Here is a 119,737-nt window from a genome sequence, read left to right as displayed (position 1 = left end):
ACATGCATATAAGTTAAATCGAAAGATTTCTTTTATGACGCACAATACTAAAAAGGTATTTGAATCTGTCATTATCTTACGTGTTAAAAGTTAATTAAAATTTTACCCATTCTTAGGAACAATGCAATTTTTCTTCAATAGTTATCTACAATTTGTGAGTTATTTTTCTTTACCATATATATATTTGACAGATTTACAAAAAATTAACAATGTAAAACTTAAAAGGTTTTTGAAGTAATTGTTACAATTGTCTGGTCTAAAAATGCTTATTTATACACTATTTCGAATTTGATCTATGTATCATTCATTTTGGTTTTAGTTTTGTTAATTGTAATTAAATTGTATAAACATAGTACGATAAAGGCTTCCGAATTAATTGAATCGATGCTATATGCATACTTTACGTCTTTCATACCGATATTATGAGGTTAACAGCTTTTATAAACTTTTCTGATGAACGCTATTTGTGTTCCTCTTTTAAATCCCCTGGACTCAAAAGGGGGAGTACATGACCAGTACCCAGACTTAAGTTTAACTCTTACTCTTGTAAATTAGTTTGTTCTAAGTCACAAACTTGTAAGTGAATTCCAGTTATAGTTTCCTATTTTCCCCGTTAGAAATTCTATTTATTTATCAAATTGTAAGGTAGCGTGTAATATGGTATCGATATTTTAACATTGTTTAATACAACATATTTTGTCGTTCAGATGTATGTGTGATTACTATGTTTTGTTAACTGCTGTCTCATTGACTAGTTATCGTATAAATGTCTGTGTTTTAACTTTGTGTTGTTGACTGCTGTCTCGCTGATAAGTTGTCGTAAAATTGGATGTGTTAATATAACTTTGTGTTGTTGACTTCTGTTTCATTGAACTGTTTTCGTACAGATGTCTGTGTAACAGCTTTGTGTTGTTGACGGCCGTCTCATTGACTAGTTGTCGTATAGATGTCAATCTAATAACTTTTTGTTGTTAACTGATGTCTCATTGACAGTTTCGTATAGATGTCTGTGATATAACTAGTTTTTTGTCGTATATATATATGTCTATGTAACAACTTTGTGTTCTTGACAGCTTTCTTATTGACTAGTTGTATCAAAACTGTATCTTTACCAAAAATATCTAACACAAACAATCCACCATTATCTACTGTGTTTTTTTAGAGTTGAAATTATGCCATGCATCTAATCAAACTACAGACTTCTTAAGGAAAGTAGTTCCGATGCTGTTTTACTCCAGTTTCACATTCTTTTTAAATTTAATCATGCAGTTTATCATTTATGATTCTTTTCCACTGGCTGGTGCACAAGGTTCGTAAGTCTAAAATTCTACAGCACATTGCAAAGTAATCGTTTAAGTTAATAAAATAAACACGCACACGTTTACAGTTGTGTAATAAACAGGAGCGTAAAATAAGTTTGCCATATTTGTACTCAAGCAATTTCCTTTGCCTCCTTATATTGAGGCTTTGTGCTGGTTGTTATCCATTTACATTTTCCAACATCTTTCTCCTAAATTTGAGGTTCTTAATTTTGCTAACTTTAAAAATTTACAAACAAATTTGTTTCTGTAGTGCTTAACGAGGTATTTCTCGCAACAACACAATAAAATATTATGGTTCAATTCGAATTATAATAATAATATGAACAGGAAAGCGCATGTTAAGGGAATAGTGAAAAGAACTACATCTTATTTGAAGATGTATTTACTTGATTGCTGTAGGTGACATTTTCCAAATAACGGAACTTATTATACTATCCACCCACCTCGCACTAACTTTGTCCGCGTGCATGCGCCTTATCTTCTTCGATTTTTTTTTTATATTTAAAAAAAAATATTTTAAAATTTTAACTCTTTTTATAATTACGTTGTTCCTTATAAAATACTTTATATAATAATTAATGAAATGTTTTATAACACAGAAATACTAGTACCTCATGATCATTTGCATAACATATACTAATTGTCTTAAAAAATATGAAACCAAACATATTAACAATTACAAAGTTACAAAATTTATTAACAGATTTTTTATTTAGAAAAATAACAAATATCTGTGCTGTTATGGTACTTTTTCGGTAGTGAAATAATCAAGTATAAATGTTTTGAAAACATAAATGTAGATTATACAGTAGATAACTTTTATTTAAGTGTTTGCATAAATGTGTGTGCAATTTTGATATTTATGCACACACCGACATTTATCATTTTGAAATACAATATAAAATTCCGTGAAATTAGTATGACCATCACCGTTGAACCATCTGCTTTGTTTGTTGTATTGGAGGCAAAATTAATAACCCCTTCGTTTTCTCACGTGACACACTGTTTTCTGGTACATCAGTTTTGTTGTTTGTTTGTTCAGAAGGATGATTTGTATTTATTGCACCTTGATGTTTCGAGTCACTTTGCATTTGGTGTTCTTTTGATTTGATACGGTCGTCCTCTATCAATTGTGTCGATGATTCGTTGGTTCTATCATTGTCATTTTCGTCGGGATAATCTTTCCATATTCTTTTACTGTATGGATTTATTATTCCTCTAATAGGAGGCAACATATTTCGTGTATTTTTGAATATGTCTTTGCTTTCTTGTACTACTGCAGGCTTTGGTTTCTGCACCTTCTCTTCGATGTCGTTTTTCCAGTTTTTCTTAAAATACTGTTCTATCTTAAGAGGAACTTTCTTTGGATCTAATATTTTACCCTTTTCAATACTTTCTGTTAGTGCTTTTTCAGCTTGCTTCAATCGTCTTAAACGCGGGTGCATGTCTGCGATAAACTTATCAATGTCACGGGAAAACGTATATAAAGGTTTCCCGCCATAAACACCTAAGTTTCTGTTTTTGATTATTTTAGGATCCCGTTTCATTTTTAAACATTGTTGAAGTACTCGCTGTTTTACAACCGCTCGTCTTATTGGTACAAACGATTTGTCGTATTTAACTCCAATTTCAAATTTTTCTCTTGAAATGCATTCATCCACAACATTGCACTGTGATCTCATTACTTCATTCAACATGAAAACGAATTTTCTGCGACTGTTTTCCTGTCGTCGAACGATTCCTAAGCGTCCTTCATCCATCTCTCTCTATCATCTATGATTCAGTTTTCCTTTACAGTATGATAACTAAATAAAACAAAGAAGATAAATGGATATAACAGTAGGCCTATATGGAATAGCAACATTATATTTTCGAAAAGAAAGACTAAATGCAAGGATTGGTATTTTAGACACTAGTGCAAATAATCTTCAGATTATCTACGTCATCGGTGAAACAAAATGTGTTATTGCAATACACCTTTAGTATACTATTGTAATGAAACTGTCAAGTTTATTCAGTCTTTTTTTTATCATAATAAATAACCATTGTATATCAGATAAAATATATGCTTAAGAAATAATGATTTACATGTAGGTTTCGAATCGGTTACAAATATTATTTATTAATTATAATTAATTTGTATGATTTTGCCAACGCGAGGCTAGTACGTCTTCAATATTGAAAAATATCAATGGTTTTATTGATTTGGATAACACAAGCATAATCAATTGAAGTAGTATTATATATGTATTTCTTTAAAAATTTCTTGACCAGTAAAACATAATAGCGAGAATGTATAAATGATTCTCTTTGTATGTAAGTGGGGTTTAACAATATTTCAAAGCTACCACTTTCTTTACATTCAAAAAATAAAAATTCAATTTATTCAATGTATTATTTTACATATTATCTACTTTTTAGACGAGTTGTGGTAAGAATGATTTATATACAAAGACGTTTTAAAGAGCTCACTGATCTGATATAAAATATATCCCCTACTCATTTCAGGCTGATAAAATATTCAACATGTATATATACACTTTTTATGACGTAAAAAGGTCCGTTTAGACAATATTTGCAACCCTTAAATGTAAATGGTTGGTTCTTTAATTACCTAGTATGGACAGTATAAAATGACAAGGTCTTTGCTTCGATTATATGGATTGTTATAATGGTTAGTAAGGGGATGATTATATTGTTCAACTTCAAATATTTATACTTTGATTGTCTCGTGTTCTTTAAATATTAATATTTTATTTCTTTTCAGCCTTTGTTTTCTTGACAACTCTTAAATTCTATGATATATATAGGTTTAAATTTATCGGCTTTGATTCATTTATATCCTTTAGATATTATCTGGATAGTCCTTTTGTTCTATTCCGTCAAATTTAAGTAGGCGACCGATCACTTTTATCATAGTATATTAACTCAAAGGTATAAGTCGTATCTATATGAACAAATTAAGAAATAATTGATGCAAGCTATACTTTATTGTAGTTTTGACATGGTTAGGCATTATATTCGTGATTATTTTTGCCCGAGCGACAGTGAGGGCTAAATTAACACAAATATAATGCCTAACCATGTTAAAACTACAAAAAATTATAGCTTGCATCAATTATTTCGATTCTGATTAGGACAATTAAGGTAATTTCTATGTCAGATGAACCTCCCTTTTTGTTTGCATGCCCATTTGATAAAATTCATAATTCTGCAGTAGTCAATATACGCATGTGCAAACAAATTTTATTGGATTTAGAGCATGGGTTTATTCACAAAGCGAAAGAAGCACGTCATATTAAAATTTACAACAAAATGACCACAGCGCCATACACTTCATCATATGGTTTTCGTCATTATGCAAGATATAGTATTACGATTAATGCTTTCTTGTAGTTAATTTTTTACATTACTGCGCTTAATTTTACACAAAGGAATATTTGAAACATGATATAAGCACATGTAGTACCCTGGCATTTCTTATTCGATTGAGAACATCTGTCGAAAAGTGACCACATACTTAGACATCTACATGCAATAATATTGTAATTATTATCATCCTTTACAACAACAAAAAAAAAATACAGCTGATTTGTAAAGGATCCCACCTAAATCCCACAATGCATCAAGTATTGTGTTACATCCCTTGATAAAGACGACGCAGTAAACCATAACTTGACTATAACGAAAGCTAAATTATATTTAGTCTAGTTGGCCAAGTGTTCTATGGCAATGAATACAGACATCGTTGCCATGGTGACACTGAACTAGGAATTACATTCCCGCTGATGGAAGAACAAATGTCAGACGAAATAAATTTTGGTACTACCCTTGTATAACCTAGTGTATATGATAGAGAAAGTCTGCGTATAATTGACACATATTTAAACGTGTGTAATATATGAATACAATAAACTAAAGCGTAAAGTTAACAAAAACTAAAATAAACCAACATCATGGAACAACGTAACATCTTTATCAATATTGTCAATACCAGAATGATCTAAGAGTACAATGACAGAAAAAATTACTTTGTTTGTGATTTGTTACTGTCATATCCTTAATTTACAAACATATTGAAATCGACAAACAAATTGAAGTTCCCTTTTACCATCATGGCGGTGCAATAAAGATTTGAAAAAGCTTAACAACTATATCAAATATGCAAAATGTGCAAATTTAGTGGGAAATTCCTTAATAATAGATATTTTTAGAAGAGGGTTTACAAGTATTTGTGACCACAAAATACATGTGCGTTGGATCAAAAGGATTGGTCACTTGTTTAACAATAAAATGACAAAATCAAACTAGCTTTTTAGAAAGCTGATGCTTATTTATCAAGCCCTAATTGACAGATATTATGAGATTCATTTTTGGAGAAGGCAATTACCTGTTTTTGTCACACGGACCATTTCACTAATTTGTTTTAAAGTATGTTAATCCAAATGCATGTATGAATATTCATGATAATCAGTCACTATACAGTTAATGACATTTGCTATTAAACCTATTATACGAGGTATTTTTAATAGTTTTGCACTTCCTTTTCCATTTTATCGAAGGCAAACATTTTTAATGATGCTTTATGACAAAACACGTTAAAACGCATTAATTTACTTTTTTTTTAAACTTTTTTTAAGTATGAAATACCACATACACAAACAACGTTAAAATGATAAAAACTAAAAAAAATAATTATAAAAAGCAATAGAAAAAAAAATCACGTTAATCTAAATAAAATGAAATCTCTAAATTTTATCTCTTCAAACTTTTGGTTACCCGCTAAACTGGTGAATATTTTATTAGAAACACGTACAGTTTGGACGGATATCATCACAGTTTTGTACTAGCTTTCTTCACTAGCAGTTATAATCTTTTTAAATAAAACTTATTACACTTTTTGATAAACAAACGTTTGTTGTCTTTACCCATCCATTGCAATGAATAACTATTAACCTTAAAATGTTTTCTATTCTTAGCTCCGATTCCTTGACAGGGTTTTTTTTAACTTTTGGTCCATTTTAGTTTTATCATCTCTTCAACATTTGTATCCTAATTCTTTGTCTAAGAGCACCATTGAAGATACACTAATTTTCGAAATGTCATACTGAAGCAGCAAAATTGGTATCGTAGATGTTTTCAAAGATACAAAATAGAATTAGATTGTGTCTAATGCATCATGCTGTTATGTCGGAGAATGCAGAGGATATAAACACAATGCTACTAATTCAAATGCGAAAAACAACTCAACACGAGCTGATTGGTTAACCTCATTACGTACGCTGAAGACAAAGAGGTAGAACCAATTGCCTCCCGCTTGTTTCACTCACTGGATGGAGAGTCAGACATAAAAAGTAAAATCACAACGATTCTGAACTCCGAGGAAAATTCAAAGCGGAAAGTCCAAAGAGTTAACACATTTAACTGAAATTTGAATATTGAAGGGGTTGTAACCATCTGACAACTGAATTTTCTTCAACAATTTTTGCATTTTTACATAAAATGTTATGTATTGCTACATATCAATATTGAAAACATTTTATTCAAAATTTTAAATTTTGCTTGGTTTTGTACAATTAAGCATTATAAATATTTTTGCTAGATGTACTCCATATAAGTGAAAATCTGCGGTTATGTGACCCAAAAATTTTAGTGATTTTTTAAGAATCTAAGCAAAACATGTGGTTTAACCTGAAATTTTATAAATGGAGCTGTTATACTATGGATTTAAGTAATAATTAAAAACTTTTTAGAGAGACCCTCGGTGTTGAGGCGTTATCTAAATTCATAAACTTAAATAAAGGCAACAGTAGTATACCGCTGTTCGAAATTCATAAAGCGATTGAGAAAAAAACAAATCCATGTTACAAACTAAAACTGAGGAAACACAACAAATATAAGAGCAGTAGAACGACACAACAGAAACACTAAAATGCAACACACAAACTAGAAGATAACAATAGCCATTTTTCTGACTTGGTACAGGACATTTTCAGAAAAATGGTGGGTTGAACCTGGTTTTGTTGAAAGACAACCTCCCTGTTTAATAGCTATCTTAAATATAACACTAAAATGACAACATAACATGACAAGACTACAATACAAATTCACAATCACAATTTTTTTTATAAAAGTACCAAAATCGGCAGCTACTATAAACCAAAGTCTGTTAATTCATACGGAATTTCGTCACTGGTAATAAAAAATAAAGAAGGACATATGGGGAAAAAAAGATTTTGTCACACCAAATGTTTGTCAAACCAAAAACGAATGATTTTTTTGAAACTCCCAAATATTTAATTGAAGAACTGATGCGAACACCAGAAGCACATTGTATCTCTCAGTCGAGAGGCAATTACGCTTCAACATAGCTGAGTTAATCTTAATATCTATTCTCACTTTTCAACATTTTCTAAAATCACTTGGACATACTTTGAATATTAACATGGACAATCAACAGAATCATAACGGTACGAAAACAAATGTTTACACTTATAATGAAGCAAACAGAACACGAATGTGTACCTTTTTTTTTTGAATAAAGGATAACTGAATTGTGTTAATATGCTGTTTTAATATTAACCAACATTTAAAAAAAAGAATAAAAATGATTAAAGTATGTTAAATATGCCCTACCTTCTTGAAACATCATTCAAATCTTGTTCAACAAAATAAAGATATAAAAGTGTGACGGATAAACTACTAAGATCAATAAATTAACTCTTGACTGAAAGATAGATATCCATAAAATGTGTTAAATGACGATTTAATAGTGAAAAATAAGCTATGTTAAAGACTGTTTACCTGTATCGAATCAGCACGGATTTCATGCTGTGTCGTGATACGACTTTTAATTTAGTTTAAAAAACATCAATAACGATTTTCAGATTTCATTTATATAACTTCACTTAGACAATGTTTTCTTATTGATTTGGAATAAAAATAGAAGTTTAAATTATAAAGTCTGTCTTCACAACATACTACTAATGAGGTATTATATGTATGTGTCCCATATATATATTTAAAGGTTAACAATTATATGAAATTTGGACAAAGACAAGACAAGAAAATATTTTATTTGAGTCTCACCTCTTATAAAACATTAACATAATATTACAATTTCACATAAAAAAAAAACAAGGGCCACTCTAAAAGAGTTATGAAATTTGGATCATTACTTTTCATAGCTTGTTTTTTTTAATCACGTAAAGACCGTCATTTCAAGAATAAGAATAAAATTTGTTTAGTATAGTGTCACATATTGATTGAAACAAGACATTCACACAATATTCATATACATACAAACAACAATCAATATCCAGCCAAAAAATGACTTATGAGACACTGATCGGTGGTTCGAATGTCTGTGGTATTCTCCTTGCAGTCTGGTTTTCTCCTGAAACAAAAACTGAACGCCACGGAATAGCACTATAGTGCTGAAAGAAGCGTTAAACATCTACAAATCAACAAATCTAATAATCGTCTGAAGTCCATTTGATGAAAATGTGTCCAGTAAGATGAATTCCCAAACAGAGGATGAAACAACATGTAGAGTGACACATCAGTAGAACATCTTTTATATTTTTCATCAGTTAAATAGAGCAAAAAAAATGGAAGAGATCGTACACTCATAACGTAATCTGTCTCCCCCTACTCATATACATGTAGTATATTTGGAGATAGGGGAACAAAATTAGTGATTCCGTGTATAACTCGCGTTAAATTCTGTTATGTATTACTCTATTCCCTGTTGAAAGTGTTTAATTCTGTTATGTATTATTCTATTCCCTGTTGAAAGTGTTTAATTCTGTTATGTATTACTCTATTCCCTGTTGAAAGTGTTTAATTCTGTTATGAATAACTCTATTCCCTGTTGAAAGTGTTAAATTCTGTTATGTATTACTCTATTCCCTGTTGAAAGTGTTTAATTCTGTTATGTATTACTCTATTCCCTGTTGAAAGTGTTTAATTCTGTTATGTAGTACTCTATTCCCTGTTGAAAGTGTTTAATTCTGTTATGTATTACTCTATTCCCTGTTGAAAGTGCTTAATTCTGTTATGTATTACTCTATCCCCTGTTGAAAGTGCTTAATCCGGTTATGTATTACTCTATTCCCTGTTGAAAGTGTTTAATTCTGTTATGTATTACTCTATTCCCTGTTGAAAGTGTTTAATTATGTTATGTATTCCTCTATTCCCTGTTGAAAGTGTTTAATTCTGTTACGTATTACTCTATTCCCTGTTGAAAGTGCTTAATTCTGTTACGTATTACTCCATTCCCTGTTGAAAGTGTTTAATTCTGTTACGTATTACTCTATTCCCTGTTGAAAGTGTTTAATTCTGTTACGTATTACTCTATTCCCTGTTGGAAGTGTTTAATTCTGTTATGTATTACTCTATTACCTGTTGAAAGTGTTTAATTCTGTTATGTAGTACTCTATTCCCTGTTGAAAGTGTTTAACTCTGTTATGTATTACTCTATTCCCTGTTGAAAGTGTTTAACTCTGTTATGTATTACTTTATTCCCTGTTGAAAGTGCTTGCTTGATTGATTGATGTTTATAGCAACTTTAACAATAATGATTTATTTCGTGGCGTTCAGCTTTTTATTGGCGGAGAAAGTCAGAGTGCCCAGAGATAACCACCGACTTTCTGTAGAAAGTGTTCGAGAAGAAACTCCTCTTTTTATTGTATTTCCTGTCTTTTTGGTTTACAGTGCTGTTTCGTCAAGATGTTGTAAACATTCAACTGTTTGCACGACAGTAGCGTCCTATTGTACATTTGACGAACAAAGTTATAAAAAACAAATAAAGAGGTCAGACATGACTATAATCAAACGAATTATTTATTTGGGGTATAATCTTATACATGTTCTTGTTTTATAAAACACGAACATTTGCAAATATTACATAAACAAGTGCGTCAAACAAAATTCATTCATTCATTAAAAGACATGCACGTGCCTCTTTTTGTTGACGAAATGTGCAAAATAAGCAAACGTTTAAAAAATCCCTTCAAGAAATAGTAATATAGTCTACACTTTTAGTTTAGGTTTCAAAGGAAGTTCGTTTCAAATTGAATTAAAAAAGGCTAACCTTCAGCTTTATAACTCAAATGACATAAATATTGTATACATGCTCTCAGGAGCATTTAACCTAATATGGAAGACATTATACTTAAATGGCTTACTTATTTGATAATTATAGTTAATTTAACATAACGTATTAAATAAAATGAGTTATTTAATGAAAAGAGTGATTAATGATTAGATTTCTGAAGGCCTATTCTAATTGGCAGATGACTTTTTTTAATTTTATTATTAATAGGCGTTTTAAGACCGAATATTTGGTCCGATTCCAATAATGCTAACCGAATATCGATAAATTATATTTTTTGCTCTATATTTTATTTAAATTAAAATAAAATAAAATTACTAAACCTGACAATGTATATGCATTCTAAAATATAAGAACATACCCGAAAAAGAATTCATGTGAAGTTAGCTTCCAGTTAGAAATGATTTTTCTAATATTTTTAACGTGCTTTTTTCTGTTTCTTTTTGCGTACAAAATTAATCAAGGCAATTTGTTTTCTTCTAATTTTGCTTTGGCAATTCTGGTCTGAATATCTTATCAATGACAACGGGTTATAAGTGATTGTAATAGCTTACACTTGCTATTTTGGTCATAAGTGCTGAAAATATATTTTTACAAAGAATTTTCTCTATCGCGTTGGTATACACTCAAGGTTGAAAGACAGTTTATAATATACTAAACTGTTTCGATTTTACTGTTTTATTCTTTATTTATAGCCGTGTATTTTGTAGTATCTCATCTTATCTTATAGGCGATAAAACCTTAAAAGACCAGGAAAAGTACATATATACAGATATTTAGAATGAGAAAATCAAGATTTGAATTTGTTCCATGTTATTTGGCTCCTTGGCATGTTACGTGGTATGGCACCTTGCATAAAGGATGTTAATAATAAAATAAAATCAATATTAAAAAATCAATAGCCTTGGCCTTGTCTTTGTAGGAATACCTGTTCAAGGTATGAAAATAAATGATGTGACGTATTTTCATGTACTATAATTAACATCTATCGGGCTATTTAAAGCATGATTTACCTATCTAATCGAATGAAACAAATCGCCGGCAAATTGGCTCTACCTCTTTTTGTTTGAGTTTCTAGCATGCGTGAGTAAGGGTATATTTTAACCATATTTTAAAGGTGGAAAAATATTGAAACGAAAATAACTATAATTGGGTGGTCTGCCCTCGCTACATTTGAAAATAAGGAGATGTAGCATGATTGCCAATACGGTTCCTAGTATTCAAATATTCAAACAAATACAGTATAAACTATTCACCGTTACATTCTAGTTTTTTTTATCTTAAGTTTTAAAATCAAAGCGATCAATTGTAGACTTGGGTAGATAGGTGTGCCCAAGTGAAATGTTCTAGCTAATTCTTATATATTAAGTCGAAAAGAGAAGATACCAAAGTAAAAATTCAAATCTCTTGAGGCAAAGAGAGACCAACACATGATACAAAACACATAAATAAAAACACGCAATTACAATAACAATCTACAAAACACTACAAATAAAACTAGAAAATAAACAACACGAATCCCATAAAAAAATAATGGTGATCTCAGGTGCCACACAAGAGTTATTTCCTGCCCCACATTAAAAACCCGTCGTGTTTCACATGGTTAGTACAAACTCGGAGATAAGTCTCATTTAATAATGTCTCAAGCTGTGAAAAAATGGCGGGATAGTGTGCTTTATAAATTGTAATTTAAACGTTATCATCTGTCACATATTGACAATATATTCCATATCAGCGCGCCAAAAAGAAGCTTTAGACATTCCATGCGTCAGACGCTTGATATTTTGGATTTGCGAATTTCCCGCTATCAGGTACGCTGAAACCTAATCATTTGAAGCCAGCGATGTATAAATACGCAGAAATGTTAGAAGCTACAATTTTAACCGTAGGGACCCATGGATCGTTAGTTTTCTTGTAAGCAGCAATTGCAACCCTCTTTTGAGAGAATCATTATTAAAACATGTCATGCACTTTATTGTCATATCAGCTGAGAGATCTACTCTATATATGCAGTTTGCTGCTGCAATGTTGCTAAAAATGGAAAGTCCACAATTGGAAAGCTGAAATAATTCTTTTCGTCGTAAGTTTTGTTCTCAACGAAGTATAATAATATAAAGTCAACATCTACGGCATATTTAACTGTATCTTTGATATAATTTATTACAAGATCGATGGAAAAGATGCACTTAAAAAATTCACCAAACTTTGAATTATTCAATAAGGGGATACCATCTATGTAACGGAACATGTCTGCATATTTAACGGAATCTCCATAAAAGTACATTCGTGAATCAATGTAGTGTTCTTTTAGAAATCACGAAAAAGTTTATAAAGTTTTCTTTGGGGAATGACTTATACTGTGTAAACAAGGCTTCTGGATTTACAACTAATTCATTTATTGTGTCGCTATTGTGATGTTAAACATACAAATTGTTCATATAATGTTAGAATGTATAAATATTTGCATCTTCTGTGTAGGTAATATTATATTCAATCATAACCTTTAAAGAAGTAAACAAACAAAGAATATTTAAATAATATGGTAACACATCAGAACAATACAAAAGGGATTTTGTGGATAAATAATTTATACACCATAAATATATGTATTCTTTGAGTGGACAAAGACGTATTTGTGTTCTCTTCTAACGTTAAACTAAAAGCTAAACAATTTCACAAATTATCTAGTAAAGGCTTCGTATGTTTGATTATGTATTAACTGAAGATTCCACACCCTGTTGGTAACTTAATAAACCAGATAGGATTGTTACTATTTGTTGCATCTGCACTCCATTACACAAACGTAAAGAATAATAGTTGTCTGGATTTCTTTCAATTAATTATTAATTTGTGTCGATGGTTTGCTGTTTCATTGACGGTATTCCTCGCATCTCTTATTCGTTTATTTATTTCTCTTTTTAAATTCATTGTAGCAGAGGTCAATGCATATCAGATGACAAGTCAAACATGATATTTTACACTATTTCTCACAGAACGTAACAATAAAAGTGACTATTAACGAATACTTTCACTTGTCAAATATTGCACTCGCACTCGTTCTATATAAAGATCTACTCGGGATTTGAGTAGTCACCGATACTCATGTAATATTGTAATGTGAGCTCAAGCAGTCTTAGGCTTAGGCTTTACTCCAATTCCTTTTGGAGTTGTTTCATTAAGTATATTTCTAAATGGTTATTTTTTTGTACTTTCTATTTTAAATGTAGACATTTTGATATGTTTCATTGAATTTTCAAATTTTCCATGAGAACATATCTGACAAGTTTTTGCAAGACCGTGTCGTATAAATAAGAGATAATTAAGAAAGAAGACAAAGCAAGATGGCTTACCTTTCAACCGTACTGATATCAGTTGAATCAAAATAGGCATAAACAGTTGCTAAAATATAACGTCATCCCCACAATAAATATCATTTTTATTAGCGGTTAAATTTAAATGATCAATTCTACTGGAAAGTTCATAGGGTCAAAACTTTTGAGACGAATTTTTATGCTCAGCAGAACAATTATACTTTATTTTTGAATGAACAAAAATTAGAAGTCTAAATTTTATTACGATTTACTTACACGTTAATAGATTTCAAGATGAAATATTTGCATGGTAGAATATTTCTATAGACTTAAGTATTTCATAGTTAAATGTACTTGATTAATAAACACTCGTGTAGACCTGAAGTGGACAATTTAAAATATAATACATATTTTAAATCAAATTGAAATAAAAGTACAAATTGATAATGGGTGTAATTTTCAAAGGGTCAACATCATGTCCTGCATAACGGCTTATGACACGTGGTATTTTTCAATGATATTCAGTGTTCAAGAACAGACTTGATATCGTCTTGGATATAACGCTCAGTGGTACCCATACCGTGCACAGCGTAGCTGATGATAGTAATAAGCTTCGTACATGTAAACTTTTCTACATAATTGTTGTCAACATAATTTAAATTGATTTAATGTATCTTGTCTTACATGCAACCCTTTCTCTGTCTTACAATCCGTTTTGTATCTAATATGGTTATTTGGTACACTTTTTTTTATATATAAAAACATTGGTGTTACTAGTCTAGACTTTCGGAACTCGTCCAAATCAAAGAAGCGCACAATGAGCAAGTAGTAAAAAGCAAAAGAAAATAAACTCTTTCGTAATAAAGAAAATCTAATAAAAATAGGATTGCTAGTAACTCTAATATAAAAGGCGTCGTCGTAGAAGAAAGTCTTTATTAACGAAACGGTTTTCTAAAACTGTTGAAGATAGCTTAATTTATTAACAACTGGAAAGTCTTTATGGGACAAACCTTTGATTTAAAGTAAAAATAACATTTTGTAACGTTACTGTAATAGATTTTCACATAACATATTCTCTTGATAGCATATGTCATTTATAACCTAAGTGTAATTGTTTGATAAACACTCGTGTTTAGACATGAAGTGGACAAACTAAAACACATTTCATTAAGTTAAATCTAAATAAAATAAAGTAAACACTGACAATGGATGTCTTTCATTAATTTCATAATAAAAAAGAACATACCCAGGGGGACATGGCGGTGCTTTACCTGGCTTATAATGGACAAATAATTTTGTTGACAGAAAAAAATGTCTGCGATTATCTGTGCACATCGATTAATTCTGTGAAGCGCATATTCAGGGGAACATGGCGGTGCTTCATTTGCTTAATATCAGACAAATGATATATTTTTTTACACCAAAAAATGTCTTCAATTATCTACATGGGTTAACTCTGAAAAGCTATAATATTAGAGTCAAGCCCTATAACCTCAAATTCTGCAGTCCACCTTTTGAAAGTGACTCTGATTGTGACGGTATCATGACATCTCATGAAGTAAATATATTACCATACATAATATAATTGTCTGATGTTAGTATTACAATAATATATCTATCTAACTGACGTAGTACTATTATGAGATAGCAATCTGACGTAGAAGAAAACTGAGACAAGTATCTTACGTTGTAGTATAATGAGCTGTTAATCTGACGCAGGATAACAATAAGATATTGTGAAGTTAAATTCAGAAAATCATGTCGGACGCATAAATATCTACAAAGAGTTATTTTCATTTTGTTGATAATGTCAAAATTTAGATCGCAGAATTTTAAGGCTCATGTACATCGATACCGACACACTGGTCACTGATCTGATAGTTCAGCCGTGAACATGTACATCGATACCGACACACTGATAACTGATCTGATAGTTCACCCGTGAACATGTACATCGATACCGACACACTGATTACTGATCTGATAGTTCACCCGTGAACATGTACATCGATACCGACACACTGATAACTGATCTGATAGTTCACCCGTGAACATGTACATCGATACCGACACACTGATTACTGATCTGATAGTTCACCCGTGAACATGTACATCGATACCGACACACTGATTACTGATCTGATAACTCACCCGTGAACATGTACATCGATACCGACACACTGATTACTGATCTGATAGTTCACCCGTGAACCAACAGTCTACCATCAGCATTATTGACCAGGTGCTAGAAAATAACGTTGTACCACAAATTTGGCCCTTTTCTTGATTTACATTCATAAGGAACGCCTCTACCCATAATTTTGAAAGCCAAGGATGTATAAATACCATAACGTGTTAGAAGCTATATAACCAGAAGAGATCTAAGTAGAAAAGCCAAATTCGTCTAAAATCACGCTTTATCATGTAAATGGTGATGACAGGCATATTGTTAGAATCATATATCCACTGATATATATATAGCACACGACATTTATTTGAACTTCGCTTAAAAAGTCATTTAACATTTAATGTTTTTCATATCCGTCCTAGATACATTGAAATTCGTTCATACTTTGTAAATGATAATGAAGTTAGTAAACTTTACAAATAAGAAAATAATATCAACTATTCAATCTAACTATGCAGGGTCTTTAGAGATAGTATATCATAGTACATAACTTAGGTAAAAGGAAAATGTTACCGGAATGCAATATTTCTCCTATTTTATTTAGTTATTTTAATGCCTTACGAGTTTTTTAAAGGCTGGTTTTAAATTTCATTTCTGTATATATCTTTTTTATAGAGTGGTATAAATTCTAAAATTAGAAATCCGAAGGTCTATATTCAAAAATCATAAGCCTTTAGATGCTTATAGGTATGTCTATTTTTCAGATTTTTAATTTTATCACACGATATGTGTCACTAACCCTTTCGACACTATATATATATGTCTCGCTCCGTTTGTCGACCCCTTTCAGTTCTTTATCCGTCTTGGTTTTTATAGTCAAAATGATTAAACGAGTTTGAAATATCAAAAACTATTTCTATGTTTAATATACATCAAAATAAAATTTTAAAAATATTGTTATTAAATACCTAAGACACCATCATCATTTTATAATAATTAAAAGTTTATGAGCTGACAGAACATGCTTAGTCTTGTGTTATAAAATTTAAATTCACAACTGATTTGACACCCGCAGAGTAAGTAACACAATATTTATGACGGATCTTATCTGAAAATTGGTAGGTTTTTCTTATGAATACGTCATACATGTTATCAAATTACATCATCTGTAGGTATTGATCCAAGATAGTATATAGTGTTTTCAAAAAAACAAACTGTATCACAATGTATAACAAAAGATTATAATAAGACAAAAAGTGGGTGCATTGAAAACATAGTTTATTTTTGGAAAGAGAGATAGACAGAGATGAACAATTAAATGTCTTTACTACACTATATCCATTTGGAATTAAGTTGGATGTGCACTGATTCCCGTGTATCGGTCTGAAGGTGAAGCGCTTTTACATTGGTTGTCATCGTTTTTTCTTTTGTTGTGTTGTTACAATGTCTCTGTTTAGGGTTTAGGATAGGAATGAGCGCACATGCACGCACTTTTCACCGCAACATACTGTATGCGCCTGTCCCTAGTCATGAGTCATGTAGTTTAATGGCTGTAGTATATATCATCTTTATATTTCGTTGATTGTTTTGTTTATATATATACATCATGCCGTTAGTTTTCTCGTTTCATTTGTTTAACATTTGACATTCCGGGTCCTTTTATACATTGTAGCTTGCTATGTGGTATATGTTTTTGATCAATGTTGTAGTCCGTATGGTGACCTATACTTCTTTACATTCTACGCCAATGGTCTCTTAATGAGAGTTGCCTCATTGGCATTAATACCATATCTTCTTATGTCATTAATTGAAATTAAATTAAATGTTGAGCGATAGATCCACAATGACACAAGCAGGTTAAATCTATGAAAGCACTGATATGTCAGTAAATAAATCTAAACCGGAGTATATATTCGAGAACTAATACTTCAAATGGAGTTGTTCAGTGGATGGATGTTTCTAGAGGAACATGAATGGCTTTAATTTTAGTTTTCATACCTTGTAACGCTCTGTTCAAATGAATATATCTTGTAAATTTGCCAATGAGACACCTGTGTACCAGGGTTCAAATAAAGTGGAAGTTACCTATTTAAGATCCCCATGTTTTATGGTTGGTCATAGTAGTGTCTTTCATAGACTTAAAGTTTTAAAGCAACTTATTTTTAATATTCTCAAATGAAGGATTAGAACTCATCAATGCATTAATTTCAAAATTATAGTCTTCATTGTTTTCATATGAAAAAAGAATATGACGTATAATTGCCAATGAGACAATCCTGCACCGTATTACTAAATGACGTAGACGTAAAACACTATAGCTCACTGTAAGGCCTTCAACAATAAGTAAACCATACCGCATAGTAATCCACAGAAAGGCCCCGTAAGAACAAATATACAACAATTCAAATTAGAAAATTAACGGCCTGAGTTATGTACAAAACAACAACAACAAACTACGATGTACAGGAGACAAACATCAACCATTGAACTACAGACTTCTGACATGGGACATTCAAATACATAATGTGGTGGGGTTAAACGTGTTGGACGTCGCCAGACCACCACCTAACCTGGGACAGTGGTGAAACAGTACAACATTAGAAAAAAACTATAAAAATCAAATATAAAAGCCTTAACACATTAGATTAATACAGAGCACTCAAAAAATAAAAGATAAAACAAAAATAAAACAAACTCCACAAAGTACCTTTGCAGTTACTGAAAGTAAGTTCTAAGTCTATAGCGACCGATTGATAAAATAGTCATTTATCTAGACAAAAATATCAACCAGTACACATTCCACATCCAATGAATTTAGTGCATCTTTTTAAAACGTCAATAACAGTGAGATGAAAACATCACCTAGTGCAAAATGAATTCAACCTTTTATAAATTCAACCCTGTTATCTAATTCTGTTAAAATATCTCTTATGTAATATTTAACAAAAACATAATTAATATATAATAAATTCTACTCTTTCTACACATTTCATAAAACAAATGTCAAATATCTCATTTGACAAACAAATTGACAGATGGTGATAAAATATGTACATACCTATAATAAGATGCACAACTACATTCGTTAAAACACAGATTGATTAGAGATAAACCTGTACCGTTAACTAGGTTATTATATCCTGATAGAAAATTACCCCTTTCAACGTCTCCGAAACAGGATATTTAAACATATACATGTTAAATGCCAAACATAATGAAATTTTTAAATTACAAAAAAAAAACTATCAACGAAAATGTCCTTTTAAACGTACATCGTGTCGTAATAAAAATACCGTTATAAGATCTTTAGATTCTTAAAATCTTATAGATCTTTTAACTGCAAAATAAATCTGTAGAAATGTATTGTACCTTCATTTCATTTGAGGCCTGCAGACCTCTGGAAAATTATTTCTAGATTCAATTTATTTGTGATATAAAAAAACCTGCCGAACGTCCTAATTGTATAATATTTAAAAGATAAATTTCAACGTTCAGTTAACGAATTTTACAAGTACACATTGATATTCCTGTATCGTCGCCCTCGTTTTTCCCCCTATGAGATTATAACTTTTTATACAATACAGATTTGTATTGTCCCTTTTTGTATCTTCTGCCTGTTGTATACTCAACTAATGCCTATCGATTGATATATACGTTCATTTTTACACTGTTTCTTTTTTTTTCTTTAGTGTTCCTGTTATACCTTTGTTTTCCTGGTATAGTTGATGTGTTTCCCGTGATTTCTTTTCTCTCAATCGATTATGTCTTTTGAACACCGATATACTACTGTTGCCTTTATTTAAATAGATGTGTTCTGATAGTTAAACAAATGCAAGATATACCATTCAAACTCATAAGTCGAAGATAAACAGACAACACAAAAAAACGAAAAAGACCAAGAGACAAACAAAATGTGCACAAAACACAAAATAGAAAATTAAAGACTAAGAGACAAACAATAGTGCACAAAACACAAAATTAAAAATTAAAGACTAAGAGACAAACAATAGTGCACAAAACACAACATAGAAAATTAAAGACCAAGAGACAAACAATAGTGCACAAAACACAAAATAGAAAATTAAAGACTAAGAGACAAACAATAGTGCACAAAACACAAAATAGAAAATTAAAGACCATGAGACAAACAATAGTGCAAAAAACAAAAAATATAAAATTCAAGACCAAGAGACAAACAATACTGCACAAAACACAACATAGAAAATTAAAGACTAAGAGACAAACAACAGTGCACAAAACACAAAATAGAAAATTAAAGACTAAGAGACAAACAATAGTGCACAAAACACAAAATAGAAAATTAAAGACTAAGAGACAAACAATAGTGCACAAAACACAACATAGAAAATTAAAGACCAAGAGACAAACAATAGTGCACAAAACACAACATAGAAAATTAAAGACTAAGAGACAAACAATAGTGCACAAAACACAAAATTAAAAATTAAAGACCTTGAGACAAACAATAGTGCACAAAACACAACATAGAAAATTAAAGACCAAGAAACAATCAAAAGTGCACAAAACACAAAATAGAAAATTAAAGACCAAGAGACAAAAAAAAGTGCACAAAATACAAAATAGAAAATTAAAGACCAAGAGACAAACAATAGTGCACAAAACACAAAATAGAAAATTAAAGACTAAGAGACAAATAATAGTGCACAAAACACAACATAGAAAATTAAAGACCAAGAGACAAACAATAGTGCACAAAATACAACATATAAAATTAAAGACTAAGAGACAAACAATAGTGCACAAAACAAAAAATAGAAAATTAAAGACTAAGAGACAAACAATAGTGCACAAAACACAAAATAGAAAATTAAAGACTAAGAGACAAACAATAGTGCACAAAATACAACATAGAAAATTAAAGACTAAGAGACAAACAATAGTGCACAAAACACAACATAGAAAATTAAAGACCAAGAGACAAACAATAGTGCACAAAACACAAAATAGAAAATTAAAGACCAAGAGACAAACAATAGTGCACAAAACACAAAATAGAAAATTAAAGACCAAGAGACAAACAATAGTGCACAAAATACAACATATAAAATTAAAGACTAAGAGACAAACAATAGTGCACAAAACACAACATAGAAAATTAAAGACTAAGAGACAAAAAATAGTGCACAAAACACAAAATAGAAAATTAAAGACGAAGAGACAAACAATAGTGCACAAAACAAAAAATAGAAAATTAAAGACCAAGAGACAAACAATAGTGCACAAAACACAACATAGAAAATTAAAGACCAAGAGACAAACAATAGTGCACAAAACACAAAATAAAAAATTAAAGACCAAGAGACAAACAATAGTGCACAAAACAAAAAATAGAAAATTAAAGACCAAGAGACAAACAATAGTGCACAAAACACAAAATAGAAAATTAAAGACCAAGAGACAAACAATAGTGCACAAAACACATAATAGAAAATTAAAGACCAAGAGACAAACAATAGTGCACAAAACACAAAATAGAAAATTAAAGACCAAGAGACAAACAATAGTGCACAAAACACAAAATAGAAAATTTAAGACCAAGAGACAAACAATAGTGCACAAAATTCAACATAGAAAATTAAAGACTAAGCATCACAAACCTGGAAATATTCCTTGAGAATGTGAAAAGTGTTTAACAAGTTACAGAACATCTTAACTATAGTCATATAATTGTCTTTCAAAAATTTGCACCGTCTAAATAAACGATTAAATAAAGTCATAACTTTATTATTGATTCAAAAAGGGAAAGTTGATAAACAAAATACTTTAGATATATACAGTAAATGATTATGTGTTTGTCAGTTGGAAACGAAAATTGGTATCCAACGACAATCGGAAAACTGACCTCTGTTTGACCGCATTTCTTACAGCATCAATGGAAGTCCTGTAACGGTCAATAATGGTGCACGATTAATAGCCATTAAAATACCGAATGTCTCCTAATATATCAGTCCTCAAAACTGAACAAATATGTTGTCGTTCACATATGGTATTATCTTCTGTGTATTTTGTTTTGGGAATCAGTTTGGTTATTCACAAAGTAAGGTTTTAAATACATAAAACAAGAAACTTATATTTACATTTTCATTTTTTCTAAAGTTCGGTTTAATGTGACGATGTAGTCGATTATTCGATTGAGTAGAAGTAGTACAAAGCGTAGAAAAAATTAAAGTTTTGATAATACTGCAAATTTAAACAAATTTTGATTGAAGATTTAAGATCTTTTCAAATCAAAATAATCCTCATCTGATTGACACTGGCGGCTTATTATACCTCATCACAATATTTCTGAAGATCATTTTTACTGTAAGAATAATACTGAGAACTGAGAAAGATTAGTAGTGCAATATCTTGACGACCCGGGTATATATCGATAATAAAAGGTCTTCAATAAAAGGCAAGAGTTGATATGAGATGTCATGCACAAATTGAGTTTACATATTTGATCTAGTTCACGTAATCATCGAAAATCCTTAGACTGATCTGGCTATTCAAATTCTACAGAGTAAAGCTGATTACAGAACGTTATAAAACACGATAATATTGTGTAGCAAAATTCATTTCATTAACAGTAATGTATTTTATAATAGTACAACGTTTTGCAAGTATATGTTTTTCAATGTTCGTCCTTGGTCTATCCATCCTTTTTAACATATATTATAACTACAAAACAACATGCACAAATTATAAAGATTTTATGTAAAATGTCTCACTATAAAAAAAAGTATGAACCAGTATATAAATCAACTTTCATCGTACACAAGTATTTTGATTATATTTAGCATTAAGTTTGTGTATTTTAGCTCTATTCACACTTTTTCGTACTTCACTGTTTCGTTAAGTCTGATATAAAATATCTTGAAATCTTCACTGATACAAACAAGTCAATTGTGTTTTGTAGGATCTGACAAAGTTCAGATTAAAGTTTTACACTTGCCATTTCCATAAAACTTCAGATTTCGGCAGGTTAGTTTTTGCTTTTGACCGACTTCCTAAAACTACTGTTTGGTTAGAAGCCCGAAATTGTTGTCTTGGAGATGAAGATGGCGTCGACGGCAAGTTTGATAACTCAATTGCTTGCGTTCCCTTTTCCTTAATAATCAGTTCATGGGGAGATTGAATAGCATCTATCTTTTGCTGGGGAGTAGGAGTTGTTGTAATTAGTGCAAGCGGAACACGAGGCTGTTTCCGGAATGGATTTCGCAATAGTATGTTATTATTTTGTCTAACCACTTGATCTCGAACACTAGGTACGTCTACAGATGGAACTTGTGGTCCTCTTGCTACTCCTAATCTTCGAGAGGAAAGCAGAGAGTTTACATCCGATCTACCATTTAGATGAGGTGATGGATTAATTTGAATAACTAAGTTTCCTGGTAAACCACTTCTCATTAATTCTTGTCGCAATTGTTCCAAATTTACTGTATTCCCGACATTTATTGGACGTTTTTGTGAAAGCATTTCCAGTCCTTGTATCGGATTAAAATTTTCATTGTTCTTTTGTCGTTTTGGCTCCTTTACTTGAGTTACCAACTTGTTTTCGTTTCCACGAGATTGGAATTTTTCCGTGATTTTGTGTGGAACAGATGAACTCGGTTTTGCAATTACTGATGTTTTTTGAGACGGCATATCGCGCACTTTTTCTGAAAAATTTGATTTTACAACAGACTTTACTTGTCTTTTAATTTCATTTGTTAAGGCTGTTATCTGATTTGCATTTAATTGCGGAAATCGATCTTTCAATATATTTGCAATGTTACCTGTTTGTTTACTTGATTGATTTTGTATCACTGGTTTGATGCCAGATGTTTTCTTTTTGACAGTGATGTTTGTTTGCTTTGTGGGAGTTTCTTTTTGTTGTTCCAACGAAAGAGGCAAAGTAGAACTAATCTGTGATTTAAAATTCTCCAGTTGATTTAAAACAGAGTTCATACTTAGATCGTTAGTATCTGTACCAAGCTTCAAATCTTCAAAACGCAAACTGTTCAAAGAATTACTTGTTGGTGTCATCTCTTGAGTAGTTGGAAGTTTATTTCGTGGTCTCTGGGCTAATTTATTTGGAATTGCCAACATTTCATTACCAATATTCTGTTCCATTCTAGTATTAGAAAGAATGCTATTGGCCGAACTAACGCTGTCAAACTTTCTACGCTGTGCACTGCTAGATAAAGGCACTATCTGGTTAAACGTAGGTAGACTATTATCGTTTATTCTTTCCATAGACAACCGACGCTGAGCATTGTTTCTATTCAACTGGTTATTTATCATCCCTTGTAACTGTGACATTTCATTAAGCTCTTTTCTCGTCAATCCGTTGGAACTGCCTAGAACCTGACGGCTTAAAAGTCTCTCTAACAGTGCAATCTGATTGTCTCCGCCTGTTATCCTGTTTTGCTGTTCTAACATTCTTTGACGACTTATCAAATCATTTTGCATAATTCTTTTAGCATCAATATTTGGTTGAACACCTAAATTCCTAACTGGCTGCTGTCCCCTATTACTTTGCTTATCGTTCGATATTAATGTAATGTTATTCGATGAGACCCGACCACCCTCTGTTGACTGTTTCGTGCCCATCGTGGGGTTTATTGGTTGTAAACCTAGCGCAGATGCTGTTGGGATTCCTTGGACTATACCAAGTTCAGTGACATCCAATTCAGCTCCTAGTTGTGGCAACTGATTTCTAAAAATTTGATTATTATGAAGTAGTGAAAATGTGTTCAAGTTATTTGACTCTGGTAAAGATTGTCTTAGATTATGCAGTCTGTTTGACAGCGGACGTCTTAAATTTCTTCTTGCTGAAAGATTGTTTTGGTTAGCACTTCGCTGTTGAGTTCGAAGTAAAGCTGTTTGAAGACTTGTTGCATCCAATGTATTTATTGGAGGATTTTCAAGTAGATCAGGAATCTGATTTAAAAAGGAATCACGCAGCTGATTTGTATTGGGATTATTTTGTACAGATTTCTGTGAACGAGTGAAGCCTCCTCGCTGACGAGTCGCGTCTTCATTTCGCTGTATTACTGATGGCGATCTGGTTTCTAAAATATTATCTCGAGAAACCATTAAACGATTCGCGTTCCCAGAATTAGATGGAATTATGTTATTAGTCCGAACTACATTATCATTTCTGAGCCTGCTTCCTCGTCTTGCTTGCAACAAACGTATTTCGTTATTTTGAACAGCATTTCCATTTCTTTGCCGCATTACACTATTCATTTGTGTAGGTCGGGTTGGATTGACATCTGCATTGGTTCTTCTACTATTAGTAGATTCGACCGACGGAAATAGGGCGGTGCTCTCCGGTGTACCATTGCGTATTTGGGTTCTTGTTCGTGTCGATTGCCTATTTTGCAACTGCCCTCTGTTTCGTGAATTAGCTGCTGTATTAGAGCTGACTTGGGTGCCTTGCCTAACATTATTTGTTCTTTGATTTTGTAACTGTCGTCTATTTGTTATACGAATTGCATTAGCATTGTTTTGCTGATCTTGTCTAGTGTTTGTCGTTTGTCTTTGATTTTGCATTGGTCCCGTGTTAAAAGTTGGGTCGACAGCATTTGACCCAGTCTGTTGATTTTGTCTAACATTTGTCCCAGTCTGTTGATTTTGTCTAGCATTTGTCCCAGTCTGTTGATTTTGTCTAGCATTTGACCCAGTCTGTTGATTTTGTCTAGCATTTGTCCCAGTCTGTTGATTTGGTCTAGCATTTGACCCAGTCTGTTGATTTTGTCTAGCATTTGTCCCAGTCTGTTGATTTTGTCTAGCATTTGTCCTTTGTTGTAATCGTAATGCTTGTTGCAATCGAGAAGGTGGTCCTTGTGTGACAGTCTGTCGTCGCCTAGCCTCTAGACGTCTTTGAGAATTAGGAACACCTGTTGGCCTAGGAGTTACAGATAATCGTCTCCTAGCTCCAAAACGTCTTTGCAAATCTGAATTAGCAGATGGACTGGGTGTAACACTCATTCGTCGTGGTTCAATACGTCTTCCGCCGGTGTTAGATCCTTGTGGTTGCTGGACCGAACGTTCTCTTCCCCCTACTGCAAAATTTGACACTATATTTAATAGAGAACTCAACACTGAACCAAATCCTGCTGGATTAGCCCCATTTCCAACTTCTGTGGTTTGAAGAAGGGACCTTTTCCGAAAATGTGTATTGTAATCAAAATTGTTGTTAGATCGTCGCATTCGTATGGTTTCTTTACTCTCATTTTTTTCTAATTTCAGTTCTTGTTTCACTCCTGTCCTGTTCGTCTCACCGGATATTGAGTCTGACTGTGACAACACTTTTCCAGACGATTTTTGATTTGTAGATTCTTGTATTGATGATTGACCATTTTGTAGTGATGAGTTTTGTCTTGAATTTTGTCTTGAATTTCGTCTTGATTTTTTTCGAGACTTTTTACTTGACTTTTTTCTTGATTGAGTGCTATCTGATATTTTCCTTGTTTTTGCAGATACCTTTTCTGTGGTACTTGTCTCGGTCTTTGACGACTCGAAACTTTTAGTAGCAGCATCTAAACCATTTTCACTTACAGACGAATTTGATTTGGATTTAGAACTGTTATTTGGTACTTCCGTTTCCTTTAGTTCTGGTGTAACCGTTTCATTTATTCTTTTACTACTTTCATCATCACCACCATTTGCGACCTTCAAAGAGGAAGACTCTGTCATTGTTCTACCTTTATTGGTTCCTTTCTTTAATGCACCCATTGTTTTTGCTGTCTCTTGCACTCTATTTATTTTATTTTCCGTTGTGTTGGGTGTTCTATCGATTGTATCCATAACAGATCCACTCACAGTGGGGGAAAGATTTTGTTGTTTACTATTTGCTTTCTTCAATAATTCTTCTGTATTAATCTGTTTTGAAATATTTTGACTTGTGTTTGTAATTTCCTTATTTTTTATATTTGTTGTTACGGAAGCTGATATATTAGTGTTACGTACGGCATTCTGAATACTACTATTGTTTTGAGTTTTTAACAGTTTAGCAGTCTCCTTGTCGGTACTCTCTGTTTTCATTTCTTTTTCTTTTGCCTGCAAGTCATCTGGGTTCAAACTGGTTGAATTGATAGAAGATTTCTTGTTGAATATCTTAGATGTATCTTTAGTATTGTTATTCCTTTGTATCTCTTCTGCAGTTCTAGATTTTGCTTCATTAGACAGTTTGCCCGGAATTGGTTTCGTACCTTTCGCGTCAGTATTTTCCTTAGTTGTTGCACGTTCATCTGAATGTGTTTGGGGGACACTTTGAACTAAAGAAACAGTTTTGTTTTCCTCTGTTAGCTTTTGGTTACCAATGGTAGTTGTAAGGGCTGACGTAGACGATTTTTTCTTATCTTCTAAAGTCATGCCTTTAGTTGATGTCGTTAATCGTTTTTCTGCTCCTACTATTACTTTGTCTACAGATGAGTTTGCGTTTTTATTTGCTTTGAGTTGCCCATTAGAATTTGATGGGTTTGTTTGCTTCTCGTCAACCTTTGAATTTTTTGTCGGTGGGAGTGCACTTAATACGAATGGTTTGGCGGCTGGTGGTGAAGCTGGTGACGTAACAGTGACGTCAGATGAAGCAGATGAAGCAGATGAAATAGGTGTGACTGTTTTATCAAGATTTGTATCCGATGTTAATGGTATTTTAGATGTTTGTTGTTTGGTATTGACTCCTATTTTATCTTTTTGTGTTAGAATACGTTTGACCGTTGATATCATTGGATATTTAGAACCAGTCTTACATGCCAAACCAGTAAAATCGTCTAATGCTAATGACCAAAACATTACACCACCAAATTTGTTCTGTTTTACCCAATTTGCCTGAAAAAATAATTTGGTGGTTTTTAATATATTGTTGTTACACAGCATTTCTTTATCTTTATAAATTTTCAAATATGTTAAATTCGAGTCAAACGTATAAATTGTTGCAATTTGGTAAAACTATTTTAAGATAATCAGGCTTATAATTAAGGAAACCAGTTCCGCTTTTCGTCTGCATAGGGATCACAAGTAAGGCTAGAATCAAAACAGCTTACAGCTTAATTTTTGGATTTTACATATTTTGGCCACGATCGAGCACCACTCAAGAGACATGTATTGTCGAAATGCGCATCTGGTGCAGAAAAATTGGTACCGTTAATGTTATTACTACCACTGGGTCGATGCCTCTGCTGGTGGACTGTTAGTCCCCGAGGGTATCTATCACCAGCCCAGTACTGGCATGAAAATACGGAATTTTTGTATTATTAAATTTGCTGTTCAAAAATATTTAAAATTATTATAAATTAAGGAATGTATCTCCCTCATGCAAAGCTCTGATTCCTTTCACGCATTTGGCTATACTTTTTGGAACTTTTGGCTTATAATAGCTCTTCATCTTTTATATAAGGTTTGGATTTTACATATTTTGGCCACGAGCATCACTCAAGAGACATGTATTGTCGAAATGCGCATCTGGTGCCGAAAAAAATGGTACCGTTAATGTTATTAAACAGAGAGTAGAATGATTTGTTTTAGACAAATGTTAACAAAATAACCTCGCCTCTTTATATCACGTTACATTTCGTGACTTAACAATGCAAAAAGTAAAAAGGAAACATATTGTAAGATTTCATCCCTTGTTTTTAGTAGGGTACATGAGGGTTATTTTTTATTTATTTACAATGTATTTGTAGTGTTGCCTGCATTTTTTAATTTGACTTTTTATTGCACTGTCAATATCATCTCCTTTCCTTTATCTTTTTTCTCTTTAATCTTAAAGCTTTAGAATTAATATTTCATATAAAAATCCGTAATCAAATAAGGTTATCAACAGGATGTGATATTATTTTTTTTATTTTCTGAAATCATAAAAACTTAATTAAAGACATATCTAAGCTATTTGGTTTTACCTGCAAAGGATTTGTGAATAACTAATTGGTTTCATCTACAGTTTTTGATAGATAGACGACCGGCGTTTGCCTGATTTCAGTGTATATAATTTACTTCCGAGTATACAAGATACTTTAAAGATAGAATATAGTAAAATTCTTTTACAAAATGTAATCAGTAAAAAATTACTTGACATCATAATCTATAATTGTCTTTCATGAAATCAACAAATAAACTAAGTATGTACTGTGATTAGTACTAGACTAATTTTGGGGCCCTTTATAGCCTTTAGTTCGGTGTGAGCCAAGGCTCCGTGTTGAAGGCCGTACATTGATCTATCATCGTTTACTTTTTTTTAAATTGTTATTTGGATGGAAAGTTGTCTCATTGGCACTCATACCACATCTTCCTATATCTAGGTTTACTAAATCGATTGAAGCATTATATTCCACATAAAGGTTTATGTTTATTTTATAATGGATAATTTTTTATGTACTTCCTCTTTTTGATTATTGTTGTACAATATGGACTGAAACATGTAATCTTACTGTTGAAAAAATGTTAAAATTGCAAAAAAGAGCAGCCAAAATCATTCTTAACAATGCATATGACACATCAAAAACTTTATTTAAACAATTAGGATGGTTATCTTTTCAAACAAGAATCACATATCACAAAAGAGTAGTGTAAATAGTCTTGCACCTGATTATCTTTGTCAATTATTTAACAATAACCAAAATGTTAATGTAAGATATTCTTTGGGTTCATCAGACAATAATTGTCTTTTCATACCACATCCGAGAACAAATTTTATGAAAAAAACATTTCAATATTCCAGTACAATTCTTTGGAACAGTATTCCTGTTCAAATAAAAAAAGATAGAAACGATAGAACAGTTCAAAAAAAGTTTTTATAATTTCTTGTTTCTAAACTAAAAATGTAATTATAAAATAAAATTTACCTATTATATAAAAGTCCATAAACTTATCTTGTACGTCTGACATTAACAAAATATGTTCATGAACCTATTCTGTATGTTTTCCGCCTTTTGTTTTGGCATAACAAGTATGTTTGTAAATGTATATATTATATTATTGTACATTTTGAATTATTCAGAGGGCATCAGGGGAGATTAGTATTGTACTAACTGATTTTACCCTCTTTAAATAAAGTATTTATTATTTAAATAAAGTATTTATTATTTAAATAAAGTATTTATTATATGTATGCCGAATGATGTTACTATTAATGTGTGTAATACCTTTTCAGTAAAGCTTTCTTTATCATCGTAACCTATCCACTGGTCGCCCTGCACAAGATATGGAACCTTCTGTTCTGTGTCTCTGTATACTTTAGCACCATCAGCTATCATCTTGCAAACCTAAATAAATAAAATATTTTAAATATCTTTTTTTTAATTGTTTGTATCTAAGTTTATAAAGAAAATCATACAGTTATCAAGGAACGTCTCTATCAGATTTGTAGATAAGCTGTCCCTACCTCAAATCTCCTAATTAAGCTACTGTTTTTCTTCTTCACTGGAGATCATTGCTTATTTTTCGAGAGCAGATATTTCATACAAGTTCGATATAGAGTATGGGTAACTAATTCATGTTCATTCTCACATGACCTTCGTTATTGTTGGAAATCAGTGTGTTCCTAATGAGCTTGCTGAGATTAATAATTGTCTGGTATTTGGTCTTTTTACCGACCTAAACTTAATCATTAATAGGTAAAAAGATTGGTTTTTGTTATTCTATTTTTCAATTGGTTATCTTATCATTTTTTTTTATTTATTTTTTTCTATTTTAATTCACATTTTTTTTTTCATAACCCCTAGAAATGTTTCCATTTCATTTTAGTAAACTCTAAAGTATAAGTTTAAACAGACGACGCATCATCTTAGTTCAGACATTACATTCGCATGCAGTGTTAAGTCGTTTACAGTAATGAACTTATGCATTAAGATTATTTTTTCAATCTTAATTTGAAAATTGCTTACATAGCTGCTTATAAATCATCGGTTACTTTAAATGCTTTATTTTTTGTCTGGTCATGTAGGTCATTAACATCCTCAGTTTTTATGAAAGGATTACTTTTAAAAACGTTCCCTTACCTCGAAATTAGCAATGTATCCAACTTCACTAGTGTGAGGCCCTGCAATCGATCCACCGGTTGCCCTAGATCCAATATCATGGCTGTTCTGGTTTGTTAATGTAAAACCTCTGCCAAACAGAGGAAAGCCAATGATAATTTTCGATCTTGGTGTACCTTTCTTAAACCAATAATTTGAAACCCAGTTCTGAAATAAAAACATCACTTAGTTAGATTCGTAGTTTCGTAATTTTGCAAAATGTGACTGTTGTTTGCTCTTTGGTCGGGTTGTTGTCTCTTTGACACATTCCCCATTTCCATTCTCAATTTTTCGTCCTTGTTTAATTTGCAATTCGTCCGAGGTGGTCATGATACCGGTATCCGAGTTTATTTCGTAAGCATTAATTATCTGAGTTGTATTTTGTACACTGAACAAACTTTGGAAGGTTAATGCATAAAGGCACAGCCTTAAGGGGACAATAAAGGGGGGGGGGGGACTCCGAGGAAACCCCTAAACAATAAGTCTAAGAAAAAGTGTGAAATGAAACAAACAACTGCTCGCAACTCTTAAATATTTTCAAGGATTAAGCAACACAAATCAAAGTTCACCAAAATTATTTTGGGAGGGGCGCTACTAGAAGTCTGGGAAACGGTCAGTAGATCTTCAGTTGCTCTGCTAGTGCGATCCCTAGTGTTACTCAAGGCAAACAAAAATTCGATGACATTTCACGTTCGATCCCGATAAATGTTAAATACAATTATTTATGAAACCCAGTCATCTAACATGTTGAAACAATATTATAATTTCATTAAACGCAAATGAATAATTCTCTCAATGATCAAATAACCTATAATAAAACCTTCTTTTAATTCCGCTTACAATGTTTTTCTGTGCTGCGTACCCCATATCTTTGCTTCTAGGAAACAACGGACTGTTGTGGCCTGTTATTGGATCCCATGCTCCGTGAAAATCATAGGTCATTATATTGATAAAATCTGAAGATCTGGAGAAAAAACATACATGGTAATAAAACACATGTATATACATTCTAGCTTAAATTTCTATTTAAACAAGTTATCTGTTTCTCATTCTCCACTTAAAAGTAAAATGAAGATTGCTTCTGAAAAAATTGCATACATTGGTAATTGAAAAGAACATTTGAAGAAAGATATTTTCTAAAGACACATGCATATATAAAATATAATAAAATAAAACAACGAATAAAGGAAAATAACACAGAAACTGATGTGAATTTGCTGATTTTGAAGAATATCTTCAAAATTAAATTCATAACCCGTGTGATATTTCCGATTCGAATAGAGAATGGCAACGGGGAATGTGTCAAATTAACTAAATAAAAAAGTAACAATGCTAGTAGCTAATAAATATATAAACAAAGACATATTTTGTTACGGTTTTACTATTCTAAAACTCTTTATACAACTGCTTACAAGATAAGAATAACACTTTATGGTTACATTTCGTGTGTCCGAAGCGCTTTTCTAACTTTATATTCATCAGGAACCATGAAACTTAAACATTTCAAACCAAGGGATATATGAATAAGGAAAAAATGTTAGTAGCTATATGAAAATAACTGACCTTCAAATAATTTAGCTATGGTCAACTTCGCAAGAGGATTTCGGAACATAATTTCTTAATTATTTGATTTATCAAAAAAAATATTCAAAGGTATAAATGAAGGAATATGATGCGTATAGTCTTAAGTCATTTCAAATTGTACATGACTAAACATACTTTGAAATAGCTTCTATGTCGTATCCATTTTTTATTTTCTCTTCATCAGCTGGTACAGCTATTGTTAGTAACAAACGGGATTTTCCTGTTGATTTTGATTCCTTTTCAAACGCTTTTCTCATCTCCTAATTGAGAAAAAAATAATATTCGTGAAATACTAGACGTATAAATTGGTGAAAATATAGTATATCTATACAAAGATCTTTAAAATGTTAATGAAAGTTAGAACACGAAATGGGGCTCAAGTAAAATACAACCTTCTCTTCTGGTCATAAGGTCAGATCAATTATCTCCGGTCACAATCTCTTATCTATCTATACTATTAAACGAGAAGACCTCATTTTGTGTGTCGCTTCTCTTTTCTTTCCACTTCCACAATAAATTGATCATTATGCCTCTGTGTCCTATAGGTACCCTGCATAGTCCCATTTGTCATCCATTCTTTTGATTATTCCGTATGGGTTATTTTGGGAGGAAAACGAAAAAAAAAACAATTGTCCTGTCCCAAATTACCTATGACTTTTGATAAATCTTCTGAAATTCTCCAGTCATAAAATCTTATACAAAAATTAATCGGGTCACTAAGTATATTAAATAGAGAGGGTCTAAATAATATATCAATGACCTCCGTGGATTGATAAGTAAACTGTGAATTGATAGTAAAAAGCAAACACACTTTATTTATAGTAATGAATGTTCATAATATATAAAATGTTTGTTCATGTTGAAAACAAAAAATTGGGAATCAAGTTTGGAAAAAAAGGAGGAGGGGTAGAAAAACAATTGCCCTGTCCCCAAGTACCAATGACTTTTGATAATTCTCCAGTCATTAAATCTTTTACAAATACATCCTACAACACTTAACATACTTTCAACCACACTCTGAATGTCCGCGATTTCGCGGGTGTGTTCTAGTCAAATATTAAAGTCTTGAATTGCACTGTCTCTTCACACTATGTAGCATAACCACCGGATATGGGTACCCAAAAAAAAGCAAATAGTACCTATTCTAAATTAAATACCCGTACAGTAAACAACAATTCGCCGCGATTCGCCGTACAGTTTATCCGCTTTATTTACGTGACTTTCTTTTATGTAAACGATAGATTGTTTCGAAATACAGTATTGTTCAAGCTTAAATGTGACATATTGTTGTTCTACGAACACGTTAAATGAATAGTTGAAGGATACATGTGTTCTAACAAGTTTAAACGTCACATGTTTCTTTTAACAGGTATCCCCATTTAAGATTCTGGCGATTCGAAGAGAGAAAGACGGCCAGTTAAGGATCCTGATCAGCCCTAAATAGGGGCTGCACTATTATAATTACTATTACATCACTTTACTTGTCCGCAAGACATCTAATTTCACATTTGTATTTCCATGGTTTTGGAGTTACCTATATTCGATGGTGATGCTACACAGTGTTTATATATTTGTCTTCTGAGACTTTGATGTTAATGTAAAGTGGTATCTGGTGCATTCCCCGTACCTAGATGGTATCTTGTGTATTCTCCGTACCTAGATGGTATCTGGTGTATTCCCCTTACCTAGATGGTATCTGGTGCATTCCCCGTACCTAGATGGTATCTGGTGTATTCCCCTTACCTAGATGGTATCTGGTGTATTCCCCGTACCTAGATGGTATCTGGTGTATTCCCCTTACCTAGATGGTATCTGGTGCATTCCCCGTACCTAGATGGTATCTGGTGTATTCCCCTTACCTAGATGGTATCTGGTGTATTCCCCGTACCTAGATGGTATCTGGTGTATTCCCCGTACCTAGATGGTATCTGGTGTATTCCCCGTACCTAGATGGTATCTGGTGTATTCCCCTTACCTAGATGGTATCTGGTGCATTCCCCGTACCTAGATGGTATCTGGTGTATTCCCCTTACCTAGATGGTATCTGGTGTATTCCCCTTACCTAGATGGTATCTGGTGCATTCCCCGTACCTAGATGGTATCTGGTGTATTCCCCTTACCTAGATGGTATCTGGTGTATTCCCCGTACCTAGATGGTATCTGGTGTATTCCCCGTACCTAGATGGTATCTGGTGTATTCCCCGTACCTAGATGGTATCTGGTGTATTCCCCTTACCTAGATGGTATCTGGTGTATTCCCCTTACCTAGATGGTATCTGGTGTATTCCCCTTACCTAGATGGTATCTGCTGTATTCCCCGTACCTAGATGGTATCTGGTACATTCCCCGTACCGAGTTGGTATCTGCTGTATTCCCTATTTGGTGTAATTCCCAGACCCATACCCGAAAGTGAAGAAGAACAAGTATGGAGAATTTCATAAATCGTTTCAATGTTTTATCAAGACATTGTTATCATGTCACAGAGTTCGTTGTGGGCTATTTGAGAATATTACCCAGAATGCTTCAGATTCCAAATTATGGAATTAAGTCACAACTCGTTTAAACTTTGGGTCGATTTTGAGTTGGATAAATATTGAACCGTCTGTTGTGTGTGTCAGACCGAACAAAAAGACCTCTTCAGAAATTGTATCTTTATTATATATTAATTTTGACAGAGAGCATGACATATCTATATTCTGGGCTTGAAATAAAAAATCATTCAGACAAACATCTCGTTTTATTTGTGAATTGTTTGTGTGTTGTGAAGCAATATGACAGCAAATATCATGAACCATCAATTTATGTAATTATATAAATATGAATATAGAACTTATGTAACGAAGTAGACCTTGCAGAAGAGAATATTAATTATTGATATGAGTTTGTATATCATTAATCATTAGATCTAATTTATAACATACATATTTTGTGATTGATGAACCAAGTCATGATTATGTCCGAAAACTTTCTTAAAAAATATTACATGTATACTAAAACATCGCCGAAGTAATTTTTATAAATTTTGTATGTAACTTTTTCAGACATTTAAGATAAATCAAGAAAACAAAAGAGATGAAGTCGTCATGAAAAATTAAATGTCCAGAAGATGAATCACAATCTCGTAAATACAGAAACATTTTTAACCTATGTTAGACGTGGAATATTGTTAATAAGACTGAACATAAAAGTGAAAGACCAACAATAATGACATTGAATCCAAGGGGAGGGGCAATCAAGAATCATTCAAATAGAAAGAGAGAGAGAGAGAGAGAGAGAGGGAAAGAGAGAAAAAACAACAAGGCAATGATACCTCCCATATATATGTAGACTTACCTTCATTAATGAGGCTAAATTCATCTTGTCTTGCGGAGGCCCGCCCCGAGTTGCAGGGTACTCCCAGTCAATGTCTAGTCCGTCGAAATTTCTCTTCCGTAAAAACTCAATTGTTGAGTTTATAAATATTGATCTTCTACTTGGCTGAGAAGCCATATCACTAAAAGGTTTACTGCCAAAATTCCAGCCACCAACGGCCAGCAATGTTTTTAATGATGGATTTGACAGTTTCAAATTGTTGAATCGTTCATACCTAAAATGTAAATAAAATTGTGAAAGAAGAAATAAAAAAAGAACGGATAGTTGCATTACATATAGAGCTCAGAGGAATTTTGTAACCAAATTAAACAAGAACTATCTTTAAAAAAGATATCCGACGTATTTAAATTTGAGTATTATGTTTAAAACTATCATTTCGATAACCTTCAGAAGCACAAAGATACCATTTAAATAACGTTTTCTCTGTTTGTGTTCAGTATTCTCGGTCCTCGTATCTTTCTGTTTACATTCACCAAAACCCCGCGGAAATCTCACATGCGTAGGTGCGTTCTAAAAGTCATGTACATTCGTACAACAAAGTTTACATTAAAAATTATATAATTGTCCCGAACAAACAGCTGTCACGGATGCAAAGAGCTATTGGAGAAACAATATTCTAATAAAAATATAAATCTTTGTAAGATCTAGTTCAAATATTTATAGCTTTTCAGTTGCTTTCCATCACAATATAATTAACGAGACGTTTTTTCAAACACAACCAAATCACCCACCATGACAGCATTTTGTCCGATCACAGAAAGGATTTTCGAGCATGCGTATTCTGTTGCCATAGTTAAGCGTCCCTAAGTTCAAAGGGCACAAACCCGAACTATACCGACTACGTCGGAAAAAAAATCTGTTAACACCTACTTTATTGAAAGATGTTTAGGCGGCACTAAGGCAAAGATTTTTGGCCTACGGTTAAACCCTTTCTTACGAATAAAGGGTGCGCCAACACCAAAGACATCATTTTACAAGAAAACATGGCTATAGAAACAAACCAGGAAAAAAATTGTGAGATATTTAACAATTTCTTTCTTAATGTAGCGAAGAACATTGGTGATAATAACATCATTATCGATGAAAAACATCCAAGTATCGATGCAATTATAAAAAAAATATACCAACTTGTCATCATCAGCACTAAATTTTCACCCAGTAAATGAACATTTTTTTTTGAAGCGAATAAATAAAATAAACGTAAAAAAAGCAACAGGTATCACTAAAACTACTACACTATGCTAAACCTGTAGTTACAAAACCAATAACTGATCTTGTAAATTTGTCTTTGTCTACCTCAGTCTTTTCAGACTCACTCAAAATTGCCCAGGTGGTCCCGATTCATAAAAAACCCAGTGTACTTGAAAAAGGTAATTACAGACCAGTGAGTGTACTTCCTTCAATTTCCAAATTTTTTGAGACAGCCATTGAGACGCAACTTTCGGAACATTTCAAAAATATTTTTAGCTCATTTCTTGCAGCATTTAGAGCAGGTTTCGGCTGTCAATCCACTTTACTAAGAATAATTGAGGACTGGAAGAAAGCCTTAGACAATAACAAATATCTTGCAGCAATTTTAATGGACCTTAGTACAGCGTTCGATTGCTTACCTCAGGATTTATTACTCATGAAGTTAAAACACTATGGTCTGAGTGAATCTTCTCTCCAATTACTAGATAGTTATTTGACTGGTAGAAAACAATGTGTTAAAATTGGTCAAAGTATGAGTCAAATGCTTAACATTTATAAAGGTGTACCACAAGGGTCTAAACTAGGCCCAGTTTTATTTAGTATTTTTATAAACGATATTTTTCTCTTTGTAAAAAACTGTGGGTTATATGATTATGCAGATGATAATACCCTTTCAAAATCTGGATCTTCTTTGGCATCAGTTATTAAATTCTTGGAGGAAGATAGTGGTTCACTAATCTCATGGTTCTCACAAAATAAAATTCAGGCTAATCCAGAAAAATTTCAAGCCATAGCGATTGGTAATAAAACACACAAAAACAACATAGTCTTTAACTTAAATGGAAACAACATCAAATGCGATGATGTAGTCAAACTACTTGGAGTAACGATTGATTTTAAGCTTGACCTTAACCAACACATATCTAATATATGCAAAAAATGCAGCCAGACAGTTAAATGTTTTGAAAAGAATTGGATCACACTTGAACAAACAGGCAAACATGAAAATTTACCATTCTTTCATCATGTCAAACTTAAGTTATTGTCCACTCATATGGCATTTTTGTAGCGAGCGCAACACCAAAAAAATTGAAAAACTGCAAGAACGAGCGCTCAGATTCATCTACAATGACTACAATAAATCATATGAACAACTACTTGATCAATCAAAATTACCCACTCTTAAAATCAGACGCATGAGAACCATGGCATCAGAAACTTACAAAAATTTGACAAAATCCAGTCCTGAGTTTTTTACACAATATATTAAATTTTAAAGATAACTCATTTAATTTTAGATATAAACTCACAGTTGATTTACCACAACCAAGAACTACAAGGTATGGCAAAAGGAGTTTTAACTTTGAGGCAGCAAAGTTGTGGAACTCCCTGCCTAAACATGCACGGAGCCTCTCAACTTTGGAACAGTTCAAACATTTTATTTCTTCATGGTGTTCTTCAGAAACCTGCTTCTGTAGCTCATGTAGACATTAACTTTGCTGTTCTCAGAGCTGGAATCTTCTGGCCCTGTGTTCTGTTTATTGTTTGCGTTCATTTTTAATTATTTGCTTAGCTTATGTCATTGGGCCATTTAAAGCACAATTTGCTTTTCCTTTATTTCAGCTTGCTTGCTTTGATTTATGCATGTTTGCTTAGCTATTATATTATGCATGTGTTTTATTTGCATGCGTAGTCTGTCAAATGTGCTGATAATTTGTAATTTGTTATTTGTTTTAAATATCAAGTCGGTTAAGAGCTCTACAGAGCTCATGTTTACCTTGTTGAATTGTACATATCATGCCCGACTATAAATAAAATTTACTTACTTACTTACTTACTTATGTCGATATGGATTATTTGATCATATTCATGTAATGTTTCAATTGTTAATTGTTTAGGCAGAGGCTGAGCTAACATTTTAATGTACAAAAACTCATAATTTAGATACGAGGAGTAAAATTTTATATTAACCCAGACGCACGTTCCGTCTACAAGAGACTCATCAGTGACGCTCGAATCAAAAAAGTTAAAAAGGCCAAAGTTGAAGAGCATTGGGGATTAAAAATTCGTAAAAAGTTTTGCCAAATACAGCTAAGGTAATCTATTCCTGAGGAAGATGTAGGCCATTTATGTGCATAAGTAAAATCTATGAACATATATATACTTGCAATTATATGAGAAAAGACCATATGGAAAATACATAAACGATATATTACGTAATAAATGTGTATTACATATGATTGATAATCATAATATGAATTGATATCACGACATAAGACACGTGTAAATAATCACTAAGATACATTGTTAATTATGGCTGACAAGATAATTACATGGACATGAACAGACATGACCTTTCACTTCATACTATGCTACAGACGTGTACCAGGTCAAATCTAGGCCATTGGTTTACAATACATAGGACTGCAACGGCTAAATTCGATTGATTGTCGGTGGTTCTTGTCTGTCATATTTGGTTTTGTAAATTGTTTTCTCTTTTGAATTGTATCATATTTTTCATGGCAGGGCTTATTTTTGTTTGTGACTATATACCGTATGGGTTTTTTTTTGTCTGAAATTAATGAAAGCCGCACAATGGACTGTAGTTGCTTCTATTCCCATTCAATAACCTGTCATATGCTTACAAGGGGAATTCCATAGACTGTTACATCATATAAAGATGTGGGTAGGGTTTATAGAACAGAGACTAATAGGCTAATTTAAGTGCATAACAAAGGACAAAAAGTAAAAAGAATAGAGGAAAAGAGGCGAATAATTTTTTTTTTAAGAAAGTAGGGTGATAAAATATAAAGAATTGAGAGTATAATGCGCAAAATTTATAAAGAATAGAGAAAAACGACTTAAGAAAATAAAAAATACAGACTTGAAGAACCCATTTTCAGACCATCGGATATTAAAAGTGATTCAGAAATGAAAAAAATGAAAATAGCTCTTGAAATAATAACTATATGCATCTGGCAATTAAATGCTGGTACAACTCTTTAGTTTTTGATTTAGCAAACGCGTGATTTACAGTCCTTTAAGGGGCTTCCATGTCAATTGTCGTATAAAAATTTCAACAATAAATTCAAAATTGGACGAAAAACAACACTTATATATATCATAAGTATAAGTATATAACAAGCTATGTGTCCTTTTTTCATTACTTTGACATGAACCTGTTACAGAATTAAAGTTAGTGTATCTCGATTATTTAAACAAGACCAGAAAATTCAAGGCATAAAAGTTATTTATTTTTGTACATCGGGATGCTTACTGTATGTTATTTCATACATGTACATTTTTTTTCAATTTCACAGTCCAGAATTAAAATGGGGGAGAGATGATTTCTAAAAAAAAACTAGTTTAATCCCAGTACGTGTTCAGATGCTTGTACAAACAGTTCATAGAGAAAACAGATTTTTGCTTGCATATGTTTCCATAAATTCCTTAATTTCTGTTTGTAGATTGAATAGATATAAGAAGATGTGGTATGAGTTCCATTGAGTCTCCATGCAAGTCACAATTTGTAAAAGCAAACCAGTATATGTCAAAATACGGCCTTCAACATGGAACCTTGGCTCACATCGAACAGCAAGCTATAAAGGCCCCAAAAATGACTAGTGTAAAACCATTTAAACAGGAAAACCAACAGTCTAATGAATAAAAAACTGAAAGTTTGCTTAAACGCGCAGCCCTTATAAGATTTGTAAGGATATAGATTATAATTGATTAAAGCATATATATCAACGATTTTGTAGAAAGTTAAAGAACGTAAATAACTATAGAAATAGCATTTAGTGGTTACCGTAATAAAGTTTTTTTTTAATCTGGAAAAACAAACAGTGGTTGTTGTTATAGTTGCTTACTGTCATATTTGTTTTTAATTTATTAGTTGACTTAAAGCTATGAGTTCTGCTCATTGTTGAAGGCTTTATGGCTTTGGCGACCAATAGTTGTTCAAATCCAGACCATTTGGACTCTGTGGGATAGTTGTCTCATTACCAATCATACCTTATTTCCTTGTTTTATAATTATAGATTATTCACTGAGGTCTATACATAACAAATAAATCCATCGACAAAAACATGTTTTATAATTGTCATATGATTCAGTAAATGTCCAAATTGACATGTTTATAGAATGTTTCTATTGGTCAATGTAAGACAAGAGTGTATTGGCCGTATTAACCTTTAAGGATATTTTTATTACTTCCGTTATGTAAACAAATAATTTTTCATTTTTTTTTTATTGAAAAAGCGAATTCGATTGGTTGTTTTCAAGTGAGTGACGCTGACTTAAAAGGCAAAGCTATGTGAAAACGTAAATCAACTCCTTATATTTTTTTTTATCGCTCAACGGACATGATTTACCAAAATATTAAAATGTGATAGGATGAATACAAATGAGACGACTATCCACTTGATTCCGAACGGGCTGAATGTAAGCAGCCGACCTTTTACAACGAGTAAAATGAATATAACGGCGTGAATGTAAGCAGCTATAAGTCACAGTTCGACCTTTAACAATGAGTAAAACTAATATCGTTAAAAGTCAGCTTTTATAACCCACGACATGACATAATATGAAACAGTTTAAACAAAATACCAACGGCCCATATCATGACAAACCAATTAATTAAAAACATATGAATGAGTTGATTATGTTCTGAAAAACTTCAAATGAAAAATTGCTTTTCCAGTCGTTTATTTAATTAACTACTGGTATATATAATATCTATCAGTACTGTATCTGGAGGCTACAAAGACCATGTGTCGCTCACCTAGGTCACCAATGGACACTCTCCAACATTGCAGACTAAAATGTTATTCATTACTAAAATCATATTTTGACGAACTTGTATTGATAATCAACGACCAATACTCACATGATAATTGTGACCAATATTGGTTAATTTTTTTCCAATAGTTCAGAGGGGATATTATTTGTGCAAGTTAAAGAACACCAAGCGATGGAAAAACGGTAGATACACATGATCAGTTGCAGATCTAGAAATTTTCATTAGTGGAGGGCTCAATGACTGCCCAAGAGGGAGCCCGCTCCGGTCATGCATCAAGGATTTCCTATATAATCAACCAAATGTTTTGCCCCTGCCCCCCCCCCCCCCTAAATTCGCCTCTGATGGTTTTTGTTTTGTAAACTTACATTCCTTTGCTCCATGGCGTCGTATCATCATTCCACTCTACTGCTGCTAACTTATAGCCATCAAGTTTGGCGAACGCATAAATTAGATGTGTACACAGTTTAACGTCAATGTCTTCTGGCACAAAACGAGCAATTCCTTTTCGGTACTGTGACCAGTTTGTATAATAACACACTCGTAAATATCCATGGCAACTCAGTATATTAATCAACAAATACACAATACCTGCAAAGAGTCATATGAAACCATAATTTTTTAAATACTTTTAACATGAACAGCACGACAAGAAATAACTGGGTACAAATCAGATCGCCTCAGACACAAACTTCGATATAGCGTATATGCCCACTTGTTTTTTCCACTAAAGTCATAAATAAATAACCCTCATTCTTAAAATACGACGTATTTCAATTTACTCTAGAACAAGCAATTTAGTTCAAGAAAATGAAAAAAGAAGTTCGCACCTGTTCATTATACTCTATATTGTCTGAAATAACAAAACTACATTTTATATTGCGTTTGTGTATATGTGGTTTTCATACATTTCACTAGCTAGCAAACAATTCAAAACTTATAATTTGTAGAAAATAGACGTTTACGAAAATACACCGGATTTTTTAAAGTTATGTTATATGTTTTTTTGATTTTTGGTTTGGTCGCTTCTCAGTAAGACCCTGTACCCTGGGTGTAGTTTGTTGTCCTCACTTCTTTTGATTTAGTTTGAATTATTCTAGGAGTATGGGATGGTTTAAACAAAATAGTGATGTTTAACGGGGTAGAAACAACCGTTCATTCATTTTTGTCAGCGTCAATTATTACTCGATTTACTCCATCAATGGACCTTCCAGCCTAAGTTACAAAGAAGAGAAGAAATGAATAAAGTGTCGTGTGTTTCTGAAGTAAGGTACATGTATAAATGGTCTACTGTGTCTGTGTAGAACAAAATGCATGTTCGAAATAATTTCTGCAAAAATCGAGTAATTATTTGCAAACTCGGTCCATTCAGCAAGGGTGAAACTTATATCTATTGTTTTACAGATTATGACAAGTGTTATACATATTTTCATGTTCGTAACCACATTATATTACATACGCCCCTTAGGTCCATAAAAAAGAAGTCATCGAACATTTATTTGGCGTGTGTTGCTTTGAAAGAAAATCCCGACAAACATTAAAATCCTACATATATACACCTACTACAATATACGGAATTCGTTAATCTATACATCTACATGTCCTTAAGTATTACAAGGGGGTTAATACACGATAGTAAATAACTAACATTTGCAAAGACGATTCGTACCAAATGAAATATAGAGCCTAAAACATTTAACTTCAATTTAAAAACTTGAAGTTAAGACAATAATTTTGTGATTGTTTATTGTCCACATCAATTATACAACACATTTAAATCAAGAGTTAAATTTTTATGAACATTTTAAAACAAAACAGGAATGCTATAGGCGATTCTATGTCAAAAAAGATAAACGAAAGATATGAAAGAGGCGATCGAACTCGTCAGTTGAAAACAAACTATAAACGCCATTGCAAAACAGGAAAAACGATCAAAAGAAAAGCATAGGTATACAAAACACACTATAAAAAACAAAGACAACGCAAAACGTATCCCTCAAAAAACCGAGGTGGTCCAAGGTGCTCTAGATAGATAAACAGATCTGGTTCCAAATGTGGCATCCGTCGTATTGCTATTTTTTTTTAGTGTAAACCCGTGGTAAGTCTTATTCGCAAGGTTATATTCGAGGAAAAGAGGACCAGATTTGTTTCAAACGATTGAAACACATCTTTTGTCATCTGTGAAACAGATCTTCCATAACAGTCAATTAACTCGTTGTGGCGTCTTTAAAATTTATGAGGGATGATTTCAATTTGACTACTTTGAACCCATGGAATAGATTCCTTGTGAATAGCATATGTTCATCAAGGATATCATGAAATGAAATGCAAGCTGTAAAATATCATATCAATTGGGAGATATTACTCCATATGCAGGCAATGTTAGAATGTTGCTACAAAGAAATGGAAAGTTCACAATTTTGAAGTTTTAATCATATATGTTGAAAAGTTTTGTTTTCAACTAACTGTCACTGTCAATTTGTAGATGTAATTCATTGTATCTGGTGTATCCTTTGTTACAATTTTGATGGTAAAGATCCATTTAAAATAGTCACCAAACTTTGAACTATTTAGTGAGATGACATCATCTAAACCAAAAAATGGAAAGTTAAACGATAATGATAGCTTCATTTTATTTTATCATAAGAAGCTCCAGTATGAAATAATTATCAGATGAATAAGCGAAGCATACTTCGTTTATTTATGGTAAAGCCGATTGCTTGCTGATATACTTTAACAGACCATTATAATTTATCGGTATCAAAAACTGATCACATCGCCCTAGATGTAGGTAGTTTCACAATCACTTTGAAGCCCGGCTTTGTTTGCTGAAAAACTTAATGTTAATAATTAAGGATGTACTTAGGTGAGGTTAGCTGGAAAATTAATAAATCAAGAATTTAAAATTGATACGTTAAGCGGGTAGAGCATTCTCTATGGATAAAAATAAGCTAAACATATTGATGGTCATGGACCTCTTTTTCGAGATATTTGAGATTTAAAATATGGAGGGAAAAGGCTGATTCGGACTTTTAACTTATGTTTGCTGGTATTAATTGTTTCCAAAAACAAAAGAAAGAAAATTAACAATCTTCTAAAATTTTGGTAAATGACCTTTCATGAGCTATTTAGTCTATATGAAAAAATAAATGGGTGTTATGGGGCAAAATATTTTACCTTGTTTTGTATGGAAAAACACCAAGGAGTCCAAAAATTTGACACGCTTTCCAAATCCTCACCTAAGGACAACCTCAAGGGAGAGGTTTCGTGAAAGATCAAGCAGTACAACGTCGCTTGTAAGATTACCCTATGTGTCTTTATATTCATATGCGTTTTTGCTTTATTGATACAAAAAGGCGCCAGTTCTAAATTGTCATATCTCATATTGTGTTGTTATATCATTTTTGTCCATAGTATTTTTTTATTCTTCCAAGGAAAATAATTAATTGTAGTCGGATCAAAACATATTCTAGCCTTTTTTTCATATATATCTAATTATTACAAAATACTCACAAACATAAATTAACTTATAATCCATTTTTCTTAATAAGCAACTACACTATCTTCATTTTAAATTAAGAAATATGAAAAACATATCCATTGTTACTATCATGATAAACAAGTAAATGTTGTACTACTGGTATGGGACAATAAAACAATGTTATAGTACTCTGTGTGTCAGGTTTATTTCTGACATTAAGTATGATGTATACCTTCACTAAACTGGACCGTCTTATTAAGAGTGTAAAAAAACAAGCATTTGTGGTTATTGGTTAAAACGGTAACTTATTCGGCAAGAAAATGTTATGTTTTAACTTTATTGTTTTGTACAAAAATGTTTACTTCAAAACAAAATCAACATTTTTCTCACAGTATTACGTTATGTACATTTTGACTTGGTAGGTACAATTATCATAGGAAAGTGTTGATAAAAACTCTTTAATATTCGAAAAATGGTGTTTCAACTTTAGAATAATGTTTGGTCATACATTTACCAATCTATGAAAAAATACAAGCAGAATTTGAGACCAAACTCGGAAGTTCTCTAACCTGAAATTATAAATTAAAATTTCTTCCAATTTCCCTGATCATACTATGTATTACATGCCTGAACAAACCGTCAAATATCGTAATTATGCTAAATGGACAACCTGGAAATGTGGTGAGATGATTTAAACTGATTATGTGCTTCCAGACAACATTTATGTCATTTTTTGCAATAATGTTTCAAGACTAGTTGTGTGTATTTATATGGTTATCAATTGTAAACTATATAATTTAATGGGAAACAAATCAATTATCAGTGTTTCTGTAAAGGGACAGGTACCATCAAGACATCTGCAATGGGACAGACATCACCCAAGACATCTGCAATGGGACAGGTACCATCAAGACATCTGCAATGGGACAGACATCACCCAAGACATCTGCAATGGGACAGACATCACCCAAGACATCTGCAATGGGACAGGCATCATCAATACATCTGCAATGGGGACAGGATAGGGGATAGGGACAATGCAGTTGATTGAAAACTTATCCTGGATATATTAACGAATAAAAGAAAAATGTGATATATGAATTCCCTAAGGCCTTCACATTATCTATTGTTTGTATTTTTTTGAAAATCATCATCATCATCATCATCATCATCATCATCATCATCATCATCATCATCATCATCATCATCATCATCATCATCATCATCATCATCATCATCATCATCATCATCATCATCATCATCATCATCATCATCATCATCATCATCATCATCATCATCTTCTTCTTCTTCTTCTTCCTATGAAAACTACTTATAATTACTTCATTCATGCATCAATTAAAAGTATTTGATAATGTTGTGTTTTCTACATTGTGTAGCTGATCGATCTAAAAACCATCATCATTTTGATGAAATTTCTTGTAGGATGTAATTTTTTGAAACTGTTTTTTCGTAGTTATTTTTTGAATTTCGAAGAACTTCGTGATAGTTTTATTTTGTTTGTACTTCTGTATAAATAACTTTTCAGGATTTTATATATATATATATATAAATATGTATGTTTCAGCCGTGTATCACATTCAATAAATTGATCTGTCGTAGAGTTGTCACTTGTTTATGCGTACTCATTATATTGATTGGATTGTGTTTGCTTTACGTCACATGAGCGCAAAAAGGCTATATCGCAGCGAGTGTACGGAATTCAATGTCTTGTATAACTCCTGACTTCACAAGAAATCTGATGTCCGATGATGTACCTACAGTGCACATGAATTCTGTATAACATATTTGGATCAGTTGTACTATTTTTGCAGGTATTCTATAGCTTCTCAAAAGATCTTCCATAAACTTCCTCTGTGTATACTGTCTAAGGCTTTTTCAAAGTCTATAAAGTTTACTAACAGTTGCCTCTGCCATGTTTTACCCTGCTCGATAATGGTTCGTAGCACAACTATGTGGTCGCAACAACTCTTTCCTTTTCTAAAACCTGCCTGTTCTTTTCTGAGTTTGTTTTCAATTGCTGTTTTTATTTTACCTTTTAGTATTTTGGTGAAAATTTTACTGGTAATTGGCAATAAGGCGATGCCTTTCCAGTTATTGTAGTTTCTGAGCTAATCTTATGTTTCCCTTTAACCAGTTTTTAGGTATCTTGATGTGTTGCCAAACTTTTTAAATGGTGGATGTAGAATGTTCCCTGTTAAGACTGTGTCTGATGTAGATAGTTCTGCTGATAGCTTATCGTTTCCAGGGGCTTTGTTGTTTTTGAGGCTCTTACTGCTTGAATGATCTCTGATTTTGATGGAATTTCTATGTTAACTCCGAGATCGTGATCTGCTGTTGGTATTTTTGCTGTTGTTTCTGGTTCTGGCATATTTATACTTCTTTGAAATGTTCATTCCATCTACTTCCTTGTTCTCTTTCAGAAGTTATTAGCTCACCCTGTTTGTCTTTTACTGGTATGCTGGTGCTTCTCGGCTCCTATTGCCATCCCTTCAATGACATATCCTTTATCTTTTTTAGTGGCTTTCTTAACTTCCTTATTACAGTGATTAGTATTGACCCATTAATATATCTTTCAGTCTATCAGAGTGTGTATGGCAGATCTTTTTCTTTATTTCTTTCCTGTTGTCAATCAGATTCCCGGTCTCTGATTTGATCCATTCTTTATGTTTTTTTTGTCGTTTGAAACCTAAGATTTTTTCACTGGTCTTTTTAAACAGTTCTTCCACCTCTTGACATTGTTCATCAACTGTTTCACTTTCTTCCAAGTTGTTACATTTATGAATTCCTAGAATATGACAGCGATTCTTTAGTTCTAATTTGAAGTCATTGTGCGTTTTTTAATCTCTGAGTTTCTCTGTATCAAATCTCTGTACCCTGCAAGGTTCTGATGCTCTCAAAGTTTGAGTTTGATGTTTGCTGTGACAAAATAATGGCCACTTTCTACATCAACGCCTCGCCTTACTCTCATGCCTTGTAAGGATCTCCTCCATTTGCCATTAATTGCTATGTGAACAATCTGATTGTTATCTTTGCTTCTGGTGATACTCAAGTCAGCTAATGGACTTCCTTGTGTGGGAACACTGTTCAACCTATTAAAAGATTGGTCAGCTCACGTAAGTCTACTAGAAGTTCCCCCTTTTCGTTCATTATTCATTCCACATCTATGTTCCCTTTTCTCGATCTTGATATCTATATCACTAATGGAAAGCTGAATACTAAAATTTATGATAAAAGGGATGATTTTTCATTTCCTATCGTTAATTATCCGTTTTTAGATGGTGACGTTCCCTTGTCACCATCTTATGGTGTTTATATATCTCAACTTGTACGATTCGCTCGAGTATGTAACAATGTTTTAGATTTTAACGAGAGAAATTTATGTATTACTGAAAAATTATTACACCAGGGTTTTCGATATCACAAACTAGTCAAAACATTTACTAAATTTTATCATCGGTATAAAGACATCATTCGTAAATATAACTCAACATGCAGACTTCTAATACGTTCAGGTATTTCACATCCAATTTTTTATGGTAATATTCTTTATAAAGCACAAAGGTGTCAGTATTCACCTCAGAAACTTACAAAACCTTTGAATAGACTTATTAAGAAGGGATATAATTACGATACTGTTGTCAAGTCATTAAAGATTGCATATTTTGGCGTTAATATTGAGTCACTGGTAAGGTCTTTGCATCGGAACTAAACACATTTATTCTAAAAACAGTTGTTGGCATGACACGGGTTATGTTCTTCTCATATATGTTATGATAGTATGATACTAAACCCCTAACGGGACGGATTGTGCCTGATGTTCATATGATGAAATCATAATCTTTCAGTCAGTTAAATTGAAGTCTGGAGCTGGCATGTCAGTTAACTGCTAGTAGTCTGTTGTTATTTATGTATTATTGTCATTTTGTTTATTTTCTTTGGTTACATCTTCTGACATCAGACTCGGATTTCTCTTGAACTGAATTTTAATGTGCGTATTGTTATGCGTTTACTTTACTACATTGGTTAGAGGTATAGGGGGAGGGTTGAGATCTCACAAACATGTTTAACTCCGCCGCATTTTTGCGCCTGTCCCAAGTCAGGAGCCTCTGGCCTTTGTTAGTCTTGTATTATTTTAATTTTAGTTTCTTGTGTACAATTTGGAAATTAGTATATCCCAAGTATGTTCAGCTTGCTTTGCCTCATTTCTCTGAATACTTGGGCTTGTTTTCTTGTCTCGAACATAATACGGACATTCCAAAAGCCAATTTTAAGTTTTTGTTTACTAACATTTAAACAAAATATTAAATTTATTTCTGATTGGATGACCAACCTCCCATCCTCTTTTACTTAAGTGTTTCTGATAACTAGTATTTTTTTTCTCAAGTGAGCAATTCACTTCACTTGTGAAACCGCGAACAATATAGATTGAAACAATGTGTCTTACTTGATGAATTGACAATTTATTAAATCAAATGACAAATTTGAAGTCAATACTTGCTATCTTTAACAGTTATTTGCAAGATGTTATATAGTCAATACATGCTGTAATGTGCAAATAAAAATTAAAAAAAATGCTCTTGTTTAATCACTGAAACTGCAGAAAACATGTGTTACAAGCCCAGACTCACTTTGATATCTACCAGCTTGTTATTTACGAAATCTTCTTTCAAGTGTTCGGTTGTGATCAGATTTCTCAAGTTTTGAACATTTGGCAACTTTAATTTATGTAAGTAAAGAATTGTATTTAATATATCATATTATAACTTTATGCTATTTTTAGGAATTCTGGACTTTTTGCCTCAAATCATATTAGCTAATTCGATAATTAACAAATAACATAAATTCGATGTATTGTTACGTAAATCTTACTAGCGTTTTGACGCGTATGAGTGTGGTTTACGGATTACAAAATGTTGTTGGTCCAGCAAAATTACATATTTTCAATTTTGCTGGATTGAAACCAATTTCATTTCTAACTTACACATTATTTTGGAAATTTTTTAAACTTTCTTCTTTGAAATCTGCCTTGGAAAAAAACCAAAGAGATGAAAGCGGTCACAGGCTACGAGTGCAATATTTAGCACTCATTTATGTCAAAGAACCGGAAGAAATATGTCAGACGAAAGATCAAAAACAGAAACAAAGGGATTGAAGCCCACATTCTGATGTATTTAGTGAAGATAAGTCAAAAAGGACTTATTATGACAATGAAATCGATAAACAAGACCACCGAGGAGTTCGCACTCACAGTATTGCTAAGGCAAAGAATGACAATATGTCTGTTATTGAAGATATGAAGGGTTTAATGTTTACTGAAAAGAAAGCTGGTCCCAAAATTAAAAAAAATATATACAATTCACTATGACCTTCCACCCGTAAAGGGGTAGATGCTGCCGTTTTGTAATGTGAAAAACTTGAGTACAACGTCTTGTTTACATAAGAAGAAGCTATGCAGATTTTAATGGTGGCAAAACAAATTTTGAATATATATTTACAACACACATTGTTTTTTACGGAAGCCCATTTAGGACCTCCTAAAAGTAATTTGAATTTGAATTCAAAATCACAAATTTAAATCGTTATCACGAATTGTATAATTCATTTTCTCTAATTGTGCTATTTTCACATTTCCTGACCGGTGTGAGAAAAATATGTCTCATCACTAGTGAAAAATCTGTTCTCGGCAAATGATTGGTTCAAATTTAATTGTGACGTTAAATTTTCTTGTTTTCTTCTGAATTCTTTATCGTGACGTCATGAAAAAAAGGCGACCATGCATGATTACGTCACATCAAAAGTACACAACTTTCCTCAAAATTTTTAAAAGGAAGGATAAAATTCATTAGTGAAACAGATTCCACGACTGTAAATCGTGTATTGCGATATTTTTCCACTCTCAACAGTTTAATTTAAATTTTTTAAAAGCTCGACAAACCTCGCGCTTTAAATATTAAAATATTAAAATTAAATGTCTCGAGTGGAGAAATATCGTAATACACTTCACTTGTTGCAATTGTGGAATCTATATATAACAGATGAAATTCGTGATAACGAATTGGTGAAAATCGTGATAACAGATTTTGTAATTCGAAATAATGAATTAAATGCGTTATCGCACTTTTTGGTAATTTGTATTTATGTATTAAAATTGTTATAACGAACTGTATAATTGGTTATTACAAATTATTTTCGTGATAACGATTTTTTTGTATTAGTTATCAGTTTTTTTGTAATTTGGGATTCTAGATAAAAATTCATTATCACAGATTTTTTTCGCTCACCTGAACCACAGCGTTAAGTGAGCTTTTTCCTCACTTTTCGCCTGTCGCTATTTATAAACTTTTTTTTTAATATTCTTCACTGAAACCTGTTGGCCAAATTGAAGAAACATGGTCATGTGTGAACAATTAAGTTTTAACTCATTTTATTTGTAAAATTATCAAAAGGGATTTAACAGAAACTGAAATTTTTTTGGTAAATTATTATGAACAATATCGTATGCTTTTTCTCTCAACATAAATTAATTGATAGACTCTACTGTAGGTGTAAGGTTATTATCATTTTAAAATAACAGATATTGTTTCAGGTTTTGTCAAATTCCTTTTGCTAATTTTACAAATAAAATGCGTTAAAACTTAATTGTTCACACACGACCATTTTATGACATATTGGTCAGCTCACAAAAGTCTACTAGAGATCCCCCCTTTTCGTTCATTATTTATTCCACATCCATGTTTTCCCATTGTTCTTTCAAAACCACTGTAATCATGTCCTACTTTAGTATTGAAATCTCCCATGATGATTGTAAGTTCTTTTTGGGTGATTTTCTCTATCTCAGTTTGGAGAATTTCACAAAATTCACTCTGCATTGCTTTATCAGTTTCATTTGTTGGAGAATAAACTTGGATGATTGATATCTTTATAGGTTTTGTATTCAGTCTTGCTGTTATTATTCTTTCATTGACTGGATTGCACTCAATGAGTGATTTTGTAGCCGATTTGCTGAGGATTATGACAACTTCTGGTGTTTGTTGTCTTTTCTGCCGGAGTATATGGCAAAACCTGTCCATTACTTATGCTTAGTATGTGCAGCTTGTTTTCCTTAATTTCTCTGAATACTTGGGCTTGTTTTCTTGTCTCGAACATAATACGGACATTCCAAAAGCCAATTTTAAGTTTTTGTTTACTAACATTTAAACAAAATATTAAATTTATTTCTGATTGGATGACCAACCTCCCATCCTCTTTTACTTAAGTGTTTCTGATAACTAGTAAATTTTTTTCCCTCGAGTAATTCACTTCACTAGTGTAACCGAGAACAATATAGATTGAAACAATGAATCTAACATGATGAATTTACGATTTATTAAATTAAATGACAAATTTAAAGTCAATACTTGCTATCTTTAACAGTTATTTGCAAGATGTTATATAGCCAATTATTATACACGCTGTCGTTAAATATTTTTACTTTAATACACTTTAGTACGCTCGAAATCTTACTTAGTACAAGTGTAAATAAAAATTTAAAAAAATGCTCTTGTTTAATCACTGAAACTGCAGAAAACATGTGTTACAAGGCCAGCCTCACTTTGATATCTACCAGCGTTTTATTTACGAAATCTTCTTTCAAGTGTTCGGTTGTGATCAGATTTCTCAAGTTTTGAACATTTGGCAACTTTAATTTATGTAAGTAAAGAATTGTATTTAATATATCATATTATAATTTTATGCTATCCTTAGGAATCCTGGACTTTTGCCTCAAATCATATTAGCTAATTAGATAATTAACCAATAACATAAATTCGATGTATTGTTACGTAAATCTTACTAGCGTTTTGACTTATTATGACAATGATATAGATGAACAAGACCACCGAGGAGTTCGCACTCACAGTATTGCTAAGGCTACGAATGACATTGTGTCTGTTATTGATGATATGAAGGATTTAAAGTTTACTGAATAGAAAGCTGGTACCAAGACAATGAATGAAACATTTCACTATGACCTTCCATCCGTAAAGAGGCAGATACTGCCGTTTTGTAATATGAATAGAAAAAGTCTTGTTTATACACGGAGAATTGTACACGTATAACTGGTGCCGAAACTAATTTCAAACATATCTTAACCACACACATTGTTTTAAGGTACTGGATGTACAAAAACTATCATCTCAATGTCGAAGCAACATTATTGAAATACGAAAATATATGTCAAAAGAATGTCGAGGGTTTATCCAGTAACAGTCAAAAAGATTTTATATCTATAAAAACAATCAAAATGTGAAAGCCTCTTCTGAAAATGTATGATATTTGATACCATGAAAGAAAGGGAAATATATCTGGCCGGAATGCGTTAAAAAAAGGCTTGTGGCCATTGTTCTTATCTCGCTTGCAAATTCATAGATGACTGTCTTCTTTTGGAATTGATTTTTTTTTATTACAGATAACATTAGGAAAACAAGGGAGGAGAGAATACAATACAGGAAAATGTTGACCACAGTTACAATTATTTTGTTTATTAGCTTATTAAAAGGGCATTTAGTTATTGGATGTGTATTACCTTGTACATGTGCTGATACAAAAGTGGATTGTTCTTCAAAGAATTTAACAGAAATACCACCAAGTATTCCCTCAAATACAACAGAATTGTAAGTACTCTAAATTACATTTGCTGTTACCTAAAGTACTTGTGCATTCGTGATAAAAGCAAATCTATAAAAGTTCATCGGTCGCAAAAGTTCTGTTATTTACCATTTTACATTAATCGATAAATTAAATAATTAAATATTAAAAATGCAAAAATCGTTTGATTACTAAGATAGCTAGATCTGGTGCGTTGACAAGTAAAAACAAAGGTTTATATTGCTTTTTATTACTTATTTTATTCAAGTTTATTCATTAACTTGCATATCTCCAATTGTGTGCTTTTCATTACTTCATTCACGACTGAATAACACTTATTTACAAATATAAGTTATGTATTATATTTTACTTTTCAGAAGAGTCCTGTTTGTCTAATTCTAAATTCTTTCCTTCATTTTGTCAATTTAATTATAGTCTGTGCTACTATTTTTTCTTAAAATGTCCTGTCCAAGTCAGGAAAATGGCAGTTGTTATCTTATAGTTCATTTCTGCGTGTGTTGCATTGTCCTTTGTTTTTGTTGCACTTGAGTGTTTCTGTTTTTTCGTTGTTTTCCACTTATAGTTGATATGTTTACCTCAGATTTAGTTTGTAACCCGGACTTGTTTTCTCTAAATGGATTTATGACTTTTGAACAGCGGTATACTACTGTTGCCTTTATTTATACTATTGTCGATACTATCAAAAGATAAACTGTTGATTTTCATTTCATACGTTCAAATATTGTCCATCAATTTGTCAGTTTATCCTGATACCGGTAACATTATATTATTTATATATATTCACTAAAAGATGATATTTTTTTCAATTCATATTTGGAATAAGATCTAAATTTAATATTCATTAATCGTCTGATGTATCGTATCTTTTTTCTTTCTATTCGACGTTTTTAATTTTCATACTTTCAGAAATCTTAGTGGAAATAACTTGACCTCATTATTACCGAATGACTTATCTGATTTAACATCCCTTGTGATACTGTAAGTATAATCAATGCATTATAATTTATACGAGCGTTGGACGTTAAGCAATCAACAAACAATCAATTATACGACTAAAACATGTTTGCGTACGTATAACGTTCTAATGTTGTCAGCGTCATCGCCTTCGTCGTCGTCGTCCAAAGATATTAATTTGGTTTCAAGAAAATATCATGGATCTTCATGAAATTGTACCACAAGGTTTCATACCACAAACGAAAGCTTGGGATTGATTTTAGGGTAATTACTATAATTGTTTAGGAATAAGAGTCAGAAAGTATGTGTGTCTCTATGAAATTGTACCACCAGGTTCCAGTTCTGTCGATACCTGTTACTTGGCATTGCACAAGGTCATGTTTTTCTCTGTCTGTTTATGATGTCTTTACACTAAATCCATTGGATGTTGGATGTGTACGGATTGATAGTTTAGTCTAAGAAGCATGATTATTTTATTAGTTGTTAGTGGCTTTGAACTAGCTGTCAGATAACTGCGAGTACTCTCAAATATGTTCCTACTGTCTTTTTGTTGTCGGAATGTATAAGTACCCGGTCACGTCTACTTGTATGTTTGTTCATCTGATGAGTTAAGCCTTTTGTATCTGATTTTTATAGTTCGTTCTTATTTTGTACTGTTATACCACTGTCCTAGGTGAGGGGGAGTTTTGGGATCCCGCTAACATGTTTAACCCCGCCATATTATTTATGTATGTGCCTGTCCCAAGTCAGGAGCTGGTAATTCAGTGGTTGTCGTTTGTTTATGTGTTACATATTTGATTTTCGTTTTTTTTTTATATAAATAAGGCCGTTATTTTTCTCGTTTGAATTGTTTTACATTGTCATATCGGGGCCTTTTATAGCTGACTATGCAGTATGGGCTTTGCTAATTGTTGAAGACCGTACGGTGACCTATAGTTGTTAATGTATGTGTCATTTTGGTTTCTTGTGGACAGTTGTCTCATTGGCAATCATACCACATCTTCTTTTGTATATTTGATATGCTGAATCTTATCATTTGTGTAGATTTTTATACGCCCGGACGTATATGGAATACCGTTGTCCGTCTCTCCGTTCGTCGTACCGTCCGTCCGTCCGTCGTCAACATGTCGGACAAATACTCAAAAACGCTTTAATCAATTTGCATAAAACTTTGATGAACTGTTTATATCTATTGACGTGAGCTCCTTTTCGTTTTTTTTTTTTATAAATTTTAGATTTTACGTTTCCGAGTTATGGGTTTTTATTCATTTAAACAAGGATGATTTTCCAGTTTTCGGACAATAGATAAAGAATGCATTCACCAACTTGCAAGAAATTGTGGTGAATTGTTTATATCCATTGACATGAGCTCCCTTTCGATTTTATAAATTTTTGATTTTACGTTTCCGTGTTACAGGGTGTTATTCATAAAAAGGGAGAATTTCCAGTTTTCGGACAAAAATTCAAAAATGCTTTCGACAGTTTCTTTAAAAGAGGGATGAAAGATACCAAAGGAGCAGTCAAACTCATAAATCGAAAATAAACTGACAACGCCATGGCTAAAAATGAAAAGGACAAACAGACAAACAATCGTACACATGACACAACATAGAAAACTAAAGAATAAACAACACGAACCCAAACTTTGGTGAATTGTTTATATTGATGTAAACATCTATTGATGTAAGATCCCTTAAGAATTTTATAAATTTTACATTTCACATTTTTGCATTATGGGGTTTTATTTTTTTTAAAGGGGGGATTTTCCAGTTTTCGGACAATAACTCAAAGATGCTGTCAGCAATTCTCAGGTAACTTTGGCGATTTGTTTTCATCTATTGATGTAAGCTCACTTTTGATTTTCATAGATTACTAACATAACATTAAGAATTGATTGAACTTTTTATAGTCTGACAACATATTTAGTAAGTATTGCACAAAAGCAAGAAATCTTTACTTGAATACAAATTCAATTCATATCACCAATTTCAAGTTCTTTGACTACATCTATGCAGAAACCTTTAATATGTCAAATATTTAAATACAATCCAAATTCAGACCTGTTTCAAGCTTAAATATTATGTCCTTTTTGCCCCAAATGTTCAGAGTTGGACTTCTGCGGGCGTATCTAGCTGCGCTCGGCAAAGCAGTTTATTGGTTTTGGGTCGTCATCTTATCAAGTTGGTCCAAATCGGGTTCAAAAGTAAACTTTGGATTTCAACAAAAATTGAATATATGGGTCTTGTTTTATTTGCTGATTCGAATCGTATATTTAAATTTTGCTTTTGTGGTCTCATTAGCAAAATGGTCCATATTGAGAATCCGAAACTAAACGTATGTTTAATTTAATAAAAAAAAATCAATTATCGAATTTTCTGTGATATGCTATTCTGACCATGTATTTTTTCGAATTTCGGGATGTGGGGATTTAAATTTCTTTAAATTCGGGACCTCGGAATTTCATGTTTTTAGGCCCGGGATTTCGGTATCTTACTCCCCCCTTATATATACATACCTCCTTTAATTGTTACATACTTATGTAATTTTGCTATCTTATTGAATGCGTTAATTTATGTTCGTCAAAATATTTGAGTACCGTGAAATCAGAAACTGTCCATTACTCTATTTTCTACCCACACCTCCTTTATACATAATTTTTCTATCTTATTAAATGTTTTTAGGCTGCCAGTTTACAAATATAGATCAACCTTTGATTGGTACTTTTGGGAATTATTATCTTTCTTCAGTATATTCTCAAGTAATCATATTAATTATAGATATTTATTTTAGAAAGTTAAATGATAACAACTTAGAACGTTTACCCGATGATCTTCTGTCAACTAACACAAATCTTCAAAATGTGTAAGTGTTATTAATGGCTCTCTCATTCTCTATCTTATTGTATATTTGTTTACGTACCTTTATAATATAATTTAAGTTCGTCAAAATACTTGTGTACTGAGGAATCTTTACCATCAATCTATTTTCTACGCACACCTTTATCTATACCTGCACATGCATTTTTTCTGTCGTATAAACTGTTTTATGAACTTTTTGGAACTTTGGATCTTCAATGCTCTTCAACTTTGTACTTGTTTGGCTTTATAGCTATTTTGATATGAGCGTCACTGATGAGTTTTATGTAGACGAAACGCGCGTCTGGCGTACTAAATTATAATCATGGTACCTTTGATAACTATTATGAGTGAGTATAAATGTATATAAACGTTGCATCAAGAATATAAAGAAAAATATTTTTTTTTACAAGTTAGATACCTTGTCATGTTTTACGAATATGTTAAGCCTGAGGTACATAGAGTGTTTAACCGCTGAAAATTTTGGTACGTTTAAGTATCAGTATCTTTTTCATGTATATTCTAACATTATCATGTTTATTGGTTTTTGTTCTAGGGATTTAAGTGGTAACAACATAATAAGTGTACCAGAAGGTCTGTTATCAACGAATACGGATCTTCGAGTTTTGTAAGTGTGATTAATGTCTTATCTTGGACTTAGTCTTATTATAGATTGCACTGTTCATTTAATCGAATATGCATCTTGACATATTGTTAGTGTATAAGTAGCACAGGGTGTAATTGTTATAATACGTGAATTTATCGGGTCAATAAAATTCACATTGAACGAGGCAACGCTTAACCCATTATGAATATTATTGACCTGATAGTTTCCGTATTAGGACAAGTAATTCCCACATCGGACTGTAATTTATCCGGATTTTGTTATGTCATCACTTATTATATTCAAATTCAATTGTTAGGACAATATTGACCAACTATATTAGATACTTGATCTGTATCTGTGAAAAATAAAAGGATTATAAGGCAATTCAAAAATATCTTTTTTTTATTAGGTCAATGGTGTAAGGGAGATAATTCCAATTGACTGAATCAAAAATTGGACAGAAATTTATTAGGACAATAGGCCAATCAAATGCGAGAATTGCTCTTAATTAGGATAATAATGAATAATGTCTAACTCAGAATTTATCATATTTTAGATTCTATTGTATATTTTATTACGCAAAAATATAAATATGTTATTATACTTATATACCGAGAATTCAAAAGGATTAACCTTATTCTATTTTCTACGCACACTTTATTTCTACATGCTTATTAAAAAATAGTATAAACTTTAATCTCGTTCAAACCTAAATGGTTTCAGTTGAAAGCTATAAACAAAGCGTTTAGAATATCGGCTCAAAAACTTATAAAGCTAAGATAAAGAAGTTTGCGTTCAATTGACTAATTAGATAGATAGATCTTAATCTGATAAACATAGTATGTCCATGTCAGATTTGCTCTAAATGCATTAGATTTAGTGGTATAAGCCAAAATAATTTATAGCTATGCCTATTCTGTTTTTTTTTTATACTCTTATTTGTTTATTTAAGGAATTACTATAATTTTTTTTCAGTCTATGAAGAAATAACATAAAAATATGTGGTGCACACTGAATAACGCGCGTAGCGGGTTATTTCAACAGTGTGCACAACATTTTTTTATGTTATTTCGAATAGACTGACAAAATATTACAGTTATTTCTTATAATTCAATTCTAAATTCTATTTAAAACCGGCGTAAATCATGAAAAAACGTTGATGACGTCATGGTGACAAAATTGTGTCTATGATATGATAATCAAAACGACGTCAGCTAATCAGAAGAAGAGTTACATTCTAAATTAAATTATTAAGTAATTATCATAAATTAAGCTGCTCCGGTGTTCAAAGCTTTATTTGATTGTTTTAACATTCCGTTGTATAAAATAATTTCAGGCATATTGTAAAATTCCTAGAAAAAATAGTCATTATGTATAATGACTGTATCTTGCATGCCTAAAGTTTTTAGGCATTTTAGAAAATGTCTAAAGTTTTCAGGCATTTTAGAAAATGTCTAAAGTTTTCAGGCATTTTAGAAAATGTCTAAAGTTTTCAGGCATTTTAGAAAATGCCTAAATTTAGAACATGCCTGTAAAATATAGCTTGTTGTTCGGTGTGAGCCAAGGTTCCGTATTGAAAGACGTACCTTGACCTATAATGGTTTACTTTTATAAACTGTTATTTGGATGGAGAGTTGTCTCATTGGCACTCATGCCACATCTTCCTATATATATATACACGTTGTATCAAGAATATCATAAAATACATATTTAATCTTGTTCGTACATAAAGAGATGATCTTTTGGAACGTTAAATTGGTACATGTACTTTTGTTAAGTTTAGTTATGTATATTCTTACATGATCATGTTCATTGATTTTCTTTCAGAGAGTTAAGTGATAACAACATAATAAGTTTACCAGACGGTCTGTTGTCGACTACTACGAACCTTAACTCTTTGTAAGTGTGATTGATGTCTTTATCAGTATTATATAATATATTGTATTGTATATTTAGACGGACATAATTAGAAAAATATGGTAAATGTGATTGGTAATTAGTTAAGATTTCATCTTATTATAAATTGCCCTGTTTAGTTGATTACGTAATATATATATATTACATTACATGGTATTTCTTAATCATAAGAAATCCGATGGACAAGGTATAATTTGCAGTTGTCACTACACACAGGCAGACATATACATATATATATTACATATATATATATATATGAAGTTTAAAAATAAAAAAATCAATAAAAAAAATTAATAGTAACGCCGTGTGAAGTAGGAGATTCGGTAAAAGCGTTTACTGCAAAAATGCTCTATTGATAATGCCATTTTTTTGTGTTATTTATTTTTAAACTATAGTTTCTATAATAACGTCTTTTCATTTATCATCTGTATATTAGTAAACGATCTTTCCTACAAGGCCCCTGAATCGTTAGGAGGAACCATACATGTACACAATAAATAAATTATAGAAACACCTAAAAAGTGTATAAAACAGTGTAGGAAACAGTAACTGTAATTATCTATAAATATGTCGGATAATAATAAACTCACCATAGATACGATCATGATGTGAAAAAAATAATATCAATCTATTCTGATTTATAACAATATAACAAAGAAGATGTGGTATGATTGCCAATGAGACAACTGTCCACAAGAGACCAAAATGACACCGAAATTAATTGATTTTCTTTCAGAGCGTTAAGTGATAACAACTTAGAAAGTTTACCAGAAGGTCTGCTATCGACGACAACGAGTCTTGAACAAATGTAAGTGTGATTGATATTGTATCTCATAATCGTATTATATATAGATTGTATTGTATATTTAATCGAACATGATTCGAAAAGTATGGTAGGTATGATCTGTATTTACTCATTTCATCTCAATATAGATTGTTTTGTATAGTTGATTACGTATATATGTAATTGATATTTGTATTGTTTATTTGTGCATTTGTCTATCCTGAATGTTTTCATTTATTTGTATTGTAGTTTTATCATGAGATGTTCTCATTTTAGTGTTTAACATTGCCATGAAAACGGGAGATTTTGCTAGCCACAAAACCAGGTTCAACCCACCTTTTTTTTCTTAGAATGTCCTGTACAAAGTCAGGAAAATGGCATATTGTATCTTATAGTTCGCCAGAGTGTGTGTGTTGTATTGTCGTTTGGTTTTTTGTTGCACGTTAGTATTTCTATTGTTTCGTTGTTTACCTCTTATATTAGATGTGTTCTATCAGTTTTAGTTTTTTTGTTTTCTCTCAATCGATTCATGACCTTCGAGCAGCAGTATACTACTGTTGCCTTTATTCTTCAATATAATTGTGAACCGATACCTCAATAGTTTAATCATCATTCTACATACTTAAACATGTTCAACTTTTAATCTCGTTTGATGTTTAATGGTTGCAGTTCAAAGCTATACACAAAGCGTTAAGAATATCAGCTCAAAAACTATATACCAAGTCAGGAATAGGACAGTTGTTGTCCATTCGTTTGATGTGTTTTATCATTTGGTTTCGCAATTTGATAAGGGACTTTTCGTTTTGAATTTTCCTCCGGATTTAGTATTTTTGTGATTTTACTTTTGAATGCATGCAGACATTTGAAATATTTGTAACTTGAGTAGTAGAATCTTATTTGAGTATACATGCATTTTTGCATTTTTTGATTAATTTTCTTCCGAACGTTTAAATAATCAAAATTTAGGAAGTTTACTTGAAGGTATGTTCTTTTCGAAAACACATCTTTCAAATATTTAAGTTTGATTGAATTTTATCTCAGGCCTCATATTATAAGAGATTGTATGGTATATTTAATTTTGTATAAATTTGATTTTTTTTCGTCAAATACTTTTGTACCTAGAACTCAGTAGGTTTTTTATCGTTCGATCTTCTACCAACACATACTTTTTACATACTACTGTATATATCATAAGGTTGCAGTTAAAGGTATAAACGTTGCATCAAGAATAAAAAACAATTTAATAATTTTGGTACATATAAATAAATAAATAAATAAATGCAACAGTAGTATACCGCTATTCAAAATTCATAAATTGATTGAGAAAAAAAAAAACAAATTCCGGGTTACTAAATAAAGCGACAAACCTTTGAAACCGTTGGTACTTTTGATTATCACAATCGTTATTAAGTATATTCTTTTATAATCATGTAAATTGATTTACTTCCAGATATTTACAGAATAACAAGTTAGTAAGTGTACCAGAAGGGTTGCTATTGACGACTACGGTTCTTCAGTTGATGTAAGTGTGACTGATCTCAAACTTAATCTTATTATAGATTGTACTGTATATCAATTCAATCGAAAGTGAATCTATAATTATTGTAAGTAAGATTGATATAATTCTCATGATTTATCATACTAGAGATTGTATTGTATATTTGATTACTTACATGGTGCTCCTTTTGAATATCAGTATCTTTGTTAATTATATTCTTTTATAATCATGTTAATTGATTTTCTTCCAGAACTTTACAGAATAACAAGTTAGAAAGTTTACCAGAAGGGTTGTTATCAACGACTACGGCTCTGGTATTTCTGTAAGTGTGCTTTTTACCTAAACTGAAACTTTATCTTGGTAAAGATTGTACAGTGATTTCATTGAAGGAAGTACACCACTAATTCATGGTCCCATTGCTTTCTATGTTAAATTCCTCCATTTCAAGCAGGCACACCTCTTTCATTTTAAGTTCAAATAAAGTGGCAATCATTGCATATTAAAGCAACACTTTATGGTGTCTTGTACTGAAAAAATCAACATACCTTTAATGGCATATAAGAAAGAACTGGTTCCCGGAACTTCGAATGTACCAAAACAGGTACTTCAGATCGGACAAACAGACAAAATGTACCCTCTTTTTAAAATTTAGTGCAGTTTTTTTTTAATATTCAAATTTATAAATCCAAAAGTGTTCTACAATGATCACCAGTCCTTCAGCTTGCATTTGATGCCAAAAATAACTAAATAGCCTACATATTTTGAAAGTTACACTCATGCGTAGGAACTATTTTGTGTACAATATGTACAACTTTCTGGTATGTGCTTTCTGGCCGGGCCTGAATTAGTGGTGTTACACCTGAACTGAATGTGAATTAACATTTATGGTAATTTTCTTTTATGCAATGAAATGTTATGTGAATATTTTTCTATGGTACTGGACAGGATAAAACTTTACTTATGCCGAGTATTTCTTTATTTGAAACCAAGATAAATTCTGCACTTGAAAAGTGCGAAATTAACAAAGAATTATATGGGATTATCAATGGTGATATTACACCTTTTTCAGGCTTTATCATATTGTAGATTGTATTGTAGATTTGATAACTCAAATCTATAAATACGTTCTTCAATATACTTATTCAATAGGATAACCATAATTTTATTTGTTCGTACACTTCATTTCTATACACTTATTAAATTTTGTTTCTCGTTAGCTATTCAATGGTTGCAGTTCAAAGCTATGTAGGCTTTAAGAATATCAATTAAAGAATACATGAAGACTTTTAAAATCTGTGGTTATATGAATATGAGTATCTTAATAAGGTATTCTCTTGCATAATCGTGATTATTGATTTTCTTCCAGAGATGTAAGTAATAACAACATAGAAAGTTTACCAGAAGGTCTGTTATCGACGACTACTAGTCTTCTAGCTTTGTAAGTGTGATGTCTATCTCAGTCTATATTCTATTCTGGTGCACTTATGTCCGTTGTTATTCTGTGATTTACATGTTGAAATGTAATAATATTTTATCTATCCATATGTTTCTCTGTCATTAGTGTTTTTGTGATTATCTGTACCGTATTCCAGTCACGACTTCTTTTTATTTTAGCTGTAATTTCAGCATTGCCTTATAAGCGAGAGGTTTGACTAGCCCTAATACCAGTTTCAGCCCGCTATATTGTCTTAAAATGTCCTGTACTAAAGCAAACGGCAGTTGTTATCAAATAGTCCGTTTCTATGTATATAGACGTATGTTATTTTTGTGTAACTATAGTTCTATTGTTTTCTTCTTATAGTTGATGTTTTCCCCTCGATTTTGGTTTTATGACTATTGAAAAGTGGTTTACTTATGTTGCAATTATTTGTCGTATTGTATATTAAATAACGTACTTATATAGCTGATGTATTTATCGATAACAGTTGACAGCAATCGTGCCAATCCCCGATTGGTAAACTACGGTTATTGTAAGTTTATTAACGTAAACATCGGTAATAAACTGTGAGTGTAATGTTATTATCGTGAATATCGGTAATATACAGTGAGTGTAATGTTATTATCGTGCATATCGGTAGTATACAGTAAGTGTAATGTTATTATCATGAATATCGGTAGTATACAGTGAGTGTAATGTTATTATCGTGAATATCGGTGATATACAGTGAGTGTAATGTTATTATCGTGAACATCGTTAATCTAATGTTATAGCAATTTCATTATCGTGAATATGTGTAATGTTATTATCGTAAACATCGGTAATATATAGTGAGTGTAATGTTATTATCGTGAACATCGGTAATAAAGAGTGAGAGTAATGTTATTATCGTGAACATCGTTAATCTGTTGTTATATCAATTGTATTATCGTATGTTTTCCCCTCGATTTTGGTTTTATGACTATTGAACAGTGGTATACTAATGTTGCAATTATTTGTCGTATTGTATATTTAATAAAATACTGATATAGCTGATTTATTTATCGATTACATTTGACAGCAATCGTGCCAATCCCCGATTGGTAAACTACGGTTATTGTAAGTTTATTAACGTAAACTTCGGTAATAAACTGTGAGTGTAATGTTATTATCGTGAATATCGGTAATATACAGTGAGAGTAGTGTTATTATCGTGAACATTGTTAATATGTTGTTATCAATTACATTATCGTAATCATCGGTAATATACAGTGAGTGTAATGTTATTATCGTGAATATCGGTAATATACAGCGAGTGTTATGTTTATATCGTAAACATCGTTAATCTTATGTTATCGCAAGTTTATTATCGTAAACATCGATAATAAACAGTGAGTGTAATGTTATTATCGTATACATCGGTAATAAACCGTGGGTGTAATGTTATTATCGTAAATATCGGTAGTAAACAGCGAGTGTAATGTTATTATCGTGAAGATCGTATCAGTAATCTAATGTTTTTGCAATTTCATTATCGTAAACATCGGTAATATACAGCGAGTGTAATGTTATTATCGTGAAAATCGGTAGTATACAGTGAGTGTAATGTTATCGTGATCATCGTTAATCACCTGTTGTAAGTTTATTAAAGTAAACATCAGTAATTAACGTTTACATTGATAATCTATTGGACATCGTTAACATTGATAAACTATTGTACAGGGTTGCGTTCAATATCGTAGCAGCTGCAGCTACGTAGCTGATATCAATATCTATGTAGAAACTATAGGCTAGCTACACGTTCAATAGACAAAAATCTACATAGTACTACGTAGCAGCTACGATATTGAACGCGGCCCTGGTAAGGTTAATATCGTGAACATCGTTGATCTACTGTAATTGTAATTGTAATGTTAATATTACATGGTAATTATCGAAATTGTCACTGCTACGTTCAGTCATATCTTTTGATCATTTACTTTTTAGTGTTTTGTCCCTCGGCCAACGCGTTGTTGGGGACATAGAAATACCAAGTGTCCGTCTGTCCGTCTGTTAATCTGCTTTATAAGCGCAATCACGTGTACAGTTCTTGCCAAATTTGTATGACAGTTCCTTTTCATGAATGTGACTTACCGAATTAGATTTTTTACCGGATTTGTTATAACATGAGCAACACGACGGGTGCCACATGTGGAGTAGGACCTGCTTACCCTTCCGAAGCACTTGCTCACCCCCAGTTTTTGGTGGGGTTCATGTTGCTTATTCTTTAGTTGTATATGTTGTGTCATGTGTACTATTGTTTGTTTGTCTTTTTCATTTTTAGCCTTGGCGTTGTCAGTTTATTTTCGATTTATGAATTTGACTGTCCCTCTGGTATCTTTCGTTCCTCTATTACATTATATGTTTATATCAGCTAAGTCTTGGACGAGTTTGAAAATCATTACCGATCAATTATTTAAAAAAAAAATATGTCTCTTGGAAACACGGTACAAATTGCATCGTTTGGAAAATTACCTTACGAGCGCTGTAATGTCTTTTTTGTGAAATTTGTCTTTGACTGTTTGAAAAATCAGTGCCGATCAGTTATCTATAAAGAGTTATATCACTTGGAAATATTGATTAATTGGAAAATGCGTTTTAGCGCTACCATGTGTACAATTCATGCTAGAATTTTATAAAACTTGTCTCATAGGTTTTTATCAGTAATGGCTTCGGTACTTTAAAATACAGGTCCTAGTTGATCGAATATTTTTAATGAGTTATTCCTCGCAGAAAAAATTATTATAGCGGAAATCATATAGCATTTGGTCTTGAGTCTTCATTTCTCTAAGATATTGATAAATAATTTTAAAAAAGAAAGTTATTGCCCTTGTATCCTGGATAGATAAAATATGTTCAAAGCAGGGACATTTGAACTCTTTTTTTGTTTAACATTAGACTTTTGTTTCTTAATTTGAAATAATCTGTAGAACAGTATATATTTGGTATTTATTGAGACCATGAGTTTGAGTCAGGTATCACGTGATAAGTTTGTTTTGTAAGTATTATGCATAACATCAGTTTGTCTTTGTAGTGATAATTAATGAATGGCTATTATCGGATTATGTAAAATGTGAAGAGTCAAAAATTAGTTTTATGGTTCAATAAAATCAAAATAAATTATTGCCATTCATTATAAATAAATTTCTATCAAAAATAAGTCTCAAAGAACTTTTTATATTATTTATATTAACAATAATAACGTACACACATGTTGGCGTATGAATACACAACGTCAGAGTGGGTGTGTCGCCATCAAAATTGACAACATTGAAAATAAAACTAATAATTTCAACCAACCAGAAGACAGTAAATACACCAAATTTATTTATTGAATGGCATTGATTATTATTCAAAGAAGCATTTTATATCTATTTTGATTTGATGATTTGTGTAAATTTTTTAGCAAAATTAAATGATAGCTGTGTCGTATTTTATAAGTTTCGACGGCATCAATTTGTGATTTGATGGTCGTAAATTAAGTTTGCTGGTGACTTATTAGTGTAAACGTCAACAGGTATTTAATTGCGACCATCAAATCAACAATTCAAATGAAACTGACAGAAAACAATGCAAAATTATCCATTTTAAATATTTCTTTGGTCGTCTGTACTTGCGCGAGCGGTTTCCTAGCATAAATTTTGAACGTAACAAACGATGTTGCATTAGAAGTAGCATTACTATGTTGTTAGTTCTTTCCATTTTTATAATGTTGTCATTTTTTAAATTTCTTATCATTGATGTTTCGATATGTTTCGCAATAAGTGAAATAAGAGAAATTACAGACATGGAAATGTACAGCATTAACTTTGTATTTAATTAAATATTTAAGGAATATAAGCGTTAACCCACTAAAATGCTGCCTAATGAAAAATGTAATAAAAAGGTTGACAACGGTCCAGTTAGTCTCAGGCACCTGTGAGGATTTCAACACAACGACAGAAATTAAAAGTTTCAATACTTCAGACTGCAAAATACCAGGTTAGCAGTTTAATATATTTCCTGATAAATGATGAATTAATTAATGTTTAATGTATTTCAAATTTATTCGTTCAGAACTTGACCTCTGTAGCAACTCTGCGATAAGAATATATAGTTCAGATTCGGTTCTTTTTCTTTCTTTGTATAAGAAGTAAATGGTTATCAAAGGTGCCAGTATTATAATTTAGTACGCCAGACGCGCGTTTCGTCTACATAAGACTCATCAGTTCTCGTGATCGTATAATTGTAGTTTGCGTTGTGTTGTATGAATAGAGAAAAAGACGTCTATACAAATGCTGGAATACAATGACGTTAATACATAGCAACCATGACGTTACATATAGAGAGCGGTAACGCGTATAAGTACATGTATGAATCCCGCGTTATGTGATTGTCTCTATTTATCCTCGACATACTCGGGGCCGCGAATTTGTGCAATTAAAGTCTCAATGAGCAATTTATCCAAATTAAAAAAATTATCTATAAATGAAAAGAAATGAAATATTTGAAACTTTAAAGTCTATAAATCACATTTAAAACTATCTCTGAATCAATGTTGCGATTGAAAAATGTTCTCAATTATAATTACAGTCTCTGATTGCGGTTTTGTAAACGGACACTTCTTCTTCTAAGTATTTGTGATTCATCATTGTCATTTGAATTTATCTCTAGTGTGTAGAGTTTGACGATTGGTCTATTCGTAAGTCCAAATTTTGTACGCACTATTGCTGATCTCACCAAACCATCTCCACCACGCACAAGGTCCTCGATGATACCAATGTTCCATACAGTTCTAGGCGAGTCATCATGAATTTGTACTATGTCCCCGATCTTTATCCTCTGTAAATTATTGCCACTGGCTCTGTGGAATTCTCGTAGTGATGTAAGGTACTCCTTCTTCCATCTCGTCCGAAAGTGTTGTAGTAAATCTTGTTGTTGTTTGTTACGTTTTAGCGCATGAGCGCAAGTTAGTGTTTTTCTAGTGTCTTTAAATTCGCTTTTGTCATTTAAAGGATACGGAAGTGTCTTTAATCTTCTGCCATACAAAAGATGAGATTGCGTAAGTGGTTCTGGATCCTTTTCATCAGTAGAGATGTACGTTAACGGTCGGTCATTCAGTGTGCACTCGATTTCTGTAATAACGGTATGTAGCATATCTAAGTCGATACAGGCACGTCCTAATGTTTTCTTGAGCGAAGTTTTTGTGAGTCCAATAAGTCGCTCCCACCATCCTCCGTACCAAGGAGCTCTGCTGGGTATAAACTTCCACAATGTTCCTAACTCACTAAGTTTTCCGTGCACTTTTTCTGATTTGAATATTTTAGAAATCTCTGTCGCTGCAGATTTATACGTAGAAACATTGTCAGATATCATAATTTTCGGTAAAGACCGACGGCTAACAAATCTGCGAAAAGCTATAAAAATGAATGTGTCGTTAAATCCTGAACTAACTCAATGTGAACAGCCCTGGTTGAGGCGCACGTAAAAAGACATATATACGCTTTTGTTTCCTTGTTACCATTTTGTCGTACATGTAACGCTCCTGTGAAATCAACTCCCGTGACGCTGAATGGCGGGTCTTCTCCAAGACGATCCTTTGGCAGTGGTGGTGGGTCAGGCGCCACATACGGTCGACTAATTATCTTCCTACAGGGAATACAATTCCGCAATGCGGTTTTCACTCTTTGTCGGATTTTCGGTATCCAATACGTCTGTTGAATTAACGTAATTGTCCCATTTATTCCACTGTGATTTTGTAGTTTGTGTGCGTCCAAAATTATCAATGTTGTCAACGGGTGTTTTGTCGGAAGTAAATAAGGGTATTTCACTGTTTCGCTAACGAGCGCATTGTCAATTCTTCCGCCGGAACGTAGTAGTCCCTTTTCGTCGATATATAACCGTAACTGACGTACTATAGGTAGTCGATTAGTATCCTTTGAAACAATATTGCGGATTTCATTCATAAAAATAGTTTGCTGTACATTCCGTATCAACACGAGTGAAGCATTTTGAATCTCGTCTACCTCTAAATGTTGGTATTTCCTGTTTTGTGAAAGCGTTATGCAATTCGCTATAAAGCGCAATACGTAAGACATTATACGAAGCAGTTTCGGAAAACTGCTGAACTTCTCTATATTGATGACTTCCTTTACAACTGGGAATCTGTCATCATTTTGTTGAATTTGCCGGACTATGTCTTTACTTCATTGTCTGTAATTGTTGTCATAGCAACGGAATTTCGATCCCAATGCGGCCACTGTTCTTCATGTGCAAGCCATTTCGGTCCGTTGAACCAAGTACCATTATTCAAAAACTTAGATGAAGACATGCCGCGGGTAAGATAGTCGGCGGGGTTACAGTCAGTTGGACAATACCTCCAAGTTTTATTTTCCACAAGTTGTCGGATTTCTGTAATTCTATTAGCTATAAATGGTTTTTGTATTTTCGACGAATACAACCAACTCAGAACGATTTGGCTATCACACCAAAATGTAACTTTTGTAATTCCTAAAATATTTGACACATGTTTAGATAATTTCGCTCCAACTACGGCGCCCATCAACTCCAATCGCGGCAAAGTAATTACTTTAAGCGGTGCAACTCTGTTTTTAGCCATAACTAATTGCGAATGTTTTCCTTGTACAATGTAGGCGCATGCTCCATAAGCTTGTTTGCTAGCATCGGTAAAAATGTGTAATCTTGCTGTTTGTGGCGATAATCCATCGTTGTTAAGTAGTCTGGAAAGTTCAACTGATTTTGTATATTTAAGATCTGTAGATAAAGTAGTCCATTGCTTAGTTACATCTTCAGGTAAGCGTTCGTCCCATCCAAAATTACGTTTCCATAGTGACTGCATAAGAATCTTAGCTTTCACTGTCACGGGACTAAGTATGCCAAGCGGATCAAAGATTTTAGACGACTGTCCTAATATTTCTCTTTTGGTTACATCTACCATGGTTGAATCTATGTCTACTTCTGCAAATAAAAGTTTGTCGTCCGCAACTTTCCAGCGCATTCCAAGTATGTTGACCTCGTTACTGGAATCTAGTACGTTTTCTGTTTTAGCAAGTTGTCGTAGTCTGTTAGAATTAGAGTTCCATGATCTGAGATTAAAGCCTCTTTTCTGTAATAAACACCTGGAATCACGGTAAAATTGCATTAAGTCGTCTTCATCAGTAAAACTAGTTAAAACCTTATCAACATACAAGTCTTGTGTAATTCTTGAAGCTGTTGGACTAGGATTCTCTTCAAAGTGTTTTAATAAAGTTGCATTCAGTATAAATGGTGAGCATGTAGCTCCGAATAAGACTGACTTGAAACGATATGTTGTAAACGGACTGGTTGAATCTGTTGGGTCACTTAACCAAAAAAAGCGAGTTACATCACGGTCAGATTTATGAAGTCCAACTTGTAGAAATGCCTTTTCGATATCTGTTGTCACTGCAAACTTCTGAGTACGAAATCTGGTTAGTAGCTCTGTTATGTCATTTGAAATTGGCGGATATGAATGAAGACAGTCATTCAAACTCGGACTTTTTGCGTTCTCTTTACAACTGCAATCATACACAATTCTAATCGGAGTAGTTGTAGAATCTTTCTTGACGGGGTGATGCGGTATATAGTGTATGCGCTATGGCTCGTCCTCATTTTCCTTTATCTTTTCGATAAAACCACGTTTTTCCTGCTCTTTAAAAATCGCCATATATTTTGAATAATTTTGGTTCCTGGTTTAAGCGGTTAACGACTCTATGGGTCCTTGCTCTTGCAATCATCTCGTTTGTCGGTAATTCAGGACATTCTTCAATCCATGGAAGTTTTGCAACGTACTTTCCATCCTCATATGTTATCGATGTTGATGAAAATTCTTTGATGTTCTGTTTTTCCGTGTTAAGTTTGTCGTTTTCTTGTATACCAAGGGACTCCAATTTCCAAAATCTCTCAATATCATAGTCCTCTTTTGTGTGACTAGATAATATGTGCATCATATGTGAATTGCGTTGTCCTCTTGTACATGTAAGTGGTCCAGATAACAAATAGCCTATTTTGGAGCTCATCGCTGTCGGTCCGTCGCCTCAAACGATATCATCCTTGATTACATCCCAGTAGTGGTCTGCTCCAATGAGTAAAGAAATTTCAAAGCTATTATCCTCTGATAACGGGTGGGCTAGTTTAAGTCCTTTCAAATAATGAAGTTGCTGCGAAATGTACCTGCGATTATTCTGAATCGGCGCTGCTATGGTTGGTACAATCAATACCTGTAAAGGTATTTTCTCTCCTGAGTCTGCTTCTAAATACACTGTGGCTTTATTCATGTGACGAACATTCTTGTCAGAATTTCAGAAGGCGGATATGTTGAGAGTTTCCTTTCCGTCTGGCTTGACGTTCAACTTGTCGGCTATTTCCTGCGTCATAAATGATCGTTGCGCTCCTTCGTCGAAAAGGATGTGAGCGTCGGCGCACTGATTCTGTGACCATATTGGAGCGATTGCCGTTTTTTAAGAAAACGGTAGAATTTTCCTGTTTAGCAGATGTATGCATGATTGGCGTGCCGTTTTCTGTATTACTTGAAATGTTCTGAATCTGTGATTTTTGAATTGAAGATTCATGGAATAAACTAGTGTGGTGTTTACGTTTACATGTACGGCATGTGTTTTTCGACCTACATTCTGATATCATTGCAATAAATGCACATTTTACTTGGAGAATAGTTTTTAGATTTTGATTTATTTACGTAATTTCAATTTTTCTTACCAATTCCGGCATGGAAACTTGCGGTAGGTATATCACAAGCCTCATTTTCATTAGTGCTGGCTTCTTGAATAGATATTTCCCGTTGTATTGCCTTTCTTAGATTTCCAAGGGTCCAGTCGTCGTTTCCGTTTTCTCTTGTGATATTACTTTTAACGCTAATAGGGAGCTTACCGAGCATAACTGGGATTAACAGGGAACCATACGTATCTTGGCACTGTCCTAAAGATTCTAATCCACGGATATAAACCTCTGACTTATCCGAAAAATTACGGATACTATCTAATGTGTATGAGGGTGCTGGCAAATCTAAAAGAGCTTTCATATAAGCGTTCACAATTTTGTGTGTTTTCCCAAAGCGATTTACTAATAACTCCACGGCTTTGTGATAGTTTGCGCTGGACAAGTTTAAACCATTTATAACATTCATAGCGTCTGCATCAAGAAGTGACTGTAGGTACGTGAATTTCTGGACATCAGTAAGTGTATGATTGCTGTGAATTGTGTTTTCAAACGACTCCCAAAAGTATTGCCACTCAAGAATATCTCCAGAAAAAGTAGGTAGGGTTAGCTTCGGCAAGCGGTGATTTTGACTAGACAGGGAACTAGTTTGTGAAGAAAATCTTGGGTTGAATTCTGTGTTCATTACAGGACGGGTTTCGGAATTGATTTTATGCATGTTCATGACGGGGCGTGTGTTTGGAATACTTTCGTGAGATAATTCTGTACATGTACGTGTAACTGTTTGTGCTAATTTCTTATAACGGCGTCAATGTGTTTCAAGATCTAAATTATACTAATCTGCATCTGTGATTTCAACTTCTATATCTTCATCCGATGTATTTTCCAAAATCTGTTCATCCAGTTTATGAATTACACTTTGTTTTTTCACTAAAGCGTCAATAATTGGACCTGCAATGTCTATATCCATCTCCGAATCGGTGTTCAGCTCATCTAGTTTCTTGAAGAATTTCGTGACAGCGGCTCTATTTCCAGCTCGAATAGACTTGATTCTCGACGAATCCATCTTTTATCCTGGTCTCGGTACCAATCTCGTGATCGTATAATTGTAGTTTGCGTTGTGTTGTATGAATAGAGAAAAAGACGTCTATACAAATGGATGATTTAATGCTGGAATACAATGACGTTAATACATAGCAACCATGACGTTACATATAGAGAGCGGTAACGCGTATAAGTACATGTATGAATCCCGCGTAATGTGATTGTCTCTATTTATCCTCGACACAGTGACGCTCATATCAAAATAGTTATAAAATAAAGTCTCTTTATACTTTGGGATTTCGAAATTAGAAAGGCTATATATTTTATTTTAGCTTGTAATTAAAAGGGATACAGGAATTTGTTCTGAACTTATTACACAAATATTTAGTATAAAGTAAAATAACAAAAATATTGAACTCCGAGGAAAATTCAAAACGGAAAGTCCCTTATTAAATGGCCACATCAAATAATAAAACACATCAAACGAATGGACAACAACTGTCATATTCCTGACTTGGTACTGTAAAAAGTACTTTTGGGACAAATTATATCAACATTATAGAAAACTTCATCGACTCTAACTCAAAATATGGACAATTTTATGTTTAGGGCGTCTTGAAATCTTTTTTGACAGCTTCCGAAGTGCTAATTTTCATCCTTTTTCAGCTGGACCAAATCACTACTTTCCTTTAAAATTCTGGACCCAAATTTTTTTAAAGTGTAATTTTATCCCCCTACTTGCAATTTGAGGCATTAAACATGGAGAAATAAATTTGGAAGGGGTATAAAAATTAATGGCAAGTAACCCACTGTCAACACTAGGGACTATATTTGTGAACAACGAAAATCAAGGGACGACAATTGTGGTCTCGGACCTAATAGGATAGAAAGAGTTGACAAATCTTAAAAACTTGGTATGACCAAAGCTTAATAAATTATAACACTGCTTACAAAGTTTCATGACAATAGGATGTATATTATAGACAATAAGTTAAGTTCTATACTCATCTTTGCGCGGAAAATTTTGACGTTAAAATTGAAAATTTCAATTATCAATATTTGGGGCTTTAAAAATTAAAATATTGCAAACAAATACTTTTTAAATGCCTTAATATATAACTTATCCTGTACTAAAAGCAATAGAGTACTCATTTGATTTATCAGACTTGGCATAAGTATTCAAAAGTAAAATTTATACGAGCCTGCGCCTAAAAATTGAGGTTTTTCAATGAAGGGGAACCTTACATGAAGATGTAATATTTTCCAGAAATTTTAAATTTGTGAAGCTTTTTGGTTATAAATGATCCTTACAGATGTATTGAAAGTACTTTAAATGGAAAGAAAAGTTACAAATAACATATCATATTAGTTTAAAAGGGTCTTAGGCCAAGTAAGACTGGAAAAAATTTAGGGTCAATTTAGGCGGTGCCATATATTTACATTCAAAAATGCATACTGAGGCTATAAGAAATAAAAATTTGTGTCTTTTTTATCATTTCTATACTCATATGACATGATGCAACAAATCTGAGCACAAAAAGACTCTTGCAATTAACTTTTCTTACAAACAGTATGGTCTGATACAAAGATATTTGCCTTTTTAGGGAAAAACTTGCATGCAATTTATTCTCAACAGGCTTATATTTAAATCACTTGCTATCCTACAGAAGAACAGAAAGATATTATGTGAAATGGAACAGGTACAATAGACATTGTAAAGTGCTTTTGATACAAATTTAGTGAGGTCTTTATTATGGACTTCAAATTGTATGTACCAAGCTCCCCACTTTTTACTTCATCCAAACAGGGCGTTAGACAAGGGTAATTTATACAACACATTTTGCACATATTGTCTGAGATAATCTTCTTTTCTGTAGATTCAGAGTTCATAAATAAGTAAAAGAACTAGATAAAGGCATAGAAACACAAATATTGACACATGAAAACCTGTCAGATAGAAAGTCAGGATGCCATTTATGCATCAATATTGAAAAAGCTATAAATGTCTATTTTGACCATAAAATGCCAAAATTGGTAATTTTTGCAGAAATTATATAAAATTAAAGTTTAAATCCTTTAGTTTCATGCTATTTGACAAATTGACACCATCAAAACATTTTGGGAAGTTGCCAAAGTACAGATTCTATATTTACAGATTTCACCTCTTAGGTCCGAGAACACAATTATTTCGTAGTGCATTTCTTTTAGAACATAAATGAAAATAAAAAAATCCCACCTGCGCTTTCTCAAAGAAACTTTTACAGTGTGTTGTACTACTTTTGGGACAAATTATATCAAAATTATAGAAAACTTCATTGGCTCTAACTCAAAATATGGACAATTTTATGTTTAGGGCGTCTTGAAATCTTTTTTGACAGCTTCCGAAGTGCTAATTTTCAACCTTTTTCAGCTGGACCAAATCACTACTTTCCTCTGGACCCAATTTTTTTTACAGTGTAATTTCACCCCCCTACTTGCAATTTGAGGCATTAAACATGGAGAAATAAATTTGGAGGGGTATAAAAATTAATGGCAAGTAACCCACTGTCAACACTAGGGACTATATTTGTGAACAACGAAAATCAAGGGACGACAATTGTGGTCTCGGACCTCCTGACTTAATGTGTTTCACTCGGTTTTAGTTTGTTACCCCGATTTAGTTTTTGTCCATATACTTATGAGTTTTGAACAGCTACTACTGTTGCCTTTATTTGGAACAGCCGCAAAAATGCGGCGGGGTTAAACATGTTTATGAGATCTCAACCCTCCCCCTATACCTCTAGCCAATGTAGAAAAGTAAACGCATAACAATACGCACATTTAAAATTCAGTTCAAGAGAAGTCAGAGTCTGATGTCAGAAGATGAAACCATAGAAAATAAACAAAATGACAATAATACATAAATAACAACAGACTACTAGCAGTTAACTGACATGTCAGCTCCAGACTTCAATTAAACTGATTGAAAGACTATGATTTCATCATATGAATATCCTTCCCGTTAGGGGTTTAGTATCATACCATCATAACATATATGAGAAGAACATAACCCGTGTCATGCCAACAACTGGTTTTTGCATAAATTTGTTTAGTACCGATGCAGAGTGAATCATTATTAACGCCAAAATATGCAATCTTTAATGACCTGACAACCGTATCGTAACTATATCCCTTCTTAATAAGTCTATTTAAAGGTTTTGTTAGTTTCTGAGGTGAATATTGACATTTTTGTGCTTTATAAAGAATATTTCCATAAAAAATTGGATGTGAAATACCTGAACGTATAAGAAGTTTTCATGTTGAGCTACATAGAGTCCATATCTGATGGACACCACTTGTTGAATATATCTTTGCACAATATTTACGCCGAACGTAGAACAATATGTTGTCAATCATTTTGACGTTATCTAAATTAATAGACCACTTTCGAGTTTGTCCCTCACCGGAAAAAAACTCGTCAATCATGCGCGCCTTTATGACGTCATTTATCAGATAGAGGGGATCGTCTGTATCCCTGCACTATAAACGTTCATCAAGCATCTTAGTGATCGTCATTGTGCAGGATAAAGTAGAAATAATATTTGTTCTGTAGGTAATTAATCACAGTTCACTAATGACAGCTGTGCTGAAAGACAATTATGAGAATTCAATCCGCCGAATAATGCGTGGAATATAGCTTTATAGTTTTCCAACCGTTTCCTCAACATTTGAACGGAAGTGAGGACGCCCCTAAACGCAAGAAGAATGTTCACTAAAACCAAAGTTTTTTTACGGAAATGCATCGAACTCGAAAGTTGTCTATTAAAATCCATTGGAAACATCAAACAATGCATGCGATGCTAGCAAAATAACATAATTTTCGGACTATAAGCGATCTAATTAAATTTCAACACAATCTTTTATAATTGTCAATAAGCATGTGACAACAATTTAATTATGATAATATTCTTACGATGTTCCCTGTTTTATTTAATACAGTTTCTTAGATAACCGTGCATCTCAATTCATCGTTTACCTTTTAATTTAATTGTAAAACAAGTTAAAGGTTAAACGATAAATATTACGCATGCATGAAGATTAAAATGATTTTGAGCTATTGTTTTGTTTGACAATATTGTAAAAGCTAGGTTCTTGATTTATTTGGACAATTTACCCAAACTGACTGATATTAATGAATAATTGTTCAATATTTTTTAATAGTTGATGGAGGATGGAGCATTTGGTCCAGCTCGTCATGCTCTGTAACTTGTGGAAATGGTGTCATTACCAAAACCAGAGCATGTGACAACCCCACACCGTCTGACAGTGGACTTGATTGTGTTGGTTCCGAAACTGAAACATTTTTTTGCAACTTAAGAAAATGTCACTCAAGTAAATTTAGTGAAAATCATGTAATTCTTTAAAGGGGCACTAGCTACGAGATATATAAAAATCTAAAATATGTGATTTCTTTTTTGTTCAATGATTAATGAAAGTGAAAGATTGTCAACATTGAAAGTTAAACAAAGGCAAATCATTTGATTGACTGATTTGATCCACAAAATATCATTCTTATACAGGTAAAAACCATGATTATTAAAAAAATAAATCTATAATATGAAATTGAACAGACCTAGAAAAATCCAAATTCACTAGTCCTTTTCAATTAATATCTATATTTATGTTTATATCGCTGATATAACCATCGGAGGTATCCGGAGGTCAACTGGATAGTCAATTAGATGCTATCTAGACTCAAAAACACACGAAACGAAGTTACATTCTCGAGCCCATGCTCTGTAAAATTGTTTATTTTTGCACTCTTTATAATATGGATAAATGTTTTACATAGTTATAAATGAAATGTGAGAATTTTAGTCAAATCGTTGAACACGAATTTGACAGCTAGTGTCCCTTTAAAGTACATAGTAATACATTTATTTTAAATACGAAGTATTTGAATGGTTATTCTATTTTATCTTTAACGTTGTTACAATGTGTCAGATGACCCCGCATTCCAACCAACATGACTGACATGGATAAAACAAAAGAGAACATAGGGCTAAAATGCAAGTTTTTTCTAAACAAAATTAACCTTTATGAAAAGAGAAATTCTGAAAGGAGCACATATGTTCATAATAATGAGCTCTACATGTCAAAACTGTTCGACAATTCTTATAGGAGTTATTGCCCATTAAGGACAAACATGTTTTCCCATTTTTGACTTTTATCATGAAAACTATGATATTGAGGGAAACATGTTTTTATTATGTCTCATATGATTAAAATTATAATAGAAAAATAGTTTTTTTAAATCACAAAAATGATCAGCAAGGCGAGATCTATTATTAAGTCAAATAAACTAAACAGACTGAAAGATCAATAATACAAAATAAAAAAAAAATAGATTTTAACATAAATACTTCTCGTCTACAATGTTGGAGAGTGTGCTTAATGTTTGATATGCCCATAGACCAAGGTGAGCGACACAGTCCCTTAAGAGACTCTAGTTAATTTTATAAACTATACACTTTATATATATATATATATATATTGTCTGCTCTATGGTCGGGTTGTTGTCGCTTTGACACATTCCACATTTCCTTTCTCAATTCTACTTCTTTTATCACAACGACACATACACGAACAAAAGGAGGCATGGATCAAATAACACTTTTAGAGACCCGGCTTAAAATTGTGTTCACTAAACGCTTTTAATCGACAGAAGCCTTCTATTTAAAGTGACGCCCCAATCAAAAAGATTAGATACACCAATTGTACTACTAAGTTAAAGAGCATTGAGACCATAAAATTCCGAAATGAGTTGCTAAATACAACTAAGGTAATATATTCCTAGGGTCGAAAATCCTTAGTAATTCCAAAAATTCAAAGTTTGGTATTAACAGTTAATTGAAAACTATGACCATACCTATGTTAATTCATGCATTCATTTGAAATAGAAAAAAATGAATATTACATAAAACGAATAGTCAAAATAAGTCTATAGAAATCTCGCTAAATGAAACCTTTAAACAATGAAATTATATATTGTTTACATCTGTTAACAGAATCGTGCAATCATTCAAAGAAAACTAGGATCGGCCACTAACCAGGAAAAGATTTCGACAATATATCGGGTAATTTGTTTTCCCATTATGATTATATTATTTCAGATAACGAACAGGACATATAAAAGACATGCATTATTTTTTAATCCATTCAGAATATATAAATCACACGAAAAGAACCTTCGTTAACCGCTTGACTTTCTATCGCAACATAATGCAGAAGGGGAGTAAACCCTGCTGTGAATACATCAACAACCATGCGAGTCCACACGCAATCAAAATATCACTTGCTCATAAGAAAAAAACCAGTTTGATGGCATAATGATCAATAATAAATATCTGACAGCATTTTCAAGCTCATTAAACTTTTCCTTATTGCCTTTTTTTATCATTAATAAAAAGGAGAACAATAAAATAGATTGTTATAACTTACAATGTTATAAGAAATTTAGTCTATGTGTTATTACTTTTTCTTTCAGGAAAACAGCGCAAAAGGAAATCCATGACATGCCATAATAAAAGGACAACCAACATTGATTGATAAAATTGAGGGGAAATACAAATAAAGTCAGCATCGTCATTATTGTGGGGAAAGTCATCATTGTCAATATTGTGGGAAAAGTCATCATTGTCATTATTATGGGAAAAGTCATCATTGTCATTATTGTGGGAAAAGTCATCATTGTCATTATTATGGAAAAAGTCATCATTGTCATTATTGTGGGAAAAGTCATCAATGTCATTCTTGTGGAAAAAATCATCGTTGTCATTATTGTGGGAAAAGTCGTCATTGTCATTATTGTGGGAAAGTCATCATTGTCATTATTGTGGGAAAAGACATCTTCATTATTGTGGGAAAAGACATTTTCGTCAATATTGTCGCAAAAGTCATCGTCATTATTGTGGGAACAGTCATCTTCATTATGTGTGAAAAGTCATCTTCGTCAATATTGTGGGAAAAGTTATCATCTGCCTAGTTTTTTTGTCTGGCAAAAGCTCTGCTAAAAATTGTGTGGTTTACTTTCTCTCGAGCGCAAACTTTGTTGTATGACGTAGTATTAAACAATTTATTAGCTGATATTTGTGTAATTAGAACCTTTATTACATTGCTTTTCTTTATGAACATATTAATGTATGACATAAATCTATGAAATAGTGTGCGATCAAACGATGACAAATTGAAGCATTTGAATTTTTTATCATATGTCTGGGAATATTGTGGTTAACTTTCATTTTCATTTTTTTTAATGGACAAAAATCAAACTCGGGGTAACAAACTAAAACTGAGGGAAACGCACCAAACATAAGAGGAGAACAACGACACAACACTACAATGTAACACACACAGAAACAGACCAAGCATCAGACAAAATCCCACGAAAATAACAAATATAACATCAAAACCAAATACATGAATTTGGGATAGACAAGTACCGTGACACGTCTTACCGCAATGAGAATTTACACTCAAAAATAAGAGAAAACAAACGACGCAACGTTAAAATGTAACACACACAGAAACGAACTATAATATAACAATGGCCATATTCCTGACTTGGTACAGGACATTTTTAAAGGAAAAAATAGTTAGGAGTTGAACCTGGTTTTGTGGCATGCCAAACCTCGCACTTTAATAGCAATGTTAAATATAACATTGAAATGACAACATAATATTACAGGACTACAATACAAATAAATAGGAGAACGTATTATACAAAGAAACACATGATCAATGGATAATAAAAAGCATCAGGTTTAAAATTCAATACGCAAAAAACGCGCCTCGTCCACACAAGACTCACCAGTGACGCCCAGATATAAAAGATCGAAAGTGAAAAAAAGTGCAAAGTTGTACAGCACGGAAGATCAAAAGTTGAAAAAGGTTGTGTCAAATACGGCTATGTTTTTATGCTTGGGATAAGAACATCCTTATCATTTAGAACAATTAATGCTATTGCAAACAGTAAATTTTATAAAATGAATATAAAAGATATACATAATGAAACTGAAGTTTTAACTCATTACAGAAAACAAACACCACGAATACATAATGCAAAGACCAACACAGAATAGACACATCCGACTCAGTCCAGTCCTCAAAACGTTATCCAAGTGAACTAAAACATGACAATTTATCTGAATAGATCAGAACTATCCGATCTTGCATTCAGAACAGCCCTTATGTATGTAACCCTTTCAAATACCCGAGATTATGAATGCTTCATTGTGTCTTCAACCAAATGTGATCATGCTTTACGCTCTAGTAGAAAAAGCCTCTGACTTATTGTTTCCATATGAAAACAGCGTTTTCTCATTGGATTTTAAATTGTTGGAGTAAGATAATTAAACCCATTAGTCGAAAACAAACTCACAACGTCATGGTAAAAAGGCACATACTTTTTGGTAATTAAACGAGAGTATACCAAACACAATATAGAAACTAAAAGAATTGAGAAACATAAGCCACAACCAAAACCAGTGTGATCTCATGTGCTCCAGAAGGTCATTAAGGGATCCTTATATTTCATCATTAACTTCAAGTCATAAGAGACGAGTGACCGGTGAAAAATAATGTTAATCAAATTCTTGAACCAAATGGATACATATATCATAAACTTAGTCTTCTGTGCACGATTTCATCATTTTTTTTTTTCGCATCAATCTGGTATAATCGTCATTGTTTTCAATCGGTCAGTGATGTTGTAAAAATATGGCAGGTAATGAAAGTTCGTGTTTTGAAACCAAAGTTAAACGATTGTCACCTGTCAACAAAAAAGTATGGATATTGAGCACGTGTTTAACATGTACAATCAGTTTATTTTAAGGACAGCCATGCGTATTGCGATTACCGGATTTTTACGAGATGGGTCACACTGAGGTCACTTTGCATACGGAAAATATGTCGGGGAATTGCTTCCGGGAAGGAAGCAATTAAAATAAAGTAAACTTCTTTTAAATATGAACAAATTAAAAAAAATTCTTCGGAAAAAAGTATATGTACATAAGTTTTATAATGAAAACTATCCATTGAGTTATAAAAACACATACGCATTATTTTTTTTTTAATTTGAGGTTTCTTATTACTTTAACATGATTAATCAAATGATTGAGTACATCGACTAATAAAAAGAGGTTTTTCTACATAAAATGGGAATCAAAGATATTCAATTCTTATTTTATGTTATGAAAAATGTTACCTTTGGGAAAAAAACTAGTTCTCAAAACATATTACCCGAAGATAATATCATCAACATTGTGGACTTTAATTTCTATTTCGTGCATTGATATTTAACAATAGGGGTTGGCACAACTAACATGAAATATAACTCATTCAAAACATAATCGAAGACAAAAAACATCATGTAAAGTTTTAAATTTAACTTTTAAGTATATTGATGTGTTCATGGCACGCAATCACTCACATTTCTGTTAGTGATTGTATCTCAAACATTTTCTCTTATTAAACTTGAAATGAAGGAAACTAAAAACATAGATGTTGTGTTAAATCTTGATGCGATATTAACTTTTAAAATGTGCATTTTCTATTTACCCGCAGTAAAATATGCATTGCTTGAAAGTATAGTGTTTATATATCTCAATTCATATTTTCCGCTATATTGGCTTCATTTTAAGTGTATACTATCTACAACTTGAACTTGACATAAAGGATACAACAGATACAGTGAAGTATGCCTCTTATCTTGACTGATATCTAGAAAATGACATGGAAGGTCATTTGGAAACAAAACTTTACGACAAAAAGTAATTATTTCAGTTTTCCAATTGTGAACTTTCCATTTCTATGAAGCAGCATTTTAGCAGCGCCTGCATACTGATTATTTAAGTCCCAATTGATACAATATATCTGGACTTGTATTTCCTATCATGATTTTCTATATAGAGGATTCTGCTCCCAAGGAAGCTATTGAAACATGTGTTCAAAATGGGTAAATCATCCCTTCGCAAATTTAACGTACAGCATCACGAGTTGTACGGGTTTGAGTGTCTTTCTACTATCTTTCGCCTTTCTTTTACACAAAATCTCCTCCAATTATCACTGAAATCGACACTTTATTAGTAATTCGGTCACCACCTAGGATTAGTTGACCGATATTATATGTTTGTGTATCAAATGACTATCAGCAAGTTGTCGTAGTCATGTATATGTATATAAAAGCATAGTCGTCTTGTCTGTTGGTTTATCGTATGTGTACATATCCAATTGTGACATTATGACTGGACATGTATTGGGCAATGTTCCTAAAGGAAAACATATGAAATGATTATATAACAGTTAAAAACTGACGTCACGAGGATCTCTTAACGCCCGCTTACTGATATAAACCACATGTATTTTTGATGTCTGCTATAGTGACACTATTATATACCATAGTTGTTTGCTTGATAGATTTATCCGATTGCTACACATTGTTTCATGTGAGTTGTTTCAAAATACACCTTCCATAATAAATAATTAATATCGGCACTATAGAACCATAACAGAAAGCAAAAAGAACTGCATATCGGACATTGAAGTGCAACAATATCTACATTTTACATCACTCCTAGAATTGTAATATTTCTGTGTGCACATTGTGATATTTTAATCGTCAATGGTTATTGCCGAAACATTGCGTAATTAAATTATTTTGTACATTGAGGAAATACAAATTCTCCTTATTTAAATTTTTCCATTCCATTTTGTTATATTCTGCACTTCCGGTGAATCGCCATCACGTCCTTCTTCACGGAAGTGAATCGTCTCTATCATTCACCAATCGGAACTACTCGGCTTTTCTGGTTGCATGAAGAAATAACTGCCTAGCGAAAATGGCCGAGTAGTTACGATTGTATTATTCACCTCACTGCAGAGACTCCAACCGAAAATAATTTTACAGTCATTTCAAACTGGATTTAAACATATTTTCATTATAACTTGGGTGTTAAAGTCATAAGAAACCTCAAATCAAAAAAAAATAATGCATATGTTTTTTTATAACTCAATGGATAGTTGGTGAAAATTCTTTAATTTATTCATATTTAGAAGAAGTTTACTTTATTTTAATTTCCCCGACATATTTCGGTGTGCAAAGTGACCTCAGTGTGACCCATCTCGTAAAAATCCGGTGATCACAATACGCATGGATGTAAAATAAACTATTATCTAAATTTACATGTTAAACACGTGCTCAATTTCCATGCTTTTTTGTTGATTTTTGTCGATTGTTGACAAACAGGTGACAATCGTTAAACTTCGGCTTCAAAACACGAACTTTAATTACCTGCCATATTTTCACAACAACACTGACCGATTGAAAAAAAAATTGACGATTATACGAAATTTACACGAAAAAACTGATAAATTCGTGCACAGAAGACTAAGTTAATGATGTTTGTATGCATTGGTTCAAGAATTGGAAGAACATTATTTTTCACCGGTCATTCGTTTCTTATGACTTTAACACGCAGACATATTAAATATAAATAATAAATATAAACATTTTATTGAAATTAGTGAGTGTTATTGTAGTATCTGTTCCAGTTATGTCCCTTATTTTTGCATGCCTATTTAATTCATATAACAAAGAGTAGCTTTTATAAGATTATCAGTGTTGTTAATGACTTCGAACTATAAACAAAGGAATAAAACATAAGTTTTCTTCATGACATGAAGGGTAACAATGCTTATCTCTCTCAATCTAAGGAAAACTCATAAACGAAAATAAATGTTGAGATAATAATGTATTTTATTCGAATGAATTTCATTCAAATGATGAAACACATATTGTATTAGTCTTAATACAACTACTGTATTTGATAAATACAAAATATTTTGTGTGATTTTGTTTAGCTTAGCCATAAAGTAGAGATAACTTAGATAGTTTCATAAAGAAAAGTACAGTAAATTAAGGTGGTACCCAACACTTTCACTAAAATTAATTTGGCTCGTTTTAATTTTCATAAAATTTTGTCAAAGTATTTACTTTAACACTTAAACAAAAATGTAAAAATTTGAAATATTTTGAACCGACCGTTTTGTCAGAAAAATTACACTGGTTATATAGCAATTTGACAAACATCAATTTTGATCATTGAGAAGCTTAACATTCCTTTTACAACACAATGTAATTAAAACGTTTAGCTGACTTTACAGAGTTATCTCCCTGTAGTGTTAGGCACCAACTTAATATCTGATTTTCTGTCTTATCACACAAAAGTCTTTTTTCATGTAAAATCTTAACGAAATCGAAAACAACCGGTAGCTTTCAAAATAGTTATAACTATATTAAAACAAGAATGTGTCCCAAGTACACGGATGCCCCATCCACACTATAATTTATTCTAATGCAACAACGTTTGTAACGTTCATTTTGATTGGATAACGTCACTTTCTTACATGGCATCAATTGACAATTGATGCTATGGGACGTACGCGCAAGCGCAGACGGCATATGACAGATTTTAAGTACATGTTTTAACGTTATTTTCTGTCAGTTTCATTAGAATGGAGATAACAATATTGTATTTTAAGCTCCGACGGCATCAATTGGGGATTTGATGGTCGCAAATACCCGTTTACTGTCTCCGCTAACGCGTCGCCAGTAAACTTAATTTGCGACCATCAAATCCCCAATTGATGCCGCCGGAGCTTAAAATACAATACACTTATCTCCTAACTATGTTCAGTGGACCGTGATAATGAGGGAAAATCTCCAATTTGGCATTAAAATTTAAAAGATCATATCATAGGGAACATGTGTACTAAGTTTCAAGTTGATTGTACTTCAACTTCATCAAAAACTACTTCGACCAAAAACTTTAACCTGAAGCGGGACGCACGGACGGACAAACGGACGGACAGACGGACGGTACGGCGGACGAACGAACGAACAGACGGACGCACAGACCAGAAAACATAATGCCCATAAATGGGGCATACGCATTTTTGTAAAGTGTTCAATATCGTATTTTTTAATATTAGACATCCGTCGACCTTAAGGAGGCAATGGCTATGAAATTCATGTTCACCAATTTATCTCAAGTTGTCATTTATGATTTCTAACATACTTTTACGTATATCCAAATAACAATAAGTCTAGGACTAACAGTAAACGATGTATGTACACGATAACATATATCAGAATTGCGTGTGTATTTTAGTCCAGACGCCATCTATTTAACTATCGCGATGAACTCTGTAGACAGCCGATGGTCACATAACCCGATATCATCACAAACATAAATATAAATAGACAACGACCTCGTGCAATTAGCTTTTCTAGGTCTTTTGATTTCATGTTGTATGTAAATCACATATGTTAATTCTTGTTTTTGTCTCGTTTCGACGGATTCAAAAAGGGAGACATATATATGATGTTTTCGGTGGCAGGGGTGACGTCAAGAATGTATAAGTTTGCGATTAAGTCTAGTTAAATCGTAACTTCGTATATCAAGGAACGATGAATATTATATCTTCTATAATTGGAGAGGAGTTGTTTATAGACTTTTCAACAGACGAATTCAAGGCCTCGTTTTATGCCTTTAATTAGTTTAATGAGTTAATCGTATACGGTATACGGTCAACAGAATTATCTAGTAAATAACCAACTTATATTTACGTTTTGATCGCCGTTGCAATACTATAGATTCAAGGTTAAGGAACAGTCAATGGGCTATAACGAACTCAGTGACTCTATTATATAGTGTTTAAAGAACAATCAATGTATTTGAAATTGGAGATTTGTTGATTTTAAGACAAAGAGCCATGGCCATTTTCCCCTGGATTCTTTTCATTCGATAAGATAGGCAAATCATGTTTTAAATAGCCCGATAGATGCTAATTATAGTACTTGAAAATACGTCACATTTTTTATTTTCATACCTTGAACAGGTAATCCTACAAAAAGCAAGGCCAAGACTATTGATTTTTTTATGTTGATTTTTTTATGTTGATTTTGTTTAATTGTTATCACCCTGAATGCGCATAAGGAACCATATCACGTATAAACTCTATCCCACGGCAGAATGTCACCCCCTCATCAAGACCAATCAAAATTCGATAATTTAAGGACAATGAATCGAAAATACATCAAGTAATTAAAGACAATGCTTATGTTCTACGTTTTGGCTCAGATTTTATTATTTGACAGTAAAATAAAACACATCTTGTTTCACTTTTTTTTATTTTTCTAATACCCGTAACTTTGTTTTGTAAGTGACGTCATAGCAAATACTTTGAAATGAAATTCATCTTTAAGGTAGCACAATACAAAGATTTTAATGCTGTAACTTTCGTTATAATGCTTAAAAATTTATAATAGTGGTATCCATGGATAGCTAACAGACTACTTTTTCAAATAAATGCAATGTTAGTATTATACAAAAATTATGTAATCAATTATAATGATAACTGTGTCTACAAAATTTTACAACAAATTTCCACTTTCAATTGAAATTAGCTTCTTCATGGACCCCCCTAGAGGGTTGGTTTTATTATATGTTGTACCTTGAGTCATTATCTACAAAAGAGTGTCTCAGATTTTGGATAGAATGTATAGATCAAATTTTACACCTAATCATACATTATCTACTTTTATGTGGTAAGGATGTTTATTCTAATTACAAATTTATGAGAGAATGGAATACGATAGCGATAATTTGAGACACCCTTTTGAAGCTCTTGCTGTGCGGATTAAGACAACGTTCAAATTTCTTGTGTACAAGGTGGGGAATCTACGTCATCACGCAGGGTGTCGGCGATTGAAATTGGACCACCATTTTGTCGCTTCAAGGTAAGAATTTGACTTATTATGCCAGTTATATGAGGGTTATGATTATACAAAATAGTCCACCAAAGACTATATAAAGTAGGAAAATAAATGAGCCATCGCTCAATATTATTGGTTATCCCAATTTTGCAAACACTTCGATACCAGTTTTAGGAATTGGGTCAACATGCAGGATATCGGCAAATTTTTTCATAACAACATCTTGATTATCAAGAACCGCCTACTTTATCAACAAATGAACATGTCCGAATTCTTTATTGTACTCGGGAAAATATTTGTTACTCACAAATATCCGTCATTATGGTCGAAAAACGTCTTATTTTTTAAAAATTGAAAAAGGATGTCGGCAACACATCGAATATCGAAGGATGTCGGGGACACATTAATATATACTATTTTTAACACATATGTTATTCAACATGTGACTAGATCTAATTTAAAACTAATAGTCATGACAAGCCGCAAATCAAATTTAAACTTGTGCAGGCGGAAACGATCGCGAATACAATATGATGTTGAACAGCCGACCATATCGCCCACTAAATCGCCACCCGTAAAAAAATCAAAACCATGCAAGTCCTCATTTGTCATCAAAATAAAAACGCCTGGCAAAAATGTTAAGTTTCCCCAATGCCAATTACTGAAGAAATTTCAACAAAACCTTCAGTAGACTTGCGCAAATGTCACGATAGAGGACCAACAGGGCCATGCATACGATTGTTTGCAGATCAACTTCAAAACGACATGTTACATGAAATGGAACATGAAATAAAGGATCCCCCAAAAATGACAAGCTGCAAGAATTGATAGCACTTGCTCCTGCAGTTCTTCCGTATTTTAATGAGTGGTTGAACAACGTGTAGTTATATAAGATTGTTTTTTTTAATCTGGTGTCTGGGATGACATTGCATAATTGTCTGGGTGGAATGCCTTTACCAGCATAGTTTCCCATGAGATCTTTTTTTACTGTAGAGACATGAAAGTTCGATTAAGGTTCATGTGGACCCTATGGCTAAAATGGCCGTATTTTCACCTCAAAATTTACTCTGAGTACAGACAAGCCTGCGCATCTGTAAAAATATTCAGGCTTAGCATGCCCTAGATAAAATAATTTCAAATATGTTTTATGCTTTAGAAAAATAAAAACTTACAAGGATTTTACCGTGCACTTTTTTTCAGTCCTCCAGAAGGTGCCAAAATAAACTAAGTTGGGAAACAGGTTTGAGAACTTCCCCACAGGTAATAATTGAAGTGAGCTGTATTGATTGACATGGACATTAGATGGACAATAGATACATGACAATAATTGGTTATGTAAACTGTGTACCTGAGTGGACCATATCAAGGTAAACTCAACTGTTTGTTAATTTTATCATCTTCTGCAGGGACGAAAAAAAGTGTACGGCAAAATCCAGTTAAGTAATGAAATTTCTAAATCATACAAGGCATTTGAATTTTATTCATCTAGGGCATGCTATGTCTTAAAGCGTTTCCAGATGCACAGGTTTGCCTGTACTCATAGTAAATTTTGAGGTGAAAATACGGCCATTTTAGCCATAGGGTCCACATGAACCTTAAAAAGCCAAATTAACTACGGTATCATATGCAAGTAAAAATGTAACGAAACGCACGTCTGGCGTATAAAATTTTAAACCTGATACTTTTTGTTAGCTATTATTAGTGTATTTCTCTGTCCTATATTTTCTCCCATTTTTTTGTAATGTAATCCTGTCAGGTAATATTGTCATTTTAATGTTAAATTTATTATTGCCATTAAAGTGGAAGGTTTGGCATGTCACAAAACCAGGTTCAATCCACCATTTGTTTCTTCTTAAAATGTCCTGTACCAAGTCAAGAAAATTGCCATTGTTATATAATAGTTCGTTTCTGTGTTTGTTACATTTTAATGTTGTATTTCTGTTGTGTCATAGTTTTCCTCTTATATTTGATGCGTTTCCCTAAGTTATAATTTGTAACCCGGATTTGTTTTTATTTCTCTATTTGTGAATTTTGAACTGCGGTATACTACTGTTGCCTTTACTAAACACCCGGTAGATGTAGGGCCAGATGAAATGTCATATATATATATTTATATTTATATATATATATTTATTGTATAGCAATATAATATTTCCAACAGAAAGTAACCAAAAGTTAGCGTGCAATAAATTCTAATATTGCACTAGTGCAATAAATCTTCAAAATTCATGACGTCATCAATGACAAAATCTTAGTTTACACCATTTTTCACTTTCAATATTATATTGCTATACAATAAAAGGGTTATTGCATGAATATTGGGGAATATTGTCCCTCGTAGAACATATATTGCACTCGCAACCTGTGCAATATAAAATTCTACTCGGGACAATATTCCCCAATATTCATGCAATAACCCTATAATATAAAGTATAAAATAAACTCATCATAGATACTAGGAATAAATTTTATATATACGCAAGACGCGCGTTTCGTCTACAAAAGACTCATCAGTGACGCTCGAATATCCAAAACAGTTTTAAAAAAGCCAAATAAAGTACGAAGTTGAAGAGCATTGAGATCCAAAATTCCTAAAAGTGTTGCCAAATACAGCTAAGGTAATCTATGCTTGAGGTAGAAAAGCCTTGGTATTTCAAAAAATTCAAAATTTTGTAAACAGTTAATTTATAAATAAAAATACTTGGTCCAATAATTGACCCCTGTGGGACCCCTGGCTTAACTGAAACGAAATCTGACTTTCACCTTCTAAAACTTTTTTCTCTCGATTATTTTCAAAAATTGAATCCTGCAATTGAGTGCATGAAATGGAAGCAAGCAAGGAACACTAATCCTGGTTTTTTTTCGTATCTTTATTATGGTTGATATAATCAAAGGACACTTACATTGTTAATATATTAGTGTGTCCCCGACTTCCTTCGATATTCTATGTGTTGCCGACATCCTTTTTCAATTTTTAAAAAATAAGAAGTTTTTCGACCATAATGACGGATATTTGTGAGTAACAAATATTTTCCCGAGTAAAATAAAAAATTCGGACATGTTCATTTGTTGATAAAGTAGGCGGTTCTTGATAATCAAGATGTTGTTATGAAAAATTTTGCCGATATCCTGCATGTTGACCCAATTCCTAAAACTGGTATCGAAGTGTTTGCAAAATTGGGATAACCAATAATATTGAGCGATGGCTCATTTATTTTCCTACTTTATATAGTCTTTGGTGGACTATTTTGCATAATCATAACCCTCATATAACTGGCATAATAAGTCAAATTCTTACCTAAAAGCGACAAAATGGTGGTCCAATTTCAATCGCCGACACCCTGCGTGATGACGTAGATTCCTCCCCTTGGTGTAGCTATAGAGATGAAAGAGCTAAATTCATTCAAGTGAACTTACTAAGATTTTGCCACTAATTGCACAGTAATTAATTTCATAATGATTGCATAACAAAAATATTGCATTCATTTAAAAGATTATTCTTTTATCTATCTGCATATACCTCTTTTATTAATCTATATGCAATTTTAAGAAAGTTACAGCATTTTAAAGGTTGGGGATTGGAAGTAAAAAAGTCTTTGTATTGTGCTACCTTAAAAGACAATAAGGCTAAGACATTCGGTATAATAAATTAAATAACACTTAGCTGAGAGGGTGATAGAGCAGATTGATACCCATCGAAAAAAAGCATTGTCAACCTTGGTTTCGCTGGTAACAATCTGTTCTTCGTGATATACATATTGTAACAACCTCTCAAACTAACAAAAACTCATAAACAAAAATACGACTTTAAATTTACAATGTACCATATAAACAAAAAGCACCAAGTACGACACGTAAGGATTATATCAAAATCAATTCCTCAGTAATGTAAATAAAAAATCCCACATGTGTTTGACTAGCAATCTACAATGAAATATTGTCCTTAAACTGCTTTATTTGATCGTTTTTCTCAGGCAATTTCGGCCAATGGTATTGTCCCGTTTATCGCACAATTTTCTACAGTTATTAAAGATATATCAAGTATTACCTTAAAATATGTATGACACTATTTCGGATTTTGCATAGACAAATACTAGCATTATTTGTCGTTTAAATAATTTAAAGCAGAAAATGTTCTTTAAAAATGTCTAAAAATAGGTTTTTTTCTAAAATGATTGATGAACTATTTCTACGTATAGAACTGACTCATATAAGTCTCATTTTTAAACTTCTGAAAATCAACTCGTTTATAAACATTTGTATTTTGCTGTAACCACCATAGCGATGTTGACTTTCTCAACAGTATTGATAGCTCATCGTCTTTGACAAATCCATTATTCCTCATTAAATTAACCACATAACTAGTGGGTTTATTATTAATATGACTCATTCCGCCCTGCCCTGGCACGGCCCAACTAAATATTATACCCTCCCGAGCATGTCTAAATATATTATCTAAATAAACACTCTCATACTGTTGTGGTATATGTTCGGCAACTTCTAACGACACAATCCAGTCATAAAGAGGTATTCCATATTGTGCAATAGTTAGATCCATATATTGAACTCTCCCTTCACTCGTTTCCTCACAAAATGGCGCTCCATCATATGCGTCGTAAGATTTGACTTGTCCTAATTTGAGTATTTCGCGCTTGTAAACACCGGGTCCATCCCCAAAGCTACCTACGTTTTTCCCTTCAAGGAATCGAGATAAACCCTTTACAAGTTTGAAATCGGTTTTATGTTCTCCAGTTGCTTCCAAACTTAAATGCTTGCACCATCCACCATTTTTGTTAACGTGTTGACTCTTAAAAAAGAAATAAAGAATTACATGTAAAGGGTAACACTTGAAATATTACCAAATACTAGTATACAACTTATGGTTCAGCGAGTTTTAAATTGACAAAAAGATGCAACATGATAAGTCATATCGGATTTAATCACTATCATAAGTAACTGCAGAGTATTAGCTGAAATAACGAGTATTTTTTATGTATAACCCGGTGTAAAATTGCTTTAAATCTGAATCAGATTAAAAATACATCATCGCAAATTACGGCTGTTATACGGAAAATAAAACACAATTATGATTCCGAATGGAAACCCCTGCAATTGTGCCGGCTAACTTCTGAGATCTTCTGATTTCAGAAGGTTAATTGTTGGCCATATATATATGTACTTTTTTCTTTTCCTAAAAGCAGGCAGCATTAAGGAGAGCGGAGTCGAGCATTGTAGGCCATCAACCAGAAAATAAGTGGACTGAAAGAGTGTCTTGTTTTACCTCTTTGAGAGATGCTACACAATGTAAATTAGAATCATGTTTAGTATAAAAAAAGACGATGTGGTATCATTGCCAATGGAAATAAGAATCATGTTTAGTATAAAAAAGAAAGAAGATATGGTATCATTGCCAATGAGACAACTCTCCACAATATGACACAGAAACTAGGTCTGTTACAAAGCAGTATTAGATTATACTCTTATAGATATATTCACTTTGTCTGAGATATTTGCTGCAATATATTAACCATCCATCCATCAATCGAGCAATTCCAAGCGAGAGTTAAATAAACATGGTAAAGACTATCCTGTAAAAAAACCTCTGTCGACGGAATTAACATTGACATACACGAAGGAGCTTAAAAGGACGTCTTGCCAGAATATAACCCTTAACCTTGAACAAAACGAGAAAAAAGTCAATGCGACTATTACCAGTAACATTATCAATTTGTGCACAAGGCAAATACATTTCGATTCAGGTCATGTTATTATTGTTGATAAAATAATTAACCAACTAAACTTAAACATTCTATTATCTTTCTTAAATTTAGTGATTTTTAAAAGATATTCTGGGTCACCAACTTAATGCAATAATCTATTAGTTCGAATTACTAAACGAGGAAATTATAACTAGTTAATATGGCATTTACAGCACGCAATTAGTTTGGGCTAGTGGGGAAAATAAAAAATCAAAGAGCAGATTGCTCTGAGGGATACGATTGCCATTGTTTTCCTTGACCCATGTATACTTAACACATGGCAAGAGTTAAATATCTTTGTTCTTACTGTGTTATAATCTGGATAATGCACAGCAAAGGTGTGCATTAACTACCTCAGATATACTGCTCAGTTCAAATCTATTTTTATCTTAAGGGGCGGTTCCTGGATTTTAAAAGGGGCGTTATTCTATCAAATTAAAAAAAAATATCACCGAGTGTAGCGAGACTAAAGACAAAATTGACGATTTTAAGCTAAAACACGATACTTTGTCCAATCCAACCTGTTCGCCCCCACCCCCGAATCCGCTATCTGCCTTGAAATTACGACAAAGATGAACTTCGTACAAACATCGTAGTTTCAAAATAGGAAAACGAAAGGTTTCTCATTCCTTTTTTTTTTATCTAAGCTGGGACATAAACTATTTTATTATATTTTGTGTACAACGTAAATCTAAATCAGAGTTTTAAAGTTAGAAAGATAGTTAAAACAATTTTTGGTAATTTCTGCAAAAAAAAAAATGTATCTTAGAATATCCGAATAAATGAAATCTGATATGGATTAGTTTCAGACTCAATGGAATTATAACGACTTTTTGGATAGCTATTCCTATAAAAGGACTATTTTTGGATCGAATTTAATGAGGATCATATTTAAGTTAGTTTCAAAACGGGGATTAGCTGGTTAGCTGGAGATCAATCAGACTTTGTTTAGATGGACTTGTCTTAAAAAGTAATACAGTAGATAAAAAGGAAATTGGAGGGGGGGGGGTAAATGTTTTAAAAGAGAAATGTATTTTCTGTTTATTTAACATTTAAAATTAAGGTAATATAACATCTTCCTCGGTTCTTTTTTTCTCTAAGCATATCATTGAGGGAAAGAAATTCAAAAGCAATTAATCTAATTTAAACTCAATAACCCTTGCAGTTATTTTTCTTTTCATACACCAATTTGAATGAAAGTACACAATTTGTCAAAGTCTTAATCGTCACCATTTAAATAAAAATTGGGAAAAAAATTAACGGAAACGATAAAAATAAATACACCATTAAATCGCAATTTTAGAATGAGTCTAAATATAAAAAAAAAATATTAATTTTAAACTTACCAAAGTCGTATTTCCCTACAAGAAACTTTCCTAGGATCAGTGGATTGCGGAATAACGTCCACATTTCTAAAACGTTCACGTAAATTCATTGCGTCATGTGTTAAAACAGTTATTGGCCAATCAAATCGGTATATGTAATTTAATCTGCACAGCACGAGATGACCAAATAACCCGAACTCCTACGTCGTTCGGGTTATTGGGTCATCTCGTACTGTGCAGATTAAATGGCATATACCGACTGGCTTGGTCAATAACTATAACATGTAGCTGGATAATATTATTTTCAAAACTAATTCAACTGCACATGTAAAATGTAATTAACGTAATCTGAAAAGTTACAAAATAGCTAATCCCGGTTAAAAGTGTATGAACAATGTACTAAGGCCTATTGTGTTTTATTTTTGTACTATCAATTCAAAGTTTACTTTCCACAGCAGTCACTGTGACTCAGAGTGAGAGAAGTATTTCACTTCGTATCTTATCACCTATTTTCCTACGTTAATTATAGGAGGAACCCCATTCCTAACTCTTTAAATATTTCATTTCCTTTGGGTCAGTGACTCCTTTCCGTACAAATTCCTCGTTTTAAATTGCGATAGTTTTTAATATATAATACGACGTTTATCGACAGAACGAGTTAATTTTTCTCAACGTGTTGTTTTGATTTAGAATTCACGGAAGTGACTTCCGGAAGGGAGACAACTCGAAACGATAATATGGAAGACTCCATTTCGCCTGAAGGTGTGTTGAAGTTAAACCTTTACGATGTGGACTACATTTATTTTAATTTAAATGATGCATATGATTTAAAATTATGCAACAACAATAACCCTCAATAATTACATTAGATGTATGTTTCATTATAATACTTTATTCTGATTAGCTAACAGCACATCACGTGTTATTCCGTAAGCAATTGTATCACTCAATAATACTTTTCATTCATGATAGCACGTGGTCCCACAATAAAGTGCACAGGTGAATTAAATAAAAACAATATAAAATTAATTTTTTCTTGATCATAGCTAAAAAAAATGTAATTATAAGTATTGAATGCTTCTTTTTGTAACTTCATAGGGTTGTAAAAGCGTTGACCGTGTGCATATTTTTAGAATGAAGTGCTTCCGCGCTTCATACAAAATGTACTTCGGTTAACGCTTTTACACCCCAATGAATTTACAAAAAGAAGCATTCAATTCTTAAATAACATACATAGAAAGGATCCCATGAGTTATAAATCAATCAATTGAGTGGAGAATCCAGAGCAATCATTTAATCTAATACCCCTTGAAGTCAAGAAAACTATACACATGCGCATAATTACCTAAACAAACCCTGTAGTAAGAACGTATATTAAACCTAGATGGTTCTCTATTTCTTTATGGAAGTACAATATCAAATATCAGATTAATAATGGTGACATATAAGTAAAACTCCACTTCAGTTCTTATATGACAGAAAGAAATTTATCGGATTTCAGAGAAGTCTCGCATTTTTATCACAGCTGGGGACTTCCCTCTGACGTGTTTCTAAATTTATAAAAACACTAAATATAAATACTACTTAATTCTGATTTTCCGTGTTGTTAAAAACACGCATATAAGTCAAGGGAAATATAAAACATGAAGATTATGAAAAGAACATTATAGGAAAGTTTAATCCCTTTGTTTGTTTTTACCTTTTAAAGCAAGACAATAATAAGAATCTGAGATGGTCCTTAGTTTAGAATAAAACGATTGACGTGAGGGCATTGTCTTGAGCCAATGGTATAAGTCCACAGATTGCTTGAAAGCAATCGTATCCCAATAAAATGTTTTAACTGTCAATGGTTCAACAAAGAAATTAATAACTAGTTTACATACCTCGCATTCTTTTTGTCCTAGTTTTTTGCTCATATCATTTAATTGTCTAGATAGTTCGTTTCTCCTCTTGGTTACTTCTGATGTTATTCCATCATCGCTCTCTATGCACTGAGCATGTGTGGATCCATATACCTGATATTGACCACCAGACGTCTTTGAATTGACTATATAAATGACCAGTGGTATGGCCGTGAGAATCGTTATAAAGATTGCCTTCAAACACCAGACCCATGATAATCCGTTGTTCATCGCATAATTCTTCACTAAGATCACCTAAAACACACAATTTAAATATAACAAAGGATCTTTTTATAAATGCATTAAATGGAATATTGCAGGTCTACAGGTATGAAATACTTGCGTATACTGAACGACAAAAATAGGAAACTGCGGCTTTTAATGTTTTCGGAAGGAATGAAAACTTATAAATCTATAACAAACTGTCAATCTCATGGCAAAAATGATAAAAACTATCAGAAGACAAACAGTGTAGACCCCCCCCCCCCCCCCTCCCCCTCAGTGTACAAAACACCACATAGCAAACTAAAGACTTAGCAAAAAAACACGTCAAAACAGGAAATGATATCCGGTGCTCCGGAAGGGTAACCATATCCTGCTATCTTTGTGAATGGCATCTACAATGTCATGTCACATTTGACAATTGCGTCGACTTAGTTTGATAAATATGTACAGTGTCAAGTTGCATTCCAGACAGTTTTCAATGACTTACATTAAGCATGCATGCGTATCGCGTTTGGTAATGCAACTCTTTTGTCGTGATTTTATCTTAATCTTTATATTATTTGTCAAAATAATTTAAACTAATAGTTTTTTTTCAATGAAATAGATAAAACATAATGTACGCGTATCTTTTTCGTTCAGTATAGAAAGCCAGGGCTGTTATTTGAGTATTTGTATGACGGCGACAAATCACAAAGGAGACAGGAGATTGTATTGATGTATGACTATAAAAAACAAAATCACATTGACAAAAAGTCTCGAATATTGCCGCTTTTCATGTTATGTAATTTGAACGTACTTTTATACCAGTATAGTACACATTACCCTTTCGGTTTAAATTTGAAAATAATGACAAAAACGATTGTACTCGAATAAAATGTCATGAAGTATCAAAAGTACGAATGAAAATAATAAGGATTTTAAGATTTGTATGATATGGAATCCGAATAGACATGAATATACAGTTTTTATGAGTTGTATAACGCTCACCCTCCTCTTGTTTATTCTATAGCAGTGGTTATAACCGAAAACGTAGAGTAAAATTTTCAGTGCAGAACAAGCAGCTATGTCTTTGATAAATTAGAAATGATTTTTTTTTTATTGAGTTAAGCCATTCCGATTGATATTTATTTTATAGTGACTGTGTATGTTGTGATGTTAAGGAGCTACCATTTGATTTTTATGGGGGGGGGGGGGGGGGGGCTAGGATGTGACACTTGCAAAAAAAAAGAAAAGTCAGGACGACAATTTAGGTAAAAAAAAGTCAGGATAAACTAAAAAAAAAAAAGGCAGGACCGATTAGAGTGAAAAATAAAAAGGCAGGACAGAGATTACAGCTAAAAAAAAATGCAGGACAACATTTTTCATCCTAGCCCCCCCCCCCCCCCCCCCCCCCTCCCCCTAAAAATCAAATAATAGCTCCCTTAGTACTCTATTGTTTCAGATAAGGGATAAGGTTTGGTACCATTAAAACACGTTTTAACCCGCTGCAATTGTTTGCACCTGTCCTAAGTCATGAAACTGATGGTCAGAAGTTGACGTTTGTTGATGCAATTCATAAGTGTTTCTCGTTTTTTATATAAATTAGACTGTTTGTTTTCCCGTTTGAATGATTTTACGCTAGTCATTTTTGGGGCCCTTTATAACTTCCTGTTCGTTGTGAGCCAAGGCTTTTTTACCTTAACCTATAATGATTTACTTTTATAAATTGTGACTTGGATTGAGAGTTGTCTTATTGGCACTCAAACCACACCTTCTTATATCTATATACAAGTCAATAAAGATGAGTTGTGAAATATGGCTTTATTTGTATGTTGTAACACTGCTGTGCCATTGTGTCTGTGTTCAAAGTTCCCTACCACGAGATAGGTCTAAGTTGTCATAGGGTTTTTAAAAGATGCAAAATAAACGCATTTTTATAATAAAGGTTTTCAGTTAAAAAATAATAATTCCGTAAACATACTATTTGGTAAACACTAGAAAGTAGTTTTTAGTTTCTTAAAATACAAGACAATATCATCAAGAGTTTTTTTTTCTATTTTAGTCCTGCATTACATTAAGATTGGGGTAAATAAAATATCGTATAAAGTTTATCCAGAAGTATCAATAATAGATATATGAAGATGTGGTATGAGTGCCAATGAGACAACTCTCCATCCAAGTCACAATTTGTAAAAGTAAACCATTGATTACAGGTCAAAATACAATGCAAATAAAAGGACATGTTGGGTATACGTAAATAAGTCGACACCCCAAAAAGATACCTTGAAAAGGGATAACATACAATCTTCAAAAAATAAACAGATCACGGTTTATTTTATCCAACACGGACCTCCTAATCTGACCACAAAAAAATAGGGAATAATGAAAACGCATCCATAATTCAACAGCATTCGTTATCCGTCACTTCAGTATAATTCTTTTAAGAATGGCATTAATAATTTTTAAAAACTTCACTTCTTCTTCTTCTTCTTCCAGGTAAGGAGCCGGATTCAATGCTGAATGTTAATGGTTCCGCGCGAAAACTTTACGCAGTGTCGGGCAACACAGAAAGCTTTTTCTTGGCTATTTACAAATACATTGAAAACGTTCGCAAAAATATACAATTAAAATTATTTACAACTGGGTTTTCCTACTTCCTTTCAAAGCATGCCTTCAGGGCAGCTCTGAATCCCTCAACGGTGTTGGTCGCTGTAACTGTTGTTGATAGGTTGTTCCAGTCCCTGATTGTCCTCGGGAAGAAAGATTGGCCGTAGGTGTCTGTACTTGTTCTTTCTTGGAACAAGCGGTTTTTACCTCTGGTCCGGTTATCATTCGGGGTCAAATATTGGTGACGGTCTATATCTATAAGATCATGCTGGATCTTAAATAGCATGCATAACCTATTTGTTTTCCTCCGTTCTTCGAGGCTTTCCCACTTTATTTTTTAGACCATATTTGTGACACAGCCAGGTGTTCGGTCTGTGTAGTTGTTATTCACAAATCGAACAGCTCTTTTCTGTACCTGTTCAATTGCCTTGATTTTATTTTGGGCGGTTGGGTCCCATATTGTGCTTGCGTATTCCACGGCAGGTCTTACCATGGATACATACGCAGCTGCCTTATCAGGTTTTGTACACCCTTTGAGGTTTCTACGTATAAATCCCAACGTTCTCTTTCCAATGTGAAATGTGTATACTGTATTATCTTACCTCCTATACATTTCTAGGTTTATAATTGGTTAAAAGCGTCCTCGTGGAAACCGTGTATATGGTGAGACGTTAATAAATTATTATTGTATTGTAAATTGTATTCACTATTGTATAAAAAACGTAGACGCGATCAGATCAACTTACTAATTATCTAAGTACTAATTGTAGATCATTGTAGTGAAAAATGTTTCGATTTATACTGGGACTAATAGTCCCGTGATTATATGATTAGTTAAATACTTACGTCTGTTATAAGTACATCCTGGTCATTCTGTAATTGCCATGCTTCAATTTATTGCACACACCATGTGTAGATATATTGTCGATATTTTAAGCTTATATATATGACCCATATATTGTGTGACAATCAATAATGGTCAAGGATATTCTGGCAATTCGTAGACAATTGTCATTTGTAGGAAACGATATAGAGCATGTCGTCATAGAAACAATTTTAAATAATATCCGCCCTAAAACTGTATGACAACACAGTTTTTGCTGTTTTGTTTTAGATCGAAACTGTCTCAATTAAGGAAATATAAATATATGGATAGTGTACTATGAGTATTTGGTTTAGTCTTTACACCGCAAAAAATCAATGAAGCAGTGACGAAAGCTAAATATAGATCTAGAACTAGATAGATTCTAAACATAGAACTACAAATAGAAAGATTCTAAGCTGACTAACTGTGTATTTTTTCTAAGATTAAATACGGTAGTGGGTAGATTCGGAAACTCGTCGCTAGTTTTTATCGTTTATCTATGCATGATGTATAGGCTTCCAAGTGCTGTTCTTTATTGATGTATATTACATGCCTCTTGTATTTTGTGTTTACGCGCAGCAGGGTTTCGCGAGTGTTCTACAGTTCTATGAACTTATCTCCATGCACAAGTCTTGATTTTCATTATTAAAGAACCGAATAAGCATGCATTCTATATAATATGGAAAAATGTTAAAACAGTCAATTTTTTTGTCAGAATATAATCCTCGCTATGCCATGACAGATGCTGACATTTTTTTTTTGTGGGAGTTATGCCCCTATGATCTAGGAATTTAGATCTAAGTATACTTATATGGACAATAGTAGGTCAGTGCAACGCATCTCAAACAACAAAACAAAATTTCATGAATCTTTAAAGTTAATGTGGAAATTATATGTAGATGTGCATATCCACAAGAAGTGTGGTGCAGTTGACTTTTGTAGACGTTATGAGTCTGCATGTGAACTTTGGAACCTGTTTTAATATGTTACAACATGTGTCAATCTAATTAAAAACCGAGCTCTCGACATATCAGAAAACGGGAGCGATGAGAGATCGGGTTTGAATTAGATTAAACATGTGTTAGTGCGTGTTTTAAACTCTTTTTTAAATATGATACAACATGAAGTGTGTTTGTGATGCTACATGTTTTATTTGGTTGTGCATGTTACTTCCTTAAAAGGTGTATGTTGTATACATGTGTTTCTAAATTTAAAAATGTATGAGGTAATTATGTTACTGTATATTTAAAATGGCACATGATTTGAATAAACTCAACATAGATACCAGGATTGAAATTAATTTAGTATTAAATCCAGACGCACGTTTCGTCTACAAAATACTCATCAGTGATGCTTCAACTAAAAAAAGTTTAATAAAATACCAAATAAAGTACGAAGTTGGCCGAGCATAGATGACCAAAAGTTTCGTGTTGAACTACATCTATGTATGGTGCTTTCATAAATCAAAAAGAACGTGATCATATCCACTGTCGCGAAAGACGTGACTTAATCTTGATAAGTTTTACGGGAAAATGGTGCCCGTCAAATTATTATAGTTCGCCTGGAGGAAATATCCATTCCGTATTGTTGTACATATGAAGGACACGAAGCAACTTTTTGATACGATTATACGCGCTTCTATTTTAGCAAAAATGTCGTGGTGCCGTACTGAATATGAAGAAAAGCCTACCGATATTTTTTTCTCAAATATATTGCCAGTTAATAAACTTGTATGTAGATCTAATTGGTTTTGAAAGGATTAACCTATGTTGCCGATTATGGCTAAGCGCTTTGAAAAGAAGTGAAAAAGTCTAATGATTTAAAATGTCATATCGTGGTGCGCTGATTTTGGCATAGCACCTCCAACACTGTGTTGCGTCCCGTATCTTTCGGGAAACTCAGCCATTATTTTTCAGAATAAAATCCTCTCTATGTCATGACAGATGCTGACAGGTTCATCAATATAAAAATAAGGAGATGTGGTATGAGTTCCAATGAGACAACTATCCATCAAAGTTTTAATGAAGTGGATGTAAGCAATTACAGGCAACCGCACGGCTTTCAAAGGGGCTGGAAATCCACGGTGGGTATGGTTGTCCTGCGAGAGAACGTACTGTGCTGGTGATTTGGTCCTGACGGGTGCTGGTGGGTCCTGATTCTGTGCTGGTGGGTTTGTTTACATTGTATCAGAACGGCAATAAAACGACTGTTTTGTTGCTTAATTTTTCTCTGATGCGTCATAAGTACCATGCAAAGTATATTACAACAATATAAAATTGCAAAAGTCGTGCAAGTTCGTTAAACGGAATTGTCCTGACGATGTGCTGGTGATAAGAAAAACGGTCCTGGTTCTGTGCTCCTATGTCCTGGTTCTGTGCCTTTATATTTTAGTAGTGTTGTCAACGGTTAACCGGTTAACCGTTCGAACGACCGAATACCGAATACCAAAAACGCTAACCGGTTAACCGGACTTTTTTTCAATTTTGATAGATTTGATATAAATTTGTATTGAAATCATTAAATAGTTAGGTTTTATTTAAAAATTGTCGTCGTGGTAATTAATTTGACAAATCAATTGTCCAGTAATTTGATTGCTATTGTTAATCCTGATAACATAAAATTGATTAGAACTTGTCTCGCAGCTCGGGGCATGATTTTAAAGACACATAATTAGTTTACATGTTTTTTTAACAGTAACTCTAAATCAGTAATGCAATTAAATTTTACGACTTACTTCATTATTTCGTTTCTGATCTAACATTGTGTAAACCTACATGTATCTAAATGTGCAAACTCCGTCGTGAAGGGCTTAATAGTCTTACTTAAAAACGAAATTCTAACTCAAAAATTGTAAAATGAAAATCAATGTGAATGTACACAATGTATACGTGATAGTACGAGTAACATGCAATCAAAGTAAAAAAAACAGGCCGTACAGTGACCTATAATAGTTGTTAATTTCTGTGTCATTTTGATCTCTTGTGGAAAATTCTCTCATTGGCAATCATACCACATCTTCTTTTTTTTTTTTTATAATTAATCATTCAAATTGAAACACTTCACATCATTCTCGGTGACAACAAGTGAAAAGGAAATAATAATCAGTTTCAGACATATTCAATTCTACGAGATCAAGAAGGTTTTTTTTATTTTTCAATCTGAAGCTGGTACACACGCTATATTTGATACGGTGTAGTTGATTATTAAAAGTCACACTTCGCCAGGAACCCACACAGACAAGCCTTAAAATGCCAAAGGACAAACTTCAATTCTAAAAGCGTAAATTTATGACTTGGATGAAAGGTTTTCAAATGGACACTCATACCACATCTTTTATCTATGTGTAGGGTACTATTGATAAGGGCTTTCACGCACCAATTCAAACTACCGGTTAACCGGTTAATCGTTCGAACGATTATCCGAGTAACCGGTTACTCAAAAGTGTACGATTTGACAACACTATATTTTAGTTAAAAGTGGCAAATATTCAGTCAAGATCATTGATGCTGTACTGTTATTGACTACTAGTAATTAACTGTTGTCTGCTTTCTTGAAATTGACATTGTTATGAATCTGTTTACTGTTATTATGAGAGAAAAAAAAAACCTATTTTTTATTCTTTTTATAATTAACTGTGATTTTATTTATTGGCCTGTTAATGGAACCCTTCTTGTCCCCTTTTAAGATAAGAAAATATGTTTACGATTTTCGGGATTACGATCATTTTGCAAGATCGCCAAAATACGTTGTAATTTATACAATACTTATATAAAGTAGATGATGTTGTATGTTTGTTGTCAATGGACAACAAATTTCCATAAGAAACCAATGAAAGTATGTGTTAACAACCATACGTCATTGTACGACCTTCAACGATAACCCATAAAATAAAAATGTAAAAGGTTTTGTATAAAAATGGAGAGAAAAAATATAGAAGAAAGGACTTTCTGAGCGTTTGAATCATATGACTTTAGCAGCTTAAAACACATTTGTTTGTGAAAAATTGAGTGCTGACTATAAGAATGACAATAGTATTGCGGGTTTGTTTGTTTGGTGTTTTTTGGGGGGATGGGGGATAAGTTAGAGCGAGGTTACAGTGAAAGTGTTAAGCTTGGAATAGTTTTCCGTAAGATTTAAAAGTTGTATTTTAAAAGAAAAATGTATCTTACAGCTATTAAGAATCACTTGCTGTATCTGTAAGATTTTTTCAACATATTTTTTTTGTCTGAACGGTTATCAGGTATTTTTTTTCGAAAGTTCGATAGAACACTAAAAAAATCACTATTTTATGAAAGGGCAGACTAGAATATGTCAGAGAATGAAGACGAGATAACCAAGATAACACTAACAAAACAAAGATTTCTTAGCTTTTTCATTTCAAAATTCCAAAATAAATAAATATTTTTGATAAAGAATTACAGGGGAGGAAGTGAACAATGTGTCCTACTTTTCTATATTTAAATATTTTTATGAATAAAAAATCAAATGTGCCTTAATTATGATTGAAAATGAGTAAATGGAAAAACTACCAAACTAAAATACATTTTTATTTTAATATTGGTAATATCACTAAGCTTTTAAGTTTTGTGTGTCAAACACACCATCTCTGTAGTAATGACTCCTTATTAAGATATTTCACATCTCCATTTTTTTTCTGCATTTTTTTATATTGTGAATTCTTAGTATTATTATATTAAAATGTAGACTTAATTTATATTTAAAAAAACTGAATCTAAAACCAGATAAATCAAACATTTTTGTTTCTATTTATATCCGTTTTCAGGACTTTAACAATCAACGTAAACACGCCTGGAAAGTAAAATGCGTACTCGGCTGTCTGTAATCGACCATTTTTAGACACCCTCCTAAAAAACAAGCCGGGGTGGGGGTTCAGAGATGCAAATTAAGTACTTAGATCAATATATTATATTTTCGTGTATGGTTTATCACCCCCTCCTGTGGCCTGTCAATTACGAAAATGTGCAAACTGCAATAGTATCAAAACAGCACAGACAATGAATAATAGAGATATAATTTTGTACATATACATGTATCAAGGGGAAACTTCTTGCAAAGCATTATTATTTATAGTTCATTATTGTATTTAGTAGAAAAAGAGAATTTGGTGAAAATAAAATCACTATTTTTGTAGAAAATTCACAGACCTTTGTACAGCAATTTTTGTTATGTTTAGCATAGGATCAACACAAGGGTACATTATCCTTAAAAATCTATTTAAAAGTATTTGAAACTAACGTTTGCTTTGTTAATTGTGCCTTCAATTTCAAAAATTAAAATATCTCGTAACTTCATACTACCAATTGAGTATAAAACAAGTAAATAAGTTTAAAAAAGAAATTCTTAGATTAAACACCTAGATTTAACTTTAAAAAGTCATAACAGTTTAAAACAATACAAATCTACACACACAAATAACTGGCTTAATTTCAACTGATTTTCAACCCGAATCGCTATAAGATCATATATAAGCTCAACTGTGTCGAGGGATCGTGTGAGGTTCATTTATTGTCTTGGCGTCCGTATTACAATGACCAAATGTTACCAAATGATTTTTTCAAGAGTGAATCTAGGAAAGACAATATTCATCAACAAACCAGACCACTGTCTGTTAAAATGTATTCGAGTTTTTAGTTACAGCCGATTCCATTGAGTATGTAGGCAAATGTTATATCTTTGGTTAGCTTGCTTGTTAGCTAAACCGTGAAGTTATTGTTAGATAAGGTCTATACCCTCCTTTCGAATTAGCCTGGTCCTACAGACAGAAAGATGTGTCATTTGTCGGACTAGTCTACTCTTAAAGTAGGGTAGTTTACATAACCCAACAATGACTTTCTGTTCAGCAAGCAAGATAACCAAAGATATTCCCTTTGTCTACACACTCATTGAAATCGGCTTTAATATTGCAAATGTTCAAGCAATTAGGGCAAAACTTACCGAGTAAAAAAATCAAAATGTCTATCACCTTGCACATTTCAGAAAATTCAGATCAGATAACGAAACTGGGTCCAGCAACATTTTTAAGCAATTTAAGATTTTGACCCTCACAGTTTCCATTCACCACAAATATTCTCGTTACAACGAATCAAATACCAGTTGCAGCCTTTTGTTTATCTATTAATATATGTATACGGATAAAGTTATGAAAGGCAGCAGGGTCACCAGGGTGAGGAGTCCATGTCATCTGAAATAAATGCTAAGCATAGATCTAGAAAGCGGCAGATAATCATGGCATTAAAAAAACTCTCTTCTTTTCGACCTTTTTCGAACAAATTGACACATAAAATGAATTATATAGTATTATGGAATTTTTAACTTGTGTTCAATTCATTGGTTACACCTTTTACTAGGATAACAGTCCTGTCAAGTATGAGCTGGGTAAAATATTTCAGAAAAGAAGATGGAAATGTGAAAGTTTCCGTGCATCAGGTGCAACAGCATACGAACAGCTTACATGTCTCGTCAGGGTGGAAGCTAAAAAGTCCACGAAATTTGATTTAAAACCTTTATTCGTTCCAACAAAGATATTGTGATTTTGTTGAGGATTTAACCATCTACGACAACAAAATTTCTTTTTTTTTTAGAATTTACAGCTCTTCTATAAATATATGCAAAGCAAACCATTGATTAAATTGCTTGCTATGATTGTTTGGATGTTTGTAAACGACAGGTAAGTAGTCTGTTTACTATATACTACAATTTATTTGAAAAATAAACATTAACTTCAATTCCTGTCAGTTTGTATTTGTCCAATCAAATCCCAGTATGTATTGAAACTCCGCCTACCTATTGTTTGAAAACATCCAAGCAAACATAGCAAGCAAGTCAATCAAAGTTTTTTTTTGCATGTTTTTATAGAAGAGCTGTACTATAATGCAAGGAAGCGTTTAAGTCTTTCGCCAAAAAATACTATCAATTTCTTTTTGTCCTATGTAAACTTACGTACCATTTCCTTCCATTCATGATCATTAAATTGAACTGTAAAATATTGCTTGGTACCTTCTTAATTCCTTTATGAGTCTTATGTAAACATAATTATGACAATAACTGTTGTGAGAACAAGATTCACTGCACACTTTTAAAGTTCTGCTTCATCAAACATTAAAATGTGAACTTAAGTTTTGAGACTTTTTTAATCTACACGATTGGGATTTTTGTATATGAGAACATGGTTTATCTATTAGTTGAAAATGCGGCTTTGAACTAGCTTTCAGTACCTGCAAGCATTCGTTATTCAATAATGTGTGTCTTTGTGTTATTATTTTATGTAATAAATTGTTGTGTTGGTACACCACTGTAACAATAAAGGAGGAAATGAGGAGGGTTGGTTGGGTGGAAGTGGGGAGGGGTATGCGGAGCGCTAACAAACATGTCTATGCGGCATTGGCTTTGATCATTGTTGAAGCATCAATGTAAGAGGCATTTAAAATATCTTAATAAAACTATTCTTATTTTAGATACTATACATTGTTATCTGATATTGGACGAAATATGTTGCCCTTTTATGTAATTATTTAATACAAGTTACGATCATTTCAAAACACATATTAAACAGCCAAATGGATGCACAAGAGCTAAAATAGGAGTCATAGATCCTATTGACAACAATTATCTGCCCAATTTTATTGATTTTGTAACATTTGTTTCAAATATGACCAACTTCTTATCCAAAATCACCAGCACCGTATCAGGACCCACCAGCACAATGACAGGACCCACCAGCACAGTATCAGGACATGAATAAATTGAGAAAATGCTAAATGTTAATAAATTGCAATGTTTTTTCACAAAATAGTTTTGTCGCGTGGATTGCGGTATAGAAAGCGGACTCTATGAGCATTTTTGTTTTATTTTTTCAGTTCGAGATTTTCTGAAAATGAGCATTTCTGTGTTACGCTTACTGAAAAAGTTTAGAAGGTCAACTTTTTAATGGTTTACATATAAACCCATAAGAAACAAAATTGAAAAATCTCAACCGTTTTCTTCCATTTTTTATGAGTGAAAACGTCAAAAATCATTATTTTCGTCTTTGTTTACATTTTTTCATTGATCACCAGCACCCGTCAGGACCAAATCACCAGCACAGTACGTTCTCTCACTTTTAATAACCACGTTGTTCATGTTTTGTTTAACCTTAAGTGATACAATGTTTGTGAATTTTCTAGTATAATAAGACTTTATAAGTGATATTTGGTGTACACTTTTAATAACCACAATGTTCATGTTTTGTTTAACCTTTATCTGTTTATCCAATAAAAACTAAATATTCAACAATAAATGCGTTTATGTTTAAAAATGTCTTCATGTTTTATTCATGTATCGAATATTAAAGTCACATATTGAGCAGACTTTATTTTATTATTATAATTATACTGTTAATGTAAATCGATTTAATAATAAAAATATTTATCCCTTCATATTGAATTGCTTCTTAAAAATGTAATCGTATTCACCATGACGGTCAAAAACTAATGTGAGGATCGTACTGACCTTCGAATCTTAAAATTGTTCTTAATGGATATGTATCAGTAATACTGATGTTGTATTAAGTCTGATAATTATAGTTAGAGCTAATGCTTGTAGAGTTAAACTTCGGTTGGCTTGATTGCATGGACAATTTATATATATGTGAATGAATAAACGACGTTTCTCAAGCATTTTAATGAAGATTGACATCCGAAAACAATATAGATGGATGAAGTTAAACCTGTATACATTATAATTAAACTTGGTTTGACGTTATACTCGAGGTTAGGAACATTCAATTGTACTTATAGATAATATGTCTGTCCGAAGTCAGAAAATAACCCATGATAATGTGCCTGTCCCAAGTCAATAACCCATGATAATGTGCCTGTTCAAAGTCAGATGCTATACATGATAATGTGCCTGTCCCAAGTCAGGTACTATACATGATAATGTGCATGTCCCAAGTCGGATGACAATGTACCTGTCCCAAATCGGAAAATATACACGAAAATGCGCCTGTCCCACGTTAGATGATATACAATAATGGCTCGATTATGAGGTGATTATCCAAAATTGTAAGTAAGAGTTATTCTACGAGGTCTTTAGAAATGTCCTATGAATTATTACCTCGTGTACTGACTGACTGGAATACTAAAAACTCTTGTTGTATACGTGATACACTAAGGATCATCCATGTCAAGTTTGGTTGTACAGTAGTTGCCGAAGAGAAACTCTTTAAAATATTTTAGATTAGACAACGGACGACGAAGGTCGCCATTAATAGCTAAAATTCACATGGCTTTTAAAAGAGATAAAACGACAAAAAACAAACTATAACAACACAATTCTACACACTAAAAGTTAAGCTCATGACCCTCCGCCCAACCCTTTTTACAAAAATAAAGGTCTGAATTCTACTGGTCCCACTTGTATCACTGCGTTGGACAAGTTGTCTTCTATAATGTATAAATGTCGCAATAATCGTGTTCATTGATTACACAGGCATGTCATATCGGTAACAAAATCATGATAGCGTCCGACTGACTGACTACAACTTTGCTAATTGGAACCCTTGACGCAATAACGTCTGCAAGAGAGAAAGCAAAACATCAGACATCGTTAATTTATAAACACATTTGAAATATTTACAATTTTGTGAAATGATACATGATTCGGCTTTTGTTTTCCTGTTTTCTAGTCTGAGATCATTTTACGTAATATCCGACGGTCACATAACGTTGAATGTAAGAGGAACCTATGATTTATGTGATCAAACAAAAGTGAACTAACAAAAATACATGAACAATGATTGGTTACCAAAAAAAAACGTGCTTAAAGTGTCATCATAAATACCATTTAAAAATCGTATTGTTTTCTTCAAATTGTTTATAACTTATTCTCCTATAAACATTTGTATTTTTTGCAAGCCACCATAATGTAGACGACTTTCTCAGTTGTTTGGATGACTTTTCATCTCTATAAAACCCATTCTTCTCCATAATGTCAAGGACGTATTGAGGAGACTGTTCGTTGATATGTCCCGTACCTCCCTGATTCCGTGTAGCCCAGCTCAATATAATTCCAGCCCGAGCATGCCTAAATATATTATCTAGATAAACACTTTCATATCGTTTTGGTATATGTTCAGCAACTTCTAATGACAAGATCCAATCATAAAGAGGTATTCCGTATTGTGGTATCGTCAGATCCATAAACTTAACTCTCCCTTCACTTGTTTCCTCACAAAATGGCGCTCCGTCATATGCGTCGTAAGATTTGACTTGTCCTAATTTGAGGATTTCACGCTTGTAAGCACCGGGTCCATCACCAAAGCTTGCTACTTTTTTCCCTCTGAGAAATGAAGAAAGTTTAGGGATGAGTGCTTTATCTGTCAGATGACTTCCGGAATCTTCATAGCTTGTATCTTTACACCATCCTCCTTTATTTGATGTTTCTTTGTTAGAATTCTGTAAAGTACAGTATAAGAAGCGTATATATATGTAGTACTCAGTGTTGATTGGTGCGCATTTACCTTAGAAATTTGATTAAATCAATGGCAAGTCATGCAAAATTGGTAACATTCAAGGAAAAAATACACATATTGCAACACATTTTTCACAAATTTACCAGGAAGAATACAGTAAACGGGTTTGAGATAATTATCATCGTCGTCATGGAAAACTTAAAATCATTCATGATAAACGGTGTCGAATTTCCTTAAAGTGTAATGTAGTCCGAAAGTTTCTATAATCTGTGCATACATCATATATTCTCTTACAGTGTATGTATACGCTATATTTACATTCAGAAGACGAGGTATTATTTGTCATACGACAAGTATCTACCAAACGGAGTGCATCTTTTTTTTTTTTAAAGTTAACTAGTATTTTAACATGTCATTTTTTATAATCACGATGAAGACGGGGTGTATCATGGTATACCAATATGCGTCCGTGCATCCATCCATCTGTCCATCCATTAACACTCAATTCAATAAGGTCCTTCAACCAATTCTCAAATAACGTTAACACAAAGTTAGAATTGACGAAAGGAAGATTCCCTTTCCCTTTCTATTTCGTTTGTTGTTTCTGAGTAATTGGATTTTAATTATTAGATTCAAGGAGTTGTATATTTAAATATACAATTCCTTGTTAGATTTAAGAAAATTTAAACACGTTTTCTGCATTAACTTTAGTTTGCCTGGATTGATATAGTGGAAACTTTACATACTTGGAATTGGCGCGACCTAAACAAACTCTTCGACTTTAAAAAAGATATTATTGAGAATAAATTTTCTAATGAGTCATGTTTTATTTGTCTCCATTAAATTCCTTCGAAATATCACATTTTATTCTTGGAGCATTTTCAATATGAACATTAAGATTCAAACAGCCCTTGCACGGTCGGTAAGATTCAACCAACAATAAATGAATGGCTATTATTTATTTTGAATTTATTCAACCATAAAATTAATTTTTGACTCTTCACATTGAATAATCCGCGAAGCAGATTATGTAAAATATGAAGAGTCATAAATTAATTTTAAATTATGTTTCAATAAATTCGAAATAAATTATTGCCATTCATTATAAATAAATTCCATTCAAAAATAAGACCAAAAGAACTTTTTATATTATTTATATTAACAATAACAACGAAAACCCATGTTGGCGTATGAATACACAAAGTCAGAGTGGGCGTGTCGCCATAAAAATTGACAACATTAAAAATAAAAATAAGCATACTTTTAACCAATCAGAAGACAGTAGTAAATACACCAAATTTATTTATTAGTTGAACCTTAAATAATAACATTACATGTATATTTCAAAAGAATTCTCACTTTTGATTTGTTGAAAACAATCCAGAGGTATTCAAAAGTAAGTTGTATTGCTCAATAATTACATTTGATGTATGTTTCATTATAATACGTTATTCTGATTGGCTAACTGCACAACACGTGCTATTCCTGAAACAATTGTATTAGACAATAACATTTATCATTCATGATGACACGAGGTCCCACAATAAAGTGCACAGGTAAATTAAATGAAAACTTGATAAAAATCGTGTTTTCATGATTCTAGCTAAAAAAAATGTAATGATAAGTATTGAATGCTTCTTTTTGTAACTTTATAGGGTTGTAAAAGCGTTGACCGTGCGCACATTTTTAGTATGAAGCGCTTCCGCGTTTCATACAAAAAGTACTTCGATCAACGCTTTTACACCCCAATAAATTTACAAAAAGCAGCATTCAATTCTTAAATAAAATACATCATTGATGACTGCATGTGAATCTCGTGGCAACGTTAGGGAGCTACCATTTGATTTTTATGGGGGGGGGGCTAGGATGAAATTTGAAAAAAATAGGCAGGACAGGAGTTTTGAGTAAAAAAAAAGGCAGGATGAGAAACTTGTTAAAAAAAAAAGGCAGGATGACAATTTGTGTAAAAAAAGTCAGGATAAACTAGTAAAAAAAAAGGCAGGACCGAATAGAGTAAAAAATAAAAAGCCAGGACAGAGATTACAACTAAAAAAAAAGCAGGACAAAATTTTTCATCCTAGCCCCCCCCCCCCCCCCCCCCCCCCCCCCATAAAAATCAAATGGTAGCTCCCTTACAATAATATGACGTAAAACAAAATGCTTCCGCGTTTCATACAAAATGTACTTCGGTCAACGCTTTTACACCCCAATAAATTTACAAAAAGCAGCATTCAATTCTTAAATAAAATACATCATTGATGACTGCATGTGAATCTCGTGGCAACGTTACAACAATATGACGTAAAACAAAATGTAGATGAATTTAATCGTGACTTTTTTTTTGTAATTTTAAGGGGTAGTAAAAAGTAAAATCTCAAAACTACTGACCTCCGAGGAAAATTCAGAGGAAAGTCCTTAATCAAATGACAAAAACAAAAGCTCAAACACATCAAACTAATGGATAACAACTGACATATTCCTGACTTGCTACAGGCATTTCCTCATGATCAACGCACCAGTAAATATTAAGGACTATTAAGAGTTATGTCTCTTAGTCTGAATCCTTAAAATTTTCCCTTTTTTATTATAATTTTATATCATACATCTAAATGATTGATATCAAAACAGGAATCATACCTCGCACTGCAAACGTCCAACTGTTCTGCTCATTTCATTTAATTGTTGGGATAATTGATTTCGCATCTTCCATACACCATTTAGAACCTCTCCATTGAATTCAGGATTATTTGTTTTCCCACTCACTTCTGTAGGGCAGTTAGTTTTCATCATGTTCGGAATTATCTGGGGATTTTTTGAAATGACTGCATACATTGATGATAATAACAACAATAGAATCGTCAGAATGATAGATAGTTTCCAACATGGTTTTCTTTCTACATTCAAACTCATTGCATGAAATGACCGTGACAACTGTACAATTATATAGTATACTTCATTAAGGTCATTTGTATAATTCCATACGTCAGTGCATCCGCTGTGTCCTTGTTAAAACACTAAAAAAATAATAGAAATTTCAACATAATTTCCAATTCCAAAATTTGCTCTGACAGTAGACCATACTAATAGAACTGTTATACATGACAAATTTATCATACAAAAAAAACTGAACAAATATTAATCTTTATGCCATGCACATGTTACCATTATTTTTGTTACGTGTCGTTCATTATCCGCATTAGAATGCAATAAATACTTTAGAAGTAAAGCCGGAAAATCCAACTTTATTGAAATATGAATAAAAGTTCGTCGTTAAATATATGTTCAACATCGTATGAGGCAAATATGTGGGGAACCTTACCAAGAGAACAAATAATAAAAAGGAGAATACTCCAGAAGAGGGTAAGACGAAACGTGGAATACCACTCTACTGACAATAAAAACAAATCTGTGTATAATGCAATGTCAATGACCAGGACTTAGCAGCAGGACTTGCACAGAGCCAGAGGCGGGACCGCCTCAACATGTTATCAACAAGAATTATATTGTTAATATTGAAGTCTGATTTCTTGTGTAGTTCATGTACATACATAAAATGTAATAACTCATTCTAATGCAACAAATTTGTAACGTTCATTTTGATTGGATAACGGCACATATTTACATGGCATCAATTGACAATTGATGCTATGAGACGTACGCGCAAGCGCAGACGGCATATGGCAAACTTTAGATACATGTTTTAACGTTGTTTTCTGTCAGTTTCATTAGAATGGAGATACCAATATTGTATTTAAGCTCCGACGGCATCAATTGTGGATTTGATGGTCGCAAATACCCGTTTACTGTCTCCGCTAACGCGTCGCCGGTAAACTTAATTTGCGACCATCAAATCCCCAATTGATGCCGTCGGAGCTTAAAATACAATATAGTTATCTCCTAAATCATGATCAATGTTGGAGGCCACACACAAACACAAACTGTCCGGGGTTAAGGGGGAGGGTGGAATCTTAGCAGTTCAACATTTGTCTTTGAGTTCATTATTGACATTAAGAATACATTACCAAAGTTTTAAAACATGAGGGTACCTTTAGAATTCACACAGTTCGATAATCATATTAAAAGGTTGCACAGATCATAGTAATGATATGATTAACCTTGAAGTTGAAGGAAACCGCCACACAACTTTATAACGTCAAAAATGTATAACGTAACGGAGATGACAAGCTTCCGAAAAGACGTCAACTAGTTCTTTCCTAGCAACGGAACTGTAAGTCTAAATACACTTATAGGCGTCAATTTTACCTAATATTCTGTTAATAAGTGTATTCTATTTTTTTAATGTCTACTTTTCTTTGAGCATCAACACATGATCCTGTTGGATTGAAGATACTGTCTAGGAATTCATATTAGCAGCACGCGTGAGTTAATCATATGTGTCTGAAAATCATTATTTATAAAGGATATTGTCCAAGTAAATATGTTCAGCCTAATCTTGCACAATTACCAACCAAGCAAATTCCTATACAGTATTGATCTCTATTAAAGTATATACTTCTTATGCAAAAAGGTCATAATGCCGTCTACTAGTATGTTATTTAGTAATCAGTATATTATATCTCCATTGAAAATAATGCAAATTACAGAAACGACTGATTTTTTATCAATAAATCTCTGTATATTATTTAATTAAACACGTATACTATAAATCTTTTGTAATAACTCGCTAATTTGTCTGAAAACAGCAATTCAAGGTTATTTACATTTGTCCAATCGCTACTTTCCCTAAAATTTCTATACAGAGTGTCAAAGTCTTACAGTTCATCTCTATCCAGAGGATAAACACCTTGCTGTATAATCTGTTTCTAGTGCGTCAAAACCTTACCATATACATCCCTACCTGAAGTTGAAAAGCCTTACCATACATGTCTATCTTAAGTGTCAAAACCTAACCTTACCGTGCATATCTATCTAGAGTGTCAAAGCCTTACCATACATCTCTATCTAGTGTGACAAAACCTTACCGTATATGTCCATCTAGAGTGTCTAAGTCTTATCATACGTGTCAAAGCGTTCATCTTTATCTACAGTGGCCAAGGCTTAAACCGTACATATATATCTATAGTTACAAAGCCATGCCGTACATGTCTATATATAGTGGTAAAGCCTTATCGTACATCTCTATCTAGAGAGCTAAAGCCTATAGGTAATCTATATCTAGAATGACAAAGCCTTACCGTATACCTGTATCGTTAGTGTCAAAGCCTAACCGTACATCTCTATCTATAGTGGTAAAGCCTTACCGTACACCTCTATCTTTAGTGTCAAAGCCTAACCGTACATCTCTATCTATAGTGATAAAGCCTTACCGTACATCTCTATCTATAATGGTAAAGCCTTACCGTACACCTCTATCTTTAGTGGTAAAGCCTTACCGTACATCTCTATCTATAGTGGTAAAGCCTTACCGTACATCTCTATCTTTAGTGTCAAAGCCTAACCGTACATCTCTATCTATAGTGATAAAGCCTTACCGTACATCTCTATCTATAATGGTAAAGCCTTACCGTACATCTCTATTTAGAGTTTTCAGCATTACCGTCTACGTACACCTTTATCTAGAGCATAAAAGCCTTATTATACATATATACAAAGAAAGGGGAAGCCTTTCCGTACATCTCTATCTAGAGCATCGAAGCCAAAATGTTAAACTCTGTAAAATTCTGTATGTAAAATTGAGAATGGAAATGGGGAATGTGTCAAAGCGACAACAACCCGACCATAGAACAGACAACAGCCAAAGGCCACCAATGGGTCTTCAATGTAGCGAGAAACCCCCGCACCCGAAGGCGTCCTTCAGCTGGCCCCTAAACAAATATGTATACTAGTTCAGTGATAATGGACGTCATACTAAACTCCGAATTATACACAAGAAACTAAAATTAAAAATCATACAAGACTAACAAAGGCCAGAGGCTCCTAACTTGGGACAGGCGCAAAATTGCGGCAGGGTTAAACATGTTTTTGAGATCTCAACCCTCCCCCTATACCTCTAGCCAATGTAGAAAAAAACAAACGCTCAACAATACGCACAGTATAACTCAGTTTAGGAGAAGTCCGGGTTCGATGTCAGAAAATGAAACAAAAGAAATTAAACAAAATGATAATAATACATAAAAAACAACAGATTACTAGCAGTTAATGACATGCCAGCTCCAGACCTAATTAAACTGATTGAAAGATTATGTCTTCATCATATGAATATCAGGCACAATCCCTCCTGTTAGGATTTTATCATACCATCATGAAATATATGAGAAGAACATAACCCGTGTCATTCCAACAGCTGGTTTTAGAATAAATGTGTTTAATTCCGACGCAAAGACCCTATATAAGTGAAATCTTTAATTACCTTACAACGGTATCGTAACTATATCTATTCTTAATAAGTCTGTTCAAAGCTTTTGTTAGCTTTTGAGGTGAATACTGACATTTTTTGTGCTTTGTAAAACATATTACCATAAAAGATTGGATGTGAAATACCGGAACGTATCAGATGTCTGCATGTTGAGTTATATTTACGAATTATTTCCTTATACCGATGATAAAATTTAGTAAATGTTTTGACTAGTTTGTGATATCGAAAACCCTGGTGTAATAATTTTTCAGTAATACATGTACATAAATTTCTCTCGCTAAAATCTAAAACGTTGATACACGAGCGAATCGTACAAGTTGAGATATATAAAAACTATAAGATGGTGACAAGGGAACCATCTAAAAATAGATAATTATTAATTAACGATAGGAAATGAAAAATCATCTCTTATCATAATTTTTTGTATTAAGCTTCCCGTTAATGATATAGATATCAAGATCGAGGAAAGGACAGTGGTCATTTTTAGTTTATTTAAAGTAAGTTCAACATATACATACTGCAGTCGTCATTATTGAGAGCCAATATAATTGTCATCCAAATATCAAGAACAGTATTGTTAAATGTTTCTATCAAATGTTGTTTCGATGGGCCTTTGCTGATTTTAGTCATAAATTGTAACTCATAACAATACAAAAACAGGTCTGCAATAAGGGGTGCACAGTTAGTCCCCATTGGAATTCGAATAACTTGACGATATACGGAATCTCCAAAGCAAACAACAATGTTATCAAGTAAAAATTCAAGTGCAGATATATCATCATATAGTATCAAAGCATGTCCAATTGACATAGTTCTTTTGTTTGTTGCTACTAAAAAATGACCTAAAAGAGTTTGATCATATGTATTCGCATACTGACTTTTTAAATGCCCAATTAATTAGGGATGTGAATTTTTTCTTAATTAAAATATGAGGCAAAGTGGTTTATAGGGTAGACAACTCAAAACTTTGAACAGATTCAAAATCACCAATATATGCATGCAACGAGTTTTTAATTTGATACTCCAAAAGTAATTAATTCCACTTTTTTTCAAAGGCCTAATTTGTACAATTTTTTATCAGGTTTTTGATTGTACCAAGTGTACTAGTAAGTAGAATAAACAATTTAGTAGTGAAACAACGGCTTGAAGATGAAATAAATTTATATTTATAAGGTGTTTTGTGTAGCCTCGGAAGCCAGTGCATAGTTGTGACATTCATGGTATATGTGGTTCTGCTTGAAAAGAAGTAGCTAAAAGTTTGTGATGTCTGTACCAAGATAGGAGCCTGTTTTCATTGGATGTTGCTATATATCATATCATTTGTGTTTCGTTAATTGGTTTGTACCTGAATCAGAATATTAGATTTTTCTTTTGAATTGTTTAACATTTTTTTCAATTTATAGCCTGCTATATATATGCTCATTTTCATTTGCCTCGGGTTTAGAGTTGACTCATTGGCAATTTAACACATTTTCTCATTTTCTTTTTGTTTGTGTCTGATGTTGCAAGTCGTTGTTTTTGTTGTTGTTTTTTTTTTTGCTTTTTTTTAGGATTGCCTGCTTATTATTTTGTTTTGTTTAGGCTGTTATTCATTTTATTTTATTGTATGC

General features: G+C 32.6%; 6 protein-coding genes across 12 annotated transcripts; 1 reads left to right on the top strand and 5 right to left on the bottom strand.

The window, feature by feature from the left end:
- Window positions 1-1,844: 1,844 nt before the first annotated feature.
- LOC139511419 (uncharacterized) lies at window positions 1,845-19,056 on the bottom strand. 4 transcript variants are annotated; one of them, XM_071298131.1, is made up of 2 exons: window positions 18,935-19,056; window positions 1,845-3,127 (listed from the first exon to the last, which is right to left on the bottom strand). In XM_071298131.1, exon 2 carries the CDS (start codon window positions 3,080-3,082, stop codon window positions 2,249-2,251), a length of 834 nt encoding a protein of 277 aa, XP_071154232.1. In that variant the 5' UTR covers window positions 3,083-3,127; window positions 18,935-19,056; the 3' UTR covers window positions 1,845-2,248. The 4 variants fall into 4 exon arrangements, with proteins under 4 accessions (XP_071154232.1, XP_071154234.1, XP_071154233.1 ...); XM_071298133.1 differs by lacking the exon at window positions 18,935-19,056 and adding an exon at window positions 13,788-13,893; XM_071298132.1 differs by lacking the exon at window positions 18,935-19,056 and adding an exon at window positions 8,127-8,167.
- A 3,250-nt stretch (window positions 19,057-22,306) lies between these two features.
- LOC139511418 (uncharacterized) lies at window positions 22,307-45,531 on the bottom strand. Its single transcript, XM_071298128.1, has 8 exons — window positions 45,364-45,531; window positions 42,219-42,441; window positions 35,823-36,075; window positions 32,625-32,749; window positions 31,746-31,869; window positions 30,888-31,073; window positions 30,033-30,152; window positions 22,307-27,720 (listed from the first exon to the last, which is right to left on the bottom strand). The coding sequence occupies exons 1-8, from the start codon at window positions 45,386-45,388 to the stop codon at window positions 22,843-22,845; spliced, it is 5,934 nt and encodes a 1,977-aa protein (XP_071154229.1). The 5' UTR covers window positions 45,389-45,531; the 3' UTR covers window positions 22,307-22,842.
- Window positions 45,532-48,245: 2,714 nt separating this feature from the next.
- On the bottom strand, window positions 48,246-52,422 carry LOC139510436 (craniofacial development protein 2-like). Its single transcript, XM_071297018.1, has 2 exons — window positions 52,034-52,422; window positions 48,246-48,441 (listed from the first exon to the last, which is right to left on the bottom strand). Exons 1-2 carry the CDS (start codon window positions 52,420-52,422, stop codon window positions 48,246-48,248), a joined length of 585 nt encoding a protein of 194 aa, XP_071153119.1.
- Window positions 52,423-52,929: 507 nt separating this feature from the next.
- On the top strand, window positions 52,930-81,100 carry LOC139511417 (carboxypeptidase N subunit 2-like). 2 transcript variants are annotated; one of them, XM_071298126.1, is made up of 14 exons: window positions 52,930-53,041; window positions 53,799-54,003; window positions 54,905-54,976; window positions 57,743-57,814; window positions 58,364-58,435; window positions 60,242-60,313; window positions 61,068-61,139; window positions 62,566-62,637; window positions 62,864-62,935; window positions 63,980-64,051; window positions 67,902-68,050; window positions 78,005-78,175; window positions 79,852-79,920; window positions 80,331-81,100. In XM_071298126.1, the coding sequence occupies exons 2-13, from the start codon at window positions 53,843-53,845 to the stop codon at window positions 79,890-79,892; spliced, it is 1,098 nt and encodes a 365-aa protein (XP_071154227.1). In that variant the 5' UTR covers window positions 52,930-53,041; window positions 53,799-53,842; the 3' UTR covers window positions 79,893-79,920; window positions 80,331-81,100. The 2 variants fall into 2 exon arrangements, with proteins under 2 accessions (XP_071154227.1, XP_071154228.1); XM_071298127.1 differs by lacking the exons at window positions 62,566-62,637; window positions 62,864-62,935; window positions 63,980-64,051 and having other exon boundaries at window positions 52,943-53,041; window positions 80,331-81,096.
- An 11,456-nt stretch (window positions 81,101-92,556) lies between these two features.
- On the bottom strand, window positions 92,557-101,436 carry LOC139511416 (uncharacterized). 2 transcript variants are annotated; one of them, XM_071298124.1, is made up of 3 exons: window positions 101,262-101,436; window positions 97,587-97,859; window positions 92,557-93,426 (listed from the first exon to the last, which is right to left on the bottom strand). In XM_071298124.1, the coding sequence occupies exons 2-3, from the start codon at window positions 97,833-97,835 to the stop codon at window positions 92,809-92,811; spliced, it is 867 nt and encodes a 288-aa protein (XP_071154225.1). In that variant the 5' UTR covers window positions 97,836-97,859; window positions 101,262-101,436; the 3' UTR covers window positions 92,557-92,808. The 2 variants fall into 2 exon arrangements, with proteins under 2 accessions (XP_071154225.1, XP_071154226.1); XM_071298125.1 differs by lacking the exon at window positions 101,262-101,436 and adding an exon at window positions 101,018-101,091.
- Window positions 101,437-110,876: 9,440 nt separating this feature from the next.
- Window positions 110,877-115,927, bottom strand: LOC139511415 (uncharacterized). Of its 2 annotated transcripts, none has more exons than XM_071298122.1 (3): window positions 115,798-115,927; window positions 114,389-114,765; window positions 110,877-111,734 (listed from the first exon to the last, which is right to left on the bottom strand). In XM_071298122.1, exons 2-3 carry the CDS (start codon window positions 114,659-114,661, stop codon window positions 111,111-111,113), a joined length of 897 nt encoding a protein of 298 aa, XP_071154223.1. In that variant the 5' UTR covers window positions 114,662-114,765; window positions 115,798-115,927; the 3' UTR covers window positions 110,877-111,110. The 2 variants fall into 2 exon arrangements, with proteins under 2 accessions (XP_071154223.1, XP_071154224.1); XM_071298123.1 differs by having other exon boundaries at window positions 115,774-115,891.
- Window positions 115,928-119,737: the final 3,810 nt, after the last annotated feature.

This window comes from Mytilus edulis, chromosome 2 (assembly GCF_963676685.1).
Source record: "Mytilus edulis chromosome 2, xbMytEdul2.2, whole genome shotgun sequence".
NCBI classification, from domain to species: Eukaryota; Metazoa; Mollusca; class Bivalvia; order Mytilida; family Mytilidae; genus Mytilus; species Mytilus edulis.
This window is presented reverse-complemented; position numbering and strand designations above follow the sequence as displayed.

Excerpts from the sequence above, each read along its gene's own strand:
- LOC139511418 (XM_071298128.1), bottom strand. The coding sequence starts at position 45,388 with ATGGATTATAAGTTAATTTATGTTT. Across the intron at positions 36,076-42,218 it reads ACGCCATGGAGCAAAGGAAT|GTATGAACGATTCAACAATT; the intron begins GTAAGTTTACAA and ends TTTACATTTTAG. Across the intron at positions 31,074-31,745 it reads ACGCAGCACAGAAAAACATT|AACTGGGTTTCAAATTATTG; the intron begins GTAAGCGGAATT and ends TTTTTATTTCAG.
- LOC139511416 (XM_071298124.1), bottom strand. The coding sequence starts at position 97,835 with ATGAACAACGGATTATCATGGGTCTGGTGTTTGAAGGCAATCTTTATA. Across the intron at positions 93,427-97,586 it reads TAGGACAAAAAGAATGCGAG|AGTCAACACGTTAACAAAAA; the intron begins GTATGTAAACTA and ends TTCTTTTTTAAG.
- LOC139510436 (XM_071297018.1), bottom strand. The coding sequence starts at position 52,422 with ATGGACAGGTTTTGCCATATACTCCGGCAGAAAAGACAACAAACACCA. Across the intron at positions 48,442-52,033 it reads GGGATCTCTAGTAGACTTTT|GTTGAACAGTGTTCCCACAC; the intron begins GTGAGCTGACCA and ends ATCTTTTAATAG.
- LOC139511417 (XM_071298126.1), top strand. The coding sequence starts at position 53,843 with ATGTTGACCACAGTTACAATTATTTTGTTTATTAGCTTATTAAAAGGG. Across the intron at positions 62,936-63,979 it reads ACTACGGCTCTGGTATTTCT|AGATGTAAGTAATAACAACA; the intron begins GTAAGTGTGCTT and ends ATTTTCTTCCAG. Across the intron at positions 78,176-79,851 it reads CTTAAGAAAATGTCACTCAA|AATCGTGCAATCATTCAAAG; the intron begins GTAAATTTAGTG and ends ATCTGTTAACAG.
- LOC139511415 (XM_071298122.1), bottom strand. The coding sequence starts at position 114,661 with ATGAGTTTGAATGTAGAAAGAAAACCATGTTGGAAACTATCTATCATT. Across the intron at positions 111,735-114,388 it reads TTGGACGTTTGCAGTGCGAG|AATTCTAACAAAGAAACATC; the intron begins GTATGATTCCTG and ends TGTACTTTACAG.
- LOC139511419 (XM_071298131.1), bottom strand. The coding sequence starts at position 3,082 with ATGGATGAAGGACGCTTAGGAATCGTTCGACGACAGGAAAACAGTCGC.